At 38.9% G+C, this 144,179-nt stretch overlaps 3 protein-coding genes and 1 pseudogene across 3 annotated transcripts; 2 read left to right on the top strand and 2 right to left on the bottom strand.

Moving 5' to 3' along the window:
- Positions 1-12,600: 12,600 nt before the first annotated feature.
- LOC119877907 lies at positions 12,601-13,706 on the bottom strand (annotated as a pseudogene).
- A 21,409-nt stretch (positions 13,707-35,115) lies between these two features.
- On the top strand, positions 35,116-112,005 carry ABCB11 (ATP binding cassette subfamily B member 11). Its single transcript, NM_001143932.1, is given in 27 exon segments — positions 35,116-35,191; positions 37,157-37,178; positions 39,623-39,674; positions 40,674-40,912; positions 53,022-53,109; positions 54,238-54,371; positions 56,432-56,603; positions 59,426-59,550; positions 61,321-61,495; positions 67,494-67,607; positions 70,096-70,206; positions 72,986-73,111; positions 74,527-74,730; positions 76,672-76,842; positions 77,357-77,558; positions 78,767-78,842; positions 82,786-82,888; positions 89,504-89,668; positions 95,196-95,300; positions 95,391-95,552; positions 100,456-100,659; positions 101,950-102,191; positions 104,606-104,762; positions 105,920-106,117; positions 109,423-109,629; positions 110,823-110,969; positions 111,805-112,005. Coding segments are annotated over 27 exon segments (3,978 nt in total).
- Positions 35,451-35,627, top strand: LOC119867826 (ATP synthase membrane subunit DAPIT, mitochondrial-like). Its single transcript, XM_038584750.1, has one exon. The coding sequence runs from the start codon at positions 35,451-35,453 to the stop codon at positions 35,625-35,627; it is 177 nt and encodes a 58-aa protein (XP_038440678.1).
- A 15,899-nt stretch (positions 112,006-127,904) lies between the features above and the next one.
- G6PC2 (glucose-6-phosphatase catalytic subunit 2) lies at positions 127,905-135,551 on the bottom strand. Its single transcript, XM_038584505.1, has 5 exons — positions 135,307-135,551; positions 134,628-134,737; positions 132,435-132,549; positions 130,034-130,149; positions 127,905-129,248 (listed from the first exon to the last, which is right to left on the bottom strand). The coding sequence occupies exons 1-5, from the start codon at positions 135,522-135,524 to the stop codon at positions 128,737-128,739; spliced, it is 1,071 nt and encodes a 356-aa protein (XP_038440433.1). The 5' UTR covers positions 135,525-135,551; the 3' UTR covers positions 127,905-128,736.
- Positions 135,552-144,179: the final 8,628 nt, after the last annotated feature.

Genomic DNA, 144,179 nt, shown 5'->3' with positions numbered 1-144,179 from the left:
ATTGCTGATTAGGGGATCCCACAGAACTTTTCCTCTCCTTGAATGACCCCTGCTCCTTGCTGGCTCCCAACATGTCACTCTCATTTATGACTGTTCCCCCCACCCCCCGCCCGCTCCTTGAGACTGGGGTGGTGGATATGTGAACTGCTACAGCCTTTTTTGAAAGCTAACTAGAAACATCTACTAAAATAAAATATACATAATACTTTTTGACCCAGCAATCTCATTCTTAGGAAACCCATCCTATAAAAACAAAAGCCAGGATATATGTATAGATGAACAAGATATGGCAACAAGGTCTAGGAACGAAGCACTTGCCACCTGAAATAGGATGGCTGAGTAAATTGTGGTAGCTGTGCACATGGAGTATTACTTTGGAGCCATTAAATAGAACAAATTAGAGCTCTACTATTTGGCTTGGAAGGCTTTTCACGATCTAATTTTTGTAAAGCAAACAGAACCTTTGCACATGCGTAAAGATATTTAAGTGATCATGGAGAAAATATGGAGGGTTATGCATTGGATTGTGAATATGGGTCAAGGTAGTTAGATGGTATAGGTGAAATAAGAGAGGATAAGGCAAGAAAGGGAAAGGAATTTTTTTAAGACAACACAGAGAATGAAGTGATCCAACACAGTGGCAACTAGGGAGAAGTCCTACCCACCCCCACTACCCCCCAGAAAAACACCCAAACCTAAGAAATGTGAATCTAATAGTCTTTACATCCAATCACCAATGTATAGGAAATACAGAGAATGGAGGAAACAAATTAAATTATACCCTGGAGATCCCATCAGCAAACCAGTGGAGGGAATTCTAAGGACAAACAACTTGATTTATTCAATAGAAATAAATGACACACACAAAAATGGTGAGGAAATCTATTGATTAAAGGAGACTTGGGGATCCCTGGGTAGCTCAGTGATTTGGCGCCTGCCTTTGGCCTAGGGTGTGATCCTGGAGTCCTGGGATCGAGTCTCACATTGGGCTCCCTGTGTGGAGTCTGTTTCTCCCTCTGCCGGTGTCTCTGCCTCTCTCTGTGTGTCTCTCATGAATAAATAAATAATTTTTTTAAATAAAGGAGGCTTAAATAAGATATGATAACTGTGTGCAATATACAGAAATTATTTGGATCCTGATTCAAAGGAACATACTTTAAAACAACAATAAATCCATTTCTAGCAATTTTTATGACACGACTGGCAATTTAAGTAATGGGTAGTTGATTCTATTAAGTATTCTTAATTTTCCAAATATGATGATGATATTAGGGTTATCAAAAAGAATTCTTGTCATTTAGGTTAATTACTGAAATATTAATGGACGAAAGAATATGATATCTGGGAATTGTTTCAAAATACTGCAGTAGTGGGAGTAGCTTTAGAAAGACTTATATGTGTGTATATACGCGCACACACACATAATCAATGTTCTTCTGAGCTAAAGTTCAAAATTGAATTAAAGCATTGTCGAGGAGGAGGGGGGCAAACTGAGATTAGCTTCTGGTTTCATAACCTGTGCCTGGAAAGAATACCTTATTAAGAACAGACGGCTCCCCTAATGGAAGATAAGGTTTTGCTCTAGGATTTTTTTATACTTCTAAATATGCTTTCAAATTTTCCCTACTTCTTTGTCATGATGATATTTAAAAAGTAAGATACTTCATTGCTATTTTATGAAATGATCAGATGCTTCCCTTATGGTCGTGGAGTTGCGGCTGTATTTGCATCCACTCAAATGTCAATTCAAGTGCTTTGGCTATACAGCAACAAAACCACGTAGGCCCCAAGTATTTCTTGTGCAAAATACTTTGCCGAGCCCTATAAGAAATACAAATAATAAGGGAACAGACTTGGCCAGCAACAAGCTTGCAACGTCTGGAACAATTGTTGCTTTTAAACCTAAACATCTTTATCACCTAGATGCACCAGATTCATTTCGTTTTCAAGATACATGGACACTATTATAGTCATTGAAATTTGTGGAATGCTATTAGTCTTTCTGATTTTCTGAATATAATGTTCTTGTCCTGCTTGAATATAATTAAGTAAACTTGGCTTTTTGGTGGTTATTTTGAAATGCGAATTATTAGTTTGAAAGTAAACTGCCTATAAGCTAATTTGAGCGCAAAACATCACATCCTGGGAATGGAAATGTTGTTATTAATGTTATTAGTGAAACCTACCAAAAATAACGGATACGCTCTTGTTATAATAGCCTATTGAAGTTGATTGGCTGTAGACACAGTAAAAGATCCACCATGAGGTTTATCTGGCCTAACATTGGTTAGCTTCCAGTGGCCCTCTGGTGTCTCTCTTAACATTTGTTAAAGAATTGTCCCAACTGAACTTAGTTTCTTATCTTTACAATGTGCTGCCTGCCAGCTTCTTAAAGCAGGGGGCTGGCTTCTCCAGCTTTTCCCAGATCGAGAGCCTTTCCTTTGCTGAAGTGGGGCTACAGAACTTGGGTTTTGGCTCTGTTCCGTCCATATGGAGGCTTGTTTAACATTTAAATGAAATCCCAATAATTCCAAGACAATTTTTTTTACTACTCCCTTAGTGTTGTTATTAAATGAAAGTAATTTAATCTCATCAGAGAAGATAAACAGAAAAAACGTTCTTTATTTAGCAAATCAGAGTAATACAAAGTTCAATTTAGTTTGCTAAGCATTACACTGCAAGTATTAGCCTCTTTAATCCTCATAACACCCCTAATAGTTGTTAAACTGTAAACTAATTTATAGTTGAGAAAACTGAGACCAGAGAGGTTAAGTATTGATGCAATTTACTTACCTAGTTATGCAGACCTAGATCTTTCTTACCTCAGAGTCCATATTAGGATACTCATAATTCCCACTATGATTTCTCATATGATGTTTGTGTGTCTCCCTGTTTTACCAAAACACAGTATCTCATATATATTATTGTTCTTTCTTTCTCTCTCTCTTTCCTTCTTTCTTTCTTTCTTTCTTTCTTTCTTTCTTTCTTTCTTTCTTTCTTTCTTTCTTTCTTTCTTTCTTTCTTTCTTTCTTTCTTTCTTCTTTCTTTCTTGTTTCTTTCCTGTACCAGCAGTGGGGAGAGGCAGGGGGAGAGGGGTAAGCAGGCTCCCCCTGAGCAGGGAGCCCCATGCTGGCTCAATCCCAGGACCCATAATCATAACCTGAGCCAAAGACAGTTGCTTAACTGACTGAACCACTCAAACATCCTTGTCAGCTGCTTTTAAAAAATTCACCATAAACTTATCTGCTATCAATAAATATACCTTTGTTCAGTAAAAAAAATAAATAAATAAAAAAAACATAAAGTTGTCTTGTAGTCCATCATATGGGCTTGCTTCCTAACCTTCTTATAAATTGGGCATTTAAAATCCTTCAATTTTTCATTATTATGAATAATCCTTCAAAGAACATGTTTTTTTAAGAATTTATTTATTTATTTGAGAGAGAGCACACACAAGAGCCTGTGCAAGTGGAGGGAGGAAGAGGGACGAGCAGACTCCATCCTAACCCAGACCCGAATGTGGGGCTTGATCTCACCACCCTGAGATCATGACCTGGGCAGAAATCAAGAGTCTGCGCTTAACCAACTGAGCCACTCAGGTGCCCCTGAAGAACATCTTTAAATGAAATCTTCACACACCTCTGTTGTTTACTTAGAATAAATCCCTAAATATGTACATTTAAGCATGTGTATATGGTTGAAATTTATGGTAGCCATTGCAAGAACAGACAAGCCTCCCAATATCCATTTCCATGTGTGTAGTCTCTTCCCATATTGACTCTGGGTTTGGCCATGTGACTTATTTTGGACAATGGGGCATCAGCAGAAGTGATACAAGGGCAGGGTTAAAACTGCGTTGGAGCCTGCCTGTTTGTAGTGCTGTCACCATATAAAATCCGGGCTCAGTTTCTAGAGTCCTTTGAGACAGCTGTCTGCGAACCCCCAACCATCAAATCCCTGAGCCCGTCTCAGCCCATCAGTCTTCTGTTAGTACTTGAGACCATCAGCCATCAGATGACTGCAGCCTGGTGCATGACCCCCCGGTGGGCGAGACCTCTCCACCACCCAGCACCACTCCCACCGCTCAAGCCAGCAGAGCCCACTCCAAAGCTTACCCCACAGAATTGTCGGTAAATAAAATGACGTTTTCAGCCACTAAGCTTTGGGGTGGTATGTTATATAGCAAAAGCTAACTGATATATTTTTAATAGCAGATGCTTATTTTTATGCAAGGTCATTTGCAAGTCCAAGATGGAACAGGACGCTGGGAGGACTTGATAACATTATACCTGGTAGTAAATGTTTTCTTAGTTTTTCTAATTATCAGGTCATCTAATATGAATTTTAAATATGCAAAGTATCTTTTAATTTCCTTGGCATTTCCATTAACTTTGCAGTAAATTTATATGTTTATCTATTAAAAAAGCAAATTATTTGTGTTTTTCTGGACAATGTTCTATATTTGCAAAGAGTTGAAAAATTATTTAATCATTACTATAATAGCACCAATAACTTTTAAAAATGACTGTCAGCCATGGAAAGTAATCTCATTCAATGAGAGTCTTAAAGCTTAACCTTTTTTTCAGCCTGGAAGCTTTCAGGACTTTTCCCCTTTGTCCTTATAATTTGATTTTTTTGGCCAGAAACTAGCCAGATATGGTTTTGTTTTTGCTGATCTTCAATCTTTACACTTCAGAATTGTTCAACTCCAGATGTTAATTTATTTCAATGATGACTGCTCCAGTTTTTTTTGGCTGTTTCTTCCATGGGGAGACTTATAATTCTTATCTTGTCTCTATTTTCTATCACTCTTTATTTATAATCTCTATTTCATCATTTTCATATTTTTGTTTTCTTCCTTTACAGTCTGGAATAATTTCCACATTTATGTAATATGTCACTGATTCCATTTCCTATAGTGTTGGCTCATTGTTTATTGCTTGCAATAAAGATTTTAATTCTGATAATACATTTTTAGTTTCTAGTTTTTCTTCCTTATCTCGTTCTATTATCTTTCCAATCGTTGTTTTGTCTCCTCATATCTTTTACTTCTATTTTACTTAATCTGTGTCTTCCTATTTCTTTTCTTTCTGTTCAAATTGCTGAACAGTTCTCTCAATTTGTGTGTGTGTGTGTATTCTATAGAAAATCACTTTCAGATCTGTGTACCTGTATTAGTTTGCTAGGGCTGCCATCACAAAATACTACAAACTGGGTGACTTCAACAACAGAAATGTATTTTCTCACCATTCTGGAGGCTAGAGGTTCAAGATCAAGGTGTGGACAGGGTTCCTTTCTTATGAGGCCTCTCTCATTGGCTTGCAGATGGTCACCCTCTCTTTATGTCCTCACATGGCCTTTCCTCTTTGCTTGCTCAGACATGATGTCTCTGTGGGTCCAAATTTCTTTTTATAAGGACATCAGTCAAATTGGATCAGGACCCACCTTAACAGCTCCATTTTAACATAATCACTACTTTAAAGGCCTTATCTCCAAATACAGTAACATTCTGAGATACTGGATATGAATTCTAGGGGGACACAATTCAACCCATAACAGTACCTCAGTTGTAAAAATGATGTTCCTTTTTCCTCGATGCTTAGCCATGAAGCAAGAAAGCTAGGTCCTTGTTTCATGTTGTTGAAGAATGAACCTCGTGGATAAAGGAGAGTGAGTAAAGCAACAGAGGTTTATTAAGCAAGGATACAGAAAAAGAATCTACTAGAGACTCTTCTGGGTTTTAATCCACATTTCTGACAGTCAGCTTTTAATCTCTTTTGTTGATAACCCCTTCTTTGGCCTAACCTTAAATGATGGAGTCCCTCAGGGAACAATTGCAGGATTTTTTTTTTTTTCATTTTATGCTCTTCTAGGGGGTTTTTAGATCCTTCCTAGCCTGTAAATACCACGAATGCTCCAATTATTCCAAAATTAACATCTCCAGTCCTGTTACATGTTGAATTCCAGACCCAATTGTTACTCAACATTTCTCTTACTATCTCAAAATATACCAGAATAAACGTATTAAAAACCGAACACTTAGTTCTCATTTTTACAGTAATTTTCTCCTTAGTGCTTTTCCGTGTCACTAAATGACACTTCTATCCATCTAGTCATTTCCTCCAGGGATTTTGGAGTCATCCCTGACTTAATATTCCTGACCCCCCAACACTGTTAGAGTTAATAATTAATAAATAATAATTAATCATATATATATTTCTTGAAAGTGGCTAATTCTTGACAACTCTACTACTATCAGTACCATAGGCTGAGCTGCCATACCGTATTTTTGCTTGTATTACTTGTATGCCTTCTACCCGTGTCTCTCCTTCTCAGCTTGCCACACACAACTCACCCTGCCATTATCGTGAGTGTTTAAGAGCACAAGTCAGATCACATCACTCTTCTATTCAATCATAACTCATTAATGTGGCTTTTAAGGTCCTTACACAATCAGCCTTCCACATACCTGTCCAGCCATAAGCCATGCCATGCTCTCCTTTTGTCACCACTCTTTAGCCCCAGTGGTCTCTTTTTAGTTACTTTAATCTACAAGTTCTCTCCTGCTTTAGGATTTTGTATGAGCTATTTTCATACAACTCTTGTCTTCTTCCTCCCACTCTTTTCCTGGACAATTCCTTTGACCTCCCTTACATAGGCCTTCTCCAAATTCTCAATCTAAGTTAAAATGCTCTGACTCTCCCACAGCCTCCTGAACTCTTTCCTAATGGATCTTATGACCTTTTCTATGGTTATTTGTATGATTATCACTTATTATTGTTTCTCCTTAGGACTATAAACTTCATGAGACCATGTTTTTTTCTCATCATCTCTATCCATTGTGCCTATCAAGATGCCAAGTTAGTAGTCACTGATAAATATTTATTGCATGAATAAATTAAAGAATGGGTAGATTAGGGGCCAGAAGCAATCTTATCCTAGTTGTTTCCAAGGAGTAACAAGCATTAAGTGTTTCCTTTGTGCCTGATTCCAGCAACGAGAATAAACCCATAATTTCCCTTGTTTTTCTTCCCCTCATATGTGTCAGGAATGTGGTTTGCTTTGTTCAAAAACTTTGCCCTGGGATGGTGGAACTTAACACCAAGATGAGCCAAGGGTGAAAGAGAACTCAAGATGAACTGGTAATTGCCAATGAAGAAGGAGAAAAGCCATTGGATTGCTTAGGAAGTTCAAAAAGCTATGGGTTTATAAAAATGATTTATCAGAAATGTGATAATAATATAAATGAAACAAAAAGAGAGAAAAGGACACTGGATTTAAGACAAAACTCAATAGCTGTGTCAAAAAATGTAGCTGCAGATCCTTACAAGGGGCAATAAAGAAATGTGAATCCAGTGGGAGTGTGAAGAAAAGAGAAAGTAGTTTCTCATAGTTGGAAGTTATCAGTAGTTTCAGGGCTTAGAGATTTAAGGGTGACAACTGAGAAGCAATGCTGGAAATCATGAGAAAGGCTGTGCAAATTGCATTGTTGTGAATTTTATCCCTATTATGACATTTACATGTGAATGCTTTAGAATTTATGATATAATAGAAGATACTAAAAGTTATAAATGGGGTTTCACGCATGAAAAAGAATAGGTATTTTTTATTACACTTTATTCAGATACCAGTTTGATCACACATGGTCCAAGAACACTCAGACAGTACACTGAATATGATCAGATTTTAACGATTGGTCCTCAGACATTATCACCAATGATGCCACGCTTGCCCGTGATCTCACTGCTATAAAACCACAAACATACTTTAGTGGTCACCAAACCACTCACCACTTCCTTACCTGTGAGCTGTTGTAGCTACCAGGTTGAGCACTATTGATGATTCTTTTTCTTTTTTTCTTTTTTAAAGATTTTATTTATTTATTCATGATAGACATAGAGAGAGAGAGAGAGAGAGAGAGAGGCAGAGACACAGGTAGAGGGAGAAGCAGGCTCCATGCCGGGAGCCCAAAGTGGGACTCAATCCGGGACTCCAGGATCACGTCCTGGGCCAAAGGCAGGCGCTAAACCACTGAGCCACCCAGGGATCCCCAATGATTATTTTTCAAGCTGTAAGTAGTTGCAGGAATCTCAGCAGGGTTTGGAGGAAATAGCTCAACCTTAAAGTTGTGCCAAAAGATGGCTAATCCAGGCTTTGAGTGAGTCACAGCACCATTTACCAGCACCAGAGCCTTCTCAGTGAGGTTTAGGACAAATAACGCTATGGTTCTAGGATGAAAAGTTTGTCACCCTGAGTGGCTGGCTGATTAGGTATAGATATATTACAAGATTAGTTATTTTGCAAAACCAATAATAAGAAAGAGTTCCAGGAAACAGGTGTGGAGGAGAGAAAAGCTTAATGCTTCAATGGTAAACTTGAATTGGCAGTGACACATCAGGAAACAGGGTGAGGGATGAGGGGGAAGTCAATAATCATTTAGGTGGGGGCTCACTTGGAAAAGCCATGTTAAGTGACTGGAATGAAGATTTGAGATGAATCATCAAGGAACTGTTGTGCCCAAGATTGCGAATCCGAGAAACCACCAAGGAGCTGACACCGATGCAAGCACATGAGGGTTTATTAGCAAGCTCGAGCTTGGATCCAAGTATACCCAACACAGTGGAGCAGGGACTTGGACCCCGAGGGGGGTTCCAGCTGGGGTTTTATGGGCTGGTCTAGGGGATTTCCAGAAGGGGTGGAGGAATTTCTTCATTCCCATATGGGGGAAAGGGTGGGGGAGTATCTTAAGCTCTGTTTTCATTCCGATATGGGACTTTCTGTCAAGGGCATTCGGTCAAGGGCATTCTGCGGTTTTCCCTGTAACTGAAGTAGGGTGAAGATCAGCTCTTGTTCACAGGGGCCTGAGATGGCTGCAGAAGCTAAGATGGCTGTACTTGCGCTAACGCTAAACTTGAGGTGGAATGGCCTTAATTTTCTCGGCCTCCACATTTCCCCCTCTCAGAGGAACCTAAGGAAGGACCCAATCATGGGTCCAGGTTGCTTTCAGTAACAAGGTCCAGTGGTTGGTATTGCTGTCTGAGTACCATGAGCTGTACCAACTCTGTCTTTGACAAAAGTAACTAATCTATTGATAATGCAGGGCCCGAAGGTAAGGAGGAGAAGGAGGATAATGAGGGGTAAGTGAGAACGGCGCAGTCTTAGCTTTAGGGGATTGTCCTTGTCCAGTTGGCTCTTCCATTCTGGAACAAAGTCCTTGAGAACGGCGTGTGGGTCAGCTGGCCGGACGTGCGTGTAGTGGACCCGGGGAGTAATCCTGTCGACCTTGAGAGCGGTGGGAGTGGTCAGGATCACGATGTAGGGTCCCTTCCAGTGAGGTTGAAGTGTCTGGTGTTGGTATCTCCGCACATACACCCAGTCACCTGGCCGATATCGATGGGGGTCCGGGGGTGGCCCAGTCTTGTAGAGGGCCCTCAGCTTAGGCCACACCTGCTCATGGGTTCATTGTAACATTTGGAAGGAGAAAAGGAGTTGGTGATCATCAAACTCAGCAAGTGCCTCAGGTTTTAAATTGGGGATAATAGGTGGAGGAAGGCCGAACATGATCTCGTAGGGGGTCAGTCCCATCTTATATGGGGAGTTCCTCACCCTGTATAGGGCGAAGGGGAGGAGAGTCACCCAGTCCCCGCCAGTCTCCAGGGCTAATTTAGTTAAGGTCTCCTTTACTGTTGTGTTCATCCCCTCCCTCTACCTGTCCTGAGCTCTGGGGCCTATATGCACAATGTCATTTCCAATCCGCCCCAAGTACTAGTGCCACTCCCCGTGTTACCTTAGAGATGAATCCTGGTCTGTTGTCTGATCCAGCCTTAACAGGAAAACCATACCTTGGTGCGGTGTCTTCCAGCAGTTTCTTGGTCACAGTCTGTGCCATTTCATGTTTGGTGGGAAATGCGTCTGTCCATCCTGAAACAGTATCTAAAAACACTAGTAAATACCTGTATCCGTATTTTCCAGGTTTTACCTTAGTGAAGTCCACTTCCCAGTAGGCTCCTGGGCGGTCCCCCCAGAGCCCGGTGCCCGGGTTAGATCCACGGGCGGTGGCATTAGTTAACTGGCGTGCATGGCAGCTTGCCACAATCTGCTCCATCTTTGCTCGAGAGTCTTTAATAGTGATCTTTGCATGTCGCATGAGGTCTTCATCCTTCTTGTCCCCATGTGAGTACCCCGAAGCATCTTGGACAGGCCTCGCCGTCCTGGTTCCTCTGGCAGGATGATGCTGGAGTCTGCGGCCCTCCACCAGCCTCGCAAGCACTGGGTCATAGGCAAGCGTTTGATCCAGGGTAAGTCAGCATCAGTATAGTTGGGGGTGTCGGGCAGGGTGGGTGCCCCCGATCGGGTCTCTGTTTCGGTGGCTCCGGCTGCCCCCGCGTGTCTCACTCCTCGGAGGAAACTGCTGCGGTCCATGTACCAGGTGACGACCGCGTTCTGCAGTGGCTGGGCCTGGAGACCAGCTTGGATCCCGTGCACCTGGCCGACCGGCTGCGGCTGTGGGATCCTCAGGACGGTTGCCTTCCGCGCATCCGTCAACCATCTCTGTCCATCCTTTAATTTGTACCCTAGGTAGCTCACCTCTGCTCTGCAGACCTGGGGAAATGTCCCCGAGGTGTGGGCGTGGGGTTGGAGCAGTTAAATGCATTGGGGATGGGAACAGCCACCAGGGGGATATGCCCAGGGTGGCCCAGAGGAAACAGTGGGACAGACTGCCCATGCCGCCAAGGCTGGCGAGGGAAGTGCCTTCCTTGTGGGGTAAGTCTCATCCAGGACAAGGGGGCCTGGTCCTGAGTTGGGTTAGTCTGTAGGTGGGTTTGGAGAAGTTGTTCCTGTGTGCCTATGGGGTGAGTTTGGTTACATAGGGTGGTTTGGAGAAGTTTGTTAAAACCTTAGAAAGTTTTATTTTTTTATTATTTTTTTCTGTATATTAATTTTGGTTTTTGTTTTATTTATTCATTTATTTATTTTTAATAAATTTATTTTTTATTGGTGTTCAATTTGCCAACATATAGAATAACACTCAGTGCTCATCCCATCAAGTGGCCCCTCAGTGCCCGTCACCCAGTCCCCCCACCCCGGCCCACCTCCCTTTCTACCACCCCTAGTTTGTTTCCCAGAGTTAGGAGTTTCTCATGTTCTGTCTCCCTTTCTGATATTTCCCACTCATTTTCTCTCCTTTCCCTTTATTCCTTTTCACTATTTTTTATATTCCCCAAATGAATGAGACCATAAGACCATATAATGTTTGTCCTTCTCCGATTGACTTATTTCACTCAGCATCATACCCTCCAGTTCATCCACGTCGAAGCAAATGGTGGGTATTTGTCATTTCTAATGGCTGAGGAATATTCCATTGTATACATAAACCACATCTTCTCTATCCATTCATCTTTCGATGGACACCGAGGCTCCTTCCACAGTTTGGCTATTGTGGGCATTGCTGCTATGAACATCAGGGTGCAGGTGTCCCGGCGTTTCACTGCATCTGTATCTTTGGAAGTTTTATTTTTTTAAAGATTTTATTTATTTATTCATAGAGATGCAGAGAGAGAGAGAGGCAGAGACACAGGCTCCATGCAAAGAGCCTGACGTAGGACTCGATCTAGGGTCTCCAGGATCATGCCCTGGGGCTGCAGGCGGCGCTAAACCACTGAGCCACCGGGGCTGCCCTGTATCTTTGGAAGTTTTAAAGCACACACCTAAATAGGATTAAAGACCCGATAAAGGAAAAACATACAAACTGGTTTTTCTGGGCAGGCAAAGAGAAGACAACTCTAGATTTTCTCATCAAGAGCAGACCAACAAATCAAGGAAACTGAACAGAAAGCAGACTTTCAATCTTACACCTTTGTATTTTAAAATCCATTCACTTCGATCTTAGTCTGTCCTGACCACACTTAAAATTCCTTTCCAAGGATTTCCCTTCACCAACCTTCTATACCTTCCTTTGCATTCAGAATTTGTCCCAAGCCATTTCTTTCCAGTCGGTCTCATTTAGTACAAAATTGGTTTTTTACCTTGAACAAAAATATATTCCCATTCCTTATATTTTTCTTACACATCTCCTTTTCTACATACAGAGTTGCTTCCTTTATTGCCATCGGTCTTATTTTGGCAGAGGTTTTCACTCTTAGAAACCTTAGTCTCCAGTGAAAACTAAGGAGCAACCGATTTTGAACTGTCACACCAGAACTCTTTAGACGGCAAATTTATGAAACAGTTAAGTACAAAGCATGTTCTCCAACAGATTCAAATCAACGTTTCAGCACTTTTTCCTGTTTGGAAAAGACCTAGATGTCCAGTGAATTTAATCCCATTTATCATCAAAGTGTAACTAAGGTGTCAGGTTACCAAAGACTCTGAAAGGTATCTTAACTATTACCTATAAAACTTGGAAACAGACAATTAACCATCATTTTAGCTATTTTTTTTTTACTAACAAATTGCAAAAAGATAACAGAGCTTATATGACATTCAGTAAACCTCAATAGAATAAAAGTTTCAGGCTTAGTAGTGATAATTTTCAAGACCTATTTACTATGTCCCACCTGGATCCACTTAAAGTCAATCAATTTACTCCCTATCATCTCATCAATTTTTACTTAAGACACTGGTGGGGGATTCTGGAGGGGGCAGTGTTAAGTAATTGGCGGTCTTCTTGCTCCTGGACGGGGAGGGGGAAGGAGCCGCTATGGTCTGGAGCAAGTCCTTGGTGCCTCGCAGGTCTGTGTCCTGGTCCTCTGCCGCCAACAGGATATCATCTACATATTGCAATAAAATCAAATAAGGGTGCTTGGAACAGAACTCACCTAAACCTTCATGTAAGACCTCATCGAAGATGGTCGGTGAATTTTTGAATCCTTGTGGTAGTCGAGTCCAGGTGAGCTGGCCATTGTTGCCTTTCTCGGGGTCTGTCCATTCAAAGGCAAAAAGGCCTGGGCTCTAGGGTGCTAAAGGCAGGCTGAAAAAGGGGTCTTTTAAATCTAATACCGTGTACCAAGTTTTGTCTGGAGGCAGGGTGGAGAGGAGGGTGTCTGAGTTTGGGACCGTAGGGTGCATGTCCTCTACTCGCCGGTTGACTTCCCTTAAGTCCTGGACTGGCCTGTAATCGTTAGAGGGTGGTTTCCACACCGGCAGCAAAGAGTGTTCTATGCCGATTGGCAAGGCCTCAATATACCCGAGTCCAGTAGTCGCCGTATGTGGGGTGTGGTTCCTGCATGTGCTACGAGAGGCATGAGGTATTGGCCGGCTCTGACAGGGTCTGACCCCGGCTTTAGGCTTTAGTTCTATGTATATGGCCGGTCGGTGCCAGGCCAGCCCAATTCCCCCAGTTTCTGCCCATGCTTGGGGAAATTCCTGCAGCCGATGGTCAATGTCAGTCAATGGGGCTGAGGGCGTTTGGTGGAGATGATATTTGTCCTCTAAACTCGGGACAAGCACCTGAATCAGGTGCCCCTTCTTATTTAGGGTTTTTGCCCCTTTGAGGTGGAAGCAAATTTGTGCCCCCATCTTGGTGAGCAAGTCCCGACCTAACAACGGGTAGGGACACGCAGGGATGACCATGAACGGGTGGGATACCCGGCCCATGCCGAGATCCCCAGTTCTTCGGGTAGTCCATGAGTACTGTTTAGTGCCCATGGCCCTTGCACCCGTGAAGTCTTGCTTGCCAATTTCCCTTGGGGTTGTAATAAAACCGAGTGTTGTGCCCCAGTGTCCACTAGGAATTCAACGGGTTGCCCCTCCACTCTGAGATTTACCCTGGGCTTGGGGAGAGGTGCCGAACCCCAACTCCCCTAGTCGTGCAGCTCCTCCATTTCCAAGATCATGGCAGGGGCCTTAGGTCTCTTGTTAAGACAGTCTTTCACCCAGTGCCCCTCTTTTTTGCAACAAGCACATTGGTTTTTGTTCAGTTTAGGGTGCTCCCCATGGGGACCAGGGCCATCCTCCTTACCTGTCCCTGAAGCTAGCTTCTTGAGGTGCCTCATCTTTCCTGTGGGTCATCCATGGTTGTGGCCAGCAGGATCTTGGCCAGGTTTCGGGTCTGCCGGTTGCTTAGTTTAGTTTGTTGTTCTTCCTGACTTCCTCTATTATTATAAACTCTTTCTGCTACTATTACTAAGTCCTGCAGGCTCTTCTCTCCTAGTCTCTCTACTCTTTGCAATTTTCTTCTGATGTCTGGAGCGGCCTGGTTAACAAAGGGCGTGATAATTGTGGCCTTTGTTTCTGGTGCTTCTGGGTTCACAGGGGTGCACTGCCTAAAAGCCTCTATGACTCTCTCTAGAGGGCTGCTGGACTGTCGTCCTTCCCCGTCTCACACCATAGACCTCGGCCAGATCGGTGGGCTTGCGCGGCAGCCTGGAGACCTGCCAGTAGAGTCTGGCGGTGGACCCGAGTCTCTCCTTACCTTCAGCCGAGTTGTGGTCCCAGGTGGGGCGGGATAAGGGGAAGGTGGTGTTTATGAGGTCTGGGTTTTGAGTCGGCTGTCTGTCCTCTCCCAGGACAGACTTCCAGGCTTCCACCTGAATTCGTTCTCTCTTCGGTGGTGAAGAGAACCTGCAAGAGCTGTCGGCAGTCCTCCCAAGCAGGCTGGTGGGTAAAGAGAACAGTATCTAAAAGTCCAATTAGATCTTTTGGACTATCCGAGAACTTGGCATTCTGGGTTCTCCAATTCTATAAATCACTGGTGGAGAACGGCCAGTATAACATCGGCTGTCCATGGGTCTCATCGGGGGCGTGGAGGAAAGGGCGGTGGAGTTGCTGGCCCCGCGTTAGGGGATGGGGGTGCCCGGTGGGTCTCTCCACGTGTCCCCGCTGCCGCCGTCACACAGGGAGGGGGGCGCCCCTTCTGCAGCCCCTGGTGCCTCTGACAGGGGGAGCGAATGGGCAGGGGGTGCCCAGTAGGGTGGCGGGAAAATCAGGTCCTCTGGGAAGGAATCCTGCAAGACCAGATAAAGGGGTGCTTGGGTGGTAGAGTCGGTCTCCTTCTTGGCCTTTCGCAGGGCTCGAATCTTGGGAGGTCCTGCTTTGGGGGGTAAAAATGGTTTTACCCCCCAAAGGGGTAGGATTCTTGATCATGTCCTACCAGGCCAGGATGTAGGGCACCTGGTCAGGGTGGCCGTGTGGTTTATCCCTGAAGATCACGGCTTCAACCTGTAAGATAACAGGTAGGTGGAAATTTCCTTCTCGGGGCCATCCCACGCCAAAGGTTGGCCATTCTGTCAGTAAGTTTGAAATTTCCCTCTCCGTATGTCTGTGCTCAGATTGTGAGCTCTTTCCCTAACGTCCGAGAAGTGGGGGAGCATCAGAGACAGGGGGTGGTTTGTGTCTGCCCCATTATGTCCCCGTCCCCACCAAGGCACAGTTAGGACAGTTAACACACAACAGTTAACACAGCAACTCAGACAAACGTTCCAGTGCGGCTGCGGAGACAAAACAGAAAGTCAACCAAAGCGCTGGCTGTCGGCCCTCCTCACAGATGAGGACCCCGTCCTCCCTGCGGGGGCAAGGGACCCCCGGTCGTCACTGAGCCAGTGTCGACCTAATACAGATTGGAATTCCTACAAGTAGAAATACGGTAAGGAGCACTCAGAGAATATGCGCGCAACAGGTGGAAAAGTTGAATGCTCACCACACATGGGACCCTCCGGGTGGGGTCCTGGGGGTCTCTCGGATCCTGGACGAGCCCCCAAATGTTGTGCCCAAGATTGCAAATACGAGAAACCACCAAGGAGCCGACACTGATGCAAGCACACGAGGGCTCGAGCTTGGGTCCAAGTATACCCGACACATCCGAGCAGGGGCTTGGACCCCCAGGGGGGTTCCAGCTGGGGTTTTATGGGCTGGTCTAGGGGATTTCCAGAAGGAGGAGGAATTTTTTCATTCCTATATGGGGGGAAAGGGTGAGAGAGTATCTTAAGCTCTGTTTTCATTTCGATATGGGACTTTCTGTCAAGGGCATTCGGTCAAGGGCATTCTGCGGTTTTCCCTGTAACTGAAGTAGGGTGAAGATCAGCTCTTGTTCACAGGGGCCTGAGATGGCTGCAGAAGCTAAGATGGCTGTACTTGTGCTAACGCTAAACTTGAGGTGGAATGGCCTTAATTTTCTCGGTCTCCACAGGAACCATTTAGTTGGATTGTTTTTTCCTTATTTACTCTTCTTACTTAATTTCTTATGTCATATTCTGAATTCTCTATGATAAAATCTGCAGAATGTATAAAATTATGTGTGTGTATGTGTGTGTGCCTATATTTCCTTGAGAAGTAATGATGCAGTGTAGTTTCTAGAATGATCTAGTAATGTTAGGAGAGAGATCAGTAGGCATATACCTAGCTGCATATCCTAGTAATTGGTGACATTAGTAATAAGAGCAATTATTTCATGTTATGTGAAATATGGAGGCATTTGGTTTCAGGTTGGTTCAGTGGCCTAATCCTATCATAAAGGCCCAGGGTCTTTCTATCTTTTGCCCTATTATTCTCAGCATGTCGCTCTTCGTTTTTTTGGTATGTCACCTCATGGTCACCAGCTATAATTCCTTGAGGTCTGATTTGGAGGGAAATACTATAACTTAGAATATAATGTGTAATGAGTTGTGCTTCTACTTGTTGCTCTTGCGAGTACATGTGTGCACACACACACACACACACACACACACCATACACATTTACTTATACTAAAAGACATATACAACAGTCCAGAAGAAAAAAGAACTAGTAAGAGTGATTTGTACATGCCCGTAAATGACATGCAAAGTCCCAAAATGAATTTCTGAGAACTTAGGCAGCCACCCTTCCATACTCAATAAGGAAGTGAGGACACCCCAAGTCAGTTAAAGTGGGATGGGCTGTGGTCTAAAGGGTAAGCATGCCTGACCACATCCTGGAAGAGATAAGTTATGGACTCTGCCATGAGGTCTACTGAAAGCCCTAGGCTGACCTGGAAGATTCCCTAGTGTTATGGCAGCGACTCAACATTTCTAGCAGAGTCAGATATAGGTTTAATTTGGCTGCAAGTCCTTTATTTTATCCTACCTTAGTTTGAGGTTTGATGCTCATGACCCGGGTTCCCTAATTAATCACTCTTAATCATTGTTGTTTAAAATTGGGGCATTTTCAAATGTGTGCCTAGACAAGCGTCAGTGAGAAACAATGAATTAGTGAATCAGGTGTAGATAGCTCCTCACTTTAAAGCAGTGTTTCACAAACTAAGTTTCCTGTGTATTAAGGAGTCACCCAGAGCTAGTAAGAGTGGACCTGGGGAACTCTGAACGGCCATTTGCAAGAGAACAATAAAAATAATGTGCCTTCAATTTTTTCTTCTTAAAGCTAAAAATATTAGGTTACCAACATCCACTTGGATTGAAAAGCTTACTGAAAAGAGAAGTGGATTTTGGTTTTACGAGACTATTAGATAGTTGCCCAAAGATATGACTGACTAATTTAATAAAACTGGTTCCTTGTTGCCAAGGTATGTTGTCTTAAGAATGAATTGCCTTGCATTAAGTAGTAGAGACTCTCTTACACTCACACATTATTTGTAAACACTTGGAATAGATCATTATGACCTATGCTTGACTGTGATTATATATATATATATATAATCACTTTAAGAAAGGAGGTGTCCTGGGTGAAGTTGAGACATGAAAATCCAATCTTCCCAGAGCCTCAGCAAGCTTATCCCTCTCCAGTGAGAAATGAATTCTTTTTACAGTTCAAATGACTATTCGATGCCATAGATACAATCACTCAGTAACAAATGTTGTTCTGTAGCAGGATTGTCTCTGATTTTCTTTCTCTCTCTCTCTTTTTTTCATCTATTCTTCTCCCTTCTCCAGTTACTAATGTTCCCTCATAATTCTTATGAGCCTTTAGGGAAAGATACGAATGAGCACGCTCAAAGGTATGAAAAGATTTGCTCATGAATGAAGTCTGCATTTTTGTATTAGGTTTCCTCATTAGAGAGGGAAACAAAAACAGAAATTCTGGCCAAGTACTGAGAGCTGAAGAAGATAAATAGTTGTGGATTTCAACGTATTCCATCAGAGAATTGTGAGCTACTACTTGCTGAGAGTGTGATGAAAAAGTCTCATTTGGTGTTGTTAATTCTATAGGGGGAGCATAAGACATCTGAAAGTATACAGAGGTGACCCAATTCACTATTTTTAATTCTTATCTCCACAGCCATCTTAAAGGAACATGACTTGAAGACCATCATGAAGTGTTTTATGTGCCAAATATTTTACTCTAAATTGCTAAACAAGTGGGGGTCTGGAGGAGTCCCAGGAGCCAAAGCCAGATATGCCATAGTGTTGGCACAGACTGTACAAGGAGCCAAATGGGACCCCAAGGGCTGTTCAGATCAGAGCCAGCTTTTGGGAGAAGTGGGGCCAAGGGCACAGGTTTGGAGTAGAATTGGGCTGTCTCTTGATTTAGGACCATTGGGCCACACCACCAAGGAAGAGCTTCAAGCATGACCCCATGGGACTTTTCTGTGTTAGGACAAACCAGGTTGCAATGCAGACAGAGACTTCGAATCCACAGAAATTTTGCCTGTGATATCCAAATGAGGAGTCCATATTTTTTGCAGACATTAGAGCCTTCGTGGAGAAAAGCATTGACTGAACCCCAGCTAATATTTGGAGAGCTTTCAAAACCTCCAGATATATTAAAAAAAAATTTTAGTAATATAAATTCTATTAAACATCCTTATAGGCATTACTTTTTGTCATATACTTTATTCTTTTCATTTAATAAATTGTTTATTAAAAATAGTTTGCTTTTATTGTATACAGTTTAGAAGATGTGGGAAAGCACAAAGGAGAAGATAAAACTCATCCACACTGATGTTTTTAAAACTTACATATTATCACATTTATATTCTCATGTTTTTTCTTCTTGTCTTTCTTAAATGGCTACAAAACAAAATTAGGAATATGCTGATTTTGGTTGACACAAAATATACAAAATTCACCTAACTGCCTGCCTGGAGAGGAATCACAGGATAAGGAAAGGGAAGGAGAAAAATGCACAGGTCATTGGTTTGCAGTGTTCCTACTACACTAACACTGAATCATCCCTGCATACTCAGAGGACCGATCTTTTTTGGATATCACTGACTTATTTGGAAGGGTTTCTGGGGAAATTGTCCTATGAATATCTAATCATGGATATCAATCATGGACCCCTTTGACTAGACAGAATGAGACTGACAAAGTTCACTTAAAAAAAATCTTACGCCCGTATTTTTCAAGGCAGAGCCAGCGAGACTCATGGTGCAGTATGATTAATCATTAGCATGGGGCATGTTGGGTGTGGGGTGAATATCCCACATGCCATCCAGATAGACTGAAACAGACTGACATCTCAGACTCAAAAGGAAAATTTACCCATTCCAGGGCACACTCCTTGCAGGTCAGATCAACTAGTGGCTGGCAGTCCTGCTGGAGGAGAAACTGCTCTGCCCCACATCCAAAATTCTTTCCCACATGCAGCATGTTTGTCCAGGATCTGTGGCACAGGTGAGTTCAGGCAGACTTTATCACCCTGTAAAGATGGTATCACTACTTCCATTTTACTGATGAAGTAACTGAGGCTAGTGGAGATTAAGTAACTTGCCCGAAGTCAAATGACTGGAAAGTGAATATAAATCGTTGTGATTCCCAAGCCCATCTCCTGAGATTGGCTACCTTTTAACCAAACCTCCTGGGTACACAGTTAAATCTCACCTCCTAGTCTCTTTGGCAGTTAGATGTGACCATGTGACAAAATCCTGGCCAATGGTTTATGGATGCCACTTCTAGCTTTGGCCTGTGGAAACTGTCCATACGTAATACTCCATATTTTCTCTCTGGCTGTGTGATGGCTAGACACCAATGTCTAAGACCTAGAAAGTCACATGTTGAGGAGAGCAGAGGCTCTGTCCGCCTGGGTCCTTGACTCGTGGAGCCGAGCACCTTCTCTGGCCATCAACTTCTCTTCACTCAGAGACTGTTGAACTTGATATGAGTGGGAAATGATTACTAGTATCATTACCTTAATTAAATCTCATCACAAGTAAGTGACAGAAGCAGTATATGAACCCACAGAGCTTGCTTCAAAAACAGAAAGCTACTCAAGGATGTGCTAATTCAGACATTTTCTCTCTACTAGTCTTTATGCCATGAAAACAAACCCAGTTATATTATGCCAAGCTGGGTTTTCACAATTAATACTGATTTTTCAAGATGGTAATAACCAAGCAGAAGGGTCTGTCATTGGTGTACATGTGCAAGACTTCCTCAGGACTGAAGCTCCAGGCTTAGACTCTCTGCAACTTGTCTTACTGGCATTGAAAACTCTTCTTTGCCTGTCCTCACCTACCTCAGTGAACTTAGAAGCCACTGTTTGCCAACAAACAAAACCTCCCATGGTTGGTTTAATAGTCTCGTCTCTCATCTGGTTCTTCTTAATATTGTCTGTGTGTGTTCTACACCCATGCTCATGCTGTGTTCCTGACCACACCCTCCTCGTACTCTGAGACACAACTCAAATTCCCTCTCCTCAGAGACTCTTTTTCCTGATCCCAGTGATGTGTCATTTTTAAAAAAATATTTAAGAGATGCATTGAACATTTTGACTTTTGATGCTGTTCTGCTTTATTTTATTTTCTTAATTGTTTTTTATGTAAAGCTTTTTCTTCCCTTTAAGATTTGTATGTTTTCAAGGACACTGACTCAATATGTACAAGTTGGCAACCAATGAAACAATTGATGTGGTATCTTGCAAATAGAAGATGCTCAATAATTTGTGTTTGAATGATTCAAAAAATGAAAGTAATAGTGGTTTCTTTTGTTTTTCCACTGTGCCCAGAATGGTTCTCAATACCATTTCCTCCCCCCACAGTACAATTTTTTTTGAACAATTGTTGGCTGAATTCTATCTTCAGCATTTGGGGCCTTCCCTGAGGCGTTTTTGGGTATGAGTTTGAAATATGGTCCAAATCAGTCTAAAGTGACCTCCAAGGTCTTATGATAGGGGTTCTCAAACTTCAGCATTCTGAGTGCTACTCCAAGAGTGTTTATTCAGGATATAAAGGATGGGCCCCAGAATTTATATTTCTAACAGCTAATGCTGATGCTGCTGGTCTAGTAATCACACTTTGAGAACCACTGCTCTACTCCCATTACAATGATACCATTGACTACTGCTCCCTCTCTTTCTTACTCTGCTCCAGCTATTCTGACTTCCTTGTGGTTCCTTAAACATAGCAGGTGCTCCCCTGCTCCAGGGCTTTTGTACTTACTGCTCCCGTAGATTCTCATGTACTTGGTCCCTCACCTCAGGTCATTTCTCATATATCACCTGGTTTAAAATGGCAACACTCCTGCTCACCTCACAAACACATGTTCGCACATACGCATACTCCTTTGTCATATTCCTTTCCTATAATGTTTTTCTCCATAGTATTTATCACCATCAGCACATATGTTGTGCTTGTTATTTACTATCTACCTCTCCGCCCACCCACACCAGGATATAGGATTCCTGAAGGCAGGAATTCTCATCTGTTTTGTTCATATTTGTATCCCAGAGGTTAGAACAGGGCTTGGCACACAGTAAGCACTCAAAAAGTGTTTCAGTTAATGTTTTAACTGGAGGACAGTAGGGACCATAGCCCTACCTATTTTTAGACCATAAACCATAAAGAAAGCTCACCTGCTGCTGAAACACCATAGGAATGATTAACTTGGCATTCAGCCTGTCCTGGCTGGTTGAGAGCCAGAGTTGAAGGAGCAGAAAAAGATGTTATTAAACCTCCAAGGGGCTCAGGACAGGTCATTGCTCTGTCCTCAGTTTTTGCATCTACAAGATGATGTGGTTGAACCAAATACCTGCAATATTGTTCCCAGCTCTAGAACTCTCTTTCTGTCTTTAATCTTCCTGTACATCTACATGTCACACAAAGGAAAGGCTTAGGTCACTAGGACCAGTGAGAAGCTCCTTTTCATCCTGTGGGTGTTATCAACAAATTCACCAGAACCAAGGACACAAAATTCTACTGAAAATCTCCTCCCAATCAAGGCTACAAACCCACAGCTGTGATATCCTTTTGGTTTTATGTAGCGCAAATTTCTTTGTTCTGAGTCTTAACTGGTGCCAAACCCAGTATTACTATATACATTTGTGTTGCCTCAGAGGTCAACCTGTCTCAAACCAGTTCAGATAGAGGAACATCTTAGAAATTTTTCCTATGTTTGCTAATCTTGATGTATGGAAATTTTATTATATATATAATATATTTTATATTTATTAATATATATTCATATATTTAATATATAAAATAAATAAATATTTATATATAAAACATATACAATATAAATATAAAGTATAAATTATATGTATAATACACAAAATTTAGAGCCAAATCATAAACCATCCTATAGATATATAGATTCCAGTAGAGACAAATGGTAGTGGATTTTTAAAGTTCATGACTAAAAAATTTTAAGTTGTGAAAATCTGATCTTATCATTATTTGATTTTCTTTTCTGCAAACTGAGAAGCACTGGCCCATCACCTGCATTTTAGAGCCTGGGATAGTAGGTTAGCATAGAGTGGTTAGGAGCACAGGCTCTACACCTATTAGTTGCAAGATGGTGGGTGGGTTATTTAACCTCTTTGTGCTTCAGTTCCCTCCACTATAAAATGGAGATGATGATGATGATAGCACCTAACTCCTATGGTTATTGAAAAATCCAAACAAGGGAATTTCAAGAAATTCAAATCAAGAAATACAAACTAAAACTCTCCAGCTGAACCAGGCACCCAATAAGAGCTTGGCCAATGTTGGCTATTATTATTATTTTTATTTTTAAGACTTTATTTACTCGTTCATGAGAGACACAGAGAGAAGCAGAGACATAGGCAGAGGGAGAAGTAGGCTCCAAGCAGGAGCTCGATGTGGGACTCGAACCTGGGACCCTGGGATCACGCCCTGAGCCAAAGGCAGAGCCACAGAGCCACCCAGGCGTCCTGATGTTGGCTATTATTATTCATCGCTGCAGGCCAGAGTGAGGTGCCCTTAGGAAGGGGTCAGCTCAGCCAGGGAGAGATTAAAAAAAATAAGTGCATTTGAGAAAATGGAAGAATTAACAAGGGAGAGGAATAGATAACGGAGAGCAGAAAGCCACTGGAGAAGCTGTATGTGTTTATTTCACTTGGATTTCTGTTCATTTAAGCCTTTTAAAAAATCATTTCTCTCTCCTTACACAAGGCTTCCTCTGGTGGGCAGAGCCTGAGGTCATTGACTGTGGAGGCCAGAGTGCAAGGGTCAGGTGAGTATTCAGTTTTGAGCAAAAGGCTGTTTCAGGTGTTGTTCCAAGTTATCTATCTCCATGCAACCCTGGGCCTGGGGCAGGAACACCGGGGCCTGCAATGTAAGGATTTCCCAAAAGTAGTCTTTCAAATCAACGGGAAAAGTTTTGAGGTTTTTTTTTTTTGCTTTTGGTCTTGTTATGTTTTAAAGTAACTTCCTAAGACTAAGTCTATGGAAAGAAGAGCTGGACGTGGCCAGGATCAACACTCTCGCAGGCTGCGGGAGGAAGGGACGCCAGGGTCTGTGTCTTCTTTCAAGGGAATCTGCATTTTCCAAAGCCTGTTGGCGCCCTCACGCGGCTTCCCAGGCATACTTTGGGCTTGGGGTTATTGTTTCCAGTGTGTTCAACCTTTCCTCAGATGTCACTGAACTGTGCGTAGGCTGGCCTTTGGGGCATTGACCTGTCAGCAAATAGATAATGTTTTCAAAAAAGCTTGAATTCTGTTCAGCGTTTTATAAGGGTGAAAACTGAAGTGGGAAAAGGTTGTAAAACCCTTTGACTCTCCATGGTGGAGTGGCTCGCTTCTCCGGCTGCCTCAAGTTCATGTTCACAGGTAAGTGACTTCTACCGTCTGCACCGTTTTGAGGACTACGTTCTGCAAGTCCACATGCTCCAGGTTCTACTTGGTGGGGTGTTGTGTGTTTGATCCACTAAAGGCTTGTCATGCGATAAACAATACTATGATGCTTCCATAGGAACTTGCCGAGTACGTCGATGATGTCACAATGTGATAGGCGATACAGATGGCTCTTGGTCACTGTCTCATTTATAGTAATACTACTTTATGCATCAATTCTCTCGAGAATGTGCGAGTGGGGGTGGTATATGGGGTGTGTGGTGCAAATGGGTGAATGGATTGAATAATCTGCCCAAAATAAAAATACTAGTGAGTGTTTAAATCTTGGTTGTATGAAAGCACAATTCTGTTTGCACAGAAAACAAATTCCTGTCCCAAAAGCTGGTGCTGGCTTAATATAGGACTATGCCGACTTGATCTTTTCTCCCACACCATGCTCATTTCCTCATTCTCTCAGTTTTCAATAATTCAGATACTAAAGAATATGGGCTCTGCATGCCTGGCTGGGGGGTGGGGAGTTGGTTTCTAGAATCTTATTTTCCCTCTCGTAGGTTTCCCTAGCTAGTAGAAATGCTGCTGCTGATTTGAACATATCAGTCAAATATCATTCACATTGAAGACTGGGAATAGAGTGTGGTATTTCCAAGTGTTTTGAGAGAAGAATAGCTTGCTAGACGTATTAAAAATGACATGGAGTGTACCCAAAATTCTTAATATTGGGATCTAACAATGGTTATTATACTTGTGAGGTGTTAACTTATTTACAAGCTTTTGTTTAACAGAAGTTGTTTCTGTGTGTGCCCCCCTCCCCCCCCAGCCCCACACATCCCTCACCCCTGTAGACTTGGGTACCCTCCTCCTCTGCTCTGTAACCCTCTGCCATTATCTCTGGAGCCTCTGTTTCCCTGCCTGGGAGTTCCTGTTTACATGCCCTGCCCCCTACTTGATTGTAAGGCCCTTGAATAACATGTGTGTCCTTCTACTAAGGGTAATGGTGACAAATATTTGCTATGAATGTTGCAAATAGGTTAGGAAGTCACGTAGGAAAAAAAAAAAAAACAAAACCCCTGCTCACTCAGTAGTTTTAAAAGACACTGAAATTAAAAAAAAAAAAAAAAAAAAAGAAGGAGAAAAAAAGCCCAGGTTCCATTGCAAGAATCAAGGGTCAGAGTTGTGTGTTGCTTTGCACAGATGGGAGAACTATGGGCGTGGAGATCAAGAAAAGCTGGGAGTAATGCTGACGTTAGACTTTCTTGTTTGAGTGCAATTCTTCAGTCTTCCATTTCATTTCTTTCCCTTGTCCATCAGCTGCAGTCCTCGAGGCTAAAGGGGCCTCCTTTTTATCCTATCCTATCTTCCACTTTGTTGGAAGGCATAACCCGCTTACCCGCAAGACAGTATTTTCCTATTTTTCTGCTTCTTAGCATAAACTAATATTTCCTTCCTCCTTTTAATGATCCTTGGGAGAAACAAATCATTTGCTGGGTTTAATAATATCAAAAGTGTGCTACCTACATTTCTGCATGTCAGCGTGAAAGACATTTAAAGAGCTTTAAAAATCAGAATTTGTGGCTTAGGAGGTAACTTTCAAATTCAAGGGAACCAGGAGCAGTTCTGCTTTTCTGAGAAGCCAAGGAAGGGGAGTATGTGGTGCTGGTGGCCTTGAAAACTTTTATAAAAGGAGAAACCTCACAAGAGAAAAGCCAAGGAGAATATTCACCGTGTGATGTGGGGTGAGGTGAAGGCCACTCTACTCCTGAGCCTGGCCTAGTACTCCTCGCCATCCCTCCAGCTCCTCAATGGCCATTAGCACATTTAGATTCTCCTTATTATCTTGGCCTGGATGTAGAACAACCTCAGCCTCTTCCTCCTGAGTCCAAAGCAAGACCAACATGTTTCAAAGATAGTAACTGGGGGGAAATGAAATGGAAAGCAGAACAAATCTCCCCAGAGACAACTGAAAACCTGGTACATGATATAATAGAGAAGGCATCTCCTAAAGTGACAAGAGCCTGGGCACCAATGGCTTGGCTCTGGGGCACCAGAAACCTATTTCTTTGGGTCACCTCCGGCCTATCTGCCCGAGAGTGAGGTGGACTGTCGGGTCTGTGCTCTGCTAAACGAGGGTGCCTGCTTGCCTGGCCTGGAAGAATTTTTGTCCTTCCCAGACAGATTTTCTAGTCCCTCTGCGTGTGGGCTCTCAAGTTCCAAGCCTTATCAGAGTGTTGGTGGGTTTTTTTTTTTTTTTTTTTTTTTTTTTTTTTAGTGTAAAAATGATCCTATCTTTATCTTGCCTAAAACTCTTTATTAGTTTCCTTGCCACTGGGATAAGGTCCCAAGTCCTCACTGTTAGAGATGAGGCCCTGAGGGAATCCAGCAGCCACATCCTTCAGAGATGTGCATCCACTTTCCCTCACACTCACTGGACATTCTTCTGTCCTAAACCTACGTGCTCTCTCTCGGGTCTGGGCCTTTTCACGTACTCCTCCCTGCCTGGGAAGCTGTTCTCTCTCCCATTTCCTTGGCTAATTTATCACCCTCATCTCCTATGAGGAGATATCCCAGGATGAAAATGCTCTAGCTCCAAAGTCTCCTCCAGTTGCCCAGACAAGGGTAGGGCCTCCTATTGAGGCTCGTGGAGCTACCCATGCTTCCCCTTCCCTCACAGTCACCACGCTTGTCCTTTCTCATGTAGCACCTGTCTTCCCTGCTGCACTGTAAGTTCCATGAGGACAGGGCACGTTAGAGGGCTGGTGCCCTCCATATGGTTTTAGGTTGGGTAAGTCAGGTTCTCCAATATTTCTCCCCAGGCACCAGAACTGTCTGGAACTGACCTCATAATACAGGAATCGGCAAACATTTCTGTAGAAAGCTACACAGTAATTTTTTTTAATTTTATTTATTTATTCATGAGAGACACAGAGAGAGAGAGAGACAGAGACAGAGACACAGGCAGAGGGAGAAGCAGGCTCCACGCCAGGAGCCCGACGTGGGACTCGATTCTAGGTCTCCAGGATCACACCCCGGGCTGAAGGCAGGCACTAAACGGCTGTGCCATCCCGACTGCCCTAGAAAGTAAATGTTTTAAGCATTGGTGGGGGGTGGGGGATGTAAGTTTATCTCTGTCACAGCTACTCAACTCTGCTATTGTGGCACAAGAACAACCAAAGACAATATTAAAACTAATGGACATGATTGTGTTCCAATAAAGCTTTATTTACAAAAACAGGCAGTAGGCCAATGCTCCTATTATAGCTGTATCTTCAGCCTGGAAGGATTCCAGCCTCTGAGAGAATTATTATTCCTGACCTGTTTCTTTTCTCTCCTTCCCTCTTTACTTTCCTCGGGCGGGAGTTGGGGGTGCTTCCGGACGTAGTGGCGTTTGCCGTGCTGGGGTGAGGGGGTAGGGCATGTGAGTGCTTTATGTTCTCTCTTTCGTTTCTTTCTTCTTTCTTGCTTTCTTTTCTTCTTCTTTCGTATTTCTGCTTTTTCTTCTTTCCTTCTTTCTTTCTTCCTTCCTTCCCCTTCCTTCCTTCTTTCTTCCTGTTTTCTTTTTCCATTCTCCTGCAGCATCAATAGCCAGACTTGTGTCTTGAAGTTACACTTAGCAGCCTTGATGTATTGGCCCATGGTGGGCACTGACATTTTGTATTCATTGGATTTTTGGGTTAACCCTGACATGGTTTATAGAACTCTATATCGACCAGTTTTGACAGCCTCAGGCACCCCATCCCCCATAGCACTTCTTATTTATCCCTCTTTCTGACATTTGTCAATGTCCTCAGTTCTCTCAGGTGATCCATTCAGGATCTCCTCCCCTTCAGTGGTCTTCCAGAATATTGTTGTTAGTGTTCTAAAGTAGAAATATCTGAGATGTGTCTACCAGGAAAGGTCAGGAGACTGTCCTCAATGTTGATAAGATTACACATTTAATCAAAGAAAAGAAAACTTCAACCCTGGATAGTTAAACAGAAGCACAGATAGTCTGCACATAGACCACATGCCATTTAGTAGAGAGGGACAGTGATGCTGGTGTGGACACTTAAGAATTCTTGGGGTTTCCACAATTAGGTGGCCAAAGTCTGCCAGCCAGTGCTTAGAAATCTTGACAACTAGACTTTCTGAGTTTATTGGAAGGCCATCCTCCTGGAAGACTTGAAAATTCTCAATCTGTTTCCAAAGAGATTTTTTTTAGAGATTAAAATTATTCAATTTATGAAAAGACAGAGTGAAAAGGAGATAGCATAGTACCTTATTTTCAATTCTGAGTTCTTTTGTGTTGGTTAAAGTGAAATTTTGTTATGGTAAATTGTTAGGAAACCTTAATTAAAGGTTCCTGCAATGTGTGATACCCAAGAACCCTTCACACACTTTAGGAAGCTCAAGAACAAAACTGTTAGCTTAGGGTACTATAGATAACAGCTGAGAGAGTAGAATTAGTTGACATTATGTCTGCTGATTAGGGTGGGGAAATAATGTGTCAAAATACCAGAGCATGGGGATCCCTGGGTGGTGCAGCGGTTTGGCGCCTGCCTTTGGCCCAGGGCACGATCCTGGAGACCCAGGATCGAATCCCACATCAGGCTCCCGGTGCATGGAGCCTGCTTCTCCCTCTGCCTATGTCTCTGCCTCTCTCTCTCTCTCTCTCTCTCTCTCTCTCTCTCTATCATAAGTAAATAAAAATTAAAAAAAAATACCAGAGCATGTTTAAATCATGGAATGTGCCAGGTGAGGAGACACGCTCTCACAACCCTGTGAAACAAACCTGTTTATTACTGACAACTAGATTCTCACTATGTTTCCAGGGTTTCAGAAACTATCAGAGATATTCTCCAGCATCTGCTATGTTTCCCAGGATCTCATTTAATTAAAAAGTAACTAACCAGTAAAGAAAACATGGTCTACAGATATACCAGAATTTCTTTCTATGCTTATAATGATATGAGGCAATTCATCTAACATCTGATTCTGGAAACATTGCCTTTCCTGGAAAAATATCACAAGCAAGGCTTTTGTTTATTTGTCATAGAAATTTTGGTATCTCATTGCACTTTCCCAGACTTAGCATTATAAAATGGCCACTGCCTTTGTGGATGCATGCAAGTCATCAACTTTTTCAACACAATGGCCTTCAGAATTCATCACTGCCATTTCTGACCTGGGCAGAGATAAGGCAACTAGCTTCAATTTCTGACTGAGCAACCAATCAAAGGGCTAAGAACCAGCAGCAATGATGTCCAAGGCCAGGAAAGGATGGATGTCCCAGCTAAAGTAGAAGAGCAAATTCATCCTCTTCTGGCCTTCAAAAAATTAATTTATTTTTTACTCAGAAGTATTTGGCATACAACATTGTATAAGTTGAAGGTATACAACTTGTTGCTTTGATACATTTATATACGGCAATTTGAATTACCACCATAGCTTTAGCTAACACCTCTATCATGTTACATAATTGTCATTTCTTTTTTTGTGATGAGAACATTTAAGATATAGCCTCTTAGCAATTTTGAAGTATACAATACAGTATTGTTGACTATAATCATTAGGTTATGCATTAGATCTTCAGAATATTCTCATCTTCTAGTTGCAAGTTTGTATCCTTTAACATCTCCCCAATCCCTCCACCCCTCAATCTCTGGTAACCACCATTCTAGTCTCTGTTTCTACAATTTCAGCTTTTTTAGATTTCACAGATAGACAAAATCATACAATATTTTTCTTTCTCTGTCTGGCTTATCTCATTAAACATAATGCCCTCAAGGTCCATTCATGTTGTCACAAGTGGCAGAATTTCCTTCTTTCTTATGGTTGAATAATATTCCATTATATATATGTGTGTGTGTATATGTATGTGTGTGTACATATGTACATACAAAGTTTTATATATGCTATATACGTGTGTGCATATATACATATGTATATGCCACATCTCTTTTAATCTATTCATCCATTGATGGGCACTTAGGGTTGTTTCTGTATCTTGGCTATATTGAATAATGCTGCAGTAAACACAGGAGTGCAGGTATCTCTTCAATATCCTATTTTAATTTCCTTTGGGTATATACTCAGAAATGGGATTGCTGGATCATATGATAGCTGTATTTTTAATTTCTTTTTTTGAAAAAGATTTTATTTATTTGCGAGAGAGAGAGAGAGAGAGAGAGAAAGTACGCTCACGAGGGTGCACACAAGTGGAGGAGGGCTAGAGAGAGAGGGAGAAGCAGACTCCTCACTGAGCAGGAGTGGGAATCCCCACAGGGGCTCCATCCCAGAACCCAAGATCAGGACCTGAACCAAAGGCAGATGCTTAAAACAAAACACAACAAACAAACAACAACAACAACAAAAAACAAAGGCAGATGCTTAACCATCTGAGCCACCCATGTGCCCCTGTATTTTTAATTTCTTAAGGAACCTCCATACTGATTACCATAGTGACTAAACCAGTTTATTTTCCCATCAACAGGACTTGAGGGTTCCCTTTTCTCAAAATCGTCACCAACACTGGTTATTTAATGTCTTCTTGATGATAGTCATTCTAACAGATGTGAGGTGATATGTTATTATGGTTTTGATATGCATTTTCCTGATGATGGGTGATGTTGAGCATCTTTTCATGTACCTATTGGCCGTTTGGATGTCTTCTTTAGAAAAATGTCTTTTAGTTTCTCTGCCATCAACTTCTCTGCCTTTTTGTTTTAGTCAGGACTTCAGGGTATTGAATGAATAATGCCCATCTGCAGTGATCAGGGCAGTCTTCTACAGATTCAAATGCTAATCTCTTCTGGAAACACATCACAGACATACCCAGAAATAATTCTTTACAGCTATGTGGGCATCCCTTAGTTTCCTCAAATTGATACGTAAAAATAACCATCCAACCAACCTCAGACAAATTCACTATGAGTCAGGTTAAAAATGAAGCACAGTAAAGCCAGTCCATAATTTTGCCTAAACACAGATAAAAACAAGGTCATTGTGCAACCCACAAAATACCAAACATCCTCTCTCATCCTCATCCCTCTCTCTTGCTATGAGTGATTGTTTCTGTACCCAGTCATGAAAATTGCTCTTGCTTTCTGGCAGCATCCAATCTGAAGCAAACCCCCATTTTCATGGATCCTCTTCCAATCACCTAACTGAACCCCAAGTCCTATAATAGGTTCTTTCTAACACTCTTTTACTGAGACATCCCATGGTTCCTACCGTGTGTTCCCCCTCACTGCAATAAGTAATGAATCCAGACTGTTCGACTATAGTTGTGTTCCTGGTGGTCATTGGATGAAGGCAGTGTCAATGCTACAAGGATGGAGATCCATGATATGCATGAATTTTTGTGTTTGAGAATGTTACTCTTTAATAGTAGAGATCACAAAAGTCACTATGTTCAGAAAGAAGCAAAAGGTAAGCAAACTCAATATGAAAACAACTGTATAGAATTGCAGAGGGCACAGAGAGGGAAAATGAAGAGAGTATGTTGGTTGATCATCATTCTCCTCCTTAGTACCACCATCACCACCACTGATCTGAAGGAGAATTCAGAGCCTGGAGAGAGGTTAAAAAATGTATCCAATAACATGGAGTGAAGCCATAGGATCTGTAAGACTGAAGTTCATGGACAAGACATGACACCGCTAGCCTCTAAGTGTTGCCAAATATTTGCATGCCAGTGGAAAGAAACCTTTTTAAATGATGAGCTAAGCCAGGAAAAAATCATTGAACACTGAATTTTTTTTTAAAAAAAGTCTTATTTTAAAATTAGGAGATGTAATATTACAACTATCGTTGAAGTTTTCTCATTTTATCATGATCAAAGAATTTCTTTCTTTGCCTTTTAAAAAATAAGTCTTTGTTTAAAATTTCAAAAATGATATAACCAGTGAGCATTGCATTCTCTGGGTGTAATACTGCTATAGTAATAAACTGTTGTTGAATAAAGTAATTTTGAATCTAGTTCTTGTAGATTTTTTTATTTTACTGACCTCCTAAATTGATGAATAAAATAATGTTTCTCACTCTACTTCTTAATATTGAATTTATTTTTTAAAATTTATTTTTATAAATCATGTTGGTTGGTACTATTATGTCAGTAGTACTTTTGATATGATGTAATGAGGGTACTTCACCTAGGAATAAACCTAACAAAAGAGGCAAAGGATCTGTACTCAGAAAACTACAGAACACTCATAAAAGAAATTGAGGAAGACATAAAGAAATGAACAATGTTGCATGCTCATGGATTCGAAGAACAAATACTGTTAATATGTCTATGCTACCTAGAGCAATCTATACATTCAATGCACTCTTTATCAAAATGCTATCAACTGGGCAGCCCGGGTGGCTCAGCAGTTTAGCAGTGCCTTCATTCAGTCCAGGGCATGATCCTGGTGACCCAGGATCGAGTCCCACATCGGGCTCCCTGCATGGAGCCTGCTTCTCCCTCTGCCTGTGTCTCTGCCTCTCTCTCTCTCTCTGTCTCTCATGAATAAATAAATAAAATCTTTAAAAAAAGAAAACCAAAACTGGTGGCACTACAATTCCAAATTTCAAGCTCTATTACAAAGCTGTAATCATCAAGACAGTATGGTACTGGCACAAAAACAGATAAATGGAATAGAATAGAGAAACCGGAAATGGACCCTCAACTCTATGGTCAACTCATCTTTAATAAAGCAGGAAAGAATATACAATGGAAAAAAGTCTCTTCAACAAATGCTCTTGGGTAAATCGGACAACCACATGCAGAAGAATAAAATTGGACCATTTCCTCACCCCATACACAAAAATAGACTCAAAAAGAATGAAAAACCTATATGTGAGACAGGAATCCATCAAAATCCTAGTGGAGAACACAGACTTCTTTGACCTCAGCCACAGCAATTTCTTACTAGACATATCTCCAAAGGCAAAAATGAGCTATCTTGACTTCATCAAGATAAAAAGCTTTTGTACAGCAAAGGAAACAGTCGACAAAACCAAAAGATAATCAAAGAAGATATTTACAAATGACACATCAGATACAGGGCTAGTATCCAAGATATACAAAGAATTTATCAAACTCAACACCCAAGGAACAAATAATCTTAATCAAGAAATAGGCAGAGGACACAAACAGACATTTCTCCAAAGACGACGTACAAATGGCCAACAGACACATGAAAAAATGTTCAACATCACTCAGCATCAGGGGAAAAGAAATAAAAACCACCTGACACAGGTCAGAAGGCTAAAATTAACAAGTCAGGAAATGACAGATGTTGGCGAGGATGCAGAGAATGGGGAACCTTCTTACACTATTGGTAGGAAGGTAAGCTGGTACAGCTATTCTGGAAAACAATATGGAGGTTCCTCAAAATGTTGAAAATAGAGCTACCCTACAACCCAGCAATTGCACTATTGGGTATTTACCCCAAAGATAAAAATGTACTGATCCAAAGGGGCATCTGTACCTAAGGTTTATAGTAGCAATGTCCCCAATAGCCGAAGTATGCAAAGAGCCCAGATGAGCATCAACAAATGAATAGATAAATAAGATGTAGTATATATATATATATATATACTACTCAGCTATCAAAAATGAATTATTGCCATTTGCAAAGATATGGATGGAACTAGAAGACATTATGCTAAGTGAAATAAGTCAATCAGTGAAAGATAGTTATCGTATGATCTCACTCATATGTGGAATTTAAAAAACAAAACAGAGGATCATAAGGGAAGAGAAGAAAAAATAAAACAAGGCAAAATCAGAGAGAGAGAGAGACAAACCATAAAAGACCCTGAATCATTGGAAACAAACTGGGGGTTGCTGGATGGAAGAGGGGTAAGGGGATGGCGTAACTGGGAGATGGACCTTAAGGAGGGCACATGATGTAATGAGCACTGGGTGTTATATAAGACTGACGAATCACTGACCTCTACCTCTGAAACCAATAATACATTCTATGTTAATTAATTGAATTCAAATAAAAATTTAAAAATTTATTTTTTATAAACCATGTTGATCAGTACTATTATGTTGATAGTACCATTGATATGATGTAATGAAAAGAGTACTTTACCTCTATGGTTTTCCTCCCCCAAATATACAATCCCTGTCTAATCCTGAGAAAAATCCTAAGAAAAATATCAGATAAGTCCCATTTTAGAGGACATTCTACAAAATAACTGCTCAATACTCCTCAAAACTGTCAAGGTCATCAAAAACGAGGAAAGTATGAGAAACTATGAGAGCCCAGAGGAGCTTAAGGAGATATAATGGCTTAATGTAATGTCTTCCCTCTACATCTTTGCAATACTTTGTACTACTAGATATTTAATCTTTGCCAATATTTCAGCTAATGGTTCTAGTATTCGCTGCTGATCATTACCCAAAATCTATTCATTGGAGTTGCTGATAATGATTTCTTTAATCTTATAGGATTTTAGAAGTCAGTAATGGATATTGATTTTTACTGAATACTTTTTCTGGATCTATCAAAATGATCAAAATTTTTCATAAAACCATCATTGTATTCCTGGGATCAACATTGCTCATTACATTTTTTCATGAACTGCTAAATTCCACTTAACATATTTAGCAATTTTTAATCTATTTTCAAAAATAATTATATTTCGATTTTTTTTATACCATTCTTGTTTGTTTTGATGTCAAGGTTACACTTGTTTTATGAAATGAATGGGTAGTTATTCCCCTGGTCCACACTGGACTCACCATATCCTCAATCTAGGAGCTGCATTTACATAGGAGCACTGAAGTCTATCCACCAGTATTAGGTATTGTCATTCCACTACATTAACCCAAGAATATCATCAGTTGGTTGTGCAGTTCCAGTGGTTTTTATTTTTACTCATGGAAGGAAGGAGGGAAAGGAGGAAGAAAGGAAGAAAGGAAGGAAGGACAGACAGAAAGAACAAACAAATAAAAAGTAACTATCCATTCATCAACTAGGGGAAAACCATAATCAATGGTTTGCCTTTTCATTCCCAATAATTAGAGTCTTTCATGGAGTTATTGATTAATTAAAAAATCTGCTTTTTAGTGAAGATTATAATGTTAGTGAAAGTTATTTCTTCTACCAAACTGTTCTTTCATTTGTTTACTTTGCCTAAAGAAAAATAATTGCAATGATTATTTTTATTTTATAGGGTTATTGACTGCAGATTGCAATTACCATGTCTGATGCAGTAATTCTTCGCAGTGTGAAGAAATTTGGAGAGGACAATTATGGTTTTGAGTCAAGCACATTCTGTAAGTGGCCTTTTTCTCTTACTGTCACTTATATAAAAAGAGGTTAGAGCAAAAGTGGACAAACTAGTGAAGTTTCAAAGGGCAGAGTCAAGGCACAATAATATGGAGAACCATTACAGGATGCACTTCTCACCCACAAATGGGTGGTTCTCTCCAGAATCCATGTAATGGAATGTTTGAAAATGCTAGGTAAAAACACATGAACTGTACATTGAAGGATATAACCAGTGGAATTGGTATCTTTTGCAATATTAAAATCATGACAAATCCAGAAATGGATGCCCAAATCCATTTCACTGATATCAAAAAACATTTCAACTCTTACACTCTCACAAGTAGAATGAATTGGGTACTGGCCACATATGAAGGCATTGCTTTGATGATCTTATACTTCAAGTTAAGGTCTACAAAAGCACCAACTGTGAAAGCCACATAAGTGGAATTTAAACTGTACGTCACCTGTTAAGTTCCCATGCCTGGAGAAGCTAATGTCAACTCATCATGTGATAGTTTGTACAATAAATTATGATCCTGGGAAAAAAACACACAAAGTGTGGGTGAATGAAAGTATGTTATCTATAAATATCTCTTTCCCAGTAAAGTAGTGTTGTTCCAGCATTGGTTATTATTATTGCCTTTATTCATCTATCATTATAATTGATTACAGTGGTGATTATTCAGCGAGAAACTACTGAGACTGCTGGCCAGAATGCGATGATGGGAAAGAGGACCCATAGCATTACTACTTAACATCTAGTGAGCACAAGTGATTCCAAGCAATTATTATTATTTTTAAAGATTTATTTACTTATTTGAAAGAGAGAGAGAGCCTGAGCAGGGGGAGGGGCAGAAAGAAACCATAGGGGAAGCAGTCTCCCTGCTGAGGGGGAGCCATACTGAGGGGTCTTAATCTCATGATCCCTGAGATCATGACCTGAACTGAAACTGAGAGTCAGTCACCTAACCGACTGAGCTGCCCAGGTACCCCTAAATTATTATTTTAAAAAAAATCCTATGATTTTACAACTTACAGAAGAAGAAAATGAGACTTAGCTGTCTCTCTCTTTCTCTCTCTCTCTCTCTCTCTCTCTCTCTCTCTCTCTCTATATATATATATATATATATATATATATATATATATATATTTAAACTTGGCAACGATTACAGGAACAATAATTAATGGATCCATTATCCTAATCCAGTTCTGATTCCCAAACCCAAGATGTTATCTCAATCTATTCTATAATGCCTCTTTACTCTTACTTAAAGTACATAATTAAAATGCCAGAGAATCAGGATGTGCTGTCCCATGGTGATGGTTGACATTAGCACCCTGAATTCCTTTCCCTGTTGTTTCCCTATACTCAGTGACCTTGCATCCTCACTTTCACTTCCTACCCTTCATTGGCTAGCCTGGAGAAAATCACATCCACCTCAATACTGTGATTTCTCCTGGCATGGGAGTATCAACATCATCTTATTGTTTAGTTAATTTGTGGTCTCAATTTTAAATAGATAAATTCTGATGTTTCCAAGGAACCAAACAATAAATATTCATTTTACTTGGTAGTTCAAAAAATTAGATTTTCTTCAGCTAATTTAAAAATGTTGGTCTCCAGTGGACATTCAAAAAATACAAATATCTTAAAACTTATAGAAATATTGAAAAATGTAGTCAAGCCAGCAGTCCTGAACCTGACAGGGTATCTTCTTGTGTAATATGAAGGAGACAGAGAAAGAAAGAGAGAGAGAAAGAGAGAGAGAGAGAGAGAAAGAGAGAGAGAATGAAAAAAAAAGGAGAAAAAGGCGAATAGTCATTTCGCAATGTTCCATGAATAAAGCTAATTTATGGGAATGTTTTTCCAGAGCAAAATTGTTTTTTTTTTTTTCAGAGCAAAATTGTTAATGACTATGTCATTGTGTCATTATTATTAACTGCTTTGTGCATTGTTTTTATCCTGACAGATAACAATGACAAGAATTCAGGGTAAGTGACTATTTCAACAATACATCACCTTTTCTAGAATAACTTCCTAATACTCCTCTTAAAGGCACAAAGCAGACATAATATTTTCATGCATATTGTACTTCCTATAAAATGGCATAGGTAATCCATTTCTTTTCTCTTTAGAACACTGCTGTAATTTGTTTTCAAAAACCTTTTAGAATATCCCTCTGGATTAGGTCCACATCTCTCCTATGTATCCAGCAACACCATAGAATTTCAAACCTAAATGGACAAAGGAAAAGTTGAATGAGTATGATTTCATGAGCGCAGAGGAGATCCCTAAACCTCAAATTCTTCCCACAGGCAAATAATAGAAGCCTGAAATTTAATTATTAGATATTTCTCTTTAGTTTAAGAGTTTACATTCTCATATAAAAAATGTCAGTTAATCATTCATTGGTATAAGAGTAGGATTAGATTGAATTTAATTTAGAAGACACAAGGCAGGCACCAGGCAAGTTTCTGCAAAAGAGGTGGTGGAAAGGCAGAGGTTGAAGTTATTAAGGAAAGTTTAAGTAATTCGCAGTAGAGAGGAGTGTTGGATGTGGTAACATTAGTTTCAGACTAGGAGTGCTAGGGTCAGCCTGGATCTAGAAGAATCACACTTTTCTCACTGGGTAGAAAAAAAGATGAAAATGAGCATAGGTGTAGATGAACAGCAAGGAGAGAAAGCACAGGAAGTTTGAGTGAATTTTTCAGTTTTTAGAGATGATGTTATCTTCTGATAGATGTGGTAATGTAGAATAAGAAGATCATGGTGAAGTTTGAGAAAGCTTCGGAGAGAAATGGAACAATCTGTAGACAGATGAAGTACAGTGATGTAAATTGAGCTAAGGCTGGAGACCATACTCGTCTGTCCATTCATTTCACAAATATTAATTAAGTGCCTATTAGGTATCAGAAACTATTACAAGTGCTGAGGATACAGAAAAGAACAAAATGGGCAAAAATCTCTGTCCTTGAGGAGCTTACATTTTAGTAAGGGTGACATAATAAGCACCGTAAATAAATACAATAAATAGTATGGTAGCTTGTAATAATCTATCACTTTCTTTCTAAGAAAAAAAGCAAACATGGAATGGAGATATGAAAAGGTGTGGAGAGGAAGTTGAAATTTTAAAGGTTTTGGCCAGGGAAGATCTCATTGAGAAGGTGACTTATGAGGGAAAATCTGAAAGAGATGAGGGGGTTGGCCATGCAGGTATCTGAAGAAAGTATTCTGGCAAGAGGAAATAGCAAGTGCAGATGGTCAGAAGTGAGAATAAATTTGATTTGAACAAAGGTCAGCAAAGAGGCCAGATGCTTGGGCGCTGAGAGCTGGAGTGCAGTAGGAGGAGACAAGGTCGGAGAGCCAATTGGCTAGACCGTGGAGGCCCTTGGACATCTCAGCAAGGACTTAGGATTCTACTCTGAGCCAGAGGGGAAGCTGACTTCCCCAGGCACGTGCATGGCACGTGTTGGCATGAGTTCACAGGGTTCACAGGGTGAAGTTCACAGGGTGAAGAGTTTGTCTCCAGCAGGCCCCACAGCTTGGCTTCAGGAGGAGAGGGGCAAACAGCTGGATGGATGCAGAGTTGAGTTTCCAAAGATAGAGGCAGAAAAGGATTAAGGAGGATGGTAAGAATGTAGTCCAAATGGTTTGTGTGAGATCTGGGATGCATGGGGAAGGAAGTACAACCTTGATGGGCTGTTGAGAATTATAAAGTAATGAGGGCTTAAGGGACTGCACACTTCCACTGGGATGACAAATAGGTGTATAATGAGGAAGGAAGTGACAAAACAGGATACATAGGCAGTCCCAGAATACCAATGGAGTAGAGCAGTTTCTGGTGAGAGAAAGGTCCAGGGTGTGTCCATGAATGGTGAAGTAGAAATCTCTGAAGTTGCGAAGGTCAAAGATGGGTTAGATACAACTTTATGAGAGATGAAATGAGTAAGAAATACTAAGGAAATATGATTTTATGGGAAGTATGGGAGTTTTTAAAAACTTTCCATCGTATTAATACAATTTAATGTAATTGTAAAATTTTTAAGTGCTAAAAGGAAGCTTTAATCAGCTTATCCAACCACCTCAACTTATAAGGAAATATAAGTAGAAACGGGTTGAGGGTCAAGCCTGGGGTCCAATAGTTATATGTTAGTATAACTGGGAGTAGAGAACACTTTTTATTTTCTTTCAATACCTCTCAGAAAAACTTCGCTGAATCTCTGCTGAACATGAAATATAGCTATACTGAAATCTCTGGAAGAAGTAAATCTGAATGATAAAATCTTGTTTTTAGGATGCCAGGTTTGGCAAGAATTTCTCAGTCAGTGGGGACTTTATTTCTTACTAAAGGATGACTCATAAAATCATCACTTAAGGAGAATTTCTCTTTGTTTTGGAAAGGATGGTCTATAAATCCATATGTTTTTCTCCTCAGGTTGCAAGATGAGAGGAAAGGTGACAGCAGCCAAGTTGGCTTCTTTCAATTGGTAATAAAACTGTGCTGATTTTTGACATAAATTTTACAACCGCAAATTGTTCAGCTCATGGAGGGAGTGTTAAATCTTTAGTCACTGGCAGGTTTTTAACTACAGTGTTCACTTTTTCAATATCTTTTCAGTAATAAACTTTGCCTATGTAATAACATGCTAAATGGCAATTAGAAATATATTGGTAATTAACACATAAATCCTGAGGCGCCTGGGTGTCTCAGTCTGTTAAGCATCCAACTCTTGATTTTAACTCAGGTCCTGATCTCAGGGTTGTGAGATTGAGCCCTGTGTTGGCCTCTATGCTGGGCATGGAGCTGCTTAAAATTCTTCCTCTCTCTCTCTCCCTCCTTGTGCCCCTCCCCACTCTCCCCCCCCCATAAATAAATTAATAAATTAATTAAAAAGTACATAAATCCTATCTGGTAGATCAGAAAAGTGTCCTGGAAAATAATCACTATGCCCATAATTATTTTAGTAAGGAAAATCATTATAGTAATCATATGGTGTATATTTATCCTTATATGTCTTTAGAAATTCCATAGTTTAGGTCTTTTCTCCAAACTTTCACAAAGTAGAGGCATTTCTAGGCACTAATAGGCACTTGTTTGTCAATATCAGCTATGGGATACAATTTATGCTATTGCTGAATGCTTCACACAGTATTTCTACACGGCAATGGCATCAATGCCAATGATCACTTCTCACTGAAGTTGTGAATCAGTGGCAAAGAACTGAAGCCAGTTCTTGAGGTGAAGAATGAATTCAGAGACTAGGAAATAAGTAACATAAACCAACAATGGAAGAGTCTAGTGTTTTAGATAATTGAGATACCACTTATTTTGATATAATTAGTGAAAGCCCTACTGTTCAATTAAGATGGTTCCCATAAAATTTGGTGCTGAATGCTATCTATCAGAATCTAGTAACTAAAATTAAATAGTCCTACTTCTCCCGCTTTTCACCCATAGATGATCTCTGAATCCTTTGTTTTTCAAGTTTCGATTTTCTTCAACGACTGACATTTGGCTGATGTTTGTGGGAAGTTTATGTGCGTTTCTCCATGGACTATCCCATCCAGGCGTGCTGCTCATTTTTGGCACAATGACAGATGTTTTTATTGCATATGACACTGAATTACAAGAACTCAAGATCCCTGGAAAAGCGTGTGTAAACAACACTATAGTCTGGATCAACAGCTCCCTTAACCAGAATGTGACAAATGGAACACAGTGTGGGTAGGCTGCTATTTCTTATTTTTTACTTTTTGTTGTTCACATATTAAATTATAATTCAAAATGTGTAAATGGGATTTTATTAGTTGAACTGAAATGATATCCAACACAGAGTGAACAGAAACATAAATTTAACCCATATTTCTACAAAATACTCTGCCTTGAGTCTCTTCCTATCTTATCAGGTTTTTAAATACTAACAACAAAAAAAATAATTGGAAATTGCTCATTAAATATATCACCCATATTTAAGCACTTGGTAGACTATAGGCTTAAGGACAAACACTACCATATACTAGGAAAGTAAGCCATGAATTTTACTTGCGTCTTTGTCATGTCCCATGTCTACTATGCAAGACTTCTTTGTATTAGTTCATAACACCTTTCTGTTTCTTAACTTCTGTGGTTGTGGCTAATGGTCCACTTGATCTTCAGCCTTCTTTCTATAATGGGAAATTCATTAGTGTACTACAGCACTTGGAGTAGGGGGCTGCTGGTCTTTGTAATTGAGTTTCTATGGAAGAGTGGTACGGTGCTATAAAGAGAAGGGAGCCATGCAGAATTAGCCAGAACTCACTAATGATAATTAACTCATTTTGTGATAAGTCCAATAGGTAGCTTTGTAATCAGTGAGTCTGTAGTATTCACGGTGTTGACTCACTGTCACAGCATGGACTTTGTAGCCTTTCTTGCACTGCCTTGGGCCAGAACAAGCTCATTGGCATGTATGAACCCACACACTCAGGTTCAAGAGCCAAGGGCAGGACACACTCTAGCTTGAAAGAACTTGGAATAGCTTCCCTAGGCAAATTTATATTTTTCCACTTCACTTAAAAATTTTTCTACATATTTGATTTAGATTATGAACAAATCCTCCTCGACCACTGATACTCTTCCATGATATTATCTATTGTTCAGGTCTTTCATCCATTCACTCATTTAACCAAAATTGTTTGAACACCAACTACATACCAGGAGCTTGTGTAAGTCTTAAGGATCAGTGGTTATCTTGAGTCATGGTCCTTATCTTCATGGTGTTTAGGTCTAGTTAATGAAATCATCATTAGATCAAAGACGATTCAAATAAACATGTAGATACAGCTAGGTAGTACTTGATAGAAAAATACAGGACAACATACAATGTGCAGAATTACCCTTTAAAAAATAATAAGCTGGGCAGCCTGGGTGGCTCAACAGTTTAGTGCTGCCTTCAGCCCAGGGCGTGATCCTAGAGACCCAGGACTGAGTCCTACATTGGGCTCCCTGCATGGAGCCTGCTTCTCCTTCTGCCTCTCTCTCTCTCTCTGTCTGTCTCTCATTAATAAATAAATAAAATCTTTAAAAAATAATAATAAGCCCACTCATTAGAAATAAATTTTCTAATGTCTAAATATATATGTTTCTTTTCTAAATGTGGAAGTAAGATTCAGAATAGTTGGTATAGAAGAGTTACTGTTGTCCACGACAGTCTTTTAAGTCATTTATCTTAGAGGACAAAAGTGAAATGCTTTTTACAGAGTAGTCTGACTACAAAATGTAATGTTAATTACTTCCCCCTTTGAAAAAAAAATGCATTCGGATTCATATATGATGTAAATTGACCCAAATCATTAATAACATTCAAGAAGGTAAAATTTTCTAGGGAAAATTCCTGAAAGTATATCCTGTTATACCTTGAAGTTTGGAAATAAATGTTAGAGGACCAAAATTTGAGACGTATCTGTGGTATCACGTGCTCATAAATATTTATTAAGTGATTTAAAGAATGAATCTACTATTAACATCTACATTACTAACATCCCACAGAAAAGAGTTTACTGTGGCTACCCATTACACTTTATTTATTCTTACCGGGTCATATACTTGAGGTGAGCAGATAATGAAAAGCAAACAGGGGCTTTCAGAAGCTCATTGGCTTTTGCTGAATTCATATGATACAGAAGATGTAAATGGACATTTGTCCTTTCTAAAATTTCATATGGGTATCTGGAGTTGTGTAGACCACGTCTTTCTCAAGCCTTTTCTTTACCAGGAACTCCTTTGATGAGTTACACACTTTAATTGTGGACTATTACAGTCCCTGACATGACTACTGTTTTACCTCTAGGTAGATGTTTGTTTAGCTTTTATGTAGTTAAGATCACTGTGAAAGTGGATTTGGGTGGGACAAAAGAGAAGGGAGTGGACATTTTCCTACCATGTAAGTAGTTAACATGCCTCCAGAATTACTCAACTCTTTTTTGCAACTTTCTTTCCTGGAAAAGTATATCATTAAAAGTGATAAAAGTGATAAAAGTGACTTTCTCCACCTATTAGTCTTGGACAAGGTTATGATCTTATCAACATAAACATGCATGTGTAATGGTAGGAGTGAGTTTTTCTTTTTCATTTCACTGATTGGTTTCAATATCAATTGTAATCCATTGGATGGAATTTTTCAGCGAAGCCTTCCAAACTGCTCTCAGTGCATAATGCTGAAAAGTATTATGGAACATCAAGCTTCCTGATTAGTTTATCATAATTTATTTGCTTAGAATAGTTGAAAAATAAGGCAAAATAATGAAAGATGACTGAAGGGGAAGTCTTAAGAGTCCAAATACCACAGTGCAGCTTCTTTTTATTTTCTTTTATCCAATTAATGTGTAAAAAGTCAAATGGAAGCCACAGAGTCTTGTGACTTAATTGTGGAAGTGACATGCCATAATTTCTGCCATTTTCTATTGGTCGCACCACCAACCCTGGTACAATCTGGGAAGGGACTATACAACAGTGTGAATACCAGGAGACAAGAAAGATTAGGGGCATGGAGGCTGACTACCACTGCCATTGAGAAGGTGGATTCCTTATTTCCCCCGCATGTGAGTGCATCAAAGTAGAACTCAGCCTGCACTCTTTCTTAGATCTCAGTCCGTTTTCTTAGCAATGTACAGTTGGTGTACACATTCAAGCACTATGTTGAAGTTAGACATTGCAAAACCATACAGCTTTATTATTTTATTTTATTTTATTTTATTTTATTTTATTTTAGAACAGCTTTATTGAGATACGATTCACATACCATAAAATTTACCAATTTAAGTATACAACTCAATAGTTTTCAGTATTTCAGTTGTGCATCTTTCACTACAATCAATTTTGGAATATTTTTATTATGACAAAAGGAAATCCTATACCCCTCAGCTATCACTCCCCAATTCCCCATCCCCCTTAGCCCTAGACAACCATTGATCTACTTTCTATCTCTGTAGATATGCCTATTCTGGACATTTCACACAAATGGAATTCCACAATATGTGGTCCTTGGCTTCTTTAACTTAGCATAATGTTTTCAAGGTTCATCATATTGTAGCATGAATTAGGACAGCCTAGCTATCTGTCTATCTTGGAGGGTGCTCCAGGTACACTTGAGGAGAATATGTAGTCTGCTTTTATTTGACAGAATGTTCAAAAGATGTCTGTTAGATCTAATTGGTTTATGGGGTTATTCAAATCCTCTATTCCTAATTGTTCTATCCAATACTGAAAGCATGGAGTTGTAATCTCTATTATTATTGAACTATCTATTTCTACTCTTGAATCTGTCACACTTTGCTTCATGTGTTTGGGAGCTATTTTTAAATGCATATATATTTAAAATTGCTATAATCTTCTGATGGAGCCTTTTATCATCACAAAATGATATTTATTTCTAGTAATAATTTTTTATAAAGTTTTTTTTATATTAGTATAGCCACTCCTGGTTTGTTATGGCTGTTCTTTGCCATGACATGTCTTTTTCCATATTACTTTCAACTTGTTCATATCTTTGAATCTAAAATGTGTCTCCTGTAGACAGCCTACAAATGGAGTTTGTGTTTTTTAAAAATTTATCCAATCTGACAATCTCCGCCTTTTGACTGGATTATTTAATCCATTACATATAAAACCAACCTACCTAGTAGTCTGAAAGAGTGGATAAAAGAAGGTTAGAGATCTTAGGGCTCAAATAATGACATGGTTGAGTTCCTTGGGTTTTCTTTAGGCCTCATATGTACTAGATTGGGTGTTGCAAAAACTGTAACCTAGAAATACCAATGAGCACAGCCCACAAAGGACCTAATAAAATTCTGCTCTCTCTAGATAATAGATCACAAAGAGGCATCCTAACAGAAGAATTTCAGACAACAACTATTCTACTTTAGCCAACACCACAGAACAAAACAACATACATACAACCTTACTCTTACCCATGCCAGCAAAAGTTGAGTTGGGACTTAGGCTTCCATCTTTGCCAGGTATCAATGAGCCCCAGCCATGTCTCTTCCCCCATCCAACTCCTGTGGTGTCACTGAAGAATATATGGAGGTCTGAACCACCCCCACTGTAATGAGAAACCTCTCTCCCTACCTGCTTGGGTAAGATCATTGAGTCAGGACATTTATCACCACCCCCATAGAAGAGAAAATCAAGATATTTTCAGATGAGGGAAATGAAGAGAATTTATTGCCAGCTGACTCACCTAAAAGAATGGCTAACAGCAGTTCTTTGAACAGAAAGGAAACAATAAAAGAAACCGTGGACATTTAGAAGGAAGAACATGGTAAGCAAAACCATGGGTAAATGTAGTAGACTTTCCTTCTCCTGAGTTTTCTAGATTATGTTTGATGGTGGAAACAAAAATGCTAACACTGTCTGATATGGTCCTATTGTAACACTGCCTGAGCTAAGTATGATTCAGAAATATTAAAGACAATTATATTATTAACAGGGGAGAGTAAAGGTATATAAAGGGAGATGGTGTTTTTATATACCCTGGGCAAACTGGTAAAATGACAACACTAGCAGACTATAATAAGTGATATACCTATAATGTAATTCCTAGAGCAACCACTAAAAACCTGTGCAAAGAGATACACTCAAAAACACTACAGATAAATCAAAATTGAATTCTAAAAAAATGTTTAAGGGGTGCCTGGCTGGTTCAGTCAGTTAAGCATCTGACTCTTGATCTTAGCTCAGGTCTTGATCTCAAGGTTGTGAGTTCAAGCCCTGCATTGGGCTTTATTTATTTTAAAATAAAATAAAGTTAAATTAACTTAAAATTTTAAAAATGTTTGAGTAGCTCATAGGAAAGCAGGGGAAAGGAAATTAAAAAAATAAAAACCGAGAGAACAACCTGAAAACAAAAAATAAAATGTCACATTTGAGCCCTAATATACCAGTAATTATATTAAATTTAAATGGTTTAAATTACCAAATAAGACAGAAATTGGCAGAATGGATTTTAAAACACCCAACTACATGCTATTTATGAGAAAATCACTTTAACGATAATAATATAGGCAAGTTGAGGAGCACTTGACCTGGCTCAGTCTGACTCTTGATTTCAGCTCAGGTCATGATCTCAGGGTTGTGAGATCAAGCCCCATATTGGGTTCTGTGCTCAGTGCTGATTCTTCTCTCCTTCTCCCTCTGCCCCTCCTCCTGCTCTCACTCTCTCTCTATATAAATAAATAAAATTTCTAAAGAAAATAATATAGGCAAGTTGAAAGTAAAAGAATGGAAAAAGATGTATCATTCAAGCATTAATCAAAAGAAAGCAGAAATGACTACACTGATAGGAGGTAAAATAGACTTTGGAACAAAGAAAATTACAGGGACAAAGAGGAACATTATACAATGATAAAAGGGTCAATCTGCCAGGAAGACGCAGCAATCTTAAATGCGTACTCACCAAACAACAGAGCTGTAAAACATGTGAAGCAACAATTGACAGAACAGAAAGGAAAAAGAGACAAATCAAAATTATAGTAGAACTCTTAACAATCCATCTCTCACTGAACAGTAGAACAGCTAGACATACAATTATCAAGTATATAGAAGAGCTCAACACCAGTAACAAACAGGATCTAATCAACATCTATAGAACATTCCATTCAACAACCACATACTACACATTCTTTTTAAGTCCCTACAGAGCATATACCAAGACAGACCATACCCTGAGCCACGAAACAAACTTCAACAACCATCAAATACCTGAAATAATAGAGTGCGTTCTCTGACCACAGTGGAATCAAACTAGAAATCAGTAACAGAAAGATCATGGAAACCCTCCAGATTTTTGGGAATCAAACAATACACATCTAAATAGTCTATAGGTCAAAGATAAAGTCACAAGGGAAAAGTTTTAAACATTGAACTGAATGAAAAGGAAAACAGAAAATGTAAAGACCTATGGGACACAGCTCCTACAGTGCTGAGAGGAAAATTTATAGCACTGAGTGCATACATTACAAAAGAGGAAGCACCTCAAATTAAGTATCTAAGCTCTCAACTCAAGAGCCTAGAAAAAGAGCAAAATAAGTCCCCAGAAAGCATGAGAGGATAAAATAAAGCTAAAACAAGTAAATGCAGGAAATCAGTGAAACAAAAAGTTGGTTCTTTGAAAAGATCAATGAAGTTGACAAAACTTTATCAAAATTGATAAAGAAAAAAGGGAGAAGACACAAATGACCAATATTGAGAATGAAAGATGAAATATTACTGCAGAATTTGTAAGCATCAAGAGGACAACAAGAAAAAAAAAAGGACAACAAAGAACTACTATAAGCAAGTCTATACACATAAACTTGACAACTTAAGAGAAATGAAACAATTGCTTGAAAAAATAAACTACCACAACTCACCCAATATGATATAAATAATTTGAATAGCCTTATCTAAGAAATTGAATTTATAATTTTAAAATTCTAAAAAGATAAATCTCCAGGCCAATATGATTTCACTGGAGAATTTTATCTAGTGTTTAAAAAGAAATAACACCAGCTTTCTATAATATTTTCTAGAGTATAGAAGGAACCACTTCCCAATTCATTTTAGGAAGCTGATATTACCGTGATACCCAGACTATACAAATCTATTACAAAAAAGAAAATCACAGATAAATGTCCCTTATGAATACAGATGCAAAGTATTAACAAAATACTGGCAAATAGAATTTTAGCAATATATAACAAAGAATTACACACCATGACCAAGTAGATTGTATTCTAGAGAAGCATACATGATTCAGTATTAGAAAAACAGTCAACGTAATCCATCATCTTATCAGGCAAAAATAGAAATCCACGTGATGTAAAAAAAGAAATCCTCCATCGATGTCAAAAAAGCATTTAAAATTTCAACATCCATCCATAAAAAACTCTCAGAAAACTAGGAACAGAAAAGAAATTCTTTAACTTAAAAAAAAAAAAAAATCTACAAAAAAGTCCTACGGCTAACGTTATACTTAAAAGTAGAAAATTGAATACTTCCCCCTAAGACTGGAAACAAGGCAAGGATATATGCGTTCACTTCTATTATTCAACACAGTACTCAATGTTCTAGCCTATACAATAAGGAAGGAAAAGAATACTGATTTAATACTTAACACTACTGAACTGTACACTTAAAAATGGTTAAGTTGGTAAATTTTATGTTATGTGTTTTTTTACTACAATCAAAAAAATTTAAATGAAAAAACATACAGATCTAAAAGGAAGAAATATACCTGTTTATTTTGGAGATATTATTGTCAACATAGAAAATCCCAAAGAATCTACAAAAATATCCTAGAATCAATGAATGAGTTTAGCAAAGTCATAAAATACCAGATAAATATACAAAGTTTAGTGGTATTTCTACATACTAGCAATGAACATGTGAGCGCCAATATTAAAAATATAATGTCAAAAAATAAAATAAAAATAATATCATTAACGATTGCTCAAAAAATTTATTTAGGTGTCAATCTAATCAAACATGTACAGGATTTATATGCTGAAAAGTGCAAAACGCTGATGAAAGAAATCAGAGACCAAAATAGATGGAGAGACATACGTTGTTAATGAATTGGAAAATTCATATAGTAAAGATGTCAGTTCCCCCAAAATAATTTACAGCTTTAATAAAATTCCTATCAAAATCTCAGCCAGACATTTTTGTGGATATAAACAAGAGTACTCTAAAGTTTATATGAAAAGGCAAAAGAACTAGAATATCTAAAGCAACTTTGAAAAAGAGGAATAAAATGTGAGGAAAGAGTCTACCCGATTTCAAGACATATTATATAGCTATAGCAAAGTTGTGTAGTATTGACAGAGGAACAGAACAGAGAATTCAAACATAGACCCATGCAAATTGATTATTGACATCCAATTGATCATTGACAAAGGTAGAAAAGAAATTCAATGGAGAAAATATAAACTTTTTATCAAATAGTTGAATGACTAGTTGGATATCCATAGGCAGAAAAATGAACCCATACAAAAAATAGCTCTAAGTGGATTGTGGACTCAAATGTAAAAAGTAACCTGTAAATTTTTAGAAAGATATGTGGGTGACCATTTTCATGTCGAAGGCTAGACAAAGAGCTCTTAGACCTGACACTGAAGGTACAATTCATAAAAAGAAAAATTGATGAATTAGACTTTATCAGAATGAAAAATGTTTGCTCTGCAAAAGACCCTGAAGAGGAAGGAAAGAAAAGGTACAGACTGGGAGATCATATTTGCAAATTATATGTCTAACAAAGGACTAGGATCTCGAAAATATAAAGAACTCTCCAAACTCAATGGCTAGAAAAACACCAGTTCGAATAGGGAAAAACACATGAACAGACATTTCACTAAGGATATAAAGATGGCAAATGTGCACATGAAAAGATATTCAGCAACATTAGCGGTTAGGGAATGCAAATTAAAATCAAGATGAGATATCAGTGCAAATCTATCAGAATGACTAACATAAAAATTGTGATAACACCAGAGCTGGTGAGGATACGGCAGAACTGGATCACTTATACTTTTCTGATAGGAATGTAAAATGGTGCAGCCACTATGGAAAATAGTTTGGAAATTAAAAAAAAATCAAACATGCAAATGTTATACAATCCAGAAATTCTACTCTTGGGGATTTATTCCAGAGAAATGAAAACCTATGTTCACATAAAAACCTATACACAAAGGTTATAGGAGCTTTGTCTGTAACAGACAAAAAGTGGAAACAACTCAGACTATCCTTCAATGGGTGAATGGTGAAATAAGCCGTGATACATGTATACCACGGAATAATATTTAACAATAAAGAGGAACAAATAATTTATGGGATTTTAAAGAAATATGCTGAGTGGGAAAAAAAAGCCACCAACACCAAAAGGTTACATACTGTGTGATTCCACTTACATAATATTCTTCGAATGATAAAACTGTAGCAACAGAGAACAGATGGATGGTAGCCAGGGACTAATGGGGGAATGGAGGCTGGACAGAAGCATGTGTAGATATAAAAGGGTGACTTGAAGAATCATTGGGGTGATGAGAACATTCTGGTCTTGATTATATTAGTGTCAACATCCTTGTGATATTGTCCTGTCGTTTTGCAAGATGTTACCAAAGGGTGTATATGTTTCTATATTATTCCTCACCAGCGCATGAGAATCTACACTTACCTCAAAATAAAAAGCTTTATGAAAAACAAACAAAAAATAGCTTCCTGGGTGAAAAAAATTGTCACAGATTCTCTGAAAGGTAATCCTAGCCATTCTGGTAGTAGGCTACTATAGTGTATGGGTATCCTGTAAAGCAGCTTTACCCAGCAATCAGCCATTTGTTTATAGGTTGATGTCCTTGCATTAAGAATTCAGAGCCTCCAACATTCTGAGAGTAGGACATAAGCACGTTTCTCACCTGTGATGCTCATTTAGGAGTTGACACTAATGTGACTCTAAAGTGTTACTGGGTGAATAGTGCAATAGCGCATGAAAACCATGGAAAGGATAAGTCTGTGTTAAGCAATGCACCTTGTCATGAAGACCTCCTACATATTTAAAATGAAAGCCCTATGGCTCTAGTAAATTGGAAATCTTGAGGTATAAATTGAGTACTTTGATTTTATGGTGCATTTCTTTTTCATAAAAAGCAAGGTAAGAATTCTCATATCTCAATAATTTGTAAAATATCTCTTACCGTTCCCTCTAATTGTCATCTTTCTGCCCCCTTCTCACTTCAACAAATGAGCCAGGGGAATCTTCATTTAGTCAAGTAGATGTACGTCAATGTTTTGTTAAAAAGAAAGGCGCCCATTTGTTGAGCCAAATCACTTGCACACTTGAAAGAATCCTTTCTAGGATTTTATAACCACAAGAAAACTTTCAATCGGATGATAAAAAATTTGATGTGCAGTCAAAGGAGCCAATCCAGCCTGCTCATTTCCTTCCTATCAGTTTTTCTGATACGTTTCTGGAACACTATGTTGTTCCAGAAATATTCTCAAGTAGTTTCTAAAACCCTAATAACTTCTTATCCCTGAGAATAAAATAAAAATGAGTTAACCATTTATCTCTGGGGTGCCTCGGGAGTGAACAGAATCATAAACTACACATGTCCTTATCCACACCATCCAGCAATAATATAATTCTGAAGTTTTCCCCAATAAATTCTGGTGCTGGGTCAGTTCTCGGTACTTTCAATCTGAGTAGGTTTGTTTATAACTTAGGCAGCTGCGTCTTTCGTGGCAGGCATTTTATCGCTTTTGCCTAGAGCGTGTGTAGAATGAATGCACCACAGGAAATCTAAGTAAAACTTTTTGAAAAATACTCATAGTCCTCTGTTTTTTGAACAGAGTTGTCAAGTGACAGTTGCCATTTCACAAACAAAAAAACCAAGAATGTGGCCTCATTTTCACATTAGAATTGTCTTACTCCATTATGCATCCTATAGAGAGATACTTAACTTTTGTGAGAACCTCTGATTGTGGATATTTACATATAAGTTTTCTAGGTCTTGTCCATTCTTGGGGTTCCCTTAAACCATCAGGAAAGACAGAAGTGTGGTGAACTGATGTATTCGTTGTTTTGGAAACTATCCATACACAGAGGGGTTTACGGAGGTAATTATTTCCCCTTCCTTATAGGTATTTTAAAAGTCAAAGCAGAATATATAAACATTTATTGAGGTATTGTGTCTGTTACGTGTAAGGTATTGTTTAAGGCTTCGGGCAGTGTGAGCAAGCAGCTTAAACCAAGCCCTTGCCCTCAAGTGGCTTGCAATCTAGCAAAACAAACATAACTATATTCAGTATAAATAAATTCAATGAAGATGTTGAATAATAGTGCAAGATGGCAATAGAATCTGTCATGGAATAATAGTTTGTTCTGAATTAAAGAAATTATACTTCAACACTTGACCTAAGGCTTGGGTCACAAAAGGAAGAGCTGATAGGAAGCAGAAAGCATGTAGGATGAGAACACCTCTGCTGAAGGTGTTGCTTTCTGATTTTCTAAAGAAATAGACTCTATATCATTTAGAGTATCCTCAAGGGTCAGAATTGCTATCAACTGACATGTTAATTTTCTAAGTATAAAATTCTTTATTTTCTGACAGCAAGCAATCTCAGACTAATTTGTGCCTTCCCTCCCCACCCCTGCCAATCCCAAACCCTGTGCTGCTGTGTATAGTTGCGGTGAGAAAAAAGAAAAAATGCTATAGAGCTTTCTTGCTCTTCCCCACGAATTCTTAAGCTTCATCTTAGAAAATGTCCCAGAGAGTGAAACCCCTTGGGCTGCAGTCGGCAGAAGGACTGGGCTGATAAAATATTTTTTTCCTTCTTTGGGATGATGACACACACATTTTTCAGTGTCTCCTTAAGATGGAAGAGTTGAAAAGCTGGCTTAGATTCCTGGAGGAGGTAACAGTGAGCCTCCTGATTTACAGCTCACGCTTCTCTACCAATGTCTTTGCAGACACCAATCTGGCTTTGTAAAATCTCTCCCTAGCAGTGATGGCTCCGTCACTACCTAAGGAGCATGAGTGACGGCCTCGGTAGACAGAGCACTGGGCTGCCATCTACTGCCCCTGGCTTCCAACAACTGCCAGTGAGTTATTCCTGCCTATAAAAATGAAGACGGTAGGCATCTTTGCTGAGTTTGGTACCGTGAGGTCTAGGTGGAAATTTGGTTGGATTGATTATAATTCTACATAGAGAAGATGCTTACCCATTTTTCATATTTTATTTTCTTCTGTACCCACAAATGTAATCTTTGGCAAGCTTGACCCTACTTCTGAATCTTAACATTTTTTCCCCTCTTTTGAAGGTTGCTGGACATTGAGAGTGAAATGATCAAATTTGCCAGTTACTATGCTGGAATCGCTTTGTTAGTACTTATCACAGGATATATTCAAGTGAGTAGTGCCTCCATTTTATTGATAGATCAACATCTGGGATAAGAGATATTACAATGAAATGCAAGCTTTTGAGCTGTTCAGAAGCCCTCAGGATACAGTTTTATTTGGAGGTGGAGTGGGGTGTGTGAGAGATTGGGGAAGGATTCTTCTTCTCAGATGAGGAGGAAAATACATGCAGTTATCTAGAGAGAAGGAGAATAGACTTTGGATTTCAATGCTCTGTCCTCCCCTTCTCCCTCTACTTCATCTTCTAAACTCAAAAATAGGCAGTTGTGGGAGTGTTTGTAAGGGGAGCATGAGCACCCTGGAGAAAGCCAGGCAGGAGGTGTTGGAGGAAAGCAAACTCTTTCTTTTTCACTTTCATTGCTAAAATCTCACCAGTCTGTGTTTCAAACCAAATTCTGTAAACTGAATCTAGAGTGTACTCTAGATTTAAGCCATGGAAAGGCTTAGAGTTACTTACCCCTTAATAAAGAAGTAGAATATTTCGTCTTTTACCCACTTCTCTAGAAAAAATAATGAAGCCCTTCAGCCCCCATTCATCCAAGAATTCCAGGAAGTTTGTGTTCACTTTAAAGAGAAAGGAATCAAATTTTCCCATGCTGGTACTGAGAGTTTTAATGACAGCCTGACTTTGCTTGGTTGGAAGCAGTTATTAGTAGATTTATTCCCTGCTTATGTCATAATTTTTGTTTTACTTGCTCTGAAAATTATTGTCCAACAGTCTGAAAACTATGCATACATGCTTGTTGTCAAGCCTCTCAGGGGGAAAACAATACACCCAGAAGCATCATGCAAAAATAGGTATATATGAACAAGAATTTCTTTTTGGCTCTGTCATCCTTTACGCATGTGGAAGGTGAAGCTCAGTAAGGTTAGATCTATCAGTGGCAAAGCCAAATTCACACCCAAACCTTCTGGCTCCCCTGGCCACAGCTGTTCTGTTCAGCCCACTTTCAGCAGCAGGTGCCAGAGCTCACCGTACCTCCCATGATGCAGCTTTCAGTGAATCACTTTCTTCTTTTCCTCAGGCTTACATGGAAAGTATTTTCTTCTGCAAAGAGAAGGAATTAACAAACATTTTTTTAACATCACAGTGACAAACATTCCTTGCTCCATTTTCAGATATGCTTTTGGGTGATTGCTGCAGCTCGTCAGATACAGAAAATGAGAAAAATTTCCTTTAGGAAAGTAATGCGAATGGAAATAGGATGGTTCGACTGCAATTCAGTGGGAGAGTTGAATACAAGATTTTCTGAGTAAGTGGCTGGTGGGCGGTTTTTATGTACGTGTGAGTTTTTGATGATAGAGCCCTTATTTCTAAATTAAATAACAATTAGAAACACATTTTCAGTTATTTTGGATGTATTTTGTCTCTTAAATTGGTCTTTTACAGGCAGCATAGTTTTTTCATAGGTGACATTTTATCTGATATGATCATTAAAAATTGAAAGGCAGGATACTACAGTTTATTTTTTGTAGGACCTTGATTAAGATATTAGAAATGAAGTATTACAGAAGAGAGTTAAAAGAAGTAGGGCTATTTGGCCTCTAAAAGAGAGACTGAGGGATGTCACAACCCATTTATCTGTAAGGAAAAACAATGTAATTAGAATGAATTATCTTGCCTTGTCTGTTAAGGCCATTTCTACGCATAAAAACAAAGACCAAAAAATCCAAAGTGGTTCAAGAAAGATTTGAACTAAACAACTAGATTTAAATCTAGTTTATACCTAAAGACCAGTTAGAGCCATTGATGGCCCTCCTTCCCTCCTCCTTCAGGTATTTTGAATGAGCCCTGAGTAATTAGAAGTACTTGAATCCTATTGAATGGAAATTTGGGGTCCTATGAAGGCCCATGAGAGAGTGTGTAGTATAGGGAAGAGCAAAGACTGAATGTTGAGATACTTAGATTCTAGCACTCATTCTGTCCCTTACTTACTGTGTGGCCTTGCACAGATACTTAACCTTGCTGGGATACAATTGTCAGCTCTGTGGGTAATATCTTAGTCCCTTTTTTTTTTTTTTGCTATTGAGTCCTAAGCCCTGTTTGCTCCATCTGAGCAAGAGATTATGGGAATGTTCCTAGGAATATGAATTTTTTTAAAGATTTTATTTATTCATGAGAGACACACAGAGAGAGGCAGAGACACTGGCAGAGGGAGAAGCAGGCTCCCTGTGGGGAGCCCAAGCAGGACTCGATCCCCGGACCTTGGGATGACGACCTGAGCCAAAGGCAGAAGCTCAACCACAGAGCTACCCAGGCATCCCTCCAGGAATATGAATTTAATGCTACTATATTCAACTAATACTTTGGAGGGCTTACCCTAGGCAAGCCATAAAGATAAACCACACAACTCCTGACCTCAGGGAACTCACCATCTAGTAGGAGGGATAAAAGGTGCAAGCAAATAAATAATCAGAGCTGACACATGGATAGCGTACTATACTGTAGGCACTGTTCTACATACTTAACATACATTAGCTAATCCTCATTACGATCCATTAAGGCAGGTTCTGTCATTGTCCCCATTTTATAGATGAGGAAACTAAGGCACAGAAAAGTTAAGTAATCTGCCCAGGAAAAGCTCGTGTTGAAATTCAGAGTCTGGCCCCAGTCTGTGCTCTTAACCAACCCCTATTCTATACTGCCGGTCGGCTACATGCAATAATCGCATACACAGATTCATTATGTTGGTTATGCAAACACAGGGAGGAAGAGATTACCTTTTCCTCAAGAGTTTTTATGAATTCGGTGGTGTGTGGGTTGCAGCTCGAGGCTGAAAGGATTTAGCCGGAATAACGAAGGAAAGGACTCCACAGGACAGACCAAAGATATGAGCTATAAGAAAGAAAGAGACAGGGCAGCCTGGGTGGCTCAGTGGTTTAGCATCGCCTTCAGCCCAGGGCATGATCCTGGGGACCCGGGATCAAGTCCTACATCAGGCTCCCTGCTTGGAGCCTGCTTCTCCCTCTGCCTGTGTCTCTGTGTTTCTTGTGAATAAATAAATAAAATCTTTTTTTTTTTTTTTTTAAGAAAGAAAGAAACAAATAAGATGGTTTCTGAAAGTCTTTGTCAACATTGAATGGACACCAGTTGGGAAAACTGGGTTGAGGACAAACTTACTTGGCTATGAGGGAGGGAGAGGCTCCATGACCTCACAAGCTGCTGCAAGTTTCTTCAAAAGTGAAAGGCTTTTATGTTTCACAGGCAATGGGATATGGTGATGCCAATAGAAGGGAAAGGCTGGGATTTCTCAACAAGACATTTGAATTGACCAAATTCAGTTTTAGTGATCAAAGCCTCTCCTGTTTCTAGCGATATTAACAGAGTCAATGATGCCATTGCCGACCAAATGCCCATTTTCATTCAGCGCATGACCACGAGCATCTGTGGCTTCCTATTGGGATTTTACCAGGGTTGGAAACTGACCTTGGTCATTATCTCTGTGAGCCCTCTCATCGGGATTGGAGCAGCCATCATTGGTCTGGTAAGAATGTCTTCTCACTTCTCTCCAAGATATCTGCACTGAGAAACAGCCAGAAATGTGAAACTTGGTTCCTTTTTCCTATTTATGTTTAGTCAGCATTATTATCACTGTTTTGTTGTGTTTTGGTGATTCTTCCTTAGTATCAAATAACATTCCATCAACCCAGGGATTGATGATATTTTAATAACGTAAGTATTATTGTGTTAATAACAATAGCAAACCATGTTTGTTAAGGATTTGCTATTTTGCCAGGCACTATTAGGAACTTCATATATATTATCTCTGATCTTTACAACAATCTTATAAAGTATTAATGTCATTTAAACATAAGAAATGGAGACTCAGAGAGGTAAGGGACTTGTCTGGGGTTGCACAGCTAGCGAGTGACAAAACTAGATTCAAATACAAGGGACCCTGACTCCAAATCCCCACCCACTCTCTCATATGCCTATTGCTTCCCATGGTCTCCCAAGCTCAGATATTTTCTTCAAAAAGGCCCAACAAATATACCCAAATCAGTAACAAACACATAAACGAGATTTCTGCAGTCACAGCTGTGTTCTCCATGCAGTTGGATCAGTTTCAGAATGAGGTGACCTGGCCCATTCTGAGTAGTATCTTGGCATGCAGGCCAGGAAAAATGTAGCAGTAGGAGTTTGGGGTCATCCCAGTGAAATCCCTAGGATTAATAAATTATTATATCATACTTTTAGAGCAGCTGCCTTAGATAACAGCAGATCATGAGATCTGGCTCACTAATAGTTTACTGTAAGTGAGCATAGATTTCAGGTGAAAAGCTGCACACCCTCACATCATGGAGCAACAGGGAACCAATCTCCATAAAATTTTCTAGCAAAATATTCTCTACAATCCCGTGGCTATATTACTCAAACGTTTCCCAGGTCGTACAGAGTGACAATGGCAAAGAGTTCATTCCTCTCAACTGACCACTAACCTGACTCTACCAACTGGCTCAAGAAAGATATATTTAGCCTGTCAAAACTTTTGTTTCCTCATCTTGAAGATAAGGATAATGCCTCCCAAAAGCCACTGTGATGACTTAAGGCATAATCCATGTTATCCACTCAGCATGGCATCTGGCACAGAATTAATTGCTAAAGAGATAATAGTTTTTAGTTTTTCCAATCCACCATGTTGTGCAAGCTTTATAACAATCTTTCCTATCAAACACTTTCTAGCTTCACTCCAGAAAAGCCTCACTCTCCACAGGCGATCTTTGGGGATTCTGTGGAGAATTCCACAGCTTTTTTGATTCAGCTTTTTTCTGCTAAATACACTTAATCTCTTTTCTCAAACCTGTGATTATTTAATATTCATACTTAGATGGGCAATATGTTACATTTCAACATGGTGGAGATGTAGCCTGGGTAACCTGATTTGAACAGGCTTAGGGGATGGTTTCTCTTACTATCTCAGGGCCCGTATTTCAAGTTCTTGTTAATGTGTCACTGATTTGGAATGCTGTAGCTCTGCACTGGTTTCTTCCTGAATTCAAGTCTGTGCATGTTTGTGTAAAATGATACAAGCAACCTCACTAGGCCCAATTCAAAAGCAGGACCAAGAGAAAAAGCAGGAGGGGGCAATATATGACATGTTACATGTTAATGAGGGTTTTGTATGCCTGTGTTGGACTTTAATATTTACCATGAGAAACATGAGCTATCATTAAATATTTTCCAATTTACATCTTTTAAGCTCCTGTGTCAATTTAACAGAAGTATCCTGAGATTATTTAATATGCAATAAATTACAATAAAATTATTAATATTCATAGCTATTTAGTTTCCTCAATACGTAATTTAGAAATAAATTAGAAGAGGATTGTGGTAAAAACTACAATGTCCATAACATGTAAATTCAGATTTTAATGTTGACGAAAATAGCCCTACTTTCCTTGTTGTTGTCTTTTCAATTCACAACTTTTATAAAATGTGGACTTGTGACATAAATATGTTGTAATAACATTTACTTATTTTATATCTTAGAATTATGTTTAAGATTGTGTTTGAGAAGAGTTCTGCTACTAAAAGTTTGGAAATTCTTGGAAGATAAACTTCTTTAGTCTGGATACTATATATATTTTAGATTTTTGAGTTGTTGATCTTCTATAATATTTGCTTGTATTCATTCCAGCGTCTTTATCTGTGCCAGGGATTTCTTTGGTGATTAATTATAATTACAACTCAATCTAAGTCCAATTTTAGAAAAAGTAACTTGTTAAATATTAAGGGCAATGTCTTTTTTGTTCTTTATGTAAGAAGCAAAGCTAGTTAGTTGAACCCCTACATTTGAGTCAAAATGCTTTGATATTTATCTGGAGCTTTCTCTTGTGTGCAATTACCTCTGCAGCATCACGAGTCTCTGTATGGTCAGGACCTTTCTCTCATTCTATACTCTGAGTAACCTCCAGTCTCTGACTCTGGTGTTTGTCTGTAAGCTGTGTGAACATTCTGTAGTCAATAGCAATGAAATGTGACATGGTTTCATTTGAAAATTTCATTAGTATCATAAGTGAAACACTGTGGTCTCACAGAATCCCCTCTTTGGGACTCACTCTGTGAGAAGGTTCTTGAGGCTGACTTCTAAGGAAGTCATTTTGATATGCTAACAACCAAACACTCATGGGTGGGGCTTAACATGGGTCAGACTTGGACCAGATTCTTTCCTTGGTGAACCGTTATAGTGAGAATCCAGTATTAAATCACACTACATGTTTACTCTGCTAAATGAATCACCAAATGACAGGCTGACTTACTTCATTGCCTGGTCTTCATGTTTTGTTTTCTTCTTTTGGATTTTAGAGTGTATCCAAGTTTACTGACTATGAATTGAAGGCCTATGCCAAAGCAGGGTCAGTGGCAGATGAAGTCATTTCATCTATGCGAACAGTGGCTGCTTTTGGTGGTGAGAAAAAAGAGGTTGAAAGGTTGGTTTATTGAAATGTCTACCATATTCCTGAATTTCATCATTCAGCACATTACCCTAGATCCTCCCCATTTTGTACAAAGTGGCAGATGTACCTTGGTCTGTTTACCCTGAAAGAGCTTTTGTTCAACAGTTAGCTGAGAGTATTAGTTGGGCACAGTGCTACGGACCCCTAAGTCTCTAGCTGTGTGTTTTTGAAAATGTTGTAGTTGGAGATTTTTAGAAAGCTATCTTAGGTTAGGTATGTATTTCAACTATGGTAGTGTGCGTGCACGCATGCTATACACATCATAGCGGTCGGTAACACTGTTTGCTCCATGATCTAAAATGCAGTTCCACACATTTTTATTAGGTGTCTTTATTCAGCTACTGTACTACATGCTCTTTATAAAGTCTGATAAAATTTCCATTTAATCATTGTTTGATTAAATTTTGTTAATTTATCACTGGGTATATTACAGACCATCATTCTAGGAGATTAATTCTTAGTGAAAATAAAAAACCTAAATGACCAAAACAATACAGCTGTCAAAATTTTGATTTTGTTTTTTCTGCCTTTTATCTAGTATTTATTAAGTGCTTACCATGTGCCAGGTACAGATTTTATAAAATAGCCACCAATTTAATTAAACTCTTATTTCATGAGTTGTAGATCTAGTATGATGATGCCATTCTCAGTTGTTACCAAATAAAAAAGAGAATAGAATTCATAATCTCTAATTATTCTCTTTTCCTCCCCCCCCCCTTCTTTTGGTCTATAAAGTGAAGTTACTTGTTTCTCACAAAAAAATTCAGTAGCATACTTCCTCCACCATAAAAGATGTTAATGTTAATAATAGCAGCATTGTAAATGTTTTGAAAATAGTACCAAACATAGGATAGACCTTTACTTTGTCCTGTGAAATATTAAAAGTATTCCATGAATTTATGTTTTGAGATAAAGGCAGGTACGGAATGTCTGAACTTTAAGATGATGCTAGTTATTAATACCTAAATCATAGAATCACTGAAGGTTAGTGCTTTGATTGAATTTCTATGTAGTTATCCATGTCTCACGGCTGTGAACCCAACCGGTCGTGTTACAACATAGTATTCTTGGTCACAGGGCAGATGAGTGAGTGTATATGGAGATGAGTCAGCGCAAACACTGGTTTTAAACTGGGGGAAAACAGTTGCATCATTTTCTGATAGAAAGCATGCTGTGTGACTTGACAAAAACAATGTAAGCACAAATAGTACTAGATCCCTCATGTTCAAACATTTGTGTTGAAAATTCTTTTCTCTTGGGATAAAGTTCTCACTTTTCTCACGCTATTTTTTTTAAGATTTTATTTTATTATTAATATTACAGAGAAGAGAGCACAAGCAGAGGAACAGCAGAAGCAGAGGGAGAAGCAGACTCCCCACTGGGCAGGGAGCCCAATGCAGGGCTCAATCTCAGAACCCTGAGATCATGACCTGAGCCAAAGTCAGCCACTTAATCAACTGAGCCACCCAGGCACCCTATCTCATACTATTCTTTTCTGAGAAGTAATCAAGTGTGAGGTTTTGTTAGGCATTGTTCCTCCAACACATTTCATTGCCAGGTTGAAACAAACTAAATAACAACATGGAAGTTTTTGTCATTTTCTTTCCCGAAAGCTGCTGCGTGGCTTGGGTGATTTTATGACCATTGAGTAGGAGCACTGCATTGTGGACTGTTTTCAACATTCTAACTTGCACTGCTGCTGCTGCTGCTGCTGCTGTAGACACAAATGCTTTCTCTTCACAGGTACGAGAAAAATCTTGTGTTTGCCCAGCGTTGGGGAATTAGAAAAGGGATCGTGATGGGATTCTTTACTGGATTCATGTGGTGTCTCATCTTCCTCTGTTATGCATTGGCCTTCTGGTATGGCTCCAAACTTGTCTTAGAGGATGGAGAATATACAGCAGGAACCCTTGTCCAGGTACTTTGGTCTCAATGACCTATACATAACATTTCCTACTGGTATCTTGGAAAAGCCTACAGTTAAAGCATTTTGTTTATTCCTTTAGTGTCTGAGGGAGGAGAGCATCAATGACTTGACGGAGTCCATCTGCAGAAACAAGCAATACCTACACATTTTATAGTAAAGGAACACTGAGCATTTGAATTGATGAGGCCAGCGATTTAATGATTTCCAATTAACTGAAGATTTTATAGCTGTAAAACTATGATTTTCTGACTGAGTCCAAAAGATAATATGCTGTGAAAATATAAGGTAGTGAGCTCTCAGCTAAAAATTAACAGCTCATGTAATTAAGTTTAATAATAGTACAAGATATGTGCTAATGGACCTATTTGTGAAACATGATGAGGTACTAAAATACAAAACCAATAATATCCTCAACTGAACAGGTAATACAACCATATTTTATTGTTCACTTGTGCTATAGCCATGCTATCACGGATGCCATGACTACCTTAATTTTCAGTATTTTTTCAGTTGTTCTTTCAAGAATTATTGAGCATCTACTATATGCCAGACCCATACAAAGCACAGAGGATTCAATAATGAACAAAAGATATGTGATCTTTTCCTGATGCAATTTATAGTTTAGTGGAGGAAAAGAAACAATAATTAAACAACCACATCAATGCCTAATGACAGATGAAAACATGTGCTATAGAAGACAAGGAACATTAACAGTGAATTGCAGGGTAATCAGGTGTGGCCAGAGTCAGAGAAAGCTCTTTCTCTTGCTCATTAACCCAATGTCTTTCCTCCTTAGCTTACAGCTCCTCTCATTTAAGCTGGACTCTTGTCATTGTTCTCATTCTCAGCTGAATGGCCCCTCCCCAATAAGGCCTTCCATGCTCATTGAGTCTTTTATTCTCTTGTATGGCTTGCTGAACTTTTCCTTTAGAGCTCTTCAATGAAATTGAACATTTGGGTTTATTTACATTTGTTCCTACCCTTTCCTGTCCTCATACAGGAGGTGTGTGCCCGTTACATGAGGTCAGTGAGATAAAACAAGAAATACATGTTTCATTTGGCCTATTAATTATTTAATTAAATATATGAATTTTTAAAAGATTTTATCTATCTATCTATCTATCTATCTATCTATCTATCTATCTATCTATTGGAGAGTGCCTGTGTGTTAGCCAGAGGAGGGGAAGAGGGAAAGAGACAGAATCTCAAGCAGACTCTGTCCTCAGCACAGAGGGTGAAGCAGGGCTCAGTCTCTTGACCCTGAGATCATGACCTCAGATGAAATCAAGAGTCGGGTGCTTAACCAGACTGAGCCACCCAGGTGCCCTATAATTAATCATGTTAATATTAAAAGCACAGAGATAAGAAGCAGTTTCATATAAGATTCTTAAATAAAATATTTTGGCTCAAGATTCTAGGTGAGACAGCACCAATTAAACAATGAGAAATGCCAAAATCTGATATGCTAAAAATTTGCTAGCTGATAGCTTATAATTTGAAGTCTACTGCTTTAATATAAATACACTTGTAGGGAAAGTTGAATGGAATTTTATTTATTAATAGAGATGATTATCAGAGGTCAAACTATAGTCAATCTAAACTACTGACTTTATTTCATTAACAGTTAGAGAATACACTAAGAACAGCTTTTTAAAATTCAGTTCTTTGCAAGATAAACAACAGGCATCACTTGAACTTTGTTTTAAAAAATTAAGTATGATAAGACATGCTAAAGTGTCTTTTGAAACTATAGATGGAAAATGTTGCTATTATTGTAATTTAACCACTTTCTTAACAACTCTAATATAGCTGTGAACATTTGAAAAACCAGTGAAAATATTACAGATCTGAAACCTGACTATGAAGTCCCTTGTCTTTACTGATCTAATGGCTGTTAGGAACTTTCAACATTTAGTAGTTGACTTTAGTCCCAGCTGCTTATATCTGCTCATTCTGCAGAAAAAGATGCGCTGAGAAAAGACATTCTTCCTTTCATTCCATGCCTGCAAGGAGAGGACAGAGATGTGCACAAGTAACAGTTCAGAGGGAAAATGAATTGACAAATTGGAAGTCAAATAATACACAATTCCAATTGTAAATGCTGAATTTAAAAACCCTTTGATTACTCTCTCTAGCAGGAATCCGATTTTATGGTTCTGTTAAAAGATAAACTGAGGCATATTAAAACTTTTAGAAGATTTTTTAAAAAGATTTTATTTATTCATGAGAGACACAGAGAGAGAGTAGGAGATTTTTTTAAGCAAAAATAATTCCAATCAGGCAGCACCAAACCAGAAGTGATGAGAGGCCACTCTCTACCCACAGGAGCAGGGGAATTATTTTTATAGAGGAGAGGCAGAAGCAAAGCAAAAAGATTGTCTGATCTGTTCAGTTTAAGCAGTTACCTTGCCTGGGGGAGCGTGATTGACCATTCGTGATTGCTTTTCCTTAGGTTTTTTTTTTTTTATTTCTTAATGGAGGCATTTGCACTTAGATTTTGGTTTGCTCATAGAAGCTATTGAGGGGGATCCCTGGGTGGCGCAGCAGTTTGGCGCCTGCCTTTGGCCCAGGGCACGATCCTGGAGACCCGGGATCGAATCCCACATCGGGCTCCCAGTGCATGGAGCCTGCTTCTCCCTCTGCCTGTGTCTCTGCCTCTTTCTCTCTCTCTCTCTGTGACTATCATAAATAAATAAATAAATAAATAAAAAAAGAAGCTATTGAGGCAATAAATCAACCTCAGCCTAATGGCCTCCTCGTTTAACTAACTAGACACTCCTCAGCTTCAGGTGTCCACTCTTGTCTATGTATTCTGTAAATAATTAGGCTGAGAGAGTACTTAATATGTGCAGATGTGACATCCCGTGTGTCTCTAACATTTTAATCATCAATTATTAACCTTACCTCTTATTCCTAATGCCTTCCTGCAAGCCTCTGCTTACACCTTAAGAAATACGCCTTTGGGAAAATGAGAGATCTCCATTAACAGTATAACCATTGATTGTTCTTTCTCTTTCTCTCTCCTTTCCTCTGCTCCTTCATCTCTTTCTTTGTCTCACTCATGTGTGCAGGCACATTTTTGGTCATACTTCTGAGTAGCAAACTATGAAGTCTGAGTGTACATGAGCCGAGTTGAGTGTATTAATCCACTAAACTAATTAATAATTAGGTTAATCAAATATATATTTTTTGGTACACAAAATCATTATTGGCTGTATGGTAACTGAGCATATACGGTAAATGGTTCATGTAAATGACTGTGATTAGTATCACTTGCACACAGACTAAAAAACAAACTCTGTGATCTATTAGGAGAGAAGATGAAAGGGAATTGAAGAGTGCAGAAGGCTGCTCTTTCATGCTTGCCAGGTTTCAGGACTCAATAATAAAAAATAATATCAGGAATAAAGTAACATGTATAAGGTACCAAGCGCTCAGTGACATATTTCATGCAAATACTATATGTCATATCAAAATTTCATTCTGTATTGATGTCATTATACTACTAATTAAAAACAAAATGGAGCCATGAGGTTGAAAAATATGTGCTAAGAGGTTTGGAGTGGGATATAAACACACGTGACTGTGCCTCTTGGGTCTGACTCATTAACCACTGTTTTCCTGCCTCTGGATCCTGCTTCCAAGTACAGCACACCCATGGATAGATTGGTCCCCAGTGATCTCTTTTGCCTTTCTTCGTTCCACATTGCTGTCCAAGGGGCTAGTGTACAACGTTTGGGGTGGGAAATGATGGTCTGGGAATGGGTGCTAGCTTTTTTTTTTTTTTAAAGATTTTATTTATTTATTCATGAGAGATACAGAGAGAGAGACAGAGACATAGGCAGAGAGAGAAGCAGTCTCCTAAAAAAATAAAAAAAATTAAATTAAATTAAACTAAATTAAATTAAGAAAGAAGAAGCAGGATCGTTGCAGGAAGCCTGATGCAGGACTCGATCCCAGGACCTCGGGACCCTGACCTGAGCCAAAGGCAGGCACTCAACCACTAAGCCAGCCAGGTGCCCTGGGTGCTAGCTATTGTGATAATATTAGGTACATACTTCAGTCCTGTCTCACTCATTCTCCCGAAGTACCCTGAGGGAGACATTCGCAAAGCCAGGCTGAGCAGGGTTTGACTGCCAACCTCAGTTTAGGTCCCTCGTGATTCAATCTAGAATCTGGAGCAGAAGTCTGCAAACTATGGCCCTCCAGCCAAATCTAACTTGATGCCTGTTTTTGTGAATAAAGTTTTATTGGAACACAGCCACAACTATTTGTTCATTCTTGTCTCTGGCTGTTTTTATAGTATGTAGCAGAGTTGTGTAATTGCTTTGGAGCCCTTATGGCCTAAAAAATCTAAAATATCTATTATTGGCCCATTATAGAAAATGTTTGCTGATCCTTGATCTAGGACATGTGAAAGGTTTCCTTTGCTCAGGTGGTCTGATAAAGGTGGTCTTAACCCAACTTAGAGAAGTACTGTGCTGTCTATTCACCGTATCATTTCCTCGTGTGGAATCTTACTTCTTTCAGCATCATCACTATTATTTATGTGTCTAACACTGGATTAATCACCTTTCAACTAATCATTACATTTAATGCTCATAAAAGTCCCATGAGTTATATGCTTTTAGAACCCTTGTGTTACAGATAAAGAAATTTAGGGCTTGAGAGATGAAGTAATCTGACCATGGGAAGAACTACCTGCTGTAACTAAGGAAAAGGAACAAGAATGATGAAGAGAGAATATCCCACACATGGAGTGGGGAATTCAGGGAGAAGGCAAGAGGGGACTGTTGCACATCATCATGATATGTGGAATGCAGGTTACTGGAGAGGAAGGGAGGTAGCTGGGAGGCTCTGAGGAGTCTCGTGGTCCAGACACAAGACTGAAAGAAAGCAGGGAAGCCATTATAGACTAGGTTCATTTGACTGCCTGAAGAAGACTACATTCAGGCAGCAGCCAATCTTCAGCTCAGCAAGTAACTCTTGTCCCTGACAGAGGGTGCCCAATGAAACAACCTCCATGAGCTTCATGTGACTAGCATCCATTTGGTCAAAAGGAGTCTTTTGCTCCTCCAAAGGCACGTGACAATTTGCCCCATTGCCTCTTCCTTTATAAAGAGCACTGATAAACACAGAGTGCTATTTGGTAGGAACATCTGCTCATGCTCAAGTTGCCTTCCCCTAATTTAATGAAATGACAGGGTTGGTGAGATAAAGGACAGCTTCCTCAGCATTACACAGGGACCTGGCCATAGCAACCACATGTCATGAGCAGCAGAAGCCTATTTGCAGGACAGAATGTCAGTCAATAGCCTGGGTACAAATACTGCTCTACCACTTAATATATGTTGTAATGTAGGGTCAGTTAGGGAACCTCCATACACCTTGGTTTTTTCTTCTGTTGCATGGATTATATGAAGTAACACAGATAAAGAGCTTAGAAATATACCTTAGCAAAAGTAGTAGTAGTAGTAGTAGTAGTAGTTATCCAGTTATCCTAGTAATAGTCCACGAGTAGCAATAACACAGCAGTAGTAGCAAGCCTGTATTACAGGTACCAATCTCTAGGAAAATCAAGCTAATCATACTGTCTTTATTGAAGAAGGCTACATAAGGCTGTTTATATTACAAAGTGAATTATCCTATCACTACTCTAACTCACTTTGTGTCTATATGCTGCCTTGCTTAGACCTCTTACTCATTTCAAAATATGTTCTTCTTTGTAGAATAGTGTTCTACACTCTTGTAGTGTAGTGTTCTACACATAGGTGTTCAATTAAAAATAAATGTAATCTTTTAAACCATAATAATAGAAAAAATGGAGATACTTTACAGAGCCAAAACTATTCAGGTATTTCTAAAGAGCTATTTAGGTTTCAAACTCCCATGGAGGAATATTTCTGAGAAACATCTGAGCTCAAATGATAGCACTATTTACAAATTGACAAAAACACATGAAAACTGTGTTTATCTCTTTTCATTTCAGATTTTCCTCAGTATTCTATTAGGAGCTTTAAATCTTGGCAATGCATCTTCTTGTCTGGAAGCCTTTGCAACTGGGCGTGCAGCAGCCACCAGCATTTTTCACACAATAGACCGGGTATGTAAAAGCCAAAATAAAGGCCATGAGCAGATTGGGCGTGGGGAGAAAAATGAATTTCTGAGGAATTAAAAATTTAAAAATTAATATTTTAATATTAAAAAATATGAGGGAATACCACAATGCTCTTAATTCAGCAATACTTAATAAGGGTAGTCATGAGCCAGATCCCATACTGAGTTGGGACTACGGGAGTGAAATAGAGTGAATAAGGCCCTTGCTCTCCTATCATACTGGAAAATAGGCAAAAAAGAAGGAAGCACATTTATGGATCTAAAGGGTATTTTGCTTAGTGAAATAAGTCAGAGAGAGAAAGACAAATACCACATGATTTCACGTATATGGAGAATCCAAAAAACAAAGCAAATGGACAAACAAAATACTAGAAACAGACTCATAAATACAGGGAACAAACTGGTGGTTGCCAGAGAGGAGGAGGCTAGGGGCATGGAGTGAAGGGGATAAACTTCTAGTTGTAAAATAAATAAGCCACAGGGATGAAAAGTACAGCATAGAGAACATAGCCAATAATATTGTAATAACTTTGTGTGATGGCAGAAGGTAATTACACTTACCTTGGCCAGCATTTGGTAGTGTGTGTCATTGTTGGGTCACTATACTGTACACCTGAAACCCAACTTACTTCAGGGAAAAATGGAAGTTAAAAAAAGACATAAGTACACTCAAAGATGGGATAATGTTAGTACAATAAAGGAAATAAAATAGGGTGGTAACAGTTGGGGTGGGAGAAGGAGTCTTTAGGTGCCAGTAATGTCATCTCTGAGGAGGTAGTATATGCCCTGAGAAGCCCAGAAGAGTCAGCCAGGCACAGTGAGGTTTAGAGGAGGAGCAGCGCACGGGAAATGAGAGCAAGGAGGCTGTTCCTGCAAGAGATGCCCCCGGATTGGAAGAGGATTGATGAATCCGAGGACCTAAAATGAGGTCACTGTGTCTGAGCAGCGTGAATAGGAGCACAGAGGCTGGAGAGAGGAAAGGCCAGATCATGCAAGATTGTAAGGCCAAGTTCATAAGTTTGGATTATCTTCTAAACGTGACAGAAAGTCTCTACAAGCTCGTATAGGATTTTGGTAGCCTAGCTAGGATTTTCCTGGGTAATCTTCTGAAGCACATTGGAGGTCTAGCCAGAAAGTGAAAATCCAAGAATAGAAGGTGGAAGAAGGCAAGATGTTCTTCTCTGGAAGCCCTGGAAATCCAGAGGTGTTTCTTTAGTCCCCTAAATCTGAAGTATTTATGAAGCATATAACCTGCCCAGGGAAATTATTCATCACTTTGCTTTATATTTGAGAGTTTCACATATTGGAGTATAAACAGATTGTTGAAAACCACATAGACACATTGAGCTATCCAAATTCTACCTCATTCTTAGGGTTGTTATATGCTCAGATAAGATGGTGAGTCTAAAAGGCCTTTGAAACTATTACAAAAAACTAAGGCATTTAATAATTGCTTTATTATCTTTACTAGAAACCCAAAAGGAAGAAAGCAGATTACACTCTTGTGCCAAATAGAGATATGGTCATGAATTTCTTTCCCGAGTGTAGAAGGGGAATGAAGCTGACCCTGGAGTGTTCTGGTAGCAGGAGATGGCCCTCACTCTTTTCTGATTAACTAGAATGGTTAAATTCCAGATGAGGCTCACACTACTAACAACAGAGATGAAATTCAGCATAACAACTGAAAATTGGTAGTATTTGAGGGACCCATTTAAGACATTCAGTTAGTTTTAATCATCATTTATGATAGGTACTCAGTTGTAGAGTACTATTGGACCCAAGCTTGGCTGACTAGTTGTGTGGCCTTAGGAAAGATACTTAACCTCTCTGAGAGTTCTCATCTTCCTCATTTGAAGAATTGACCATATCACCTGTCTAGTTAGGTTATAGTGACAATTACATAAATGACAAAACCACATTAAAATACCTTGTGAATTGTCTTCTATGGGATCTCAATAATATAATAATATATAGTAATATGAATATATTATATACTAATATAATTGTAGATAAATACTGTATATTATATTATTATATTGTTATTATGTATTATATAATTAATATTATGTATTAATAATATAAATATATTATGTCATAGTAGTATATCAACAAATAGTAAAATTAAATTAACTAGATGTAATTAATGTGAAGTTATATATAAATTATATATTGACATTTCATATTGATAACTAATTATAAATTAATTATGTGTATATGTTTGATTACCTATTAATATATTATATATGTAATATAATATCCCAATACTATTAATATCTAGTAATATAATACTTCATATTAATATCTCAGTAACTGTTAGTATTATTACTATTATTGATTAATAGTTAATGTGGAAGCAACTTTGGTGTAGTGTTTTACCGAATTGTTTTTCTGTTTTATGAGTAAATTCAAATCAAGATGGACAATAAGTGCATATATATGTGTTGTTGCTGTATTCCTTTTGTATTCTGCTCCAGAAACCCATCATTGACTGCATGTCAGAGGATGGCTACAAGCTGGATCGAATTAAGGGTGAAATTGAATTCCATAATGTGACTTTCCACTATCCTTCCAGACCAGAGGTGAAGGTAAGAGTTCATTGTTTTCCCAGGAACAGCAGCATTTTTTCTTCTTTGACGATTCATATCCAGGGCCACAGATTAATCATTTTTCTAAAGCATGACAATTTCTAGGAAGAAGGATCAGAAGCATGTTCCTCTGGAAGTATCCTTAGGCATCATGTCATTTCACAGTCAACAAGTCACATTCCTTTACAGCAACAACACTGTGCAGATTCCTCTGGTGAGGACATTCAGGTTAGGTCAGGTGAAGGAGGATCCTCTGCTGAAGTGAGTGGCAGGGCCTGTCATTGTAAGTATAAGCTGAAAACAAACTACAAGGCAATCAGAACAATCAAGAAGTGCAGGTGTAGACGTCAGAACACTGCGTGGGCAGGGTACTTCTGGCAAAGAAAAGCTGGTGCCTTTGTAGTTTTTACTTCCTGTGTATAACTTCACAAAGGTCATTAGATCAGTCATGGGAGGAAAGGTAATCTTGTGACCTCATGCTCATGTGTTTTGTGCTACGTGATTGCCAGGGCACATGATGAAGAAAATTTAGTTTTCCTGCACCTACACAGCAAGTATCTTAAAAAAAAAAAAAAAAAAAAAAGATTTTATTTATTTATTCATGAGAGACACACAGAGAGAGGCAGAGACACAGGCGGAGGGAGAAGCAGGCTCCACGCAGGGAGCCTGATGTGCGACTCGATCTCAGATCACACCCTGGGCCAAAGGCAGGTGCTAAACTGCTGAGCCACCCAGGGGTCCCCCACAGCAAGTATCTTTAAAAGCAATGAACTCTCCGGGAAAATCAGGATCTGCTCTCCTTGAATAGCTTGACTTCGAAATGAGACTTTTTCCTAATTTTTTTTTTTTTGTTTGTTTATGATAGTCACACACACAGAGAGAGAGAGGCAGAGACACAGGCAGAGGGAGAAGCAGGCTCCATGCACTGGAAGCCCGACGTGGGATTCGATCCCGGGTCTCCAGGATCGCGCCCTGGGCCAAAGGCAGGCGCCAAACCACTGCACCACCCAGGGATCCCCTTTTTCCTAATTTTTAACAGAATACCTCTCTAGCCATCCTTTTTTAATAATATTTCTGTTACGGGAACTAAATCCTATGCAACTTAATTCTGATGCTACATACCTAAAATGTAGGTAAACACAGACATACACACACACAAACATACACACATACATTAGACATATATATATACTAAATTGCTGAAATATATCTTCTGTTACTGTTACATATCACATACATATGGAAACATTAAATGGAAACATTAAATGTCACAACATATGTTAAAGTGCCTTGTGAAAGATAAACCACTAGATAGTATTCACTCAGTAAAGATTTTTCAGTGGATGCTTAAAAACTTGCTTTATAATATCTATTCAGAACCAGCTCATACTAGCTGTTTCACAAATACCAGTTGAATGAAAATACATTTATTTCATTCTGGTTTTACCCTCTGTTCCCAACACCAGGAGTTTGTTTTAATAAGCTCTTATTTAGACCTGTGTGTGTTTAGCCCTGCTGGGTGCCACACTGTACTGGGCTGTAATGAGGAAAGGCACACAAAGTGCCTACCCACCCTAGGAGAAGATTACAGTCCAATATGGTCCAGTAGGTGAAGGTATATTTGCAAGCCTGACTCTCTAGTGTGAATTGAAAGATGTGAGATTTGTCACACGAAGGACCCCAAGCCCCCTTTACATGGTAAAGATAAAAATTACCACTGAATGGGTGAAAACATCCAACAGATGCTTATGAATTAGCTACTTATTCTTCCCTTTCTAGATCTACCAGCAGTTGGTCTCTACCGTTAACAATGCTTTAAATGTAACACACACCACAGATACTTGTTAGGGAAAGTTTTTCAGATAATATGTTTGCATGCAATACAAATGTACGATAGCTTAAAATTTATGGGATCCCTGGGTGGCATAGCGGTTTGGCGCCTGCCTTCGGCCCAGGGCGCGATCCTGGAGACCCGGGATCGAATCCCACATCGGGCTCCCGGTGCATGGAGCCTGCTTCTCCCTCTGCCTGTGTCTCTGCCTCTCTCTCTCTCTGTGACTATCATAAATAAATAAAAGAAAAAAAATATTAAAAAAAATTTATAAATTAGTTTATTGTTAATCCACAATCAGTAAATTAGTATTATATTTCTAACTTGATGGCTCCTGTTCCTTACCCAATTGGGACAATCTCCTTGAGGCATCCTAGTATATCAGAAATTATTTATTTATTTATTTATTTATTTATTTATTTATTTTTTTTCAGAAATGTTTTAAATGTAGATTCTGGAACAAGCTTTTATTTATTTTTTTTAAGATTTTTTTTTATTATTATTCATTTGAGAGAGACAGAGAGCACAAGCCAGGGTGGGGGAGGCAGAGGGAGAGAGAGAAATAGACTCCCCGCTGAGCTGGGAGCCCAATGTGGAGCTCAGTTCCAGGACCTGGAGATTATGACCTGAGCCGAAGGCAGACGCCCAACCATCTGAGCCACCCAGATGCCCCTGGAGCATACTTTTAAAAGTTGGCATGACTTATTTACAGTGTTACTACATATCATTTTATTTCTTGGACCCGCCATTGGTTTATTAATGAGTCATGTGCTAAATGGTCAAACCTCATCCTAGGCACTGTTTACTAACTTTCTGGTTATTGATGGATATGGATAGTTATGGTTTTGAGGGCATAAGTAAACACAAAGGTAGTATCTTCGCAAAGCATCCGAACTTACAAGTCTAATTGCTGACAATCCAAACAGTGTTCTGTTCTTTCCTCTACAGATTTTAAATAACCTCAGCATGGTCATTAAGTCAGGGGAGATGACAGCTGTGGTAGGATCCAGCGGATCTGGGAAGAGCACAGCCCTGCAGCTTATTCAGCGTTTCTATGACCCCAGTGAAGGCATGGTGTGTGTCTTCCAGAAACTTCTCTATACATGGGGATGGGAGAGTGCAAATGGAGATACCCTGGTCAAACACAAAGGCCTAGCACACACTGAGACTGTTCTGACCCTTGCAGAGTTGACTGAGTGATTTTTGACTGAGTTGATTGGACTGATTTCCTGCATGGTGGCCATGTTTAATGAATGACCAGCCTGTTCATTCAGTGATGTAACTAAATGTGCAGATACATTCAAAATGGTATTGCTGCCTCTTCAGTGAACTCATATTTCCATTTCCTTCTTTGTGTTATAACAAAATCATTCTTGTCTCTTGAAGTTTTCCAAATGCTAAGTATAGGAAAGGTTGCATGGCCAGAATGAACAGAGTGATTGATTACTGCTTCAAGAATTTAGATTTTGAAGATATCATGTAATTTCACAACCTGCTTGGTCTCTTTTTTTCCTTGTGTTTATTTGCCTATAAACATAGAAACTAAGAAAATAAATATACAAAATTGCCATTTGTTTATCACGTATGTCAAGTACTTTATGATAATGAGTACTTATTTCCAAAATGACCCCCAAGGTATATATGCTCATTTTATAAATAAGGAAGCAGAGTCACAAAGAGTGAGACTTGCCTCTGAATTGAACCCAGGTTTATTAGATGCCAAAAGCTCTGTTTTTTCTACACTCTCAATGTCATTCTTGTCAACTTCTCCTTGATCCCTTGAGATAGAATCATTTGACTATATATCAAGTGGCTTCAATGCAAAATGTTCTCTATGATGGATGCACTGTTACACTGATATGACAAACATAATGGAACTCTTCTTTGGGACACACATTTCATCCTCCGGGTATTCTTTATTACATACCAGCATAACGACACTCTGAATATATAAAAATCATGGTTTCCTGATGTAAGATTTTTGCTTTTTTTCTAATCGTAATTTTTGCTTATCCCACTTACAGTTTCAATTATTTTTGAACAGCAAAGTGCTATTTGATGAATCTGGCCAGAAAGTAAGAGTTACTGTAAAGCAGTGCATACAAGATAGGGATCATTTCTTATTTTCTCTGTAGCTTTTGAAGTCCATTTTAGGTCACAAGTCAAAAGATAATAAAAATATTCAAAGCATGGTGAATAACTGACTTGACTCTATTGAAGAATTAATTTCTTTTCCATTCCTGGGCCAATCATTTAAATTAAGTGACCTTTACGTTATTTGTATTTTTACAATGATTTATTTTATCACTATACTTGATTTCAACTATATATCGTCATTCCTATATAAAGACCTCTTTATAGGAGGAATTATTTCTGCTATAATCTTGTGGGTCTCTCTTATTTCTCCCCATAGTCAAGTACAACCTAACATTTTGATTCAGAACCCTGAAGGACTCCAAGAGATGTGATGTCATGCTTATGTTCTCTAGGTGACTTTGGACGGCCATGACATTCGCTCTCTTAATATTCAGTGGCTCAGAACTCAGATTGGGATAGTGGAGCAAGAGCCCGTTTTGTTCTCCACCACCATTGCAGAGAACATTCGCTACGGCAGAGAAGATGCAACGATGGAAGATATAGTTCGAGCTGCCAAGGCAGCCAACGCCTACAACTTCATCATGGACCTGCCAGAGGTACCCCTAGCCTCTCATCCCGGGGGGTGGGGGGGACCCAGAAGTTGTAAAAGGAAAAAAGAAAAAGTTACACAATACTATGCATTTCTTTTTCATTTGAATCCTAAATCATTAAATTCTTAATGCCATGTCAGGTTTCATTCCTGGAAAAGTACCATGAGTCTTCCTCTTTGCCTAAAAACATATTGTTGTTGATACTTTAAAAATCTACCAAACAGGAAAACTTTCTTTTAAAATCTCCCTTTGACATAGACACAATCTTCTTACTCCATCTGTTAAGCATTTGTCTAAGCAGTTGATAAATTTGTTATGTGGCAATGACTTACACAATGCTCATTTGATGCCTACCAATGTCATTTTTAAAAATTTTTCTTGTGCTTAGGCAGCTAATACTATGCTTAGACAGTTAATACCTCAGTACTCTATCTAACATATTCAAAAATTCCTCATTTATCTTCATTTTAAACAACAGTGACAACAAAAACCAACTCCATATTATTATACATATTTTATGGCCATTGGTCTGCTAGGTCAAAAAAGAGCTGTTATTACCACTTAGCATATCTATAGTGCTTACTACCTACCTACCAGACACTGTTCTAAGCACTTCACATCTCATTTAACCCTTACAGCCATCCTGTTGGCAGCTACTATTATTATTTCCATCTATAAAGAGAGAACTAAGGTTCTAAGAGGTCAAATAATTTGCTCAAGGCAGGAGAATCAAGGTTCACACCCAGATGGTCTGGCTCCAGAGTCCTTTCCTATTCAGCCTTCTAGATTACTTGTGTGAGTAGGATCAATGTTGTGAGCATAATATAGTCCAGTGATAAAGAGTATAAAGCTTTGAAATCAGACTGCCTCCACACAAATCCCAGTTTCTCCATTTGCAAGCTCTAGAAACTTGGGCAAGTCACTTTAGTCCTTTATATCCCAGCATTTCCTTAGTCATTGATTTAGGAGAACAGCAGCACCTACCTCATGGGGCATCTGTGAGGACTAATGAGGTAGTATGTGTAAAGAGCTCAACTTCCTACTTTATACATGGTAAATGCTCAACTCATGTTGGTTAATAATAAACAAGACAAGAGCTTGACACCATTGTGAGATTCCAATATAATGCTAGACATGAAAGATGCTCAGTAACTATTTGCTGTCAATGGTAATGATTGTTCAGCTAGTTTGATCTTTCATTTGCAAAATAGAGACAGCTTAAGTGTTGTGTTTTTCTGTGTTGCTTACCTAGAGAAAAGAGGGAAGATTTGATAGGTGCCTTAACCCTTTAAAATGGGTTTTCAGGGCCCTGATCAACTTTTAGTTTGGTGGAAACTTTTTTTTTTAAAGTAGGCTCCACACCCAGTGTGGTGCCCATCACAGACCTTGAATTCAGGACCCTGAGATTAAGATCTGAGCGGAGATCAAGAGTCAGATGCTCAACCAACTGAACCACTCAGGTGCCTCTACCTTGGTGTAAACATTTTATTCGAAGTTGAGCTGGGGAGAGACATACAGCCCAGTGAATCTGGGAATAAAAGAATAAATCAGTTTCTTTTTTTTTTTTTTAAGATTTTATTTATTTGGCAGAGAGAGAGAGAGAAAACGCATAAGGTGGGGGAGCAGCAAAGGGAGAGGGACAAGCAGATCCTCTGCTAAGCAGGGAGCTTGACATGGGGTTCCATCTTAGGACCCTGAGATCATGACCTGAGCTGAAGGCAAACGCTTAACAGACTGAGCCACCAGGTGCCCCAAGAATAAAGTGATTATCTTACACACAAATATTGATCAGACAGTAACATGTTTCAGGAAAGGGTATTTCTTTCAGTGAAAGTTGGGCCTGTAAAAATTCATGCTTGAGAAGGAAACTAGAAAGGATCTTGTAATGATTACTGCCAGGAGCCACCAAGTTGTTCCTCTTCATTACCGGTGTCACCTTCTTCCTAGCAATTTGACACTCTTGTTGGAGAAGGAGGAGGCCAGATGAGTGGTGGCCAGAAACAAAGAGTAGCCATTGCCAGAGCCCTTGTCCGAAACCCCAAGATCCTGCTTTTGGACATGGCCACCTCAGCACTGGACAATGAGAGTGAAGCCATGGTACAAGAGGCACTGAGTAAGGTTTGTTGAAAAGCTGAGATCCTTTTACAAGACCATGTGGAGATGTGTTGTAGGAAAGGCAGCTCACTGAGAGAGGAGGGAGAGGGAAAAGGGAGGGATGGAGAGGGAGGGAGAGAGAAGGCCTGTGTGGGTCAGCGTATCCAATGTGACTGTTTAGAAAATCCTGACTGACTAGAATGTTCTTCACAGTCGAATAGAAGTCAGTAAGGTTTGTTTCCAAAAGCTACAAATGCAAAATTTTTAATCTTATTAAATCTTGTTAAACTTATAATATGTGATTTCAAAAATTCCCATTTTGTTTTTAGCTATTGATTGATAGCTAGCAACTGGACCAATGTATGGAGTGTTTGTGGCCTTGATAAAGTGTGCTGGTCTTTGCTAATGTCTGCAGAGCGCATTTGAGGGTTTTCCAAGGACCAAGGTTCTGACTCACTTATGGATTCTGAGACCATCCAAAGGTCAACGTCAGCTCTGTCTTGCTGTTTGGCTAACGGTGCACTGTACATTCTTGCAGATTCAGCAGGGACATACGATCATTTCGGTTGCTCATCGCCTGTCCACAGTCAGAGCTGCAGATGTCATTATTGGTTTTGAACACGGCACAGCAGTGGAAAGAGGCAGCCATGAGGAACTGTTGGAAAGGAAAGGAGTTTACTTCACTCTGGTGACTTTGCAGAGTCAAGGCGAGCCGACTGCTAATGCAGAAGGCATAAGGGGCAAGTGCCTTTCCCTTTACATTTGTACACTCTATAAAGCATTATGTTTGTTAACTCTAATAGTTTCATGGATTTCTATGCATTTTAGTATACACTGTCTTATTTGTTCTCCCAAAAGTCCTTGAAGGCATCATATAGAAAGAACAGAAGCTCATGAGGTTCCATTACTTGATCAAGTCAAAGAGCTAAAACCCAGGTTTTGTGTGGAAGACAATTTTAATTTCACCTCCCTAATTCCCTGCCCCCTACTTTGCAAATAGGAGAGCCTTCCTAGAGTGTCTTGCACACAGTGGGACCTGTGTTCTTACTGACCGAGTAAATTAATCAATGACTAAAAACCGTGATGCTTATTTTCATTAAAGAGAGATACTTCAGTCCCTAGTGCTTCCTTTTTTTTTTTAAGTCTGAATTTTCAGATTTAGTAACTTATCCCAACCTACATTAATCAACCACTCCAAGGGATCCCTGGGTGGGGCAGCGGTTTGGCGCCTGCCTTTGGCCCAGGGCGCGATCTTGGAGACCCGGGATCGAATCCCACGTCGGGCTCCCGGTGCATGGAGCCTGCTTCTCCCTCTGCCTGTGTCTCTGCCTCTCTCTCTCTCTGTGACTATCATAAATAAATAAAAATTTAAAAAAAATTAAAAAAAAAATCAACCATTCCAAGCTTTCTCTACCATATCATATCTCGATTTCTAAACTCCACTGGGTAAAACTACTGCATATATTTAATACATGTGATTTATTCTGAAAAGTTTTTTTTTTATTTGGTGAATCTACCATAGAAATGTTCTCCAGTGGGCTTCCCTTGAGTTTTTTATGATTCATGCTATCAGATATCTATTTGTTGGAGATAACACCTAGGGTATCACACAGTTCAAGAGAGTCAATCCTACTGAGTATTTTTAAGTTTGTTTGTTTGTTTAAGTAATCTCTCTGCTCAGTGTAGGACTGGAACTCATGACCCTGAGACCAAGAGTTGTGTGTTCTTTGGAATGAGCCAGCCAGGCACTTCCTACTGAGTATTTTGAAATTTTTTTGTTAGAAGGTGTTGGATAGGTGCTAAGTTTTACTTGTCACAATGAAGTTAATAAAATGTTTTAGCACCAGATATAGTAATGATAGGCCAGGCAAGCACAGTAAGTAGTTTTACTTTGACATGGTTCTCCTTATTGTATACACTAAGGAATTGTTGATGTCGTATTAAATAGGAGAAGAAGAAACTGATGGGGTCTCACTTGACAATGAACAGACCTTTTGCAGAGGGAGCTACCAGTCTAGTTTAAGGTAAGCTGAAGCCATCGGACAGATTTTAAGGTTTTTAAATATTCTTAGGAGCCCTCTGCACCTATGATCCTCAGACAATATCTCAGTCAGCGGAGCCTTGAGCGTAGTCATGTCATATGAACATGCAAATGAGTCCTTGGTTGCTAGGTTGACATTTCTGTCTCCAATTCATGGGGATTTTTTTGCTTAACTTTGACTTCTTATCTTACTGTGGGTAGGGTCATGATAGAGGTGCTTTACAATCAAAATGTTGTCCATTGAACTGAGAAAGGGTATTTAAAAAATCTGTTTGGTCTTGTCCACTATATCTAACCATGTATAAAGCACTGTTGTACATGGAGGTCAAGTTCATGACTTTAAGTACATTTTTTCACCTACTGAGCTACAATTGAATTACAAATATTCCCGCTTCCAGAGTGACCCAAAGGAATTCAAATCATTTCTTAACTAGATAAAATAAAAAATGTATTTTTTTAGCATTTGAAAAGAATTTCCTTAAACCCCAGCTATTTATTTATTTTTAATAAATAATGAATGAATGAATATTGGATGAATATAGGGGTATTGATCTTCAAACATATTTTTGGAATATGCTATTAGCAAGACTGTAAGTTTTAGTCTTTTGTCTTGACTTAAAAGTTTCAGTAAAGTAGTTCTTTTAATGTTAAAAGTCACATATTAAGAAGAATTCTGCCCAAAATCTTTGTTTTTATTCATGAAAGATTTTTTTTCCCCCTAAGTTAGGAGGCTGTTCGTAAACAATGGGTGACAGCAGATTTCCTTACTGTTGCCTTTACCATTTCTAGAATATTTAATTCAAGGCTGTACTCTGAGCAAAGGCTCAGTTATAAGACTTGCTTTTTCAAGGGAGTTTATTGCTTATTGAAAACTGGTTTAAAGAGGCCTAAAATAAAACATGTAGGTAACAGCTCCAAGTAATTCAAACACAGATTTATTTTTAATATTTAAAGAATCACATATGGAAAGAGGAAATGATGTATTTCATGGCCATGTCAACAAGAGAATAAATATTTTCTTAACTTTTCAATTGAACACGATTCTACTTGTTCTAAGTAGTTTACTTCCAGTTTATTGTTAGGACCAAATAACCATTTTTAATATAAACATTTCCTATTTGGCTATTAGTTCTCAAAAATTCTACATTTTGGTGAGTAGGTTGAGAAATCCAGACATACAATCTACACCCAGAAAGTAGCTATTAACCTCCTGCAGAGAAAGATTTTTAAGTTTGAGTAAGAAAGTCTGTTAAAAATATCTCATTGTGTATGCTGACAGATTTTTTTTTGCTAAAAGATGACTACATGAAATGTTAATTTGTATCTTATTTCCTTGGCTTTGGTCTTTCTGACAGCTCAGTTTTTCTTTAGTAATATATTTTAGATTCGAGAACAATTTAATGGATAAGAGTAACTAATTTCCTGAATAATAATGTTTAGAAAGAGAGAGAGAGACAAAGTGGGAGAGATATTTAGCCCCCAAATTAGCTGTTTTTATTTGTGGCAATAAGTGGTAGGCAGCTTCTGAGAAAGGGACTGGCCAACTTTTTCAATTTCTAAAAAGGCCTGCAATAGAACTTTAACCCTGGTGTTTAGGGTGGACCAGAGGGAGCCGGCAGGTAGGCCCATGATTTCGGTGGGACAGCCTATGCTAGACAGGTGGAGTGGCCTGCAAAATAGGGAACGAGAGAGAGACTTAAGAAATACAAGATTAAGCTAGTAGAAATCAGAAGGAACAAGGATATATGTTTTGCCATGCTCAAAACTGGGAGGATGTCAACCATATTTCCTTTTCCGCATACTCTACCATGGTTTCCAGTGCTCTGGGCTTCTCTGTAGGCCCATGACCTTGCATCTCAGCCCTACCATGCACTCCACTCTGTCCAGTTGACACATGCCTGTTCTTCATGCATTTTGAAGAAGACTGCTTGACCAGTTAAGTAACCCAAAGAAGTGACTCTATTACTGAAGAGTCTCAGACCAGGTAGGAGGGAGTTGGGGTGTCCCAGAGAGCAGTTTGGTAGGAGGAAGGCAGGGTGAGGAGTGGTTTCAGGTCTGACCATAATGAGATTTGGCAAGAGTGTGAATGTGCAAGGGCAGGAAGAGGTTAGACTTGAGATACATGCCCCTGTTGAACCTGGGTGACTAAGAGGGTGGCAGTGCCACTAACAGGACCTGGGAACAGAATGATGAAGGTGGTGTGTTAGAGCCTTCTCAAGAAGGCCAGATGAGCGTGTATAATAGGCAAGCACCACCTGATGTTTGTCTTCATCTACCTTCACCTGGATACAAATGAGGGAGAGAGATCATGGATGGGTCTCTCTTTCCACTTTCTTACTTTAGATTAGGTGCTTTGATAATGTACACACCCTCCTCTCAAGTCTTCAGCATTGCACCTATCCCTTAAGACTCCATTTGCAGGGCAGCCCTGGTGGCGCAGTAGTTTGGCACCACCTGCAGCCCAGGGTGTGATCCTGGAGATCGAGTCCCATGTCAGGCTCTATCCAGGGAGCCTGCTTCTCCCTCCGCCTGTGTCTCTGCCTCTCTCTCTCTCTCTGTGTGTCTCTCATGAATAAATAAATAAAATCTTTTTTTAAAAAAGAGACTCCACTTACAGATGACCGAAAACTTAACTCAACCGGCTCTCACTTTTAAAGGGAGAGAATCAGCTTACCTAACCAAGCTGTCCAAGGATGGCTTGGCTTCAGGCAAGGCTGGAGCTTCAACCAGGTGTCTAACATACATGCAGTTTCTCTTCCTTTCTCAGCTCTGCTTTTCCCCCCTTTCATTTTGCTTCATTTCTCAGGCTTCTTTCCTTAAAGATCTTGACATTATTCATTAAGGGTCTTGACATAATAATGCTGCCTCCTTTGATGTTTAACCTAGAGGCGAGTAGGAGTCTCCTTCTCAGAAATCTCAGGAAAGAAACCAAAACCAACTGAACCAATCTCTTCTTCTATCTGCGCTGTACTAAGTATATGGACTAAGGAACCATGTTCTCTCCTGTCTCCATGCTTCTATCTATACTGTTCTCTCCACCAGAAATGCTTTTCTTGCAAAAACCCAAGTCCTACCGTAGCCACCTCTTCCAAGACCCTTTCATGGAAACACCTGCCATGTATTTTTTTTCCTTTAAATTTTCATACTTTCTATTCAAACCTGCTTTAGAGCAATTGCTGCGTTCTTTCTTCCATCAGAGTGGGGTACATGTTTTGCTCTTCTGTAAGATTTGAAACTCCTTGAGGGAAGAGGCTGATTGACCAGTCTCTGTAATCCCACAGCACCAGGCGTTGGTCTGCATGTTGTACATGTCCAACAAGCCTCTGTTAAATGAATGAATGAATGAATGAACACATCACATAAATTTTATTTCAATAAGGTATTTGTTAACTATGTAAATTTTAAGGGCAGTACATAACCTAAAGAAAATCTCACCAGGGACCCTATTTTCTTCCTACTAGCTTATTTATATCCAGGTGACCTTGCACTACAGTAAACATCAGGTATAACTAGAGAGAAACAGGTATCAAGATTACAACCTATAACCAAAAGGGAGGTAAAGGCAGTGGGCCATTGCTATGATAGCAATTAATATACCATATGGATATGGAATGGATTTGAATCTTGGACTTTTTTTTTTTTTTTGTAGACTGGTAGGACAGCTTTCTTCTCCTTCTCTCCCTCCCTCCTTGAACACATTCTGAATCAGAGGGTTAGCTTGGGGCCCAGAGTATCCAATTTAATTAGCAATGCCACAAGAATAGTTCTGTGGAACCTAACCAGGAAGCTCCCATACCTGGTTACTATGTGACCTACCAACCATTTCTGTTTATTGGACACTTGTGACTTAGCTGAAACACCAGTTAAGTCCTGTTCCAACCTGCCCATAATCTACAGACTCTTTCATTCTTTCTGTTTATTTGCAGAGCTTCACTCCGACAACGCTCCAAGTCTCAGCTTTCTTACCTGGCACATGAACCTCCACTAGCTGTTGTAGATCATAAGTCTACTTATGAAGAAGACAGAAAGGTCAGGCACCAGTCGCTCTTGGGGATTGGAGGCAGTCTTTCCTGGGGACTACTGTATGACATTTAAACCTGAGAAAATGAGTCTGCAAGGCATCCAGTAATGTTAATTAAGTCAGATTAAATGGGAGAACCCATGAGGACCTGATGAAAACTCTAAATTCTACAAAATATGTTAAAAGAAATGCAGATTAGTTAATAACGTTAAGAACATCTAGTAACTGAAACTGGACTATAATGGTTAATCAGTAGTTTTTAGGTGAACCATTGAACAGACACAGGCAAATAATATGTACTTAGGTTATTTGATCATGTGTGTATAATTTTAAAAGCTTTTAAGAAAACAATTTCTTGAAAACAATTTCTCTCAAATTTTTAAATCTCCTCCTTAAATTATAATAACCTTGGCAAGTGTTTATTCAACAAAGGTATCTGAAAAAGTTAGCTCTTATGCAAGTTATCACAATTTTTGAAAGGATAGAAACAAATTAAGTTTTATGGACAGTTGTTTACTTCACATAGTTTTACCATAATTTTTTAAAGATACATCTAAAATAACACTATTCATGTTAATATAATTCAAAAACTACAGAAACGAAAGTGATAGGAGAGGAATCAACAGATACAGCAATATTTCTTCTTCCTAAGGAGGCAGGTCCTCAAAGCTGTTGTGTACACTCTACTTCCCCTAAGATGCCCCTCCTCAAAGCCTTTCTTAAAGTCTGCACTTCATTCTTCAGCCCAAGAGTGTCACTTTTAGTCCCCCACTACTCTTCATTTGAAACTTTTCATGACAGCTTTCTTATTGAGTCTCGTTTGGGGTCATGTTGTCTTATTCTCTTACTAAATAATAAGCTTCTTAAAGTTAGTGACTATATATTATTTATGTTTGTATCACCTCGGGCACTTAAGTAAGTGCCCTATACCTATTAGGATATTGGGAGATTTTAAAAGAGGATGAAAAATTGAATTTCCACAATTAGATAAAGCCCAAATCACAAGATTTATCAAAGCAACTCAGTCAGAGGATATCTCAATTATGAGCACATCCATTAGGCACGATGACATTTTAAACTGTCCTTAAAATTTTTTTAATGAGAATCCTTTTGGAAGTAATTATAAACCTTTGTTCACAGTGACAAATGTGGAATAAAGTACATCCTCCTTATGATCTTGTGACTATGACAGAAGGATTATTAAGGCTCTCTCTTGGTTCTAGTACATTAGGAATGAATAAATGTCTCCATATTCAATAGAGTTGGTTTAAATAAATTTCACGGAGAAACACTTTTTCTCAGGAGCAGCAGGATGAATCACAGAGAGAGGAAACATATTTAGCAAGCATGATTGCTTACTGCATCTTGCCATTAAGGATTCAACTCTTCTTCTAGACCTAGAGATAGATACTTAATTTACGTACATGGTGCTGCCACTAATAATGACAAGATGCCTCCTATAAGGAGTCTGGTAAAGCTCCAAGGGACAAAGAACCACATTGAAATTTCAAATGTAACAGTGCCAATCATATTTGACTTTTGCCTTTTTTATGTTTTTTTTTTCTAGTTTCTGTAACTATTTGGCAACAAAAGCAAGAGAAAAAGAAAGAAAGAAAGAAAGAAAGAAAGAAAGAAAGAAAGAAAGAAAGAAAGAAGAAAGAAAGAAAAAGAAAGAAGAAAGAAAAAGGAAGGAAGGAAGGAAGGAAGGAAGGAAGGAAGGAAGGAAGGAAGGAAGGAAGGGAAGGAAGGAAGGAAAAGAAAATCTGATTCTGCTGTTGCTGTTGAAACTGGCAGGTAGCCCAGCACAGCAGCAGAGATCAGATTCCTGGAGATCTGGAAATCAGATTCCCACAGGGTTCTCATGATGCTGAGGAAACTCAGAAGGGAACCGTTTAAGATGAAAACTAAATCAAACATAAAGAGTAGTTTTAGAGAAATAAAAATGCTTCATATGATAGTCTACTTATCTAAAGTCTTGTAAATTAGAATGGAGTAATTAAACCCGATTGAATGTAAACCAGTGTAATGTTTAAAAGATACCATTTTATATTCTCTCTCCAGTTAAGAGAGAAAAAGGAAGAGAGGGAAAAAATAACAGGGAAGCCGGTGTGATCTTGCTCAAACTCCAAGAAAATAAGATCTTATGCTTATATTAATGCTGCTCATTTGTATGGTAACAATATGAGAGTTTTAAATTTTTATTTATTTTTAAAAAGATTTTATTTGACAGAGGGAGAGAGTGTGAGCAAGCACAAGCAGGGGGAGCAGAGGGAGAGGGAGAAGTAGGCTCCCTGTTGAGCAGGGAGCCAGACATGGGGCTTGATCCCAGGGCCCCAGGATCATGACATGAGCCAAAGGCAGCTTGTTAACTGACTGAGCAACACAGGTGCTCTGATATTAGAGTTTTTAAGATTTAAATTAATAACTTTTTTATTTAAAAAAATTTTTTAAGATTTTATTTATTTATTTGAGGAGGGGGAAGGGGCAGAGGGAGAAGGAGAGAGAATCCTCAAGCAGACTCCGTACTGAGCACAGAGCCCAATGTCGGGTTTTATCCTAGGACCCTGAGATCATGACCTGAGCCAAAATCAAGAGTTGAATGCTCAAATGACTGAGCCACCCACGTGCCCCAACTCATTTTCTAAACAAACAAACAAACAAACAAACAAACAAAAACAGTGGAATTAGGGTCGATACCATTTAATTTATGAAATTTCTAATCCCAAGTAATATTTTAAAGCACTTTAAATATATGGGATATTCTAATCCCAAGTAGATTTTAAAGCATTTTAAAAGTTAACTGAATTCCACAAGCCTAAACACTGGCAAAATCCTTTCTTTTTCTCATTCTATGGAGGAGTTCTAACCACAATCTGTTATTTGGGAAGTGTTCTTCTACTGCAATGCAAAAAGTTTACTTATGTAAAGGAATTATCTCCACCTTGTGGTCTCTCAGAATTTTGACTGAGCATATAGAAGAGATGGTTGCATGAGAAGCTTGTCCTTCCATATGCTAAGTGGGGTTACTGGAATCCCGGTCTCCTAGTTATCTGGGAACAGAACTAAGACTGCAGTTTCTTTCTTCCCACTCCCCAGGCTGTGCTTTGGGCTTCCAGAAGTGGAATCAGATCTTAGTTATAAGGCTGATAAAATTCAGTGGAAGATGAGGGGAAACCTGTCAGTCTCTGGTATCAAGACCTCTCTCTCAGGGAAACTAACAAAGTAGAATCTATAGGAATTCAAGTCCAGGTCAAAGGTTTGCAACCCATCATTTCATCACAGCTGACTTAGAAGATAGGGTTTGAGCATTGCTTACCAGGACAGAAACAGGATCCTTACAAATGACTTTCAGTATGTGACCATTTGGAGAACACCTGCCCCTTTGTCATAGTTACCATTTATTATCATCAAATCTTTTTTTTTTAAGTTTTTTTTATTTTTATTTATTTATGATAGTCACACAGAGAGAGAGAGAGGCAGAGACATAGGCAGAGGAAGAAGCAGCCTCCATGCACTGGGAGCCTGACGTGGGATTCGATCCCGGGTCTCCAGGATTGCGCCCTGGGCCAAAGGCAGGCGCCACCCAGGGATCCCTATTATCATCAAATCTTAATGTCATTATCGAGGCAGGAGACGCTTATGGATTAGCACGCAGAAACCGATGCAACAAAGTATAGAAAGCAGGACATAAGATTCAAGTAGGAAGTTCTATGAAGGAAACTGAGGAAAGCCCAGTGTCTACCACTGAATCACATTCTTAGTAGAGAGCTCAGTATTTTTTTAAAATAAATGTTTTGTTGCATGTATGCACCATGGGCATAAAAATTTCACTTATTCTTTCATCCAATAAATATTGATTGTACATCTATAGTGTGCCAGGTATTGTGTTATGGATGCAAAGATGAACAAGAACCACCATCCCCTCCCTGCACAAGGGTTCCTAGCAGGATACTTCTTTACTTGTGCACATGTGCAAGGTGCCACTTGACATTGCTACGATAAAGGCAGGAACTCTACAATAAGGGAACACATCAACTTTTATAATTTCTCCTCTCTCTGTGAGTTACTGGTTTGCCACAAATACAGGGAAGATGAATAAATCATCTTTAGCCTTTTTTAGATGACTAAATTTGTCTTCAGCTTTGCAAAAATCAAAGGAAAAAATCTTCTATACATTATGGCTTTATAGTTTGTTTTCTTCTTCTACTCTTCTTCTTTTTTAAAAAAATTCTCCTACAATTTTTAAACTATATCATATAAGTCAATCAGAAGTCAATTACTCAGGGACAGATTTTCTAGTTTTTGCATCATTCAGGCTTGATGGTGCACCTTTTTGGGGGTCAGGGGACAGTTTCCCTTAAAGTCAAACATCTAGTGAAAGGGGACAAGAGAAAATTATTCATATCAATTACATTTGCCTCTTGTTAGTTTATCTTGGAATGATAATTACTAGGGGAAAAAAATCACTTCACATTATTTTTAAATGTCTCAGGTATTGTTATTTAGGGCTACGGAAACCTTCAAGAATCAGAAGGCCAGGGAAATTTCTGTCATGTCAAGGTTGTGAGTGGGCTGTTTCGTGGAGCAGTGGTTCTGGGAAATGTTGGAGTTTACTGTGTCTGGATGGTACAGCACAGCTGACATTTTCCAAATTCATAACCATGGATTCATGATTATGAATTTCAGCTCCAGAAAGAGTCTTGGAGATTACATACTCTTGGGAATCTCACAGACTGGGCTTTATTACTAGAATTACCTGAGGAGGAGGGGTGCCTGACAGGCTCTATCGGGTAAGCATCTGCCTTCGGCTCCGGTCACGAACTCCGGGTCCTGGGATCGAGCCCCATGTAATTTTATAACTCTTGGCCAGTGTAGTAACCAGAATATATCATTTGCACTGGTTCCCAGCCCAACCCCCATATTTAAAGAGGGCCAGATGATACCAGCAAATGAAGGGGATGTGTTACAGGAGAGGAATTCTGATATGGAGGAGCTTGAGTCTTTTATAATTGGCAGTAAACACATCTGCTCTTTTCTTGGGATGAAGATCTCATCTCTCTCCTCCAGGGCTATTTGCTATGCAAACATCCTTGAAAAAATAGTCTGAATAAATGTAGTCGATGCCACTGCATAAGACGTACAGAAACACAAGAGACCCACAGAGAGTTGTCTTCCCCAACTTAGTCCAACTATCTCATTTGGAGGATGAGGTAACTGAGCCCCAGAGAGCTAAATTGCTTGGCAATGTATTCCACAGGTGGCTACATTGGGCTCATCCAAGAACCCTGTTCTTTCTATGCTTGTTCTACTCATGCTTGCCTAGGCACCCCACTTCCTTCCTGGAATTGATTTCCTAGAGTTAGTAAGTTGTCAGAGGCGAAATTATTGAACAGAAGGATTTGCTGCATGAATGTATAGTGACAAGTGCAAATGTTGAGGGCAGGCCAAGAGAGAATTTGAAATGGAAGAAATAAGAAGTCCAACACCAGCCAAGCTGCCTTCCTCCACCCTATTTGGCTTGCAATGATAATGACATAACATGACCCAAGACTTTCTTTAAACTGAATTAGTAATGTGGTCTTTGACTTTGGAAGCAAAGAGAAATTATTTGAATTTTCTTGCTGTTGTCTGTTCCTGACATTCTACTACCTAAAGGTTAAATTGCTATGCATTCATGCAAGAGAGCACTAATTAAATAGATTTGTAGTTAATTTGTTATAATATTTTTAGTATATTTTAATAGAAAAAGTAAAAAATGCAAAAATCTATATAAGCCACCTAAAATCCTTTCTTAAGTGAAGTCAGTAATAAATTTAACAAACGATTGAACAATCAGTTTTAAAGATCAAGCATGAATAATATCTGTAGTGAGGAAAAATGATAGTGAACATGATAAGATTCTGAGTACAATATTTGCCTTCAAGAGGAAAATAATTTGTTACTTCAGACACTTCAATGACAACTAAAGAGATCAAAATAGGGAAATATCAAAATACTTTTCACTTCTTGCAAAGAATATGTAGAGCATAGAAGCCCCAAATGGATTACCATTTACTTCTGGGCACTAATTAAGGAAAATTTTATAGAAAGCAAGTAAATGATAAATGTTGACACCATTTAAAACATTTTGATGATTACTGTGCCTTGTTTCAGATACACTGACCTGCCTCAGAGCTTCAGTCAATTACTAGACTATAGAACTTTGCCATTTATGAAGGATATACCTTGAAAGTGTTACAAGTCCTCAAATATGTGAATACTACCATAGCACAAAAAACTTTTTTAAATTGGAGGGGTTACTTTTTTCAGAGATCCAACATATTTATTACTCCCTCAGAGTTAACATATATCTAATTGTGAAATGAAAACCAAATGCTCACCTTTAGATGAGTGCTCATCTAGTGTGTCCCTTCCAAGTCACAGCATGGTCTCAAACAATTCAAATCCATTTCTTACAAAACAATTATCACTACATCTCAGAGACCTTTGAGGTCACTCATAACCAGTCAAACCATGACTTTTGAATCTGTGAATACCAAAGAATCTGCTGTATCATTAAAGAACATGTGCAAAAATGTCTGAGTATACCCCAGGATGACTAGTATAACCCTTCTCCCCTCAAGGACAAGGACATTCCTGTGGAAGAAGAAATTGAACCTGCCCCCGTTAGGAGGATTCTGAAATTCAATGCTCCAGAGTGGCCCTACATGCTGTTTGGGGCCGTGGGTGCTGCTGTCAATGGGTCGGTCACACCGCTTTATGCCTTTTTATTCAGCCAGATTCTTGGGGTAAGCAAACAACTGGATTAGCTTTATTCTTCTCATATTTTTTTGTTTTTCTATCAGTGGATATTGTCATTTTTTATAGGTTGGCTCTGTATTTTAATGGATTTAGCTTTCTTTTCCTCATCTTTAAAGGATTCAAAGTGCCCAGAATCTCCATTACACAGAAGGTAAGAAAATGAAGCTGAGTGATCTCAGTTGGGCTGGCAGGGCACGTCTCTAGTCATCGTGTCTGTAAAAAGCTGTACTGTGGCTGCAAATTTAGTGTAAGGAGAGGGCAATTTCCATATATGCAAACAAAATCATAATGCAAAGCAGGTGTGTTGAATAATACAAAAGGAATTTAGGACGTTTTGATCTTTTAAACATTTTTTATTTAAATTCAATTAATTAACATATAACACATTATTAGTTTCAGAGGTAAAGGTCAGTAATTCACCAGTCTTATGTAACACGCAGTGTTCATTATATCACGTGCCCTTCTTAATGCCCATCACCCAGTTACTCCATCCCTCCACCTCCCTCCCCTCTCTAGCAACCCTCAGTTTGTTTCCTATGATTAAGAGTCTCTTATGGTTTATCTCCCTTTCTGATTTTGTCTTGTTTTATTTTTCCTCCCTTCCCCTATGATCCTCTTGGGCCGTTTTGATGTTGCTGAAACAGCTGAGGTGCGAAGTTTGGCTTGTATAAGCAGGTGCAAGTGCACGTTGTAGAATTGTCTGCTCTGCTGATTGTACCATTGAAACAGCAAAGTAGAGAAGGAAACAGGAAAAGGAAGAGAGAAGTAAAATAAGACATGGATAAAGGATAATAGCTTATTTCAATTTTTCACTTCCTAGGAGTTTTGATATTCTCCATCTGGCTTCACTGCTACAATAAAAAATAATAACTACAAGCATTAATTGACACTATCTAAGCACTTTATTTATAATAGTTCACTAAATTTTCCTAGTAACCACCCGAGGTAGGTATTCTTATTGTTCCCATTTTACAAAAAAGCGAACCAAGTTATACAGAACTTAGGTAGCAAATGATAGATCTGGGATTCAAATCCAGTGTGACTGGAGAGCCAGGTTCTAATAAGACTCTCATTGCAAAATTCGTTATCAAAGTTCTGCCAAGTTCTTTAGTTGAAATTTACCTACACACACAAATCCCATGAGATCAACAGGGAGGCAAATCTAGAATCTAGATAACTTTATTAATTTGTTTATGGTGAAACAGGCATCAGGCAGTAGGGCCAACACTAGAACCCAGCTTTTCCCAAGCCTAGGCTAAAGGATTTGCCAGCACACCACACTGTCAGGGCTTACTAAGAGTCCTGTGTTTTTAGTTTCCCCTCTACTTCTCGTTCTTTTGTGGCCTCTCTGGAAGAGGTCCTGACCAGGGAAATGTCCCCACAAGCATGATTCATACAGAAAGACTGTTACAGTCTACAAACAAAATCAAGTCAAATGTGTAGGGAGGGCCTCAGCCACCGCTTAATTTCCATACTACCCCCTTGTGGTAAGTGAGGAAATCAGGTTAAGTTCAGATTGGAAATTGGAAACAGGGCCCTTCAACTCTGGTAAATTGAATTTCTGGTTGTGTGAAACCCTTTAAGATGACAATCTTTTAAATAATTAAAATAATTAAAAGTAATAATTAAAGTAATTAAAATATGCTAAATATTTTAGGATGTTTTATTTAAATTCAATCCAAACATTCAATTCAAGAACATTCAAGAAATGTTCTTTTATTCACTCAACAGATATTTGTTGATTACCTCCCATAGACACTGTGCTAGAGACTGGGGATTGCATTCAGTCATGCCTTCTCTAATAGAGTTTCCAGTCTCTGAGAAAGACAGATATTAGACATAATATCTCATAATTCAACAAATATTTGTTAATCACTTATTATTTGTCAGACATCATTGCTGGGATTGAGGATAGAGTAAGGAATAAGAAAGCCCTCCCTGCTCTCATAAAGCTGACATTCGATTAGGAAAAGGCTCTGGAAATGCATCCCACTGAGCAGTGATGAGACGTAGAAGGCGTGGTGGATAGGGTTGAATTTTGTAAAGACCCAACTGTGCCCTAGATCTTTGCTTTTGAAAGAAATCTGGGATACCAGTTTTTTTGCTGATCACCACTTTCTTATAAAAACACAGAAAAGAATATACTAACTCAGCTTTACCAAACCCTGTACATGAGCTGCTATGTAAAGAGTGCTGGATTCCCAACCAGGAAGTCTTTTCTTTCTTCCTTTCTTTCTTTCTTTCTTTCTTTCTTTCTTTCTTTCTTTCTTTCTTTCTTTCTTCTTTCTTTCTTTATTTTCTTTTCTTTCTCTTTCTTCTTTCTTTTCTTTCCTCTTTCTTTCTTTCTTTCTTTCTTTCTTTCTTTCTTTCTTTCTTTCTTCTTTCTTTCTTTCTTTCTTTCTTCTTTCTTTCTTTCTTTCTTTCTTTCTTTCTTTCTTTCTTTCTTTCTTTCTTTCTTTCTTTCTTTCTTTCTTTCTTTCTTTCTTTCTTTTCCTGAATCTAACTCTTCTGGATAGTTAGTAAGTACTATACGCCCTAGGATCACACCATGCCATTTCTCCGGGCCTTGGATTCCTCAACTATAAAAGGAAGGATTGACAAAAAATGGTTTCTAAGATACCTTCCAGCTCTGTTAGTCTATGAAATGGCCAAGTCAGAAAAAAAGTGATGATTCAGTCAAAACCCCTGCTCTCCTAGAGCACCCACCAGTTGTTCATAGTGAGACTAGTCTCTGTGATTGTTCTGGTCACAACCAGGAATCCTAGGAAAAACTGAGCTTGAGCAACTAGACTTTTCACTTGAGGGCTGCAGTACCAGAGTAATAGGATCTAGTTGGTGAAGTCCAAAGTCTGCTCATGGTTAATGGTCTCACAGGGTTGTATTTGCTAAGCAAATGATGCTAAAAGAAGTACTATTTTCCCTCTCTGATAAAGAAGATCATTTCTGTTAGTCTCTTAGCATAATTATCAAATATTCATCAGTAGATTCATGATACCTTCATCTCACAGGGTATAATCATGAGTCAGATAATAGTTTACAGTTGCGCTATTTTCATCCTGACATACCTAAAGGGCATGATACTCACATTTGGTGTATTGAGACCACAGTTTGGAACATTGGCCCAGAAAATGATTGGACACTATTAGGAGCCTGGTTGCTAATCTAGTGAAGCATCAGTACATACATAAAACATAATTTATCTGATTCACTTTCCATGGCTCTATTTCACTTAGAAAGTGTACAAGTGTCCCAAACACAGCAATGTGGATGTAGCATGCTGGGGAAATCATAATCTTTGGAGCCAGCCAGCCCTGGATCTGTAGTAGGTCTCTGTTCTGTATTCTCTGGGTGCATTTGAACAAGTGGCTTTTCCTTGATGAAGTCTTAGTTTCCTCATCTGTAATACAGGGTAAGAAAATCTACCTCACTGGGATGTTTTAAGAAGCCCAATTTAAGGAAATCTTCATTTAAGTTAAAGTAGGTTAAGCAACATATTTGGCATCTGGTAAATAGCAATAGTTTAGTGAATGTTTCTTTTCTCCTTAAACAGACTTACCATTACAAAAATAGCAGCGATGTATCGTAGAGGAACCTATGGATGGGTAGCTTCTGGGGTTGCATTTCAACAAGAATATATAAAGAATAGAATTTTGTGAATAAAAAGGTTATGGATAGACAGATGCACAGTCTTGAACTGGGCAGTTGTGTGGATTTAACATTAGCCAAATACTTTAACACTGAGAAGATGAGTAATGCCAAGAGCCAAAAAAGCCTGCCAAGAAGAAAACCACTGGAATCACAAAAATAGACATTTCCTTGTCTAATGATAACCACTAGCTAAACAAACTGGGAATTGTGGCGTCACAGTTTGGGGCTTGGGGGATTTGTATAGTGATTTTTAAAACCAAACTGAAACAGGTCTTTAAATCCCTAAACTTGTAAACTCTGTAAAGTAAACATATGAGTTATTCTATGGTGGGAAGAATGACTGTAGAATCTTCTGAACCCACTTCCACCTGTATTAAGAAGCATGAAGACCCTGGAAACTGTCCTTAAAACAGTAAATCTTATTAATCTAGAACCCCTCCCTCCATTTTGGAATTTGTGATTTTTGAATAGGTTATTTTGCTTTACAAAAAAGGGTTTGTTAACAGAGTAGTATACATTGTTTGCAAGATGTATGTGGCAGGCACTAAATAAATATTTATTGAATAAATGGTTTCTTTTGAGCATCTGCTTGTTAGCATTGTTCTAGTTACTTAAATTAATTTAGAATAATAAATAAGGCTGTCTAATGCATACTTTTTATGGAACTCAGAGTTCCCTCACTTAGCCCAAGTTAAGAAGTTTTGTTGTACCTGAAATCTATTTCATTATAGGGTAATGTCATTAGAATATGCAGCTGTTCTTCCCCTTGTCTTATTGCAACAGCTGAGTCCCCAATCGGTTACTGAGCATACATCTGCAAGTTCAGAATATGCTTATAAAGTATAGTTTACTTCTCATTGTAGACTCAAAAACCCCATTCACAACTTCCATAGTTTTCCTGGGGGGGCGAGGGCATGTTTTCAACTTCTTCTGATTTAGAAACAACCTCAGTCTCAGGTGGATGGAAAGTGTTTTTTCTCCTAAGGCAATTCCAGTTAATGCCTTGATAGCTAGTTACTTTTTTAATGATGCTATTATTCATCAATATGAATATATATATATACACATATATAATTATATAATTCATATTATATATATATATATATCTATCTCCCCGGTGGCTCAGCGGTTTAGCGCCGCCTTCGGCCCAGGGTGTGATCCTGAAGACCCGGGATTGAGTCCCACGTTGGGCTCCCTGCAGGGAGCCTGCTTCTCCCTCTGCCTGTGTCTCTGCCTCTGTGTGTGTGTGTGTGTGTGTGTGTATGTGTTTCTCATGAACAAATAAATAAAATCTTTAAAAAAATAAATAAAATAAAATAAAATAAAATAAAATAAAAAAGTAAAGTAAAATAACAGGGTACCTGAGTGGGAAGATCATCTTTATTGCTTCTATTTTTTGAGGACATAAGTCCTGATAATACTCATCTTCGTTCCTTTCTTCCCTCCCTCCTTCCTTCCTTCCTTCCTTCCTTCCTTCCTTCCTTCCTTCCTTCCTTCCTTCCATCTTTCCTTCCCTTTTTCTTTGCCTTATTACATAAAGGATTGGAGACATTTAATCATATTTCTCATCTGTATCAATGAAAAGCTGACACAATTGCCTACATCACATTAAAAAACAAGATGAAAATTCTGCAAATGGTTTCTATTGGTTTTCCTTTGCCAACCTTCCTTTCCCACAGGGAATTAAAGTACACATATTCATGGCTAACTTTGGTTAAATTTCTAGTATGTTTTCTTAACCCAGTGCTTAAGAAAATGTTCTTTTAAATATATCTTAAAATTTGAAATTTCTTTTACATATATTCTGGGTTTTTTTGCTATTGTTTATAATAACAAAGTAATATCTTTGCTTACAATCTTGCAAAGACTTTTTCGCTTCCTGATAAAGAAGAACAAAGGTCACAGATCAATGGTGTGTGCCTGCTGTTTGTAGCAGTGGGCTGTGTATCCCTTTGCACTCAGTTTCTGCAGGTAAGGAATTTTATTTTTTAGCAAGTGATTTCACAATTATTTCCTCTCTTTTCGTGTTAAAATATCACTAAAGGCTCCTTTATGTTTCAGGGATATGCTTTTGCTAAATCTGGAGAACTCCTCACAAAAAGGCTGCGTAAATATGGTTTCAGAGCAATGTTAGGGCAAGACATTGGCTGGTTCGATGACCTCAGAAATAGCCCCGGGGCATTAACAACAAGGCTTGCTACGGATGCCTCCCAAGTTCAAGGGGTAAGCTATGGGGGGAAGTCAGGGGTGTTTTTAATGGAGGAAACATTCTTTCCTTTGAGCATTCTGGTAATCACCTGTATGTTTCCCATGAAATAGGAACTCACGGGATTCAGATGTCCCAGAGCCACATTTCCCACCATTTCCAATGCTGACAAACAGCAGTGTCTTCCAGGCAATGTCCAGAATCGGTGCCATAAGTCCAAATCTGTCAGGGTTTCAGATTTACTGGAAGTCTAGCAAACTGAGAGCTTTTCTGAGACTCATTCTCAGATCCTTTTCAGGCCCAGAGACTCAGATTCTACAAGACTTCATAGCACCCCCTAGAGGGTGGAAGCAAAGCCTCCTTACACAGGTGCTCAGCTTGCAGGCAGTCTCAGGAAAAGAGAAGATCTTCTGGGTTGCCTCTGTAAAAGCCAGTCAGGAAACTGAAGAAAAGAAGTAAATGATTGCCATCTAGAATCCCGAGGCATTCGGAGAGACAAAGCTGTGGTTTCTGAACCTCAGGACCTGTAGCCTTGTTGAGGTGACTCATTCTTGTGTCACCTGAACAATGATGAGGCAATGCTTTTAGAAAACCAGGGGTTTGTATTAAAGTGAAGAGAGTTGACTGTGTTGCCTAGCACCTCTACGCACTTTCTGTGGGAATAAAAGAGAGAGAGAGAGGGAGGAAGGAAGGAAGGAAGGAAGGAGAAAACCACAATCTGTGAGGTTCTTGGAAGAACTCCACCCCAGACTGAAAAACTGAGTGCCATTTGTCTTGACTCCTAGCCAGTTCAGCCAAAAATATGGACAGTGGTATGGGAGACTTTCAGAGGAACATGGGATCCTCTTCCTCAGAGCTTTTTTCTAAGTATACATGTGTTTCTCACAGACCTTGGGTCACACTCTACATGTTGTTTTGCAATCTTTCTGTTTTTCCCCCCACAACAATCTGACATAAGCATATTTCGGTTATTATATATTCTTCTAGAGTAGATTTTTGATGGTTGTATAATTCATCATTTTAATGCATCATCATTAAAGAATTCCTTATTTAAATGTTCTTTCTGTTTTTCCCCTTATAAGCAACTTATATCATTTTACATCAAGCTTGGCACATCCCTGATTGTTTTTTTTTTTTTTTCTTGTTCTCAAAATATAATTACTGGATCAGAATGTATAATCATTTCAAAGGGTTTTAATGTGTGTTGTCTCACTGCTTGAAGAAGTTTGTAGCAATTTCCTTTTTACTGTCAGAGTATTCTAGTGTCCAATTTACTTGACTTGAGCTTAGGTTAAATAAATAAGCTATCACCTTATTTCTTCTATTTTTGCATCCTTCAATCTGCAAGGGCTTTTCAAAGTTATTCACTCTCACTTGAATTCAGAGAGTAGCATCTATTCATCTTACAAGAATTTTTACTTATCCTTAAAAAAAGTTTCTAAGAGTTTCAGTAATATTTTCATTAACCTTTTTTTTTTAAAATAACATTGCTTACTCAGGTCAAATTTATTTTAATAGTAAAGTAAGGTAGAAATCTGGCTTTTTTTCCTCCAAGCTGGATAGAAAATATTCCCCCACCAAACTTTAATGTAGATTTCATTTTCCAGCTATTTGAAATCCTCCTGCCCATTGTGAATACCAATTTACCACAGATGCTTGGAGCTATGGGGATTCTCTATTCTCTTTCATTGTCAGCTTGATTTATTCTGTGCTGGGACCTTACTCTTTTAGTTATGTAACTTTATAAATTTTTATTATCTGGTAAGGTAGATCCTTGCACAATAATTTTTCCTTTTCAAAATTCTTTTATTTATTCCTAGACATTAATTATTCTAATGTACTTTAAAATCATCTTGACTTCTTTGAAAATTTTATTTTGATTCCAACTGAATACATCCATGCAGCGACACCCCCCCCATCTCCCCCTACCATACACACGAGGATTGCCATTGTGGGGATACCCAAAGTCCCCTCTTGAGAAACATACAAACAAGAATCTTTAGTTTTTAGCAAGATATATAGGACATAATATGCCATATACTATGTAGAGTATATATAATACACAGATATATTAATGTATCACTCTATCTCATCCATTTTTTCTTATGTAGTTTTTCACTATTTTGAATGAATATTCTAGATTGAGATTTCAACTACTAGTTTTTGTATATTTATCTTATGGATATCCATTTTTTCAAGTTTTCTTATTAACTAATTATTTAAAAATTTAATAGAGTCTTTGGGTTTTCTAGGTATATAATCCAATTATATTCAAAGAAAGATAATTATATCTCTTTTTTCTTTTTCAATACTTATACAACATCAGGTATGCAAATTCTCTACTAAAATTCATATGAGTAAGTTCTCTCCTATTTTCTGACAATGTGCTTCCAAGGGTATTTTTATATTGATCAAAACATTAATAAAATTCCCTGGAAACTACTTAAATATTCACCAGTAAGAAAATAGTTGAGTGAATACATCCATTCTAAGGAAAATTAGGAAGCTACTTTAAAGGTATTAATGTCATGATCTGGAGGGATGGTTGTTACACTGAAAAAAACGAAGTTCAAAGTAAAATCTAGTCTGATCCCTTTTTCGTGAAAATGTTTATAGTTACATATGTATATATATTTTATGTATCTTAAGCCATATTGCTTTTTAAATTTTCTAAATTTGGTTGAATAAAATGTAAAAGAAAACAAAATAATGACATCCCGAAGAACTATGCAGCTATTTTCCAAATTCTCTATAATGCCTGACTGTCCTTGTCAACTAGAAATTCTTTTATTCCTTTTAACTGTGGTAAAATATACAAAACATAAAATTTACCATTTTAACTATTTAAGTGTACAAGTCAGTGGCATTAAGTCTATTCACATTGTTAGGCAACCATCATGGCACTCTCCATATCTAGAACTTTTTATCATCCTAAATAGAAGCTCTGTACCCATTAAATACTAATTCTCCTCCCTGCCCCCATAAGCCTTGATAACCACCATTCCACGTTGGCTCTAAGAATTTGACTATTCCAGGAATCTCATATAAGCAGAATCATACAATATTTGTCCTTTCATGACTGGTATATTTCACTTGGCTTAATGTCCTCCAGGTTTATCCATGTTGTAGCATGTGTCAGAATTTCATTTCTTTTTTAAGGCTTTAATAATATAACATTGTTTGTAGAGACCACATTTTGTTTATTCATTCATCCATCAGTGGGCACTTGGGCTGCTTGTACCTTTTGGCTGTTGTGGGTAATGCAGCTATAAATATAGGTACACAAACAAATTCCTTTTTAAATTTTTATTTAAATTCAATTTGTCAACATATAATATAACATCCAGAGCTCCTCTCATCATGTGCCCTCCCTAATGCACGTCATCCAGTTACCCTATCCCCCTTATAAATAAATTCTTAATTTAGCTTTTCATTTCTATCTTTGAGGAAGTTATTACCAATACAGGAATTTGGGGGACCACAGGGTTCATATTCCATCTGAGTCTTCAACACAGTATAACGGTGCAAATTATTCTTGCATAGCAGTTCCTTAGTACCTGTAGTTACTTAATAACTTACCTGTGGTTGTTTTGCATTCTTTATCTTTTAAATAATGCTAAAGTCTCTACAATACTTACAAAAAGCCCGCAGTTGTACCCATGCAAGTCTTTTCTACACAGAAGGCATCAACCTTTGGTCACATCTGCATAGTTGCAACTGAAAGAAGGGGTGGAACCATCAAACAGTTTTGGATATAGACAGTAATTACCACAGTATCCACTCTCCACCTATATAAAGACTGAATCCATTTTGTCCATTTTGTGTTGACTGAACAGCTAGTTATTAAGTCAGCATGTGATTTTGTATCAATGAGAATCAAAGTGGTCTCCTATAATAATAGTCTTGTACAAATTTCAAAACTGTAATTATAGGACAAGCATCAATCTTCACTAAATAATCAGAAATATTACCATCAGACCAATGTATGGGTATTTTCAAGCAGACCAAATGCATAGCCACCAGACACACATGCCGTCCATGCTTAGGGCTGAATTAATTTAATACTGACTGCTCTAGCTCACCCATGAAATGAGATCAGTCAATAGATGAGCTTCCGAAAAAGTTGTGGATAAAATAGACTTTTATTAATCCAGGCTACAAATGCATTAGAGAGTTCATTATTTTAAAAAATATTTTTAAACATAGAACTACCAAATGACCCAGTAATTCCACTCTTAGGTATATATATATATATGTATATATATATATATATATACATATATATATATATATGTATATATCTCTAAAGGAATGAAAGCAGGGACACAAACAGATATTTGTACATCAGTGTTCAGAGCAGCAGTATTCATATGGTCAAAAGGTGAAAACAACCCTAGTGTCCACAAGCAGATGAATGGATAGACACAATGGGATATATATACTTATAATGAAATATTATTCAGCTTTTAAAGGAATGGAATTCTGTTATGTACTACAACAGGGATGGATCTTGAAAATGTTATGCTTAGTAAAATAAGCTAGATACAGAAGGATATTGTATGATTCCACTTAGCTGCTTAGAAGAGGCAAATTTATAGAGACAGTAGAATAGAGGTTATCAGCAGCTGAGGAGAGGGAGGAAGGAGGATCATTATTTAATGGATACAGAGTTCTTGTTGTGGATGACAGGAAAATTTTGTGTATAGATGGTGGTGATGATTACACAACAATGTGAATGTATTTAATGCCACTGAATTATATGCTTATGAAGAGCTAAAATGATAAACATCGTGTCATGCATATTTTATCAGAATAATTTTTAAAAAATGATCCTTTTGTTATAAAATTGCCTTTTCACAGAGTGGTACTTGGTAAAAGAGACTGCATGTCTCAGACCCAGTGATTGCTTTTGGTTTGCAGGCAGCCGGCTCTCAAATTGGGATGATGGTCAATTCCTTCACTAACGTCACTGTGGCCATGATCATTGCCTTCTTCTTTAGCTGGAAGCTAAGCCTGGTCATAATGTGCTTCTTCCCCTTCTTGGCTTTATCGGGAGCCTTACAGACCAGAATGTTGACAGGATTTGCCACCCAGGACAAGGAGGCTCTGGAGATCGCTGGCCAGGTAATCTTACAGAGCCAATTTTCAAACTGCTTGCTGCTAAGTGGCTGTCAGACAAACCTAGAAGGATGAGTTAGTACAAAGAGACTTAAGGAAGCTGTTAGCCTACAAATGTTCATCCTTGGCAACGTCCCACTAGCCTTTTTATATGTGCCATTGCCCGAAGGCTATGGTAATAAAGCTCTGATGCTGTGTGAACAGGTATAGAGAAAGGGCAGGGCCAACACAGAGGGTTACGTATTCAATTTCCTTTCCCTCCAATGGTTATTTTCTCCACATCCTGATTCACAAGATTATTCTTATTCTTGTTCGCAAGAGTGGAGACTTTGGTTTTCTGTCTGCTTGGGTTTTTTAACTAAATGGTTGCCCCGGGTCATGCTGCCTGGGCAGAGAAGAGCTATCATTTTTTGAATGGCACAGACTTTTAATTTTCATACTTTAGCATCTGCTAGACTTAGATGTCTTTCTCAACTAGAACTGTGACATACAGTTTAGGTCTCAAATACTCTTAGGTTTCAGGGGTGCACTTTTAAAATCGTGTTCTAATGAAATATCTGGTTATCAGGGGTATATAAGGAGATGGTAGTGTAGACATTTATCAGGTGTAAGAAATCGTGCAGACACACACACACACACACACACACACACCTTTACTCTTTTAACAGATTTACTGTTACCTAGGTTTTGTATCTTAAAGGAGGGAATGTGAACATTGCCCATGTAGACAGAAGCCAAAAAGATTTCATATACCGGTGGGAAAAAGTAGCCCATCTTTGTGCTACTTTAGGATAGGATGCTAATTCAGAAACAGTGATTATTTACCCTAGTGTACAGATTGAAACAAATGCAAATTCATAGTATAAAGATAAACTTCATATTTATAGAATATTTGGTCAGATTAATTTTTAAAAAAATAGAATCATACTTTGAACATATATTATTAAATATCTTTTATCTCAGAAGACATCTAAAGATGTCTTCATTTCAAATAAGTTAACTAAAAAGCTAAAAAGCTTTCAAGGATAAGTGTGTGCACATTTTTTCCCTTCTCTCTTCTACAACAAGTGGAGGCAACAAAGCCATGTTAGTATTCAGTAGAACTTGAGTTTAACTGACTCATGATCCAGGTAAGTTGACTTCCAACCCCTTGTTTGTGTTCCCAGATGATGCCTCCACCGTGGATTAGTACCACCTTCTGCCATTTGCACCAGATCCAGTCCATGTAGTGGCTGAAATGTCACCGGAGTAGTTCTTTCTACTCTTTTATTCCTAAAACTCTTTTTCATTTTTCAGATTACAAATGAAGCTCTCAGTAATATCCGCACTGTTGCTGGAATTGGAAAAGAGAGGCAATTTATTGAAGCATTTGAGGCTGAGCTGGAGAAGCCATTCAAGACAGCCTTTCGAAAAGCCAATGTTTATGGATTCTGCTTTGGTTTTTCCCAGTGCATAGTGTTTGTTGCCAATTCTGCTTCCTACAGATACGGAGGTTACTTAATTCCCAATGAGGGGCTCCATTTCAGCTATGTGTTCAGGTGAGGATTATCAGGCCAAGGTCATAAAAGATCCACACTCCAGGGAGGAATAGCCTGGCTCTAAGGTAGCTTTTGCTGCTTACCAAACCATACCAAACTTGGTGTCTTAAACAGTTGGGGTTTATTATTTCTCAAGATTTTGTGGGTTATCAGGATGATTCTTCTGGACTGGACTGATTTAGTCAGGCTTCTGCATGGCTTGTCTCCACCTGGCCTCTCTAGCAGGTGAGCTTGTTTTCTTCATATCATGGTCTCAGTGTTCGAAGTACGACAAAAGTGAGCAAGCCCCTTGCACTTTTCAAGTGTACTGTGTGCATCACCTTTTCTATTATCTCTTTGGCCGAGGAAAGTCATACAACCAAGCCCAGATTTAAAGAAAAGAGAATGGAATCTACCTTTTGATGAGAGGAACTGATTGTGTTTCTCCTTTACTGTCACAGTGCTGTCACACACACACTTCTGACCCCTGGTGTGTCAGAAGTTCAACTTAATTCTGACACCATCTACCTGGAGGTAGCATTGGATCCCATAAGTTAAGGGCTCAGCCCTGCAAGATTGCCTGTATCACCTCCCTAGACCCTCTAGATACCCTTCCTTTCCCTGGAGGTGGGTGGCAGGGATAGGTCTGAAAGTCCTACCCCTCTAATTGTATGGTTGCTTCGCCTGGCAACCAGCTCCCAATGTTAGGTTACTAGGCACCATCCAAAGTCACTTCATTAACAACAAAGGAGACCTTGGTCACTCTCCAAATATAGGAACTTCCAAGGGTTTAAGAGCTCTGTGCCAGGAATGAGAGCCAAAGACCAAATATATGTTTCTCACCCTGAATCACAATATCACAGAGGAGTAATAAAGTCCTATTGCAAAGGGATGTGTACAGAGTAAGAGGATGAATGAACCATTTACACAGTCTGCCATACTGGTTAATGCGGAAAAAATCTAGAGAACTTGGATCAGAAGGTGCACAGAACCATCTTACTGGAACTCTATTTCTTGCAGGAAGGGCATGTTTCCAGCTGAATCCTCCTAGGTAGAGACAGCAAAGGCCAGGACAGGGGAATTATTTCCTTTCTTATAGTCTGTGCCTGCTTAGCTGATAACATTAGCTTTGAATCCAGTTTTCTAGGGGTGAAAACCAAAGGGTGTCAGGGAAAAGGGCCTGGGAGTGCAGTATATGACTGCAGTAGGGTGGGGTGGGAGATGTTAAAGGGATGAGGGGGGGGTGGTCTGAGAAGGCCTTGGAAGACATTAGGAAAAGTGGTCCCAACACAAATCTGTTCTTTTGAATTCATTCTCAAGCTGTGAGCTCTGTCTTCTTGCCTTCTAGATTTCTTCTAGAAATACAGAGGAAATTTTTTCTCCTGCCCCACTATACCCATCCCAATCAGGAAAGCCTCTTTTCTGAATTTTGGCATTTTGAGAGCTGTTAACCCCCAAAGCAAAAATTGCAAATTTCTGTTGACTTGTTAGTTTATGAGATATTTGAAGAATATATAATATTTTACATATTTCCTGTAAAAATTGGGTAACTATAGAAAATTTCCAGCTTCCAGCTTCTTTTTAAAAACTGAAAGATCACCTTCCACCATCTCCCATTTTATTCCAGGTGCTTTTCATTGCTTTAAGCTCTGGGATGGGCCTCTAGAGATGTTTGAGTTTGCAAGTCTGGCCTAAAAGAATTCCTGCTTGTGAACTGAGCAGTAAAACACACAAACACACTGCCCTCTGCCACCCTGAGGCAGGCCTTCTGTGCATGGTGATGCAGGTGATCAACTAGAGGATGTCCCTCGCACCTTCACCTGTACAGCACCGGAGCGCTCTGTCACCACATTTATCACTCAGTATCCACTCACTCATTTGCTCATTAGTTTTGCACATGTTGAATATGGATAGAGGATGTAGAAGCAAACAGACAATTGTATCTTTCTCACGGTGTCTGAAGCATGAGTGACATGCATGCTTGATACAGAATGATGTTTATATCACTAATCATTGCCTTTTGCACTCTTATCATAGATCCAGAAAATGTTAGCTTTGCAAGAACTCAACCCAATCTGGTGATCTTTCAAGCCCCCCCCCCCCCCCCCCCCCCCGCCGCTCCTCTTTGTTTCTTTTCAAGAAGTCTTTTTTCGCAAACAAGTTTTTGAAAAAGGGGAAATTGTAGTTAAAGCAGGGTTTGGACATGTGAACACCCCTGGTTCAATTCTCCCATCACCGTTTTGACTTGACATACAACACACTTGAAAACTGTTGGTCTCTCCAAGCCCCCATTCCCAGACAAATCAAGGCTGCTCTGTTCTTTACTAGCAGAACTAGGGCTGCCCCCCACCCACACACACACAATGCCTGTCTCCTAGGCTGTCATACCAACCACCCCACACTCCTGCTCTACCCGGGTGTCTACTCTATTGCAGGGTGATCTCTTCAGTTGTGCTGAGCGCGACAGCTCTTGGAAGAGCCTCCTCTTACACCCCCAGTTATGCCAAAGCTAAAATATCAGCTGCACGCTTTTTTCAACTGCTGGATCGACAACCCCCAATCAAGGTGTACAGTAGTGCAGGTGAAAAGTGGGTAAGTACTGAGGGGGGTGAGGGGTAGTGTGGGAGGGCTGTGCATGCGTGTGTATGTACAGCCCATTGGGGAGGGATGTCCATAGGATACCACTTAGCTTTCAAATTCCTGCAGTCTATGGGTTCGTTCATATGCACTCAGAAAGCACAGACAGTAGATTTATAAGTGTAAAGGAATGAAGTAAATTAGTATTAAAATTATTCATAAAACTGGCATTTGAATAAGGCAATGATATTCAGTGAATGCTAAATTCTGTGTAATGTAAAACACACTTAGTTCCAGAATGAATGAAATGTGGATGGATGAACGAATGGATGATGAATGAAGGCTGGGTGTCTTTTGAGACCTACCTGACCACCATGTTTTCTACTAATGTTCTGGTACAGGATGTAGAAAAAACAGTCCTTCCTGTCCGATAATATTGATTTAGTTCATGTTTACCTAGGCTCAAGTTTTAGCTCATGTGGACTCCCAGAAAACTAATTCAATCTCTACAAAATATCTTTTCTTCTGATAGTCCTCACAGGTGTTTTTTTTAAATCTTCCCCGCCTATTTTTTTAAATATCTCAGAGCCAAACAAAACTAAACCCTAGGAAAACTGAACGAAATTCAGAAATCTTTGTAAATTGGTCAAGCGACCTGTTCCTCCTGTTGTTATTAAATACTATCCTCTTGATAATTCGTAATTCAGATAGCACAACCTTTGCAATACAGGCTGCAAGTAACTTTCTGAATTATTTGAAGTGTAATGCTATTATTTGAAATCTTTAGGGGGAGCAGAACTATAGGGTTTTGAACAGTTACTGGCTTCTGTGATGGAACCATTTCTTCTAGTTGGTCTTTTCATTCAGAATGTCAAAGAATGGGTGACAAGGAAATCCCTCTAGGTGAGAATGAGAATAAGAGGTCACATATCTTACATTTCACTGCTCAAACCTCCCTGTAGTCTACACCTGCCAGAACGGGGAACAGAATGCCATTTCATCAAGCAGCTATCTTTAGACTTGCTCTATGGCAGTGTGCTGTTGAAGATATCTTAAGCAAGGACCTAAAACTCAGATTCAGGCGCGTTTTCAGTATTCTAGGTTCTAGTAGAACACTGTTCTACTGTTACATATAGTAGGAACATATGTAAGCCCCATCTTCCCCTCCACAGGACAACTTCCAGGGCCAGGTTGACTTTGTCGACTGTAAATTTACATATCCTTCTCGACCTGATACGCAAGTTCTGAATGGTCTCTCGGTATCCGTTCGTCCAGGCCAAACGCTGGCCTTTGTGGGAAGCAGTGGATGTGGCAAAAGCACGAGTATTCAGCTGTTGGAACGTTTCTATGATCCTGACCAAGGGAAGGTGGTAAGCAATGTGAATGCTCTGGAGAATTCCGCTTGCTGCAGAGTGTCTCCAGCCCTTTCAAAGTAGTTTCAAGATCACGCCTTGCCAGACTCACTGGAAAGTTCTTGCCTTGGACACTTACCCCTACGGGTATTGTCCAGTTCCAGTCATTTGCTGGTTGACCTGATTCTACCTCTCACTTTGTAATATCGTACTCTTCCCGGTTCCAGATGGTCTGCTGACCAGTTAAGGAAAACTGGGCACACTGCAAAGCTGAAGATGAGTGTGTTTAACAGGAGCGTTCATGTATCTGTAAATGGAGCAGAAAGTGCAAACTAATCAGGAAACTGATGACCTCGAATGGAAAAACTGAGTGGGGTGATAAGGAACGCAATGATAAATAAGCAAGAGAAGGGGTTTCGTACGACAAATCTGACATAATCCTGGTTCGAGAAGCTTAGGTCTAAATGATATAAAGAACTCAAATCAGTAGTTATTGTGCCATAAAGCTTTGGCAGGGAGATTTGAAAAATTGGTGAATTGCTTATTTTCCAGAGCATTTCTTTCTCCTTTCTTTCCTTCTTCTTTTCTTTCTTTCCAAATAACATGCAGAGGAAAACAAAATAAAACAGGAAAGATTTGTAATAAAAAGCAACCTCTTATTCTTACCCTTACCCTTCTCACCGCTCCCCCATTTCTCTGCTCAAAGACAACTATTTTTACCTACTTGATGTTTTTAGATCCTTCAATGATTACTTCAATGTCTCTAAATAATATGATTATGCTGCTGTTTCACGATTTAACAAATTTAGACTCTCTGTTGACTTATTCTCAAGAGATGGAAATTTAGCTTACCCTTCCCACTCCTCCTGTTTTTACGCACCTCCTCCCAGTATGGATGTATAACTTTAGAAAGTTTCTCTGTTTGTAAGTTTAATCAATATAATTCTGTTTCTGTTCCACCACCTACAGATAGCATCCCTTGAATTCTCATTTTCTAAGATGAGAATAGTAGCAATTCTATGTTTATTTTCACCTCTTCTTCCCTCCTTTTATTTCTCTGGTACTAATAACAGTACTTTTCTATTACCAAAATGCAAAACACGACCATTCTGTTTATAATATTTATGATCTTTCATGTTTTCACTCTCGACTGATTCTAAAAGTTAAAAATCAACTGCCAACTTTTGTTATGATTATGTAATATTGTTCATCCCATAGCCAAGTGGTGAGGTACATCAGCATTGCATTTTCTTTCTGGAGGGGAAGGCTTTCTGAAAGACTTTCTTTTTTCTTGCATCCCCTGGCTTTATAAAATCTCTACATTCTTCCAATGTCTCTATCCTGCTACCTTTTTCTGAGGGACCTGCTTCTGTCTCTCTTGCCTGTCACTGCCTGGACTAATTACAACCTGTGGCTGCTGAACACTTGTCACCCTGTGAGTTTCCTGCATGTTTTCTTGGATTAGATCCATTATTTCCTAGTTCCCATACCTTCCTCTTTTGGGGCTTTCATTTTCATTTTGTTGGAATGTGTGCACCAGTAGTTTTCTAAGAAATGATTCAGAGGCATAGGTCTGAGAATGTTTTATTCTGCTCCACACCTGACTGTTTAATCCTAATATTTTGAAAAAGGCCTTTTCGAGTTCCCTGGGTAGTAGAATCTTCATTGCAATGAGGACAGGTCACATTATGATGAGAAAAGCTGAAAGAAACTCAAAGGAGGCAACTAAAGATTCCCTTGCCTAAGCCAAAGCAAAGAAACAAGTGAACGGATATTGGTAGAATCCAGGAAATTATGCAAATAAAGAGTAAGAGTTGATTATACATAGTTTATAATTACTTTGTTATTAATTTTAGGCACCTGTTTACAAGTACATAGTGATTGATGAATCTAGAAAGCACATTGCACTGGGCTCTGATTTCTGCAAAGGAGAGGGTCTGGTTTTCCAAAAGGTCAGATTATCCTGTTATCACCCCAGGTAGATTGCGAACCATGAGACATACAGGGACCGAATCCTCCACGTTTGACCTTTCCAACAATAACATATACATTAAGTATATTTCTCTCACTGTGCACAGTGCCTGTTCTGGTCATAGGGAGGAAGCAATGCCCATGAAGAAATCAGCATGATTCCTTAAATCTCATAAATGCAATATATTTTGTTATAGCATTGTAAAACATTTCTAAACCTTTTTCAGGTAAGAAAAATACCACCTTTTATACAATTTTAAAATATTGTCTTTGCTCTTAAGGAAGCTACCAAATGTAGCTTTCAACAGTGTCAACATTTCATTCCTGTGATATGCAGTACTGTGTTCGGTAGGCCCTGTGGTAGATTCTAAGGAGCATGAAGCATGTCTTCTGTCTTTTAGGAGCTTACAATACTAGCTCATGTACAATAATTAGCAAACAGCTCCAGTATTTAATGAGGTATTAAATTGTGCTTTGCAATCTATAAGTACTATGGAAAATGAGAAGAGGAAGATGAGCCAGGGCTAATTGTTGAGGAATACCCTACTTTTTCTCCCTCTGGTGTTTGCTTTTTCCATTGCTGAGAATTTATCTAAAATATACTATGTTCACAGCATTTAACATCATCTTTTTCTGAAATCATAAGGCCAAACATTTTGCAGTAGTATGTTAAACATACTGTCCCTTTACTATTTTAAGGCTTTTAAGTGAAACAACTCAAATGGTAGATATTTGAATTCCTGTACTTGTGTCTAACTACCCCACAGATGAACACAGAGATTATTTTTTTCCTTATATAGCAGACAAAAGACTGCCTAGCATGGCGCCCTTGTGGCAGGAAATTCAATATATGTTTGTTGACTGACTAAGTGAATAAATGTACTCCTTTCTTAGTTGGGTCTATTATCTCATGTTAGTTCCAGTAAAATCAAGGAAATAGCTTTGATTCTTATATTGTCCAATAGCTTTACATAGAAAAAATTGTTTCATAACCTGTGAAGTCTCAAAATTGAGCAATTCTTCATACTTGTAGGGTCTGTGCTGCACCAAAGTATAAGGGGAAATTTTTTTAACAAAATACTATCTCAAGTGCCTTTCTCATTTGGACTACCTATAAAACTAGAATATGGGAAACAAATAAACAAAACCACAATCTGATTATAACTTTGACACCACTCCTGACATGCATTACCTCCAGAGGTCAAAGACAACCTAACATATTTATAAGATTCCTGAGATTTTTATCTCGTAAGCAAAGCAAATATCTTGTATAATACTGCCTCTAGAATATGAACTTTTCTCATGGCTGGAATTCTAAAACTTAATGCTCTGTTTGTCACCTCTCTTGGCAGATGATAGATGGGCATGACAGCAGAAAAGTCAATGTCCAGTTTCTCCGTTCGAACATTGGGATTGTTTCCCAGGAACCAGTGTTGTTTGCCTGTAGCATAATGGACAATATCAAGTATGGAGACAACACCAGAGAAATTCCCATGGAAAAAGTCATAGAAGCCGCAAAGCAAGCACAGCTGCATGACTTTGTCATGTCACTCCCAGAGGTGAGGACTAGGTCAGAATCTTTCCCAATGGGAGATGGGGATGGATAGAGGTAGAATGGCCAAAAAGGATTATGACTATGGCTCAAGGAAAGGGTCAAAGGCAACACAGGTCATTTCCTGGTGCCCTGAGATTGTCTCTGTCCTTTAAGCAAAATAAATGTCAGCATACTCTTTAGCTTTGCAAAGTATTGTATTATCCAGTGCAAAGGATGCCATGGAACTTATTGTACATAAAGCAGCACTACACTGAGCATTAGTATAGCGTGGTGGGAAGCAATCCTGAGACGTGGAGCAGCTCTAGGTTTGAACCCAAACTCTGCCACTTACTGTGTAACTTTGGGACAATTACTTATCTTTTCTATACTTGATCATCGGCAAAATGCAAAAAATAACATTAAAATGTAAGAATATGCATAATAGCCATACAAAGAAAGCTGCTGCTATTCTTATGGCCATCATCATGATTGCATTATTTGGCAGCATATCTTGTGCGTGGTGGGGGTAAGTTGCATCTGCTTTGGAGCTTCTCACTCCTCCAGAGCCAAGTCTGAACTTAGTACAATATCAACTCTGCGTTTTTCCATCCACCAAAAGCCTCTTAGTGGTTGATCACAAAGAAAATTAACACATGAAAACGAAATTTTAGGAACCAAACTTTTAATCTTTTCCTCTTCTTTTAAATACCACTGGAAAATTACTTTTCTTTGTAAATGATTATGTTTATAAATTTTGTGCTGTTTGTGGTGGGCTTTAGATTCGTACCTAGATTCGCACCTAGGCTTGTGATCCAGAATGATGCCTTCTCAATAAGAGGATGGACCAGAAGATCTCTCAAAGGGCCCTTGCATTCGTACTGTCATTCCATCTTGGAAAGATCTTCCAGACAGTAATTTGGAAATCAGGGAATCTTAAATCAGAGAGATCTCACAGACAGGGAGAAAGAAAAAAAATACAAAACTAAAATACATGCAGAGAAGGGGATATAAAATCCCCTAGTTTCCCAACAAACATTATATTTTTCCTATATTCCTAAATGGATTTGACATCCTTTAGAGAAGGATTTATTTATCATTCCCAAGTTTAAAAGAGAAAAAAATTGTTTAAATCCATAGAGAGGTCATTGATGTGGGGTCTCCATACAGCATAGGGGCAATGACTGTTTCTGGGTCTCAAACTTACCATACTGTTTCCAGAAATATGAAACTAATGTTGGGTCCCAAGGGTCTCAACTATCTCGAGGAGAGAAACAACGTATTGCTATTGCTCGGGCCATTGTACGAAATCCTAAAATCTTGCTACTAGATGAAGCTACTTCTGCCCTAGACACAGAAAGTGAAAAGGTATGTATTGATTTTCTAATGTCTTAGATCATTATAAATGAATCTTTTGCTGTAATATATGCCCTTATAAGATGACACTATTTTCAATTTTCTGATTCATTGACAGTATAAATGGCCACTATTAGTGGAACAAAAAGACAATAATCTAGAGGAAGTGAGTCAAAATAGGGTGTTTCAAATAAAAAATATATTTTAACTTTAAAATAAGAATTGCTTTTAAGATACACTTTTTAAGAGTATATTCCAAAGGTAGCTTTCTTAAGTGAAATAAAGTAATCTAGGTCATCTGTTAGGTGTTTCATATTTTATAATTTCAACATTACATGGCAGAGCTTGTAGACAGCATACAACACTAAGTAAAAGATGGTATCTGATGCACAGCTTGCATGAAACGAAATGCAATTGTGTAAGACAAAATTATGAAATTTACCATTTATAATTAACACCTTAAAAATCAGGATTCATTTGGAGAAAACTAATATGTCCGCAATGAAGAACTGTATCAGTAATGACCCGTTAACTGCTACCTTACCTAACGGTTTCTCTGGTTTCATTTTTGTCAACCAGACTATCAAGCATTGTAAAATTACACAGTGACCTCTAGTTTGGTTCAGTCCTGCTTCACTAAAATTTCTCAGCCTGTAGAGGGTAATTGAAATCATTGATGCATTGCAGTCAGCAAATACTTATGTAATCCTCTCTCTCTTGTCAAGCTTTTGGGTTTAACCCCTGGATATAGTAATGTTACTCAAGTAGTGTTAAGCAGAATTCTTGCAATGCTGGACCAAGGAACCAACATGTGTCTTTACATCAACTTTCCACCTTGTCTTTACAGACGGTGCAGGTTGCCCTGGACAAAGCCAGAGAAGGTCGGACCTGCATTGTCATCGCTCATCGTTTGTCTACCATCCAAAACTCAGATATCATTGCTGTCATGTCACAGGGGATAGTGATTGAAAAGGGGACCCATGAAGAACTGATGGCCCAGAAAGGAGCGTACTACAAACTAGTTACCACAGGAGCCCCCATCAGTTGACCTGACTTAAGAATTTCATATACAAATGATACACCAATTACAGGAGTGCCATGGTTTTTTTTTTTCTTCAAGGAGAAATGATATTTTGCTTTTACAGACATTATCATATGTTGGGATACAGGCTAATTTCTAAAGACCTTCAATAATAATTTAATTTTAAAAATCTGTATATAGAACATGAAAGAAACTAGGGTTAGTGTGAGTGAAATTCCAGTGTCAAGCAGACGCTCAGCTATTACCCAGTGGCTTTCTCCATCCAGAAGCTAGTCCCAATTACTATTTGGGAATTAACAAGAAGTCATAGAGTAAATGAGACTTTGAATTCCTTAAGGGCAGAGGATTATCCTTTGCATATTTGAAACTTCAGTGTTCACAGAGCCTAGTGCACTTATAATAAGCACTCAATGAATGTTTATCAAACTGGACCAAGGTCATATGAGAAAAGACCAGGAGGACTGACAACCATCTATTTCTTGACTTAGGTTTTCTTGCAAGTGAAAGCAGATCCATTCATCTCTAAAGATGGGGATTGGAAAAGGAGGACTTTAATACTCTGAATGCTCTCAGGCTGGGAAAGGCAGAAAGGAGCAAGTATTTGTAAGGACTTACCAGTTAGGAATGTGGATTTATAGATTCAGGGTATAGGAAGTGGGTGGAGAAGTCACCACTTACAGGACTAGAATCTGCCAATGTGGCTTTTTTGTATAAAACCAAATGAAGCTACAAAAGGTAAAATGCACTATTTTCATTTCATGAATAGACATTGGAGAAACAAAGGACAGCAATCTGGGATAAAGGCTCTATCCCAGATCTTTAATCCTTGTCACCACCCTCCACTTCTATTGCCTGTATGAAAACAGAAGTACACACCCCGCTCCTGAAGTAGGATGGCTGGCATTCTCTAAATGTCTAGCAAAAGACTGGATGGGGAAGCTCACTGAGAAGCTTGGACTTAGAGACACTAGTCACATTTGAATGGGTAGCTAACATACAGGAGACAAGGAGATTGAATGGAAAGCTATATATGAACAGAAAAAAATTCCAGCCCCCTCCTTCTCTAGCAGGAGATTTTAGGAGTAGCCTCTGGAGAAACTGGCTAATTCAAGAAAAGAGACCAATCAGACCAATTCCTGAGATACTCCAAAGAAACTCCCCAACCAGATAACTCTACTGTGAAGCCCCACCAACCAACATGTACCCACTGGCTTTCCAGTGTCTCATTTTCCATATGAATAGACCATCAAGAATCACCAGGCACTGAGGAAATATTGTAACACAAAAAGCAAAATGACAACAATAGAATGCCCAGAACAAGGGTGTTAGAGGTAACAGAGCCAACGCAAAGATTCAGAAAACATTCAAAGAATGCTAACAAATTTACATAATGAGATGAGAAGATATTCCTATCTATTTAAATAAAAACAAGAGTTCATAAAAACGAACATACCAAAAAAAAAAAAAAAACAAGAAAGAGCTCTTGATAACAGAAATGAAAAATTCAGTAGCAGTTCCTATCACATTGTCCTACTATCAAGATGTCTTTCTATTCTCTCTCTTTCTCAAATGCACTTAGAGCATAGATTTTTTTTTCCTCCCATGGCCAACAATTGAAATTCTGCCTACAAATTAAGCCTAAGCTCTTGCATATTGAGGTATGTTATTTATGTGTCTGTCCGGTGTTTCCTAGTAAATAACCATAAACATGGTTTAGCAAGTTAACTGGTTAGATCAGAAGAATTGATGGTTGCCAACTCAGGGAGGGAGAGGGTGGAGGACAGTACTCTAGGTAAGTCATAAAAAATGGCAGGGACAAGTACATTACAGAATAAAGATGCCTGCAAGAAGGAATTAAATTTTGCAGTATGCATGTGCTCATCCTGTAATATTGAAGAAAGAAGACCAAAATCCATTTGTGTAAGTGTGCATTTCAAAGAAGAACATAAGCTCTGTGCCGGGAGGCTGCCAGTTTCCTGGAGTGGAATGTGTGGGGTGTGAAAAATGAATGCATAAGAATTATTTTCAAATAAGGTACTTGAAAGTTATTGATGAGTGGGAAAGGTTGCCGACAGAGGGTTTGAAAGAATGTGGGAAAACAATTGTCTCTTGAGGCTCAGTGACAAGGCGAAGGACTATAACCTTAAAAATATAGAAGTACAAAAAAAAATATAGAAGTACATAAAGTTGCAAATTTATTTTACAACATCAGGGAGTACCAATGTTTCTGTATCTATCCCACATCCTATATCACTAGCAAGATTTGGTCTCTGCAAATTTTACATTATTAGTGTTTCTCAGATAACAGGGGTACTTGCATTCTCTGTTCTGTCTGACACTTATCTCAAGTCTTTCTGTAATTTCTAATGTTTTCAGGATGGATTCATGCTATGATCAAACTAATCCCATAGCCCTGAATAATAAAAAAGTTTACAGGAGAAAAAAAAAAAGAAGGATTAGAAGATAAAGTTGGGGAAATTTCCCTGAAGGTAGGACAAAAATATAGAGCCAAAAAGTAGAAAAAAAAGAAAAAGAGAAATTTTAGAGGAACAACCTAGGAGGTATAATAATTAGCTAATTGCTGTTCCAGAAAGATTAGAGGGGAGTAGATTATTAAAGAGTCCAAAGATAGTTCCTATAACTAAAGGATATGAATTTTCAACCTGAAAGGATTCAACAAGTATTGAATATAATAAATAAGTAAAGATCCTCCGTGGGCACACTACTATACAATTTTAGAAAACTGGCCAAAGAAGATACTCAAATTTTCCAGGAGAGGGGGGAACATGGTACATATAATAAAGAATCATAATGACATAGGATCTCTTGACAGTAACACTAAAAGTCAGAAGATGTAAACATTTGCCTTCAAAATTCTAGGGAAAATTATTCCATATCCAGAAAACTATTCTGAAGAATGAGAGAAGTCTAAAGAAACTCTCAATCATGTAAGGTTTCAAAACTTTCCCTCCCCATACATCTTTTCTCAGGAAGCCACAGGAGGGTTTTCCTAAAACAAAAGTAAATGAAGAGAGAGGAAGATATGGGACCTAGGAAACAGGTGATGTAACTCAAGAATGAGGTGATGGGAATGTCCAGGATGATTAGGAGGAAAAATCCCAGGATAACTGGTCTGCTAGAGAGAGTGAGTGGCCAGCCCAGACTGAAACAAGGAACTCAGGTTCCATGACAGATGTCTTTAGGAAAAACATGATGCTGCTAGACTGTGTAACATTCCCCCTGCCAGAGTTTTCTGGTGAATTAGTGATGCATATACAGAAAGACAAACAGATATGAAGAGAGACAGAGAAAGAGAGAGAGGATTATTAGCTATTAGCTCTGGAGTGAAAGAAAGCTTATACATGAAAGGAAATATATTCATATTACACTGCACGACCCACTGAGAATGTTATTTGCAAAGCCATGTCAATGTTAATGCTGAATGCTGATCTCAACCCAAATTAGAGACAGGTTATGGAAAGGGAGAGAAGACGTGGAGAAGATTTGCATGGGGATAGGATATGGGTGTATTCCTCATATTTCCTGGTAGAAATTAAACAGTTAAAAATTTAAACAAATACCAATAAAACATATTACTTTAAGAGAGGAAGGTAAACATAATCTTATATGTCAATTATATTTTAATAAAGCTAGAAAAAAATTACAATTTTTTCAAAAGATGAAAGTAAATACCAAAAGAAACTGCAGAAAGATTTATGCGCATGTATATCTTTAATTTAAAAATAAAGTTAAAAAATTTAAAACAAAAGGAGAAAAATGTAGCACAGGGGCACAATAATTAAAACAGTAGATACCAAAAATGGATTTGAAAGCCACATAACAGGATAAGAGAGTCCAGAAATAGATTCACCAGGAATTCCATTTCTCATAGTTTATTTTAAATTTCTAATCACAAAAGTGAGCATGGTTGTCTCTTTCTGCGTTACTCAGAATTACTTGGAAACAATCTAAAAGTTCAAAAAAAAGAGGTAGAAAAGGTAAAATTAGTTGAGACACATATATACAGTGATGTTTACCATGTTTACCATGAAGCCAATAAAATGATATTGACCTATGTGTATTGTTTTTGCGGAATGTTGTCCATTATATGTTGTATAGAAGTGAGTTTCTAATCATTATAGGGGTATGATGCCATCTGTCTACCTCTTTCTCTCTCCTCTTTACACACACACACACCTCACACCTTACCAATCTGTTATGTGTATCGATGTCTGTGTTTATATGTACCTATATGTGCAAAGGTATACTTGGAAGGATATCTACCAAAATTTTGATAGCCTTTATTTCCGGCCATTCATCCTCTAAGTGGCCAGAGCTCCCTGCACATACTAAATGTCTATGGTCCTTGAAGACAGGCACTATGTAGTTCCTAATATCCCCAGTGCTTTACTTAGTACTTGGTGTATGGTGATGGCTCAATACATCTTGGTGGAATGATCATTTTAGATGTATACAAGTAGTCAACAATTTGTGAGCCCCATGGAGCAAGACAACATAGCCCCATGTTAGAGCAGTGTCTTCCAATAAAAATATGAGTCACAAATACAAATACATCTGTAATTTTAAATTTTCTAGTCACATTAAAGTAGAAAGAAACAGGTGAAATCAATGTTACTAATATGTTTCATTTAACCCAATATATACAAAACATTATCACATATAATCAATATAAGAATTATTAATAAGATAGTTTCTTTTATCATATTAAATATTCAAAATCTGGTGTGTATTTATACTTACAGCATAGCTCTGACTAGCCACTTGTCAAGTTCTAGAAGCTACCTGTGACTAGAAGCTACTATATTGGAAAGACAGGGATAGAATATCCAGTTTCATGTATTTCCTGGTCTGAGCCTCCATTGTCCCTATGTGATTTGAGTCTTATAAAAACATGAGTCCAGCTTCTCCCTTGGAACATGTTCTTATACTATACTCAGAAACTTTGTAAAACTTGCTAGATTAAAGATCATGACTCATTTGGACTAACCAGCATCATATCATGATAGAATCTGGTAAAATCAAACATTCTGATGTCAGAGTTAGGAAGAGAGTTACATTGGCCCTTATCGGAATGTTTAAGATTGTTTACATCATTTTTTTTTTTTAGTTTTATTTATTTATTCATAGAGACAGAGAGAGAGAGAGAGAGTCCCGGGGTCATGCCCTGGGCTGCAGGTGGCGCTAAACCACTGAGCCCCCAGGTGCCTCCCTCCGGTGCGCAGGTGTCCGTGCACGGGTGTTGGAGGAGGGGAGCTCTGCACGGGCGCCGCCTCCTCTGCCGACGTGCATGTTGCTGCACACGCAGGTGGTCTATCTGCGGTGGGAAGACACATGTCAGAGTGCAGAGCGTGCAGTTGGGAGACACGCGGCAGGGGTGAGGGAGAAGGGAAGTGAGCGGGCACTAACACTGACCATTATGTTGATACCAATCCTACTGAGCGGCTCTGCCAACACGACGTTGGAAGGGCAAGCAGAAAATCTAGTAAAAAGTGTCCCGCAGGCACGAGTGATGGTCTGCCCGACAAGCCACATCTCCTCCCAGCTTGCAGGCAGAGTTTGGCCCATCCTTGTTCTACATGGACCCAGAAAATTCTGATGAGGCCAGGTTCACCTCCATGCTCTGTTTCCCAGTAAGACTTAGGCGTTTATAGGACCTAGTAGGGTCCTTCTATATCAGAATCCCTAGGAAAATGGGGATCTACCTGCCTATGATTTTGCGTTGTTTATATAGGTGGCTTTGTGAGCTGTGTTAGGATAGGGCTGCTTCAGGATGTCTGGAAAAGATGATTGGGGCCTCAGAGGAAGATGCATGGGAAGAAGCGGTCTCCCTGCAATGGGGGACGTTGGCGTGTGTGGTTTTGTTCTTGCCGCACACATGCACACGTACGCACCCAAGACTTGCTGGGCATAGAGTCTGAGCATGCTAAAACTGAGCATGGAGAGCAACAGTGCCCTTGTTGTATGAGCTGATGGTTAATCAACTGTGGAGACTCCATATATACCAGGACACTTTATTAAGGGGCGTGGCAAATTTATGTGAGCTAATACATTTTCCTTATAAATGACTTCTTCTGGACTTGAGTTTCCTGAAATTTAAAGCCACAGTTCTCTCAATATGTAATGGAATGGCATCGTAGACCTACCCAATTGAGAAATTACATAAAAAAGGGTAAAATAGGTGAACCGAAGACTTGGTGACTTTGCCATGATTGGTTTCGGTGTTACTTATATGAATACAAGGTAAATTGCTGTAGATTTAGGGGTGAATGGAAAGTGCAAAGGTAAAATGTGGAAATTTAGACTTCTTGTTATTCCTCACACAAGTTTGGTTGTGAATGAAAAGATACTGGGGGCAAGCTAGAGGAAAGTTCTAGTCAAGGTATTTTGTTTTGGAGTCTAGATCACTTTGCTGTTATTTTTATTGTTGCAGGTTGTTAGTGGGATATCTAGTATGTGTCTGCGTGTTGGGAAAGATTCACTAAGAGCGGGAATGCTTGATGGGGATATAATCAGTGGAATAGAAAAGCAGGAAGGGATACCCTAGAAGGAGAGGTGGAGGGACTGACCTGCTCTCATAAATCTGCACCTTTGGATTATGTCCCTTTGACGCAGGGTTGTCATGGAACGACTCAAACTCTTCTCATTAGAACACTATTTTTTCCTCAAAGGGTTAGGGGTTTTGCCCCCATTTAATTGTCTTCTGCAATCAACACCACTCTGGCCATTGGTGGACACCTATGGAAGACCGTAAGCATCTCATGAAAATATTCTGGAGCGTCAGTGACTGATGAACACTGATGGAGACACCCAAGGTAAGCCACCCTACAGTTCTTCTCTTACCGTGTCCCCACCTGCTCACTCCACCAAACGTTGAAAGAGGACCCTCCAAATCTACATTAAGCCTTCTTTCAGGACTCATTCATGGATTTTCATGCTATCTTCCATTATTGGATACTGACCATTATGTTGATACCAATCCTACTGAACAACTCAAGGTGGAACTGTGCATATGCATCAGAAAGGGTGGAGGGCAAGGGTTACGGGAACTTCCTGGAATTTCATAGAAACTTTGGTCTGTGTATTCAGAGATAGATGTCTTTGTTAAAGCGTTCTTTACACTCACCATATGTTTAAGGTGATCTGTGAACCAAAAGGTAATTATGAATGATTAAAGTAGAAGAGGATCATCTCTACTTAAAAAAAAATGACACAAAATAACTGCAAAAAATGTCATTTGATCTAATCTCCTTGAGTTCTCTTCTCAAGACAAGTTTTTGTCTAATTTATAAAAACCTATTATGATTTTTTCCTATAAACAATTCTTATAAATAATTGGAGCAGCATGTTTCCAACTTATTTAGAGAAGAGATCCTGAGTCATTTGATACATCTCAAAATCGCGTGAGAGATGACCGCAAACCAGATATGCTATTATTTGAGAAAAAAGTAGAATAGACCTTTAAATCATTTTGTCTAGAAACACTTTCATATAGTCACTCTGAGTCTACTCTACATATGCTCTTAGGAAACTATTTCCATGAAAGGACACTTTGAATTTAGTAATGCATTCATGCATACAGTTTTTGGCAATTATACACTCATTTAAAAATGTATACCCTGGGATATTTTGATATTGTGTCCTGAAAGAGGAAAATACATGGGATCATAATTAGGTATAATTTGCCACATATTTATTCATGAATTAAATGTAAATTTCCTATTTTAAGAAAATACCAGAACATTCCCATCAGGTTAGTTTAGGATCCCACCTAATATTTCCAACTAAGGTCTGGAATTATAAATATCTCTTATGTATGCAGAATCTCTCTGTAATCAGGTCACATAAGTATGTTGGTGGAGATAAAAAAGTTTCAAATTTGGCTGCTGTTTCCAAACAGATTTTGAGATAAATTTACATATGCGTGCGTATCATTATAAAATAAGCATTTAGTCCATTTGTATTTGCTCTAAATTTCTAGATTGAGTGAATAATCTCACCTGCCTATAAGAGATGGGAGGTGAAAATAACTTAAATAAACTTTAAAATTCAATTCCAATTTCTTTCACACTGTGTTCAATTAAATGCCCAATTAATTTAAATGGATAGACTGTAAATAAAGCAGTGCACATGATTATCATCTAATTAGCACTGGCCAGCATTATAATGTGCTCATTAGTGAGTTGTCTGGTATCCTAAGGCTCATAATGAGTAATCAGAGTACACGAGATTGGCATGTAGCTGTCTGGATGCAACTACTCAACCCGATAAATCAGCACCAAGACAGAATGTGCAGTAGAAAAAGGGAAAAGAATGCATGGCTGGTGAATTGGCAGTTCTCTCCTTTGTATGATTCAGGTACAGCTCCAACTCTCAGATACAAAAAGATAAATTCAAGAATAAGAGATTGGCTGGAGATAGGAAGGGAAATGTTCACTCAAGGTGACCAAGAACAAGTCATTACAAATGATTACAGGAAAGAAACTATGCTGAATTTATTTGTCGAGAGTACGTATTTCTAATATACCAAGTACGGATTCAAAATAAGAGATGAGCAATGTTTTTTTAATAAAATTTCTTGGAAGGTGAAAATTCAATCAATCATTTAAATCTACCCCGTGATAACATTCACAAAGCATTTTATAATTGAGAAAGTCTTTTGCTCTCATAATTTTTGTATGTTATTATGAAACCAGTTAGCAGGCTGCAAGATAAGGAATGCAGCTGTAAGTTGCACTAACTGTTAAATATGTGAGAAGTTGCTATGGTGAGTATCGTAGGCTGGCTTACTTGACACCCGATTCTACATCCCTTTCCCCTGCTTGCCTCTGTTACAGAGGTTGGAAACTAGTCTCTACCTTTCCAGACTCTCTTGATGCTAGGAGAGGCCAGATGATACTGGTATGATTAGTGAAATACAAGCTCAAGTCTCTTTGGAGGCTGTTTCCAGAATAAAGCCTGGGTTGAAGAAAAGCTGTTTTCTTTCCTCATTTCTTCTCTCCTGGAGGCACAGCAGGCATGCTGGGGTCATCTGGTCAGAAGCCAAACACTATGGATGGCAGAGCAAGAAGACAGACTGATCCTGATTCCTGGACATCCTTGAGCAGCTGCTCCAGCCTACCCACCTCTAGCCAGTCTGCCACATGTGAAGAAGACACTTCTCATTTGTTTCAACCACTGAAGTATTTTGTGTAGTTGTATATGTTGCTGTTAACGATGGATGGACACAATCTTAATAGATAGCTATACCTCTGTTAATAAAAATATTGAAATGTGAGTACAAGTGATGTGATGTTGAAATAGTAACATGTGCTTAAATAACTTCAAAATATGACCTTGATATCTAGAGGTATTCCAAAAATATCACTTGAAAGAAAGAATTAATCACAGTCTTTTTTCAGTGTCACTGCAATGAAGAGGAGATATCACTGGATGGAATTCCTTGCAGCTCATTCCAGGGGTTTCTGAGAAGATTCCAGATACTCTGCTTTATTATGCTTCTAGTGAAGCAGACTTTCACTTAGAGACTTGCTGTTTTGTGGCCATGCTTTCTTGTCCTCTCACATGATTAAATTGTTGTTAGTCACGGAATGATCTGGATGCTACTGGCAAAATATAGCCAGACTCAAAAAGAAAGTGATTGAATAAAAGGATGAATCTGAAACAGGGTAGGTCGGAAGAGATGTGGAATAATGTTACCATATAATCTATAGCTAGATATAGTCTCAACCCAATTCTTCCAAGTCCACAGCCCAGTGACATCCCTGGTGTCCACCCAGAGCTACAACAGGCAAACCTAGAACCTGAAGATCTCTCACAGGGAAAGTTCTATGTTGAACTTACCCTTGCATCTCCGGCACATAATGGCACTTAATAAGTATTTGTCAGGTGGGTATGCAAGAGGATTCAAGAGAAAGTATAAGCATGGACAGAAGGGGTCCTCTTTGAGCTTGAGAAGATCTTAGGAGGTATTTGGAATAGTATCTCTAATTTTTCATTTAACATCAGAAATCTTGGCACCATATAACTTGGTGTTGGAATTGTGTCACATTCAAGAAGTACATTTCAACAGCCATAACGAGTTAAAAACTAAATTTTGTCATTACATCTTTGGGAGATCCATAACTAATCCACAACAAACCTACTAAAATACTATTTCAAGCTTCTAGCCACTTTCTTCACACAGCACAGTTGTTAAGCACTGCCCATCCCTCTGCCACAAAGCAAACTTCCCTTCTCCTTCCCATCTTCTCACTCAGCCTGTTATTATTATTACGTGTTAGATCCCCTTAGGATCTCTACCTGCAAGAAAAATTTCCTCATTAGGATGTTAAAGAAGGGGAAATGGAGCTGGTAATTTAATTATAGGATGTCTTTTGTAAGATAGGTATGTGGGAAGTCTGAGTAGTCTCATGTTAATTTTGCCCAGTGACATCAGTTAAATTATTTCATGTCTCCATGGATCTCTTTTCATGGCTATAAAAATCGGATTCTAATTGGAATAGAACGTTTTAAAGATCAAAATGTATTACATGAATCTAAAATTGTTTATTAAAGTAGCAAATTAAAAATGGAGTATTTAAAAAAATTTACAGCCTTTTTCATTGCATCTGAGTAAAACTTAATATGCTCCGGCTCTTCTTCCTATTTGATTGAATGGGACCCTCAGGATTGCAGAATGTCAGAGCTGGAATGCATGAACCATCCATTCTAAGCCTATTTTAAGCCTCTCACTTGAGAAATTACTGAACGGAGGCCTCCAACGTTAACTGGCCTCCCAGCATCAGAGTGGTTAGATGCGGAGACCCACTAGACTAGACTAGAACATAGGTCCCATGACTCTAATCCAAGGAGCTTGTGGCCAAATTCCTAAAAGTCTTTCAAACATCTATATCTGTCTTAGAATTTGCTAGCACCTACCCCACTGTGTTCTGACACCTTTTGGGATCCACACAGGGATGCGTGACACTGCCTCTTGATTGGCCAGAATAAGCAAGGCGTCAATATTTCGTCACTAAGAGAATAAGATGCACAATAACATCTCAAAAACGCAGACAGGAATACTTAACTTTCCCTTTGTTAAGTCAATGCAACCTTCATATAGAAAGATAGCAACACGTCTATCATTTCTTTCATTCAAAAAAAATGTTTATAAAAAAAAAGGTGGAATTTGGAATGATTCCATAGAAAAAGAAATCTCAAGAACCAGGTGCTTTAAACGTGGAATTATTGAGCTTGAGGGCAAGGCTGGTATCTAGGAAAGGCAGTGATATGTAAATGCACCTTTAGAAAACCTTCCCATTAATGGCAGTATGTGTGAGCAAGGATGACAATCTGGCCACTACTGTTCATAAGACACAGAGCGAATCCAGGGAAAAGTCAGTTCTTGGAAGAGAAGTTAGAGCGCGATTGGCCCAACTGATGTGCAAGGGCAGGTGACAGCTAGCCAAGGAAAGAAGCTCTTCATCTTAATGAGTTCTGGCTTTCTTTCCCAGGCACACATATGGCCTGCTGCTCCCGCAGAGTATGCAGATTGTCCCGGGGAAATGGTTTCTGCTCTCACCTGAGCCAGCCCTGGAAACGGGCCAAGATGCTGCCTGAATGAACACTCCTCTTGGTGGGCCCTGATCTGGGCCCCAAACCCCACCCCACAGGACCACAGCTGCCACCCTTTGCTCATTACCTTCCCCTGTCCTGGCAGCTTCTTCGGAACATAGTGATCTTTGGGGAAATGTCACGATTCTTGAGCTGAAGACAGATTCCTTTTCAGTATCATATGGTGAAATGTTAGAATAAAAGAAAAAAATCTAAGATATTTAAAAATTCAAAACAGAAAATAATTAATCGGCTTAGCGCTAACCTTTATAACCTCAATCTTTGAATTTTCTCCCTCCTTGAGAGCAATCACTTCTCTGCTGCCAAAAGAAATGAGATGTAATTCCTCCCAAGTCATTACTGTGATCTCCATCAAAGACCAGCAAAGACAGTAATTAGTGCTCCACACCAAACCAGCCTCCAATTTGACAGACTGCACTTGTCCTTTGCACAGCTAACGTGAAGCACTTCTAACTCCTCAAATTTTCCCATCAATTGCTGTCACTTGACAGAAGTTTCCAGAATCGTTGCTTCTTGTAGACCTCTCCTGCTGTCAACACTTCTTTCTAAGAAAAAAAAAAAAGAAGCCTTTTTTTTTTTAATTAACAAGTGGTACCACATGACTTCAGTGTGAAATCACTATCAGAAAGCATTAAAGGTGAGGGAAGAGGAAAAATTTAAAACGTCACCTTGGTTTCTTGGCAGCACTGAGGTCCACGTATTCATCGAGAAAACTGGTTTGCAATTTCCAGAGTGGCCAGGACAGTCATTCAACTAGGCAAAATCCACAGGTGCAACTGGACACTAGGGATCTTTTTTCTAACAGTTCCTGAATACACATGGGAGTGCTGGTGTCCAGCATACAAGTGAGGTAGACCCAGATAAGCAGGAAAACTTGGTCAGAAAGTCATCCAAACTTCTAGACTGTGGTCATGAATATTGGGTAAAACTCTTCCTAACTTTGTGGCCCTGAGAGGGTTCCAGGACACAGTGTAGGGAGAGGGAACCTAGCTAGACCCCCAGATTTGGGGCCACAGAGAGCTGAGAGTCCAGGGAAAACAGGGTGGCTAGAGTTTGCAGGACAGAGTGAGAGCAAAGGACGCTGCACAGAGAGAGTGTCTTAGATCTGCAGGGGGTCTCCCTGGGAAATGCAGCAGAGTCTGCTCTTTACTTTCTTTAGCCACATGTCAGTCCTTCCAGCCCTAGAAATGTTTAGGGTCAGTTACCACACAAAGTTGATTTTTAAATTTTATTTATTTATCTTTTTAAAGCTTTTTCTTTTAAAGATTTTATTTATTTATTCATGATAGACCCAGAGAGAGAGAGAGGGAGAGAGGCAGAGACACAGGCAGAGGGAGAAGCAGGCTCCATGCAAGAAGCCTGATGCGGGACTCGATCCTGGGACTCAAGGATCACACCTGGGGCAGAAGGAAGACACTCAACCACTGAGCCACCCAGGTGTCCCGACTTTTTTTTTTAATGGGTAAAGTTCACAATGGGATTTTCCCATCATCATACATGTCTTAGACTTTGTTAACAGTAACTTATTTTTTTCATCTGGAAAATAACATCTGGGGGTTAATTAAAGATTTCTGGCCAGGACACCTAGGTGGCTCAGTGGTTGAGCATCCACCTTCGGCTCAGGTCGTGATCCTGGAGTCCTGGGATCGAGTCCCACATCAGGCTCCCTGCATGGGACCTGCTTCTCCCTCTGCCTGTGTCTCTGCCTCTCTCTGTGTGTCTCTCATGAATAAATAAATAAATAAATAAAATCTTAAAAAAATAAAAGATCTCTGGGCTGGGGTAAACATACCTTGTCCATGTTATATGAGCAAATCACTGATGCTTCACTTTCTTCATGTAAAATAAAGCAGTTAATACCATTCATGTTGTCTCACACAGGATCATGGTACAGGTAACACTATAAAAAATACCTTTTTTTTTCAGGGAAGAGCACTATGAGACTTGATCTGTGCTGCCCAATTCAGTAGCCACCAGACATACATGACTATTTAAATTCAAATTAATTAAAAGTAATATAAAACTTTAAAATGCAGGGGATCCCTGGGTGGCTCAGCGGTTTGGCGCCTGCTTTTGGCCCAGGGCGCGATCCTGGAGTCCCAGAATCGAGTCCTGCGTCGGGCTCCCGGCATGGAGCCTGCTCCTCCCTCCTCCTCTGCCTCTCTCTCTCTCTCTCTATGTCTATCATAAATAAATAAATAATTTAAAAAAAAACTTTAAAATGCAGTTCCTCAACTGCATTAGCTGCATTTCAACAGTCCAAGAGCCACATGTGACTAGTGGCCATCATATTAGACATCACAGATATAGAACATTTCTATCTTTGTCAAAAGTTCGCTGAAGAGTGCTAGAATGTATGGTTTTATAATACTTAAGAAGTGAAACACATTTTAAAACCAAGTCTTAAAAAAAATAAAAAAAAATAAAAAAAAATAAAAAAATAAAAAAAATAAAACCAAGTCTTTGACTTTCTCTTACATGAAGGTTTTTTTTATATATGCGTGTACCAATTTGATCTTGAATTTATTTACTGATTATGAATAAATATAAAGCATTTAGAGATATAACTTTCAAGGGCATCTTAATATATTTTTTAAATCTCCCTTCTGTTATACTGAAGTAGGTCTAGAGAAGGCACCAATTTAACCTAAAAGGCAGATGTCCAATCAATAGGTTGTTGGAGGAAAGGGATTCAACGCTCATCTTGAGAGCTAGTTTTGACAATAATAAATTACTTTGCTTTTCTATTCAAATGTACTTTTGATTGGACAGCTTTTCAAGTCACTTGTCTTGATTTTCTCATTCTGAAAGCTCATGATATTGACATTTTTCTCCCAAATATATGTGTAGACATTTTGAATGTATGGATATATTAACAGTGAGTCAAATGAGCTCAATTCCACTTACATTTAGCAAATAAATTGGAAGCAGAAGAGTCTTTTCCATCATTATTAAAGGGAGGCATTTTCTCCAAGGCTGTGAGAAGCTGTTCCTCTTGCTGCCTAAGCAGTTTCCATTGCAAAAGCAATTTGCCACCATATGGATCCCTCCAGGAAACTTCAACTAGAGTAAAAAGGGAAATCTCATCACTTGGGGACTTTCAGGCTTTATGGCAGATAGGGGCGGAATTGTTGGGAATTAATTATAGAAAATGAACTCACATCCCATCCTATTTGCCTTCCAAGGACTACATGTCACCTGAAAGATAGCGCTTACTATGGGTGGCCGAAGAGAACTTCTCTCTTGGAACCGAGGAGGGATGTCTGATGGAGTGAGCATTGGAGCAGAGGTCCCTGGCTCTTAATGCTCCAGTTTTCTCACGCTTGGTGACAGCAGTCTGAGACTATATTGAGATGGAGGATTCCTCTAAACTAACATTATCAATCTCAAATAAAATTTTGACGAAGGGATCCTAGACAGCAATGAGTTCTCTGACAGGTGCAGAGGAGCATGAGATGAGACAAATGCATCATAAAGTGTGAAAAGATTGAAGTGAACTCCTGAGGACAACACTGGGGCAGGAGGCCTTGAACCAATGACCAAGAGTCACCAGCTCAAGAACCGTTCTTTTCTCCTTTCCCCCAAATGTCCCATCAACACAAGACAAATTTCATTCTTAAGATAATCTGTTATCCCTCAGCTTCTTGCTTAAGGAATCACCTGACCACTGAAAGGTTTTAATTACCTTTAAAACAAAGCTGTTACGTGTGTTTTATAAAAGCAACAGCATATGCTCTATAAATACATTTAGAAAGGAAACAATAGTTTGATTTTTAGGGATTTTGTTATCAGCTAATATTTTGCCAAATAGTACTTGCTTCAAGTGTTATGTTTTCATAAGTATTTATGGAGGGTTTAATATATCATCACCTAAAACAATTCATGTATTGATATTCTTGAGAAGAGTTACATAAAACTTTGTGGTGGACCCTACGTAACTAAGATGTATAGCAAAATCTGACTCAAAATGTACTTGATTGAAATGACATAATTATCAACTTAAAGTCCAGAATTGCCAGATCCAATGAGGAAAAAAAGAAAAGAAAAAAAAAAACCTTGGTGAGAAATTCTTAGTATAATATTAATATTCTTTCAATAATAATTTCTTAAGGTAGAGCTACAGATTTTCATCAGAGATTAACCCAATTAATGGTTTTCTTGAGTTGGAGCATGACCTTGAGGAAAGCACTTGATTTCCTTGGCTTTGAAAGACTGGTAAATAATGTTCTAAGCAGAGCATCTTCAGCAGCATTTATTTAAATATTGGAAAGCATTACTGTAAAACAGAAATCAAGAGTTAAGCAGAGGTTCAAGTCCAGACAATAACCTGACCTATTTCCCCTGGATATGTAGCCATATCTAGAGGCTTGCTGGCCCCATCAACACCCTGCACGGTCTAAGTAAAACAGGATGTGGGATTTGAATGACATTTCTAGAAAAGCAGCGGATTTACATGACAATCATCACAGAAGCATTCACTCTTAACAGATTTTTACTTCTTAAAAATGAAGAAACAAAGCAGTGTAATGGAAATGCACATCAGAAAACCTGGGTTCTAATTCCTGTTCTGACAATGGTGTGACAAAAGCGAGTTCTTTCATAGCCCAATGAACTCCCTTTCCTTCTCTGAAAACTGATGGGATTGGATTTGACTGGGGATCCCACTAAACTGCCCACGGGATCCATAAGTGGCCTGACCTTCCTATGGTGAAAGTAACTGATACTGAGGCTCCTGTTGGGACTGTGAGAAAATGGAGAATGCTGCTTCTTACTGGGGACAATCGGTGAGCAATGGTAGATTGTTTCCAGGTGGGAAAGTAGGCCCTAAGGTACCATATTGTCAGATTTGTCAAGAAAATGCAGAAATTCAGATTTTTATGACAAGTATTCTAGTTTTCAAATGTTGGCAACTAATTTAAAATGGGGGTGGGGCAGGACACCATGGTGAAGGCCAAACTAAACATAGATATGGTGGGATGGAGCCTGTGGCCACAATTTTGTGACCTCTGGAAGCCTCCCATCTGCCCCTGCTCTGTGGCTCTGCTGGAGGATGGAGGAGGAATGTCCTGCTGGGACCACAGAGCACTAACCCCCTGCACAGCTCTAATTAATCTTCTTTTCACTTGGTTTCATTAACATATGAATACAGTAGGGAATCAGAGCAACCACAGTCAGTGGGATGGATGCACTTTTACAGAAAGACAGGACATAAAATAAATGCTCTGCATGAGTAGGGATCTTGATGAAATGGTAGAGCTGCAGCGTCATCAATGAGGCCCCTGCACAGAGTAGCCGGAAACTCAGCTTGTAGCCATTTTCTCCTCGGCAGCTCCTAAGGAACATCTCTGAGTTGATTGCAAAGCCCAAGCCAAAGAGCACCCCAAGATTTCTCACGAGTCCAGCAAAAGGTGTGGTGTCAATGTGGATCCAGTCAGGGTTGGCACACCATTTCTTGGCTATGGGCACAGACCACAGCAGGTCAATGTCAAGCAGTCTGAGGAGCAGATAAAAGCCCAGTGCAAACAGAAAGAGGAAGAGGTTGGTCTTCAGATACGTGCTCAGGCTGGCTGTTTGGATGCCTGGAGTGTGTTCAAAGGCCTCTGCCACAAGCATGCCTGGGGATTAAAAAAAGACACTGAAGATGACCATGTGCCCTTCAGCCCCTCAGGAATCATTCCTCTCTGTATTAAAGAATTTACCATCGTGTGCATGATAAAAGGCTTCAGACATCTAGGTTCTACTTCTTTTCCAAAGCTCTTTTCCTACACAATAACTAAAATACTTGTCCCATGGTCTTTTCACCATCCATGCTAGCACAAGTGAATCTGTCAGGAGTCTGTGGCACTGGGTGACAAACACTTTATAGGCAGAGCACTGATCTAGGTGCTCACAATGAATATTTCAATGGCCAATAGCCAATTAACTAAAGAGCCTTTGAAAAGGTATGTGGGGCTGAATCATGAAAACTCAATCATGGTGAACCCTTCTTCAGCTAAGTAAAGTCCGTGGTCATGTGATAATCACTTCAGGTGTATGGATGAAATGGCGTAGTGTGCGGCCGGAGGGCTGTTATGAAGTCCCCCAAACCAAGACATAAGCAGACTGTCTGAGCTGATAGCTTGGGAGCTGGACTTGGCTCTAGCCACACTTACTTCAGAGAAACCCCATCTCACTGAGAGGTTTTGTATTTATGCCATCGAATGAGACTGTGCCATTGTGTACATGGAGGATTCGAGCAGTGTGTTGAACCGCTTATGCTCCCAGGGTGCCATTTGGTACTAGTGGCTTGACACAGTTACCTGAGACTGGGGTACTGACTACCGGGGAGAATCTGATGACATAAAACAAATAACACTAAAGCTTTCCAATGATACAACTAAAGGTAAGTGATCATATTTACCACCAAATACTCCAAGAATAACTTGATGAGGAAAATGTGTTGCTATGAATACTCTGGAGATGCAGACACTGATTTGAATCAACCAAAAAAGACTCCAAAGAAATGACCAGGTCAGTCTACGATGGAAGAATAGATATAAGCGTGAAAAGCAAAGAAATTCTATCACTCATAAAATTAAGGGGGGGGGGGTGACACCAGATGATCTTTCTCAGAGGAATCCATCTAACTATGACATAACGTTATGATTTTAGAGTCTTTTTCCCCAAAAAATGTTTCCATGTGCTCCATAGGATTTGAAAAACTTTAATGGAGGTTTCTACATTTAGCAATGCATTAAGCTTAACCAGTGCAATACCCTGAGATTTTAGTAAGAGCTATAAAAGGAAGCCAATTTGACATCCTGATAATTATTTTAATGGAGTATGGGCAATTCAAATTTGGAGGAATTACTAATATCCAGAATGACCTAGTATGGATCATATACGTATATTTTTATTTTCTGTTGTGTGTGCTTCCTCTTTATCATCTCAACATTTTTTTTTTTTTTTTGGTCTGGAGAAAACTCCCTGGAGAGGCATCTACCACTCTGATGAAAATCACATGAGCATTTCATCAAAGTAAAATCTTCATTGGGTTTTTTTTTCCTTTAGGTTTAATTTCACAGACTCTCAAGAGTCCTGACTCTTTGTTTTTTGACATATAGAAAATAAGAGACAAGGGAATTGATTTAGACATTGTATACTTTGGATTAGAGGCAGCAGTGTGCAAAAAGCTTACAAAAATATTAAAGTCCAAGCTCATTATTTTGATAAAGAATTAGCAATATTCAGTCATAGGAATCCTTGGGGTTCTGCTGTGAATGTTTGTTCCTGACACAATTGAACCAAATTGGTTCTTAAAAAACTAAGAAATAGAGATGAGATTTTCTAAGGGGAAGTAAGCAGAAGTTATCCACAGGGAAGAAGAATAAATAGGGATTTGATAATATTAAGAAGATAAGGAGTAGGCACTCAATAAATATCGATGGACAAAGGAAATGTTGCAGCTGCAAAAATCTAAGGGAATTTTAGAGTTCTTTTCAAAAGAAACAAATTTTTTTCAAGGTCTGGAAATTTGAGGAAGAAATGAACTACAGAGAAAAAGGTGAAGCTTGTTTAGATTCTTTTTTGAAAACTTGTCCGTGGATAGAAAATGTTAATTTCTTTCAATTAAAACTTTTTACTGGGTAGCCCGGGTGGCTCAGCGGTTTAGTGCCGCCTTCAGCCCAGGGCGTGATCCTGGAGACCCGGGATTGAATCCCACATCAGGCTCCCTGCATGGAGCTTGCTTCTCTCTCTGCCTGTGTCTCTGCCTCTCTTTCTCTCTGTGTTTCAAATAAATAAATAAATAAATAAATAAATAAATAAATAAATAAATCAATCATTAAAAAAAATAAAATAAATAAAAATAAAACTTTTTACTTGTTGTTTGGGGTTGGATAACAACACATTAGGGTGTACAAGTTGCCATCTTATTAGAATAAACCTTGAAAATACCCAAATTTCTTTGGTGGTTGGTTTCTTATATTGTCCAGTACTACTCTAAAAAGTGGAATATGTGATAGTTCTTGGAAATTTTTTATTTTAGAAAAACTTCTGTATAATGATATATGTTATAGTATTTTTTAATCAATTAATTGACAAATCTTATCTCAGTAGCCTAATAATGTATGATTAAAGTAGTGCTCAGGATTGTTTTAATAATAGTTAAGTATTTCAGGAGAAAAGAGAAGGAAACATCCCAATTCCTATAAGAATTATGAATAATCTTATATTAAAGTTCTAGGTCTTTCTCAACATTATGATTCTACTACTAACACTACATTTACTAATGTTCAAGTTTAAGTTTGCCTTTAAAAATATTTTAATTAAAAAGGTTGTATAGTCTTTAAATCTAGCATATATGTTACTGATGTCAAAAACACTGGCCATTCAAAGAAGAACACATAATTTTTCTAAATTGATACATTTAAGGGCAATGTTGATTTCTAAAACTTCTTGTGAATCTTAAAGCAAGAGATTGAGCATGTAAAAATATGTGCTGATATAATTTTAGATGGCTTATTTATGAGATACCAAAGTGATTATTGTATTATGGAAACCTAAAGGCACTTCCAGCAACTCATTTATCAATTAAACATTTCCAATGTTATAATGTGGCAATAGCTCTGAGCTAATGAGGAAATTATCTTAAAGGAAAATGTTAACTTGCTATTCATTTTGCTATTTTGGCTCTGATAGAATAGAATAAGCACATTTCAACAACTAAAAATATACCAAAGTAAATTTTTTAAAAAGCTTTTCTGTATTCAATACTTTCTGAATTCACATTCCAGTGGTACAGAACCTAGAGCAAAGCTGACCTGTGCAGATAAGTGGTAAGTGACTTATCCATCCGACTGACAGTGTGGCTCAGGGCAGCTGTCACCATGACATACCAGACACACGATGAGCCCATTGCATGGCCAGATGGACTTCCTGCAACAACAAAGTGCTGATCCATTTGAAAGGTGGTTAATAAAGTATCCGTATCAGAATTGAATAGCATATTAGCCTTGAAAGTTACAAATAACTCAGAAAAAAAAACACCTCACAGTCTAAATGTAATGTTTAGAAATAGAAATAAAAGAAATAAAGTCAAATTGGGGCTCAAAACACTATTTCAAGAAAAAATTTTTTCAGATTTTTCAAGTTCATCAAGTTCCAGGAATCACAATGTTCAAGGCTAATTAAAAACTTAGGCTATTGCACCAAAATATGCCACCTCCTTCTATATTTTTCACACCAAATTGTTTTTAATTTATGAGAAAGTACTTGCATTGGATCCTGTATCAGTTTATTTTGCTTGGGCTGAAAATTCAAACATCTGACATCATTACTAAGTTCTGCTTACCAATCGATTTACAAAGGACTGCTATGTACTAGCAGCTTCCTCTGTGCCTACCTTGTGGCTGGCCGCTGCAAAGGGGTCTTGTCATTAAATAGACAAGGGAAGCTGTAAAGGGCATTAATTGTAACAGAAGCCTGGAACCCTTTCTACTTCCATGCTTTCCCATGCTGCTTGATTTTTTTTGTTTTTTTTTAATCATTTACTCTGATGTTCGCCACAAGTTTGTACCAAGTAGAAGTTTATTCAGATTAAACACCAATCTCTTTTTGAAAAACATTACATTAAACAAAGACAATTGGGGTAGCCCTGGTGGCGCAGCAGTTTAGCGCCGCCTGCAGCCCGGGGTGTGATCCTGGAGACCCAGGATCGAGTCCCACATCGGGCTCCCTGCATGGAGCCTGCTTCTCCCTCTGCCTGTGTCTCTGCCTCTCTCGTCGCTCTCTCTGAATGAATAAATAAATAAATCTTTAAAAAAAATAAACAAAGACAGTCTGTTTCTTATAGATCTAGTTCTTTCAAAGATACATCTTACATAGTATTTTTCAGAGCCTATTATATGCTTACATGAGTTGTAAATCTTTAGAGCGAATGTAGAATACAATCTCTCTCCCTCTCTCTCTCTTTTCCAGAAAATATCTTATGAGGTAGAACATTCTAGGATAAACCAAAGTAGCATTTCAATTGTATCAAAGGTTACCGATCCATCCGTCCACCCAATCCATCCACCCATCCATCCCACATTGGTTTCAAAAAGATAAAATACACACCATCCCTGTCCTGATGGAATGCGCAGTCTATTGGAGGAGCCATGTATATGTAAAAAATTAATTATAGTACACCATGATAAATAATATAACAGATGGATGAATACTTTTATGGGAGCAAGAAAGAAATATATTCAGAGAACTCATTAGAAACTACACATTCACTATATCCAGGTGTTAGTTTCCTGAAAATGTCAAATGGCAAGAATTTTTGCTATGTAACAAACTGTGGTAAGGTACACACATTCTAATAAATTAAAATAACATGTAATTGTCCTTTATGTACATATATAATTTAAAATCTTTTCATAATCTTAAAGTCAGTTTTCATAGTAAAGGGTTTATACTCATACAGAATCTTACTTATAAAAGGAAGAGGACCAAGAAGTCTGCTTATATGCCATATACACAAAAGGAAAAAGAAGTTTGAAAGAAAAAATTCTAAGATTAGAAATAATCTCTATTGGCAATAATAAAACGAGGAAGTCCTTACCTCATTCATGAGATTCTCAAAAAGATCCCTAACAACTTTGAAAGTTGCTCAGCAACAGATAAATCAACATTTCTAGGATTTCAATATAATTCTTTCGGAATTTCTTCTAGCTACCTGTTTTTTGTTTGTTTTTAGAATCAAACCATTACATTCTTCCAAGAAATAAATGCAAAATATAAAATCATTTGGAAAGTAGCCAACTTACCCTTTTACAAAGAACAAAAGGACTGTTCATAAAACTTCTTTCCTTTTCATTAGCAATTTTTATGATTGTGAACTTTCAGCATCCTCACCCATGACATTTTCTCTAATGCCCTATATAATATCATATAGTAATTAGGTAATAATCATACATAATGATTCTCTGTTGGAGTATCTTTAGTAACACGAGGCTGCTGTAATTGCTTACCTGGACCAGTTTCACATGTAGTGGGGAACTGTTCAAGGCATGGACTTGAGTGATTTGGGTAAATCTGAGTTTCTTGGACCCACCAGTAAGGCCGATGACCAAACAATATCCTGTATTTAAAGAAATATAAATATGCATACATACTTAAACACACAAATAGTGCATAGCCGGAGCCTAGCTATCTCTCCTATGAAAATGACTCAAGCAGAGGATTAATGGGGAAAACTCATGATTAAGAGACTTTGGTTTGGGTTCTGGTCTGTCTCTTATTATAGAAGATGACACAGTCCTTTGGAATTTCGGCATCCTGGTTCCCAATAAAAACAGAGACTTTTTTCCTTGTAGGGAAACTTCCGTAGGTGCTGTGGATCCTTAGACTGGGAATATCTAAGTGGTCCCTGGAGTTACCAATCCATTCATTATGGTGCCGCTCATTTAACTAACTTCTTGTTGATTCACAGCATATGTGTTATAGCGTTTAGAATTTACTTACAAGTCAGATAAAATATACATTCCTATGCTTTCTGTAAGTTCTATTTATGAATAGGTGTTTCAAGTTAACTGACATGTTTGAAAGATTTTCCAAGTAAAACTACACACGTCTGAAATGTGATCATTAAGCCAAAGCTACAAATTTAAGAATAAGCTTTATGAAAAATAAAACAAACAGAAGGCTTACCATTTAAAAATAAGATTGAACCAGTCCCCAATGACTGCTACCCATATCATCTTGGTTCCAATTGTCTGATTAAGTTGAAACCAAAGTGGAAAATAAATAGAAAAGATATTCCGGGGATCGCCAACATTGGACATAAAATTTAGAAAATTGTAGTAAGCTCGGTAGTCCTTCTGCAAATGCTGAATAGCGAGCACTCCATTCCTATGAAGGAAATCCATCTCAAAAGAGGGGCAATGCTAACCATAGAGCACTTGGAGCTGAAGTGCTCTGAGTCCCACTGCTTTTATACACTACCCTCAAGGCGGGTCCAGCCATTACTGCAACCTGTGACTCTGACCATCTGTGAGAGGGCATGTCACCCCTCCTCTGCCGAAAAGCTCATCTGTTGATGATTTTAATTGGTGCCAAAGAGGTGAAATACATGCTGAACTGTGGCAAGTCGAGGGGAAATTTAGATAGAGACACAATGAATTTCTTATGCAACCTCCCTTTTATGTGCACAGTTGGATCGTGTTTGCTTGAAATTTTTTGCACAGTTCATTTCCTTCAAGGGCAGAGACACTGGCAATTTCTATGCTTGGCTATAAGACTACGCAAATAATTACTGCATGTCAAATAGCCCTTAAAGCCATGCATTTTAATTTAAAATAGACTGTGGCTCTTTGACTATTTTTATTGGGTCTTTGAGAAAAATGGATGAGTAAACATCTGGACATGAAAAATTTATGTGATATGACAGGTTATTTCCAGAATGCAGACTTTTATTTTTTTTATTTTTTTAACAAACTTTTAAATAAAAATATTTTGATATTTCTTTATTAGTGGAGAGAATATGATATATACAGGGCAGGGAAGGAAATACATGAAATATATGAAATCTGCAAGGAAATCTATTGTTTTTTGACCATCGGGCAAGAACGTGGACACAGAGGTCACTTGGGTAATAGAACTGTGTTAGGAATGAGTCATCTTTTTATGGACAAGAGAATACAACTGAGAACACCAGGGAATCACTCATGTGGCAGGAAGATAAAAATCAACTGTAAAGGGCCTTTCACCAATCAGGAAAATGGTTTGTTGAAAACAGAGCATTCAGCAGAAGTATAAGGGAAGAACCCAAACAAATAGGTCATTTGGGAATAAACAGAAGGGCAGCTCAGAGAGACCCAGGGGTCCTCGTCAGCAGTGAGATGTTGGAGTTAGAAGGCGAAGTCTACAAGGATTCCAGGGTCCCTGCAAAGCAATGAAGCCCCACCCAGAGGCGATGGAGGGAGAAAGTAGATCACATGTTTGCTCTCCTACCACTCAGGTCCTTATCTTCTCGCAGCATAGCCTCCTCACTGGGAACCTTCTTCACTGGCTATGAATGGTACCTTGGATTTCTCTTGGAGTCCTGCCCCATCATCACAGCGCCATCGTCATAGGATCCAGTGTCTACAGGCACCTTCCCAGCCTCTGTTGACGCCCCTGGAGGAAATGCTTTGACTGCCCATTAAAATCTTTTGGGATTTTTTTTTTTTTTAATGCTGAATCTTTGTCCTACTCCAGACAAATTAAGTTTCCGGTGATGGGCCCCAAGCATTGGTAATTTAAAAAATATTTGCCAAGTGATTCCAATGTGCAGCCAGGGTTGAGAATCATTACTATAAAGAAATTGATACATTATCTCTTCTCCTTTCAACTCTGCCCAAAGTCAACCTTTAAAGAAACTTCAATGACATTGAATATGTAAATTATTGTATATAACTGCATTTTCCGGTGAAGTTCAGTTTTTACACCGACTGATTATCTTCTCAAGACTTCAGAGAATCTCTCTAGAATGAAAGAAAAGCCTAATCTAATGAGAAATTTATGAAGCTGGTAACAGTTGTATGCACACTTGGTATTGTGGCCCAGAAGAGGTGAAGCAATGGTGACAACTGAAATGCATGCGTCCTAAAGCAGGGAGTGCTGATGGTAACCTCCCTCATCAAGTTTGCTCATCTGGAAGAAGGCTAAAAAACAGCCTGGTTTCTATGGATGGGAATTCTGGTTTAACAGTAGAGTGGGATTGCAAGTGGCACCAGGTCATTTTTCAGAAAGTGACTTTATTTTTTTATGTTATTTATTTGCATGAGAGAGAGAGAGCATGAGCAGGAGGAAGAGAGACAGAGGGAGAGGAGAGGAGAGGAGAGGAGAGGAGAGGAGAGGAGAGGAGAGGAGAGGAGAGGAGAGGAGAGGAGAGGAGAGGAGAGGAGAGGAGAGGGAGAGGGGAGGGGAGGGGAGGGGAGGGGAGGAGAGGAGAGGGAGAGGAGAGGAGAGGAGAGGGGAGGGGAGGGGAGGGGAGGGGTGGGGAGGGGAGGAGAGGAGAGGAGAGGAGAGGAGAGGGAGAAGCAGACACCCTGCTGAGAGTGCTGAGGCAGGGCTCTCCATCCCAGGACCCAGAGATCATGACCTGAGCTGAAGTCAGATGCTTAACCAACTGAGCCAACAGGTACCCCCAGAAAGTGACTTTCAATGGCTACCAGGAAATGAATATTAATCCCTGTCCACAGTGAGAGACTTACTAATCTCTTTTCTTATTCTTACCATTTCAGTAGGTGGAGAACCAGAAGACGTCAGCCAGTCCTGGCTCTCCCCAGGTGGAGAGTTTTGCTCTTCCCCCAGGTGGCCCAGAATTACACCCCTGGTTCTCCCCCTAGTGTTTAGTCTGACCTGAGTGATATATGTGTTGGGATAAAATCAAATGTGCTGAAAATTTCTGTTGTGCTTGAGTATGCCTTGCATTCATACTCTTCCAGTTATTTGCCTTTAAAAATACTCTATTATCCAATTTTCACTGCACAGTAGTTCAGTAATCCTTGTTGTAGTGATGGAAAAATGTGAATCATCCAGGCCCAGGTCATTTCTTTAGTGTAGAGGCCCCATTTGGAAACAAAATTTTATGTCCAGACCAATCTAGGCTGTGTCCAGTTTGTTCAAAGCCAACATTGGTGAGATTCTAAACAGTGGCAAAACAGACAGAAGTTCATGCTATGACCAGCTTATTTCTAATGTTTTCAACCACCCAGACCTCCAATTCACCTGTAGCATCGTTCTTACTCTGAAGCTTTTCTGCGTAGGCCTGAGAGAAAATCGGTTGACACAGAAGCACATCTGGCCAGCTGCCAGAGCGCTAGAAGAACTTCATAGATATAATCACCACCTGAACTTCTCTTGGATGGCTTATCCCATCATTGGACAGCAGGGCCACTTTGGTCATGAGGATTCCGTGGTTACTGTTACCTTCCCAGTCTCTACATCTTCTCTGAAAGAAGAATCAGGTAGCACCAAGATGGACACCTCAGAGCTTAAAGCTGACTCTGATTCCCATCCTTTGTGACAGCCTTGCCACCCAGCAGACATCTTCTTCTCTGGGAACAAATATGCAAATAATGAAAGCCACTCAAATGAGAACAAACAGAGGCTATTTATTCTCAGTTTGCTATGGCAAGAGTCAGCTACCATCCACTTGCATCTGATAAAGATTCAGAAGCAGGCGGGGAGTAGAAAAGCTTTACTGTAGAGTGGAAATAAGGGAGGCCTCACGTAAGCTCTGATTAGAGCACAAGCAAGCTGGAGATGAGTTAACTAGAAGCAGCACATTTTATGTGATTAGCTTGGGGAGCATATTTAGCATTCTCTGGTTGATCCTGAGTAGGAGGCTGGGGCAAAAAAAAAAAAAAATTGGGAAGCTGACAGTCATTTACCAAATCCTGACCATTCTGGGCAAATTATTTCAGAGGTTTTGCATCAAAATTCTGTTGTCATATTCGGTTTGGCCATTGTCCATTTGGATATTCAGTCTCTCACAAAACGAATTGAATATGTACGTGTCAGAAGCAGTCGATGTGGCATCTCACCAAGAAATAAGGGAATCCCTTGTCTATCCTTTAATTCTTATTATTCATTGAGTGAAAAAAGAGAGCATCGACTTGCTTACCAAAGATAAATGAATTTAGTCAGGTATGCACACTCTGTATGAGGCATTAGCCCTGACTAATCAGAGTCGGTGCTTCCGGCTTTTTTGTTTTGCATATTCAGGTTCTATACTTTCCATCATCTCTTCAATGAGCCATGAGGAAGGACATTACTTCTCTTTATTCTGTTTCTGAGAAGTGTTTAAGCTACATATTTCATCATATTCATTTTCTTCAGAAATGTTCCTAAACCAGAGTGTGAGTGATACCAAATACATTTTGTCTTACAATTAATAATTCAACTTCATGCTCATTCAATCCTTCAGAGTCTGTGGACTATGATAAATTTAGCTGCACATTAGTTTTTCATCTTAGGTAGTTAATTTAGAGAGACCGACTGTCTCCTGAGGACTACCTCGTTCTACAGACCGTGGTATAATTAACTGAAGTAAAAGCACCTTGATTTCTTTTGCCTTTTCACAGGATCTACTAAGTCATTTATTCCCTACAATTCATCATTTTTAGTCTTTTCTCAGTTTATATGCACTTCCTTAGAGATGCAGTCTCTAACCAGCATCTTTGCCATTCCCCTGACAATGATTTCTCTCAAAGACTCTTGTTTTAAGGCATTATATTAGTCTGCTAGGACTGACACACTGTGAGAAATTTATTTTCTCACAATTCTGGAGGCTGCAAGTCCAAGATGTCAGCAAGAATAGCTTCTTCTGAAACCTCTCTCCTTGGCTTGTAGATGCCATCTTCTTTCTGGGTCTTCACATGGTCATCCTTCTGTTGGGATGTCTGCCAGTCATATTGGATTAGGTCCCATCCTAATGACCTCATTTTGACTTAATTAACTCTTAAAAGATCCTCTCTCCAAATAGTCCCACTTTGAGGTACTGGGGATTAGGACTTCAATATACAAGTATACAAATTTGGGGGGATCAAATTCAGCCCATACCAGGGATTTAATTATAATTTTTAAGTGAGGATTTGATTTGAGCTTATGTATTTAATCTCTCTTTCCTGAACCATAGTGCAAGCTCCATAAAATAAGGGATCATGTTTGCTTTGTGTGCCAGCCACTAGCATAGACTCCAGCACAAGCCCATGCAGGGGCTGATTTCCCAGGAAGCTTGCACAGGCCCCTGCCCTGGAAGGTTATTGCTGGGAGCTGCTGGGAGTTGTATAGCATATTAATCGTTTTATATTCTTTTTTATTAAAGAGAGGGTCCAATATTAGAAGAGCTTTATTTCTCGCAAAACCTGGACCTGCACCTGAGCCTTTCCTAGTTATTCAATACATGTCTCTTAAATGAATGAATTAATTATTAAACAAAACTTAAGGAGAGTGCTAACTTCTATTAAGAGGCTTTTAAAAAGTTTGTGAGCTCTGTGAGTCTAAACTCAAATGCATTTTTTCCACAAAGATGTTATAAAGTGACTGGGTCAACAATGCTTTTTTAAGATGGAGAAAATTATATATAATGTTTAAGAAAAAAGTAACATATGGGAACCTGGGTGGCTCAGTGGTTGGGCATCTGTCTTTGGCTCAGGGCGTGATCCCGGAGTCCTGGAATCGAGTCCCACATCGAGCTCCCTGCATGGAGCCTGCTTCTCCCTCTGCCTATGTCTCTGCCTCTCTCTCTGTGTGTCTCATGAATAAATAAATAAAATCTTTAAAAAGAAAAAAGTAAGGTATGTACACATCTGCTTATGTTTAAAGAGAATAGAAGAATAAACAATTTTTAAAAGTTCTCTAAAAAGGAAAGAAGAGGATGGACTGGAGAGAATGGGAAAAGCTAGACTTCTTTAAATATACTTATTTTCTAAGATTTGACTTTGAAACCATGCAAATATTTTACATAACTATAAAACTAAATTAAATGTAAAAAGCAGTTAATGTAAAATTTTAAAAATGAAATGAATGAGAGGAATGAAAACAACGTTTACTTGACCCATCATATTTGTGAACTAGTCACTCCTAGCTCTACAGCACTTACACATATTTTATGATTTTTGTTCCCTGTGAGAAACTTCTTTTTAAGCATTTCCTTAGTCCTCCTCAGTTTGCCATCTGCTACCAGAATTGTCATAGCTTGGGTAGGGATGCGCTCCAATACTTTTCCTATGTGGCTCATAGCAAGAGAGAGAGAGAGGCAGGAGTTGGTTCTTTTATGGTACTAATAATTTTCAAGAAGTGCTTTTCCCTTCAATAACAGAGTGTGCCTCATACACTGAGTCATTTCAAAGTCAAGGTTGTTAGGATTAAGGTCTGTTCCAAATCAGTTCATCAAATGATGGAACAAAGCCATGTCTAACCTATGCAACCCAAGGTCCAAAAAAGGGTAGATCTTCATCTCTCCTTCTCCTTTTGAAGTTGTGTTTCTCAGAGTGTGGTCTATGGACCACCTGCTTCCTGCCACCTGCATATAGATTCCCAGGCCCACTCCAGACTATGGAATCAGACTCTTTGGGATTGAGGTCCAGAAATGTGCATTTTAGTAAGCTTCCTGTGTGGTTTGTATACACATCAAATTGTAGAAGCTCCACCTTAATTCATCTCTGAATGAATGATGAATGATGATAGAAGGTGTCATACCCCTCCTGTGTGTCCTGTGTGTAGGAGACCCTTTCTTATATTACTGTCTCAACTTCTACCCTAAGGCATTTTTTTCTCAGCTCCCTTATTTGGAGTTTGTATTATTCCACCTTCATCCCCATAGAGGCAGATTTGATGTGTTTTTGTTTCCCTCCTTTGGAATCTCTTTTCCATTCTCTCTCTCAGTCTCTTTCTCTTTTATTAAAACCCATGGTAAACACTCAAAAAATATTAACTATAATTAACATTCATTATTCTTATTTTGCCAAATAGTTTGTAGAAGTGGAGTTGACCTCCAATCATGAAATCCTTGAGCAGGGTAGAAGTAGGACAAAGTGAAAAAATTTCAGTTTTATACTCAAGTATTCTGTTACTTCTCCTTTGCACTCTGCCTTTTCCTCCCTCCCTCCCTTTACTCTCTCCTTCCTTTCTCTCCCCTTCTATCTCTTTCTCCTGCTAAATCCATCCTCCCACTTCTTTATGCTAAATACTTACCAAGTTCAGTCTAAGAATTAGTCACAGACTTCCCCGGTATCCTGAGAACAAAGACAACTTCAAGAGAGCAGAGCCAAATCTAAACTGTTCACCACTGCATCTTTAGAATCAAGCCAGCTGTCCTCCACATAATAAAGGTCTTCAGAAAATTGCACAGCCACCTTGCCCTTTAGGATCAAGACCTTTTCTTCCTGCTGTGATGGAACTCTCCGTTTAATTCCTCCATGTTCTGTTCAAAGACTAGAACTCTAGTGTGCCAGTTAAAGCACTTTTGAGTGGGAGAAATCTTTAAGAGTGTGTAATTTGGTTTTAATATTAGTTGAATCTCTTTGGCCACACGGCCAAGAGTCCATGACCTCAATTTGACCTATTTAGGGATCATCAAACTTTCTGAAATCATATGCAAAATATTAGTGCATGTGCACATTACTTGGAAGAAGGCCATGGTTTCATAAGATTCTCAGTGGAAGTCCTGACCCAAAGGAGTTAAGTACAGCATAAGGTTTACTGGAATCCCATCTAATTTCCATGATGCCTATGCCCAGGATCCTCTCATGTCCTGTTTCTTGAGAGGTATCTTCAGTACTCCAATCTCCCCAGCATGATTTACTTGTCTGAATGACTTTTTAAAAATCTTTTAATACTATAGCCAGTCTCAAAGCTCTGTACTGTTGCCTTCTTTCAGCAAATTCCAATAGTTGAATAATTCCAGTTCTTTCCAAAACTTTCTTACTCTGATTCATTTAGGGTTTCCTGAGGTTTCCATTGGCAAACAGGCAGAAAATCCTGCCTGTTTTACTTAGATTGCAAACCTGTAGGATAGAGGCTAGAATTTCTTTAAATATGCTCTGCATGCCAAATATATAACCACAAGATATATTCTTATCATAAGATGAACCATTCATTCATCTCTGAGGTATAGTGCTCATTGCAGTTCAACATCATTTGGAGATATTTGACTTTAGCTGTGTCACTGGTGCAGTGGTAGTAAACAAAACCATATTTTGGAGTCATTGACCTTTATGTCTTTGTACATGGTCATTATCCTTTTTACTACAAGCTTATCTGCCTGCTGTAAAATAACTTGTATTTGAAATCTCTCCAGTGTCACCTTGTAATGTAAAATGGATTTATTTCAGACTGAGTTGAGACCCTAGTGACTTTCAGAAAATAATTACTTCCATTCCGGCTAGGATTCTGGGGATATTGGCATTCCATGGTGACACTATTATAAGTGACCCGGCTATCAGTCTCCTAGGTGCCCCCTCCACTTGTCTCATTATACATTCTTTTCTAGAAATGATCATGAATTATACATTAATAAATTTTTTCTTGGATCACCAAAGGATCCAACAGAGTGGCCCATGGGCAGTACTACTCATTTTCTTCATAGTTGAGTTAAGACACTTTGCACCTGGGTTCCCATTTTATAGATGACCTAAAGAATACCTCCTGTATTTATTCTCAAATTTTACTGAATCTTTATCACCATGTGGAATGTCTTTTGTGTATTTGGAAAATGTATACTTTCTTTTCTTTGAAGTGCTGACATCCTTCATATTTTTTTATTTTAACAATTTTGACAGGGACACCTGGGTGGCTCAGCGGTTGGGCGCCTACCTTCAGGTCAGGTCGTGATCCCAGGATCTGGGATTGAGTCCCGCCTTGGGTTCCCTACAGGGAGCCTGCTTCTCCCTCTTCTCCTTCTGCCTATGTCTTTGCTTCTCTCTCTCAGTTTGTATCTCTCATGAATAAATAAATAAGTCTTTAAAAAATTTTTTGAGGTATAAATAATTTGAGAGATGGTTTATGTATCATAAAATTCACCATTGTAAATA

Source organism: Canis lupus, chromosome 36 (genome assembly GCF_011100685.1).
Source record: "Canis lupus familiaris isolate Mischka breed German Shepherd chromosome 36, alternate assembly UU_Cfam_GSD_1.0, whole genome shotgun sequence".
NCBI lineage: Eukaryota > Metazoa > Chordata > Mammalia > Carnivora > Canidae > Canis > Canis lupus.
Note: the sequence above shows the minus strand (reverse complement) of the source record. Positions and strands in the feature narration are given on the sequence as shown.

Excerpts from the sequence above, each read along its gene's own strand:
- LOC119867826 (XM_038584750.1), top strand. The coding sequence starts at position 35,451 with ATGACAAATCCAGAAATGGATGCCCAAATCCATTTCACTGATATCAAA.
- G6PC2 (XM_038584505.1), bottom strand. The coding sequence starts at position 135,524 with ATGGATTTCCTTCATAGGAATGGAGTGCTCGCTATTCAGCATTTGCAG. Across the intron at positions 132,550-134,627 it reads TACATGTGAAACTGGTCCAG|GAAGTCCATCTGGCCATGCA; the intron begins GTAAGCAATTAC and ends TTGTTGTTGCAG. Across the intron at positions 129,249-130,033 it reads TATTCTTGGAGTATTTGGTG|GCATGCTTGTGGCAGAGGCC; the intron begins GTAAATATGATC and ends TTTAATCCCCAG.